Source organism: Capricornis sumatraensis, chromosome 12 (genome assembly GCF_032405125.1).
Source record: "Capricornis sumatraensis isolate serow.1 chromosome 12, serow.2, whole genome shotgun sequence".
NCBI classification, from domain to species: domain Eukaryota; kingdom Metazoa; phylum Chordata; class Mammalia; order Artiodactyla; family Bovidae; genus Capricornis; species Capricornis sumatraensis.
Window position 1 is genome coordinate 70,442,373 of NC_091080.1, and position 144,179 is coordinate 70,586,551.

The 144,179-nt window shown below is 36.4% G+C and overlaps 1 pseudogene; it reads left to right on the forward strand.

The window, feature by feature from the left end:
• The first annotated feature begins 26,298 nt into the window (after positions 1–26,298).
• Positions 26,299–102,645, forward strand: LOC138089041 (E3 ubiquitin-protein ligase Hakai-like; annotated as a pseudogene).
• The last annotated feature ends 41,534 nt before the right edge of the window (positions 102,646–144,179 follow it).

Here is a 144,179-nt window from a genome sequence, read left to right on the forward strand (position 1 = left end):
CCTTGCAGTCCAAGGGACTCTCAAGAGTCTTCTCCAACACCACAGTTCAAAAGCATCAATTCTTCGGTGCTCAGCCTTCTTCACAGTCCAACTCTCACATCCATACATGACCACAGGAAAAAATAGCGTTGACTAGATGGACCTTAGTCTGCAAAGTAATGTCTCTGTTTTTGACTATACTACCTAAGTTGGTCATAACTTTTTTTTCTAAGGAGTAAGTGTCTTTTAATTTCATGGCTGCAATCACCATCTTCAGTGATTTTGGAGCCCCCCAAAATAAAGTCTGACACGGTTTCCACTGTTTCCCCATCTATTTCCCATGGAATGATGGGACCTGATGCCATGATCTTCGTTTTCTGAATCTTGAACTTTAAGCCAAATTTTTCACTCTCCTCTTTCACTTTCATCAAGCGGCTTTTTAGTTCCTCTTCACTTTCTGCCATAAGGGTGGTGTCATCTGCATATCCGAGGTTATTGAAATTTCTCCAGGCAATCTTGATTCCAGCTTGTGTTTCTTCCAGTCCAGCATTTCTCATGATGTGCTCTGCATATAAGTTAAATAAGCAGGGTGACAATATACAGCCTTGACGTACTCCTTTTCCTATTTGGAACCAGTCTGTTGTTCCATGTCCAGTTCTAACTGTTGTTTCCTGACCTGCATATAGGTTTCTCAAGAGGCAGGTCAGGTGGTCTGGTATTCCCATCTCTCTCAGAATTTTCCACAATTTATTGTGTTTTAACTGTATTCTATGACTACTGAAACTTATTAGTAAAGGCCTTGCCCTCAGTTTAATTTACTAAATTACTTGGAGCATGAGAATTCACTAGTTTGTTTATTCATCTCTGTGTAGGTTAACTGTGAAAAAGAAATAGCATGCATTAGAGAACTGCAAACTCGTAATAATGAATTGAAAACCACGTTATTGATAATTTTTTTTACTCTCCAATAACTGAAGAGATAGTACTCTTCTTCAAATCTTTTAATTTGTTATTACTGATCTATTTGTTTCTTAGTACATATGATATTTATTTCACATCAATCTTATGAAAAAAGTATTATTTAGGTCCCAAATGCATCCTTGTAAATGAGCTAGATATGTCTTCTGAAGGGAGATTAAACTACTTATTAAACTCATATGTGTTGATATAGAGGTGATTGGTGAAATCATGACATGAGATTATTTTTAGATTCAAAAGATTTCTTTACAACATATCATTTGGGGTTTTAAGTAAGAAAATGTTTCCAATAACAAATGTTCAAGTTATAGGTTTGTGTCTCAAAATCCCCACTAATTTGTTCACATTATTCACATTGCAATTGTCAGTTACAAAGTCAAATTTCAAAATCAAATTTAGTAACAGGAATATAAGTAATAAGACACAATTGGGGATAATTAGAGCAAAAAAGAACCAGTATATAATTGCTAATAGTCCCTTCAGATATTATTGGATCTGCTCGCAAATGTTCCAGGGTTCATGTGAAAATCTCATTTCCCTGGCCTCCCATAACATTTATCTTTGTCTTTTGCTTTACATTTAATAATTTGGATTTTTTATGTAAGCTAAGAAGTCAGGGGGAAATTTGTAAGGGGGCTTCCAAGGTAGCTCAAACAGTAAATAATCTGCCTGTAATGCTGGAGACCTAGGTTCGATCCCTGGGTCAGGAAGATCCCCTGGATAAGGGACTGGCAACTCATTCCTATAATTTTGCCTGGAGAATTCCATGGACAGAGGAGCCTGGTGGACACAGTCCATTGGGGCCAAAAAGTATGACAGAACTGAATGACTAACACTTTCACTTTCCACTTTCCAAACTCCATAACTTGAATTCTGAAACTAGAAGGCTAATTCTACTTTTCAGTGGCTTACTGATGACTTAACTGCTGGCTGAAAAATAAAGTCACTTAAAGTTCCATCATCATGAAATTTGATTATTTTAAAGTAGTAAATAATCTCAGAATATTTAAAAATTAAATGTCTAAATTCATGTATAACTGCAATGCTCATATTCTCTTCCTATAAAATATTCTTTAAAGGTAGTTGTAAAATTTTTCAACCTGAATTGTGCTTGGCATTAGAGAATGCTGTTTGAGTGAGTCAATGAATTTCTGACTTGGGGCAAGATTTTTTTCATAAATAGAAATGGAAGTTTCATGTAAGATTAGCAAAAATAGTTTTAAAATGAGCCTAATTTATTCTGTCTTCATAATTAAAACACATAGTGTGTCCTTGACATATAACACTGTAAAATATTGTCTTGAGCTTTTTACATATTAGAGAAATTGATAAATCTATCCCACCTGAAAGTGTTGTGTAATATGTATGAAAGAATATTAACTAAGTTTTGCTTACTTCAATTTTGTCTTTGAAAAATTTACCACTTAGCATTGCCAAGTTCAGACAACTGGTAAAAATTTTTTAAAAAGTTTATTTGTTCCACTTGATTCCTATAATCAGAGTAACTAATCCTTGTTTACTCAAATTGGCAATAATTTTTCATTCAAGATAAAAGCCAAACAAGATAGCCTCAATTTGTTTTTAATGACTGGATAGTATTTTACCATATGGTTTGTACAATTATATATAATTTTACTAAGAGGCATAGAGGCATTTACATTTGCTTCAGGTAATTTGTTATCTTTGTTTTCCATTCTTCTAATCTTTTTTTCTATTGAATGTTGAGATCTTTGTTATATATAAATATTAAAGCAATAAGAATTTAAGAAAAAATTATAATAATGCATGCATAGGAATTTCTGCATGGAAAAATAAAATATACAATATTGAGTCTATTTAGTAGCTTTTTAAAGAAATCCTAGGCTATTATTTGCTCATGTGCTATTTATATTTTTGAATATTCATAGAAAATCTATGATTTTTGGCATAAATTTCTTGGATTAATTAAAATAGCACTTTATAATATGCAAATAACTTTTGTTTTAGAAATTATGACTGTATCTCCATATACTCTCTTTTTTTCTCAGCCTACATATTGCCTAATACTTGTCTTTCATTATAGATTGTAACTCCTTAGAGCTCTAGTTCTCATTATCCATCCATTCTTAAAGGACTGGAGATTCTCAAGGTGCCTTCAGGAGCTTTGACTTCCATCATGGAGTTGTCATGTATTTGGTAGAGAAGTAGTACAAACTTTTGATATCAGAATGAAATTGAAGGAATGGCTTAATAGCTTATACAGACCTAACAATGTAACCTGCCCCATTATGTTTTCCACTTATACCTTATATATCTGAAAATATTGAGTAAATATACATTTTAGGTAGTACACTGTATGGAAACTTTTGAAGGCAAGATGATATTTACTTGCACCTCTAGTATCTGAGGTTCAATTTATTGCCATTATAGTATCATTAGGGTTATTCATATATATTGACTCTCTTGCTCCAGTTATTTAGAAGTATTGTAATTTTCTACTCTGACTTGAATTCAATGTAGTCACATGCCTTGCTTTTTAAATGAATTGTTAATAAAAATTAACATCATTTCCAGGTTTAAGAGTAACACTGTAATTTCACCATGATATCTTTTCAGTGCTACAGTAAGGAACACTGTGACCATCTATGGTTGCCACTAGCCACTAAATTTGATTATGTTAACAAGAGCCTCCTTACCAACCCACAATGAATTTGCTCATGAGGAAGCAGTACATTTTCAGGGTGTCTGTTAAACATTGTAACATCTAGCCTCCCATGACCCACACAACCTGTGACATCCACTCACATAAACCAAGTCTCTCTCTGCTCCCAGCATCTATCTCACATGCTTTATTGTAAGCTGTCCTCATGAGTCATAAGACTCTCTTATTATTTCCAAAGAGTTTAATGAATCATTGTAGCTTACATTTGATTTTTGTTGAAACAGCTTTCTTTTCAATGATACCCTAAAAGATTTTTGTTCCTAACAGATTGCAAAAAGGAAGAATATGAAAGATGGAAACTTAATTTCAGATTTAGCTGTAACACATACAAAGTGTGGCATTTGTAACAGTTATGGGAAATTCTTAGGCAGTGTGTTTGATGTTTCTTTGTTCTCCCTCTTGTTAAATTTAGTAGCTCCTAAATATTCATAGGTAATGTTTTACACTCCTTATATATTTCCTTTCAGGAAATCTCATTCTTTTCTTTCTATTAAAATGCAGTACAGCATGAAACTCTACATGAAGCTATTAATAATACAACAAATAACTATGTACTCAACAACCAGTCAAATAAATAAACTTGTGACAATAAAACTGGGGCTTTCTGTGACTATCACTCTCCATTTACATCCTCATCTTTGGTAGCTACTTACAGCCCAGAGACAATTCTATCCTGCATTTGGTTTTAACAATACACAAGCATCTGCTTTTATCTCTCACAACATTTGTTTACATCCTCAAGAATAAGATTTTGCTTACATTCTTTCCATTTTAAATTTTGATTTGACAAATAATAGTTATATAAACATTTTTGCACATAACTTCTCAGAAGTGAAAGAGTTCCTTTAAACATCTGTTGAGAAACAAAATTATTTTGTGACTTAATGACTTTTATTAATTACCAAATTAACTACCAAATTCCTCTTCACATTAGTTGTACCAGCTTACATTTCCTTCAGCAGTACAAAAGAGTTTTCATTGTTTTACAGCCTCATTACTACAGAGTATTGCCAAGATATAGGAAATTTCCTAGGCTGGTGAGTGTGAATCATTTTCCCTTGGTTTTAATTTGCATTTATGTGATTGCTGATAAGTATAGAAGCCCTTAAAAAAGTAGTTAACAAACTTTTTCTTTTCAGTCTTTTGTTGCTATTGGTGCTTTTGCTTAGTCATGTCTGACTCTTTAAAACCCCATGGACATAACCCGCCAGGCTCCTCTATCCATGGAATTTTCCAGGCAAGAATATTGGAGCAGATTGCCATTTCCTTCTCCAGGGATCTTCCCATCCCAGGGACCGAACCTGGGTCATCTGCATTACCAGCAAATTCTTTACTGCTGAGCCAGCAGGGAAGTCTTGTTGCTATTGTTGATACTTTTTATCAGTTATTTCTATTTTATAGCCTCAATCAATGAATTTAATCACTATTTAATTAGTATGTTATTATTCTTTTATTCTAGATATGTTATACTTTGATTTTCATTGATTATTTAATCTAGTTATATGTGGTGTTTGTGTGTGTTTAATGTGTGTTCAGGTCTCCTAATAAGAGTTAATGTACACTGGGTGTATACTTGGTGCTAAGCACTATTAGAGTGGGCAGTATTAAATTTTATTCACTGTATTGCCTAATAAATAATGTCTAAAAGATTAATATTATATACCTATCTAATACTCAAGGGAATTAATGTAGGGTAAAATTAAGAAATATGCCCTGTCTGATATGTCAGTGAAACTATAATTTAAGAAGGCTGATTTCAGAATTCGCTCTTTAGAAAAGTTTAGCATGTAGTATTCTTCACAAAAAATGTGTGAAATTAGTCATAAAGTTGTTTATGACAATGAAGCTCTGTTATCAAGTGAAATATATATGCATGGGAACATAACCTAGGCAGAACAAACACAGAGACCATAAAAAATTACATGTGCAGAAGACTCACTTCCTCATGTGTCTGTTTTTTGCACTGCTCAGCTCTTCAACCCACAGCTGTAGCAATGGGAGGTTCTCTAGGAGTAAATGACCCAAGCAGGGAAAAATTCATGAGCACTGCACATGATAGGATAGCGAAACCAGGAAGCGGACTGCTGCTATTATACAGGTACAGTTAGTGATCACCTTGAAAGACAATTCAGGATGGAAGTTGCAGTGTAACAGTTTGAGTTGTAGATTTTATTCACTTGCAAGAAATTAAAAAAAAGAAAAAGATGTTTGAGGTCAGAATCAACAAAATCCATGAGCAATCATAAATAAGATTCCCTAGCTGTTTTACAACTTAAAACATGCAAGGTTGGGTGATAGGTGAATTGAAAGTTCAGAAAGTGTTTTGTGATTGACTTTCTCAAAAATTCTTAGAATGAAAATGCACACCATTATGACCTTAAGACTGATACTTTCTCTATGATTAACATACCTCTAACTGTGCATAGGAGAAGGATGAGAATTTTCATTGGTGTTACCTGTATGACCTTCACTTGAGCAAATCAGACCTGTGCAATACCACCTGAGTACCCAGTTAAACTACAACAGAAACTCATCTTGGCACTCTGTCACTGACCATACCAGGAGGGGTCTTAACCCATACACCACATGCTGCTGCTGCTGCTACTGCTGCTAAGTTGCTTCAGTTGTGTCTGACTCTGTGCGACCCCATAGACGGCAGCCCACCAGGTGCCCCTGTCCCTGGGATTCTCCAGGCAAGAACACTGGAGTGGGCTGCCATTTCCTTCTCCAATGTATGAAAGTGAAAAGTGAAAGTGAAGTCACTCAGTCATGTCCGACTCTTACCAACCCCATGGACTGCAGCCTACCAGGCTCCTCCACCCATGGGATAGTCCCAGGCAAGAGTACTGGAGTGGGATGCCATTGCCTTCTCTGATACATCACATACACACATACATATACTTTTGTATATATATACTAGTGTTATTATACACATCGGTATTGTGTACATATATTTACTTATGCTATATAACAGACCATGTGAAGCAGTGAAAAGAGTTGAGAAAAAGTCATAATCTGATCCTTACTCTCATTGGGCATATAGGTCAAGAGATAACAGAGAACTATGACAGCCTCAGCTTTTCTGTTTAGCAACCATGAATTCTAATTATGTCTTCAGTAACTAAATCCTAGCCTTGACAAGTACATCAAAGGACAATGAATCTAACAATTTTTCTTAAGTCAGTTCAGTTCAGTCGCTCAGTCATGTAAGACTCTTTGAGACCACATGAACCGCAGCATGCCAGGCCTCTCTGTCCATCATCAACTCCCGGAGTCCACCCAAACTCATGTCCATTGAGCTGGTGATGCCATCCAACCATCTCATCCTCTGTCGTCCGCTTCTCCTCCTGCCCTCAATCTTTCTCAACATCAGGGTCTTTTCAAATGAGTCAGCTCTTTGCATCAGCTGGCCAAAGTACCAGAGTTTCAGCTTCAACATCAGACCTTCCAATGAACACCCAGGGATGATTTTCTTTAGGATGGACTGGTTGGATCTCCTGGCAGTCCAAGGGACTCTCAAGAGTCTGCTCCGACACCACATTTCAAAAGCATCAATTCTTTGGTGCTCAGCTTTGTTTATACTCCAACTCTCACATCCATGCATGACTACTGGAAAAACCATAGCCTTGACTAGATAGACCTTTGTTGGCAAAGTAATGTCTCTGCTTTTGAATATGCTATCTAAGTTGGTCATAACTTTCCTTCCAAGGAGTAAGAGTCTTTTAATTTCATGGCTGCAATCACCATCTGCAGTGATTTTGGAGCCCCCCAAAATGAAGTGTGATACTGTTTCCACTGTTTTCCCATCTATTTGCCATGAAGTCATGGGACCAGATGCCGTGATCTTTGTTTTCTGAATGTTGAACTTTAAGCCAACTTTTTCACTCTCCTCTTTCACTTTCATCATGAGTCTCTTTAGGTTTTTTTCACTTTCTTCCACTTCACCATCATGCAGGTGGTGTCATCTACATATCCTCCAGCCCAGCGTTTCTCATGATGTACTCTGCATATAAGTTAAATAAGCAAGGTGACAATATACAGCCTTGATGTACTCCTCTTTCTATTTGAATAGGTAAATATAAATTCATCAGTCCAACAAAATGTTTTGGTACCTCTTATGCAGTCACAATATTTTTGTAATAGCTTCTTATAACTGTGTTTCTATCCTACTAGATCATAAGTTTTATATTTAGAAGTGCTGCAAGACTTAACCTACTTTGTTTTGCTTTTTAAAACTTTTTGTTTTATGTTGTATTAATAATATAACTGATTATTCTAGATTGTAATACTTTAAGGTAGATAGCAAAGAAACTCACCCATACACAATGGAAATCTGTCAAGAAGATTGAGCCATATGGAAATTTTCTATGGTGACTTCATAGTCATGACAGCAACTTGTCAGGAAATTACACATCATAGTATCAAGACAACAATTTTCTCTAGGGAAATATTTGTATTAAATTGGAATATATTTATTATAAAGATAAAATTTATTTATAATAGATATAAAATATATCAAACTTTCACATAATGCTGTGTTAAATGCCATTATATAATTTTATGAAACAAGGTAGTTAATATGGAGAAGGAAATGGCAACCCACTCCAGTATTCTTGCCTAGAGAATCCCAGTGATGAGGGAACCTAGTGGGCTGCCATCTATGGGGTCAAACAGAGTCAGACATGATGGAAGCAACTTAGCAGCAGCAGGTAGTTAATAGAGATTTGGTTTGAAATATTTGTATTGTGCCTAACTTTTATGCTGTACTTCTTGCATTTTTCTTTAAAATTCCATCTTTAAGACTCAGAGGGAGAGGGAGAGGGTGGGATAATTTTGGAGAATGGCATTCTATCATGTATACTATCATGTAAGAATTGAATCGCCAGTCTATGTCTGACACAGGATACAGTATGCTTGGGGCTGGTGCATGGGGATGACCCACAGAGATGTTATGGGAAGGGAGGTGGGAGGGGGGGTTCATGTTTGGGAACACATGTAAGAATTAAAGATTTTAAAATTAAAAAAAAAAATCAAAAAAAAAGATCCTTATTTATAGAATACAGTACATGTATGTCTTCTTTTTAAAAAATCTGAATTCTTAATAACAGCAACATAACTATTCATTTCTTTGATCAGATTGATTGATTGAAAGTCACTCAGTCATGTACAACTCTTGGTGACCACATGAACTATACAGTCCATGGGATTCTTCAGGCCAGAATACTGGAGTGGGTAGCCTTTCTCTTCTCCTGGGGATCTTCCCAACCCAAGGATCGAACCCAGGTCTCCCACATTGCAGGCAGATTCTTTACTAGCTGAGCCAAAAATACATGCATTGTCAATTATCATAAAAATAATACCAAAGTTATCACGAAAATAGTTCTACTCTAAGTAGTTTGATACTATTTTTATAGCTTATTTGGTCCCTAAGACATACTAGGTATATAAAAACAAAATAAATATTTTTAGGTAGGTTGGAATAACTCTTCTCTGTGGTTATATTACCAACTAGATATATGAGTAGGGTAACATCTTGCATTTAACTTTTAGTTATTTCAGTTTAAACTTAATTTACTTATATACTTGCATAAAATATTAATTTGTATACAGTTGTTTAAAAAACTATAATTAAAGAGGCCTAGCATCTGTCAATAGTATCCTCCATCCAAATCTCCTTTATTCCATGACTTATTTTTTAGTATACTTGTAATCAAATTTGTATTTATGGCTACTTTTTCAGAATAATTATAGCATAATAAACTTTGCTTTATTTATATTTTTCTTCTCACCATTTAATTAAATATCCTGGCTATCATTTCATAATAGTTTATACAAATATTTCTCTTTGTTTAATGGTTGTGTTTTTTCCTACTACTTGTTTTATGAATGTATCAAGGAATCTGATCCAGCCTCTAGTGAAGTACATTTGGGCTTTTGCTACTCTGTAGTCATTACAAATAGAGTAAATGCTATTAAATATGTGTATAAACAATTAGGCTACTTATTAGCAAACTGCCTTTCATAAGAGTTAAATCATTTTGCATTCCCATCCTGAATGTTATGTGTATTCTTAATTCCTCTGTGTTCAGCAAGAACCCATATTGTCACACCTGGATTTCTGCCATGTTAATAGGTAAGAAATAGGATATTTTATAGTTTAGATTTTCATTTTTTTATTATAAGTGAAAAAAGTATATTATTATAAACTGAAAAATGATTTCATTTCTCTTTCTCTGAACTGTCTAGAGACAACTATTTTGTTGTTAGTAATAAAAAGCTGCACTTTAAGTATACTATTTCTTATCATAAATATTGGTTTAAAATGTGTTCTACCTATAGATATTGAAATAGGGTTCAAGAGTGGTTTTAAAATTAGTAAATGCATTATTATTAAAACAGTTATTTGGTATTTTCCATGTGACAGTCACTCTTTTAGTTATTTAGAAGAGTGATAAAGTCCTTTCTCTCATGAATTATGAATAGGCTGGTGAAATAAACAAGTTATAAACAAGAAAAAATATGATTAAACAGAAAAATGTCAACTATTGTTAAATACTGGAGGAAAAAAAAAAGGAGAGACTGGTGGAGATGGAAGGCCATTTTGTAAAGAGTTATCATTGAAGCTCTCTTTGAGGAGGTAAAATTGAAATTCTGACACAAATGACATAAAAACATGAGCCATTTGAAACTGTAAAAGGAAGAAGGAAGGTGTAACCAGCGTATAGGACCTAAATCAGTAAGGTACTGGGAGGTTTCGCACAAGGAGACAGTCTGTGTGGCTGGACGTGCCACAAGCACTAGTGTCGCATAAATCAGCTCAAGGTGGGGATAGATGTCAGATCATTTAGCACTTTGAGAGATATAATGAAAGCATTGGATTCAATTCTAGAATTATCAGAAGATATTGCAAGCTTTTAATGAAAAGAAATATATGATTTATGCTTTTAGAAATGCAAGTCTGGCTATATACTGTAGGGAAAATACTGGGGCTGAAAGGCAAAAACAAGCAGACCTGTCAGTGGAGGGGAGGAAAAATAATTTTCCCTCAACCTAAGTTTTTAGCTAAGACAACTGTAATAAAAGACAGATTAGAGGAGGGAAACAGACATTTCATGTCCTCCTTGTTTAATTACTTCCTTTGAATTAAGTCCTTCCAATGAAGGCAATGGCAACCCACTCCAGTACTCTTGCCTGGAAAATCCCATGGGCAGAGGAGCCTGGTAGGCTACAGTCCATGGGGTCACGAAGAGTCAGACACGACTGAGTGACTTCACTTTCACTTTTCACTTTCATTCATTGGAGAAGGAAATGGCAACCCACTCCAGTGTTCTTTCCTGGAGATCCCAGGGACGGCAGAGCCTGGTGGACTAATGTCTCTGGGGTCACACAGACTCGGACACGACTGAAGCAACTTAGCAGTAGCGGTAGCAATGAATACGCAGGACTGATTTCCTTTAGGATGGACTGGTTGGATCTCCTTGCAGTCCAAGGGACTCTCAAGAGTCTTCTCTAACACCACAGTTAAAAAACATCAGTTTTTCGGTGCTCAGCTTTCTTCATAGTCCAACTCTCACATCCATACATGACTACTGGAAAAACCATAGTTTGATGAGACAGACCTTTATTGGCAAAGTAATGTCTCTACTTTTTAATATGCTGTCTAGATTGGTCATAGCTTTTCTTCCAAGGAGCAAGTGTATTTTAATTTCATGGCTGCAGTCATCATCTGCAGTGATTTTGGAGCCAAAAAAAAAAAAAAAATCTGTCACTGTTTCCACTGTTTCCCCATCTATTTGCCATGAAGTAAGGGGACCAGATGCCATGATCTTCGTTTTCTGAATGTTGAGTTTTAAGCCAAATTTTTCATTCTCCTCTTTCACTTTCATCAAAAGGCTGTTTATTTCTTCTTCACTTTCTGCCATAAGGGTGGTGTCATCTGCATGTCTGAGGTTATTAATATTTTTCCCGGCAATCTTGATTCCAGCTTGTGCTTCCTCCAGCCCAGCATTTCTGATGATGTACTCTGCATATAAGTTAAATAAGGAGGGTGACAATTTACAGCCTTCATGTACTTCTTTCCCGATTTGAAACTAGTCTGCTGTTCCATGTCCAGTTCTAACTGTTGCTTCGTGACCTGCATACAGATTTCTCAGGAGGCAGTAAGGTGGTCTGGTATTATCTCCTTAAGAATTTTCCAGTTGTGATCCACACAGTCAAGGCTTCAGCATAATCAATAAAACAGAAGTAGATGTTTTTCTCAAACTCTCTTGCTTTTTTGATAATCCAACGAATGTTGGCAATTTGATCATTAGCCATTCCCTTCTCCAGGATATCTTCCCAACCCAGGGACTGAACCCAGGTCTCCTGCACTGCACGCAGTTTCTTTCCCATCTGAGCCACCTGTAAAGCCCACTCACAATTCAATCATACACAAACAGAATATGATGGCCATGGAAAATTTGGCCTCAGTCACATCTCTGCCACCGAGAACTTGAACTTTATTTGAATTATATCAGATAGAAAGACACCACCAGCTGTATTCAGAATACCTGCTAGCCTCAACCTTAGAGTCTCAAGGTTTCCCCTTGTAACTATGCAACAATATGGGCCCCTGCTGATCCTTACTTAACAGATACACTTACCTCTTCTTGTCACTTCCAGTTATAATTCTTGATAAACAATTCATGTAACTAACTGCAACCTTGTGTGTGTTTTTTTGCCTCTATAAGCCTCTCCCCATTTTTTAGTCTGGCAGAAGACAATTCAAGCCCTTTTCAAATCTGCACTGCAGTCCTAATCCCCAAAAAATGCCTTTTATATTTCAATCAGGTATCCATTTATAAAAGTTTGGTTAGCAATACAATGGAACATTACTTATCAAATAATATAATGAAGTACTGATATGTGCTGCAGTGAGGATGAAACTTGAAACTATTATATTAAATGATAAAACACAGACACAAAAAAGCCATATATTGTATGATTCCAATTATATGAGTATCCAGAAGAGGTTAGAGACAGAAATCAAGTAGATGTTTTCTGGGGCTGGGAGGAGGAAGGTGTAGGGATTGACTGCAATTGATGATGTGATTTTCTACTGGCGTAATGAAAACATTTTGAAACTAGACAAAGGTGATGATTACATAACAGTACAACCAAATGACTACATTTTAAGCTATTCATCATAAGAAGAAGCTGCAAGTTCAGGAAGGTACAGAGCAGTCATGGCAGTTAATGTAGCTGCTACTCATGGTCAGATAGAAAGGGCTACCCTTACCATGACTTATCAAACAATTGCCACTGAGAAATGTTCAGCCTTAGATTTGGGGTTCTTGATATGGCATTCTCCCTCAGGACAAGCCGCTGACCACTATGGACACATTGTATCCTGCAGAGGCAGTGATAATATTTGTAGGACAGAAAATTAACATTAATAAGTAAACATTAATGGTACATCATGTAGGAGAATCACTAAATTTCATATTCCTTTGTAGCCAGACATGTTGCTGAGCTGATTCTGACAATCAAAATCTGCTGTGATCAATCAGTATTTATCAGGCTTTTGGGTGTATTTTTCTCAAAGTGAGGATACAGAGTCAGATAACCTAAGAATCTATCTTTATTTATTTATATAATGCTAATAATAACCAGAACATTCAAAGGAGATCAGTCCTGGGTGTTCATTGAAAGGAATGATGCTAAAGCTGAAACTCCAGTACTTTGGCCACCTCACGCGAAGAGTTGACTCATTGGAAAAGACTTTGATTCTGGGAGGGATTGGGGGCAGGAGAAGTGGGGGATGACAGAGGATGAGATGGCTGGATGGCATCACTGACTCGATGGACGAGTTTGAGTGAACTCCGAGAGTTGGTGATGGACAGGGAGGCCTAGCGTGCTCTGATTCATTGGGTCGCAGAGTCGGGCATGACTGAGTGACTGAACTGAACTGAATAATTTGTTATCTTATTTGAAGGAGTGTTCAAAAAAGTAAAATAAACATATTTGTATAGTTATGAATAATAACATTTGGTTGACCTGGCTCTCATTGTTCAGTCAGTAAGTTATGTCAGACTGTGACCCTGTGGACTATGGCACACAAGTCTCCTCTGTTCTCCACTATTTCCCAGAGTTTGCTCAAATTCATGTCCATTGAGTCGGTGATGCCATCCATCCATCTAGTCCACTGTCATCCCCTTTTCCTCCTGCCTTTTATCTTCCCCAGTATCAGGGTCTTTTCTAATGAGTTGGCTCTTTGCATCAGGTGGACAAAGTATTGGAGCATCAGCATGAGTCCTTCCAATGAATAGTCAGGGTTGACTTCCTTCAGGATCAACTGGTTTGATTTCCTTGCAGTCCAAGAGACTCTCAAAAGCCTTCTGTAGCACCACAATTCAAAAACATCAGTTCTTCATTCCTCAGCCTTCTTTATGGTTCAACTGTCACATCTGTACATGAGTACTGGAAAAATCATAGATAGCTTTGACTATATGGACCTTTGTGGGCAGAGTGATACCTCTCCTTTTTAATACACTAAGTTAGTCATATCTTTCCTTGTAGGAGCAAGTATTTTTTACACATTATATTACCCACTTATATATATAAAATAAAATTATATTCCAAACATGTTCTGAATACATACTGTCTTTGGTTGTCTGCTGTGGCTCTTCATGAAATTAATTTAGTAATAATAATGTTTTACAAAGATTATCTCATTCCAAAGAATAATTATGACAATGAATCACTGAACTGACATTAAAATAATATTTGTATTATACTTGGAAATTATGGTGTTAGCATGTAAGATATTTAATTTTTTGCTTTCTGAAAAAAGTCAATATTAAAATTTGTCATTGTGAATATTCTATATAAATATTCAATAACATAATATTTAAATATATGCTATCATGGACCAAATATGCCATGAATATTGTGTAAAATACTGGAGCATGTTTTAGGATTTTTCAGCAAATGATTTCAAGATGTTTTATTTATCCATAAATTTAATTAGATATCTGCATATGTATATGAATATATTTAAAACTTATGAAACATAAGGCCTTTATTTTATCATTATATTTTTATGATAAAAAATGTTGACTGCAAAGAAAGTAGTGTAAGGATTATTGAAAATTTATACTTGAAATTAGCTGTTTATAAATGGATTTTCTAATACAAACTCTACTTATTTATAAAATTTTGGAACTTCAAAGATTAATTAAGTTATCTGTTTGACAAATATTTACCAAGTGCCTGTCTTGTACTAGGTTACATTATAAAAACTGAACCTGTAGCATTGGGAAAAACAAGCTTTTCTCAGTTTTCCTTAAACTAGTATATTTGCTATAAAAGATTAATATTAAGCAATAATTTTGGAGCAGAATTTAAGGAACAAATATGATTACCTGCTTCATTTGTGATCTCAGCTTTTCTAGTCAAGTGTTCAAGGAATTCAAGTTTTCCCCATCCAAGTTATTTTTTCAGTTACAAAGTAAGAGGGAAATTCTTAAAATCCCTCCTGTTGAGGGCTTCTTAAAATCGAGCAAATGAATTCAGTATTCTGCTATGCCTTCTGGGAGATTCAGTCAATTGAAATAAATATACCTCTCCTCGAGGAACCATGACAGTTATTATACATTTTATTCTCTAGTCTTCATGATTGAATTTGAAAAAAGCTATTCTTATGCATATAGTTGGATTAAATGCATTCAGTTTCTAAGAACTAGAAGCTCCACAAAGTTTCTCAGGAAGTAAAATATTTACTTTATAGTGAAATTTTTTTTAGAAACAAAATTTGTACCTACAGTACATCTTTAAAATAGTACTGTTATCATTCCAATTTAGGGATGAAGAAACTCAAGCACAAAGTGATAATATATATGTATATATTGTCCAAACAAATATATTGGCAAAGAAGAAAAAATACCTGAACCCAGATAGTATGGTCCTAAAATCAGCATTCAATTCAGTTGACTCATACAAGGATTATAACAACATATTTGATAGTACTTTTTAAACATTTTTTCCAAAATTTTAAAAATCCGCTCATTTCAGGTCTATATGAGCAGACAGACACAGATTATACTTGGAGATCTGAAAAATCAGGATACAATTAATCATCCGAGATACAAAAAAATTCCATTGAAGTCAGTTGGCCCATTTTTTTTTTAAATCTTCTGTTTTGAAATATAAATGTAGACATTGCAGTTGGTTCAGTGGCAGCATGAGGGCATCCTAAGATCAGGGATACTCAGTCCTCTAATCACCTGTACTGGTTTTTGAATACAGCCTGTAGACGTATTTCTTTTACTACAAGATTACTTTTAAAACAATCTTGTCATCTTGTGTCCTGCAGTAGTTGCTGCTGCTGCTAAGTCACTTCAGCTGTGTCTGACTCTGGTAGACCCCATAGACGGCAACCCACCAGGCTCTGCCATCCCTGGGATTCTCTAGGCAAGAAAAATGGAGTGGGTTGCCATTTCCTTTTCCAATAGCGATAACAATTGAAACACTTATTTCAGAATAACTATTTGTTACATTTTTATAGAATACTTCTGATCATATCCATATTTACTCTTTCACTTATTCTCAGTTTGTCCTATATTACATGAATATTTATGCAACAGACATTATTGGAATATATACTCAGCCTTTCTCTAAATGAGGATGTTGATCAAAGTAAAGAAGTGCTTGCCTGGCATCTATGTTTCCTTTCTGTTTCCTAGTTTCCCAGCTATTAAAAGCAGAGGAATACTTGATCCATGTTTGGAAATCAGATTCTCTGTATTGATACTTAACCTGAGAAGCAGTTTCTGGCAGTTAAGGTTTAGGTGCATTAAAGATTCCTTCTGAGCCCTGCATCACTGAAATGACAATTGTTCTTATAATTGTTACTCTTGAAATTGCCTTTCTTTTTTATTTTTATTTAGGTTGCATGATTTTTCTGTTTATTAAAATGAAAATAAATGTTGATTAATGCAGCATGAAAATCATGTTTGAAGAATTGATTATAAGCTATTCAATGAAATAAAAAGTATTTACCAATATTTTAAAAATGATATTTATATTTACTGAAATCATATAGTTTTTAATGTAAAAATATGTATGTATATATATGTATGTATGTATATGTATATGAAAGCAGTACTAGCATACATTTTGGAGTCAGGAGCTTCCCTGGTGGCTCAGCTGGTAATGAATCTGCCTGCAATGGGGACCTGGGTTCAATCCCTGGGTTGGGAAGATCCCCTGGAGAAGGAACAGCTACCCACTCCAGTATTCTAGCCTGGAGAATTCCATGGACCCTATAGTCCATGGGGTCACAAAGATTCGGACAGAAGTGAACGATTTTTACTTTTACTTTGGAGTCACACAAAACTACATTTGAAAAGTCTTTTAATCTCTTCATTTACTTTATTTTCCTCCTTTGCATTTATATTGATTCTCAAGTTTGGCTGTATTTGAATCATGAGATAATTTTTAAAAATAATGACATCAGGTGTCATCCCCAAAGACTGTGACACAATTGATGTGGGTGATGGTGCCTGAGCAGGAGGATTTTTATAAGTTCCCCAATTGATTCTAATGCTGAGCTAAGATTGGGAGCCAATATTTAAGAGCATGGAGTGAGTCAAACAAGACATGCTAGTTGTCGTACTCAGCTAAAGACCCACCAATTGGCAACTTTATTTAAAGATACAACATCTTTGAGAAGAATCAATTTATCCATCTACTCTCGCCCACCTGCCATCTATGTGCCCACATAGCCCCCCACCATTCACCCTCCCAGACATCCATTCTCCCATTCTCCCATTCTTCCTTCTTTCCACCCACCTACACATCCACCGGTCCACTCCCCTAGCCATCCATCCATCCATTCACCCACCTATCCACCCACCCACCAACCTATGCATTCATCCATCCATCCTTGTAGCCATCCATTCATTTATCTGCCTGTCTACAAACCCACACATACATTCATTTACCCCCAACTCACCTATACATTTGACCATATACCCTCCCACTAAACATCCTTTCATTCATCTAACTATATACCCAGTTTATTCATTTTTAAAATACAAAAGTGATAGCTAATTCATAGTGTTGTGGTAAATAATTAAGATGGGAAATACATAGTAATGTACATAAAACATTAAATGTTGCCAATAAATATTAGCTATTGTTAATGTTATCAAAATATTTTTCAATTTTTACAAGAAATGTATCACTCTCACCCTTTATTCCTATCTACAAAAGCCATATTAAATCATTTTAACACAATATTTTAGCTTTTTCATTTCTAAATAATTCTCAGAGCTATATTTCAAAATTTTATATTTGCTTAAAGTATAAAAATGTTATGATATATGAAGCAAAATAAAATTACAAGGCTAGTGTGAAAACTCACATACTTGAAATTAGATACTGGACAACTGTATATATGCATAAAATGGCCAAGAGTATAAAATAATAGCAGGAAAACTTGACTGTAACAAGTTACACAGAAATACTGCAATAGGATACCCTTGCTCAGTGATCTGCTGTGTGCATGTGACGATTAATTTTGAAGTAGTAGCCTTCAAGGTAATATCATGTTCCAAGCTGATGTATACATTTCCTTAATTGCTTTTCTATTTTCTCAGTGTCACTATTTAGGCTGTAGTAAGAACCTACTACAACCTGCTTGCATTTTAATCCTTACAACTAGAGACCCAGAGTAAGATTCTGGTATATGCAACCATGCTGAAAATAATAAATACACTCAGAGTAACAAGATACTGACAACACATTTATGAAGCAATAAACTGTTTAAAAGTCATTTAATCTGGTTTCTATGGCATTCCTGTTACCATGAGAATGATATTTTGAGAGATAATTCTCTACAACTCTGTCATGTTTCTTCATATCATGCTAACGTTTGTTTCTGTCATAACATGCAAGCCTTTGGACCAAACTATCTCTTCAAGAAAAATCTTATAGCAAATGGCCTTGGATGATTGATACAGTGTGTTCCTGTGGCACAAAGGACAGACATATTTCTTGTACAATAAAAGAAAAATGTCTCCCTCATGACCAAGGAGTTGGCATGTTAACTGGCATTACAAAATGTTCAGGTTTCCCAAGCTCAGGCACTTCACCTTTAAATAATCCATTCTAATTCAAGCATACATCTGGGCCCACCAATGCTAGCCTCTTCTGACTAGAGATACATGAGGAACTTATCATCAAAAACTGGACATAAAAGACTGTTTTTGATGGAAGATCTAACAGTACATTCAAGAATTGCAACTCCTGCCAAAAGTTGACTTGTCTGAGAACTCCATCTTAATCTGGAGCATTTTGCTGTCACAGTGTTTTGTTTTGTTTTTATGGGGAAACAGCCACTCATATATTTTGTGGGAATGAAAACTTGGTCACCCCTTATAGAGGGGCTTTTGGTAACATCTCTAAAAATTTTTTTAAGTAATTAATTTATTTTAATTGAAGGCTAATTACAATATTGTTGTAGTTTTTGCCATACATTCACATGAATCAGCCATGGGTCGACATTTGTTCCCCATCCTGAACCCTCCCACCTCCCTCCCCATCCCATCCCTCAGGGTCATCCCAGTGCACCAGCTATGAGCACCCTGTCTCAGGAATTGAACCTAGACTGGTGATCTATTTCACATATGATAATATACATGTTTCAGTCCCATTCTCTCAAATCATCCCACCCTCGCCTTCTCCCACTGAGTCCAAAAGTCTGTTCTTTACATCTGTGTCTCTTTTGCTGTCTTGAATATAGGGTCGTTGCCATCTTTCTAAATTCCATATATATGCGTTAATATACTATATTAGCGTTTTCCTTTCTGACTTACTTCCCTCTGTATAATAGGCTCGTTTCATCCACCTCATTAGAAGTGATTCAAATGCATTCATTTTAATAGCTGAGTAATATTCCACTGTGTATATGTACCACAGCTTTCTATCCATTAATTTCCTGATGGACATCCAGGTTGCTTCCATGTCCTGGCTATTGTAAACAGTGCTGTGATGAACATTGGGGTACACGTTGTTTCTTTCAATTCTGGTTTCCTCAGTATGTATGCCCAGCAGTAGGATTGCTGGGTCATAAGGCAGTTCTATTTCCAGTTTTTAAAGGAATCTCCACACTGTTCTCCATAGTGGCTGTACTAGTTTGCATTCCCACCAACAGTGTAAGAGGGTTCCTTTTCTCTGAATCCTCTCCAGCATTTATTGTTTGTAGGCTTTTCGATAGGCATTCTGACTGGTGTGAGATGGTACCTCATTGTGGTTTTGATTTACATTTCTCTGATAATGAGTGATGTTGAGCATCCTGTCATGTGTTTTTTTTTTAGCCATCTGTTAATTAGGTCCCATTTGTTTATTTTTGCTTTTATTTCCTTTACTCTGGGAGGTGGGTCATAGAGGATCCTGCTATGATTTAAATCACGGTGTGCTTTGCCTATGTTTTCCTCTAGAAGTTTTATAGTTTCTGGTCTTACTTTAGATCTTTAATCCAGTTTGGGTTTATTTTTTGTATGGTGTTAGAAAGTGTTCTAGTTTCATTCTTTTACAAGTGGTTGACCAGCTTTCCCAGCACCACTTGTTAAAGAGATTGTCTTTTCTCCATTGGATATTCTTGCCTCTGTTGTCGAAGATAAGGTGTCCATAGGTGCATGGATTTATCTCCGGGCTTTCTATTTTGTTCCATTGATCTATGTTTCTGTCTTTGTGCCAGTACCACACTCTCTTGATCACTGTAGTTCTGTAGTATAGTCTGAAGTCAGGCAGATTGATTCCTCCAGTTCCATTCTTTTCCAAGATTGCTTTAGCTATTCAAGGTTTTTTGTATTCCCATACAAATTGTGAAATTATTTGCTCTAGTTCTCTGAAAAACACCATTGGTAACTTGATAGGGATTGCATTGAATCTATAAATTGCTTTGGGTAGTATACTCATTTTCACTATATCAATTCTTCTGATCCATGAACATGGTCTATTTCTCCATCTATTTCTGTCATCTTTGGTTTTTTTTTTCATCAATGTTTTATAGTGTTCTATATATAGGTCTTTTGTTTCTTTAGGTAGATTTATTCCTAAGTATTTTATTCTTTTCATTGCAATGGTGACTGGAATTGTTTCCTTAATTTCTCTTTCTATTTTTTCATTGTTAGCGTATAGGAATGCAAGGGATTCCTGTGTGTTAATTTTATATCCTGCAACTTTACTATATTCATTGATTAGCTCTAGTAATTTTCTGGTGAAGTCTTTAGGGTTTTCTGTGTAGAGGATGGATCATGTCATCTGCAAACAGTGAGAGTTTTACTTCTTTTCCAATCTGGATTCCTTTTATTTATTTTTCTTATCTGATTGCTGTGGCTAAAATTTCCAAAACTATGTTGAATAGTAGCAGTGAGAGTGGGCACCCTTGTCTTGTTCCTGACATTAGGGGAAATGTTTTCAATTTTTCACCATTGAGGATAATGTTTGCTGTGGATTTATCATATATAGCTTTTATTATGTTGAAGTATGTCCCTTCTATGCCTGCTTTCTGGAGGTTTTTATCATAAATGGGTGTTGAAATTTGTCAAAGGCTTTCTCTGCATCTATTGAGATAATCATACGGTTTTTATCTTTTAGTTTGTTAAGGTGTTGTATCACATTGATTCATTTGAGAATATTGAAGAATCCTTGCATCCCTGGGATAAAGCCCACTTGGTCATGATGTATGATCTTTTTAATATGCTGTTGGATCCTGTTTGCTAGAATTTGGTTAAGGGTTTTTATATCTATGTCCATCTGTGATTTTGGCCTGTAGTTTTCTTTTTTTGCCGCATCTTTGTCTGGTTTTGCTATTAGGTTGATGGTGTCCTTATAGAATTAATTTGGAAGTTTTCCTTCCTCTGCAATTTTCTGAAAGAGTTTAAGTAGGATAAGTGTTTACTCTTTAAATTTTTGGTAGAATTCAGCTGTGAAGCCATCTGGTCCTGGGCTTTTGTTTGTTGGAAGATTTCTGATTACAGTTTCGATTTCTATACTTGTGATGGGTCTGTTAAGATTTTCTATTTCTTCCTGGTTCAGTTTTGGCAACTTATACTTTTCTAAGAATTCATCAATTTCTCCCAAGTTGTCCACTTTATTGGCACGTAGTTGCTGATAGTAGTCCCTTATGATCCTTTGTATTTCTGTGTTGTCTGTTGTGATTTCTCCATTTTCATATCTAATTTTGTTGATCTTATTCTTCTCTCTTTTTTTCTTGATGAATCTGGCTAATGGGTTGTCTATCTTATTTATATTCTCAAAGAACCAGCTTTTAGCTTTGTTGATTTTTGCTATGGTCTCTTTTGTTTCTTTCTCATTTATTTCTGCCCTAATTTTTATGATTTCTTTCCTTCTACTAACTCTGGGGTTCTTCATTTCTTCTTTTTCTAGTTGCTTTAGATGTAGAGTTAGGTTATTTATTTGATTTTTTCCTGCTGCTTGAAGTAAGCTTGTATTGCTATGAACCTTCCCCTCTACTGAATCCCATAGGTTTTGGGTTGTTGTGTTTTCATTTTCATTCATTTCTATGCAAAGTTTGATTTGTTTCTTGATTTATTCTATGATTTTTTGGTTATTCAGAGGCATGTTGTTTAGCCTCCATATGTTTGTATTTTTAATAGTTTTTTTTTTTTTTTTTTCCCTGTAGTGGTGGTGGTGGTTGAGTCACTAAGTCGTGTCCAACTCTTGTGGCCCCCTGGACTGTAGCCCACCATGCTCCCCTGTCCATGGGATTTTCTGGGCAAGAATACTGGAGTGGGTTGCCATTTCCTTCTCCAGGGAATTTTCCCGACCCAGGGTTCAAACCCGGGTCTCCTGCATGGCAGGCAGATTCTATATGGAGTGAGCTACAAGGAAAGTCCCACATCTTAAATAAATATCTAACTTATTCCCATTTCTCAATCATGCCTTTGCCAAGTTATCACACCTTAACTGACTCTCAAGTCCATCTATCTGTGTCTTTAACCATTCCAACACCTGCTTAACCACTAAGAGAATTCATTGAAAAGCATGAGTTATCATGAGGATCTCTTATAAAAAGCAAACCTGCTTGCTAATGAATCCAATGGATTTTTCTCATCCACACTGCAACAGTGTACCGTAAGTGGCACTAAATCCTGAATCTTACTTGGCTTCCAGTAGAATCAAATTATCGTGTGTTTCCCTCTGACCCACCCCTGAACATGGGTGTTTTCCAAGGACCTGTATACTGACCCTTCTTTCCCTTGGGGATTTCATTCTTTCTCATGCCTCCATCATACAAGTTTATGAATTACGAATTCTTCTAATGTTACCGCATTGTGATTAGAAAAAATGCTTGAAATGGTTTCAGTCTTTCTGAATTTACCAAGGCTAGATTTATGGCCCAGGATGTGATCTATCCTGGAGAAGGTTCCATGTGCACTCGAGAAAAAGGTGAAATTCATTGTTTTGAGTTGTAATGTTCTATAGATATCAATTAGGTCTAACTAGTCCATTGTATTATTTAAAGTTCGTGTTTCCTTGCTAATTTTCTGTTTAGTTGATCTATCCATAGGTATGAGTGGGGTATTAAAGTCTCCCACTATTATTGTGTTACAGTGAATTTCCCCTTTCATACCTGTTAGCATTTGCCTTGCATGTTGCAGTGCTCCTATGTTGCATGCATATATATTTATAATTGTTTTATCTTCTTGGATTGATCCTTTGTTCATCATGTAGTGTCCTTCTTTGTCTCTTTTCATGACCTTTATTTCAAAGTCTATTTTATCTGATATGAATATTGCTACTCCTGCTTTCTTTTGGTCTCCATTTGCGTGAAATATCTTTTTTCAGCCCTTCACTTTCAGTCTGTATGTGTCCCTTGTTTTGAGGTGGGTCTCTTGTAGACAGCATACAATAACAAAACAAACAAACAAACAAACAAAAAAAAAACAACATTGTTTTTGTATCCATTCAGCCAGTCTTTGTCTTTTGGTTGGGACATTCAACCAATTTACATTTGTGGTAATTATTGATAAGTATGATCCCATTGTCATTTACTATGTTGTTTTGGGTTTGAGTTTATAAACCTTTTCTGTGTTTCCTGTCTAGAGAAGATCCTTTAGCATTTGTTGAAGAGCTGGTTTGGTGGTGCTGAATTCTCTGAGTTATTGCTTGTCTGTAAAGCTTTTGATGTTGCCTTCATATTTGAATGAGATTCTTGCTGGGTACAGTAATCTGGGTTGTAGGTTTTTCTCTTTCATCACTTTAAGTATGTCCTGCCATTCCCTTCTGGCCTGAAGAGTTTCTATTGAAAGATCAGCTGTTTTCCGTATGGGAATCCCCTTGTGTGTTATTTGTTTTTTCCCCCTTGCTGCTTTTAATATTTGTTCTTTGTGTTTGACCTTCATTAATTTGATTAATATGTGTCTTTGGGTGTTTTGCCTTGGATTTATCCTGTTTGGGACTCTCTGGTTTTCTTGGACTTGGGTGCCTATTTCCATCCCCATTCTGGGGAAGTTTTCAAATATTATCTCCTCAAGTATTTTCTCATGACCTTTCTTTTTGTCTTCTTTTTCTGGGACACCTATGATTCAAATGTTGGGGCACTTAACATTGTCCCAGAGGTCTCTGAGGTTGTCCTCATTTCTTTTAATTATTTTTTTTTCTTTTTTCCTCTCTGCTTCATTTATTTCCTCCATTCTATCTTCCACCTCACTTATCCTATCTTCTGCCTCAGTTATTCTACTGTTGGTTCCCTCCAGAGTGCTTTTGATCTCAGTTATTGCATTATTCATTATTGATTGACTCTTTTTTATTTCTTTTAAGTCCTTGTTAGACATATCTTGCATCTTCTCAATCCTTGTCTCCAGACTATTTATCTGTAACTCCTTTTTGTTTTCAAGATTTTGGATCATTTTTACTATCATTATTCTTAGTTCTTTTTCAGGTAGACTCCCTATCACCTCCTCTTTGGTTTGGTTTGGTGGGCATTTATCATCTTCCTTAAACTGCTGAATATGTCTCTGCCTTTTCATCTTGTTTAGATTGCTCTGTTTGGAGTGGCGTTTCTGCATGCTGGAAGTTTGTGGATACTCTTTATTGTGGAGGTTCCTGCCTGTGGGTGATGTTGGACAAGTGGCTTGTCAAGGTTTCCTGGTTAGGGAAGCTTGGGTCGGTGTTCTGGTGGGTGCAGCTGGATCTCTTCTCTCTGGATGCTCTTGGATGAGCTCTTATTGATTGATGTTCCCTGGAGTCAGGAGTTTTCTTGGGTTCTCAAGATTTTGTTTGAAGCCTCCTGTCTCTGGCTTTCAGTCTTATTCTTACAGTGGCCTCAAGTCTTCTCCATCCATACAGCACCGATAATAAAATATCTAGGTTAATGGTGAAATGAGTCTCCACAATAAGGGAAACCCAGAGAGGTTCACAGAGTTACATGGGAAAGAGAAGAGGGATGAGGGAGATAGAGGTGACCAAGAGAAGAGGAGGAGTCAAAAGGAGAGAGACAAATCTAGCCAATAATCAGTTCTGTAAGTGTTCTCCACAGCCCGGAACACCCAAAAAGATTCACAGAGTTAAGTAGAGAAGAGAGGCGGAAGGGAGGAGATAGAGATGACCTGAGGGAGAAAAAGGAGAGTCAAAGGGGAGAGAGCAATCAAGACAGTAATCACACTCCTAAGTAAAAATGGGTACTGAAGATTGGATTCTTAAAGGTACAAAATTGATAACAACTACCAAAACCAAAGATTAAAAATCTAGAGTAGAAGTTAGACTCTCAACAATACAATATTTTTAAAAATCACAAAAATTATAAAAAATATATATATGAAATTTGCTTTAAAAATAGGGTCTTGTTTTTGCGAGGTAATGGTATATTTTAAAAATGAAAATTAAAGGCATAATAAAGAACTTAAAAATAAAACTTTTTAAAAAAATTTAAAATAAAATATATCTAGGAATTTCTCTGGAGTTGTTGAAGGCAGTGTGGGGTCAGTTCATTTTCAGATAGTTCATTGTTCCTGCATATACTTCTTCTCAAGGTCTATAGGCCTCTTCCAATGCAGTCGATGCTAACCTCAGGATTTCAATCTGTTGCACCTATCTCTTCCAAAGCCGTTCCCTCTTCATTGTTTATTTTGGCTTCCTCTGTTTGCAAGTCTCTTCAGTGTCTAATTTCCGCCCCAACACAAAGGGGCAAAGGTGCTCATTTATTTAGGTTCACTTGTTCAACTGTGCTATGGGGAGGGAGGAACACTGCAAACAATTATCACTGGTGTGTGCTCACAGTATCTGGCCACACTGGGTTTGACCCTACTCATGGCGTGTGTGCTTTCCCAATCTACACTGCTCAGGCTTCAGGTTGCTCTTCAGGGGAACTGTCTACAGCGGTCCCTGGGTGTGTGCACTTCCCAGGTCTAAACCACTCAGGTTCAGGTACACCACAAAGTTGGGCTCCACAGACTCAGTTGGGCCTGCATTTTGTGCCCTCCCCAGGTCCGAGTAGCTCAGGTGACCAGGTGCTTGGTGAGCGCACACTCCCCAGGTGGGGTGGTATGTCTTATCACCTCTTCTGTCCCAGCTGCTTGGTTTCCTAGGTGCACAGCTGTAGTGCCATCTCAGGTGTGCTGTGTGGGGAGATGATCTCTGTGACCTTCATGGAGGATGTCGACCATCCAGGATCCCAGGAAGACTTGGTTAGGAACTGGGAGCCTGCTCACAGTTTGATGGAGGATGCCATCTCTGGAGCCAAGATTGACCCTCGCCTTCCAGCTCTGTCTGTCACCCACCTGCCTCTCTGCCTCTGGCCAGGGGGAGGGACTGGTCCTCAGCCGGCTAGCTCTCCTCTGGTATTCGCTTAGTCCTTTGTTCTGTGAGGGGGGCCAGGTTGTGCCTTAGAGCTTTTTGTGAGAAGTTCTCTCTCTCTCTTTTTTTCTTTCTCTCTTTGGCTATCCCACAGTTTGGGTTGCTATCTCACATTAGCTCCTTCAGCTTGTCCTCAGGGCATTCTGGCCTGGTCCTTACCCTAAGCATGCAGCCCGCGCCTCCCTGTTCAGCCCCTGCTTGCTGCTGGTGGACGTGAGCCATCTAGGCTACTTCTGAGCTGAGAGTTGGGGTTAGGTGCGTAATCTGTGGTGTTTTTTTTTCCCCCTCCTGGTTATGTTGCCCTCTGAGATCCTGAAACTCCCCGCAGACCCACTGGTGAGAGGGTTTCCTGGTGCTTGTAAACTTCTCTTTCATGACTCCCTCCCCAGGATGGGTCTCCATCCCTAACTCTTTTGTCTCTCTTTTTATCTTTTATATTTTGTCCTATCTCCTTTCAAAGAGAATGGGTTGCCTTTCTGGGTGCCTGGTGTCCTCTGCCAGCATTCAGAAGTAGTTTTGTGGAATTTGTTCAGCGTTCAATGATCTTTTGATGAATTTGTGAGGGAGACAGTGGTCTCCCTGTCTTATTCCTTCACCGTCTTAGGACCGCCCCCCTGCTGTCACATTTTTATAACATCTCTTCAGTTTTTGTTTCATTTAAACATTAGGGCTGGGGAAGTTTTTTGAGGTGGAGAGCTGAAGTTAAGAATTATTTATATAGCACTGAATTCTCATCTGTGAGTCACCTGCTGTGGCTCTGGAGGCCATACTGTATGGCACATGGTTCCTGTTGAGTTATGACAAAACGTCATCAGAACTTTCGTACACTTTCTTAGAACTCATTGCTACAGACTTGTTTTCTAGGTTATAGTGTCACTGGTTCAGTCTGACCAGTTAACTCTGGCATATTATTATAGCCCTGAAAGGAAAAGGTATGCTTTCACCAACCAGTGCCACTTTCAATCTGACCAGAGCATGCCTTTCACTGCAAAAGCAACACAACCACAGTCAAAGTTTTCAAGGAAGCTGCCATGCTCCATGATTCAAAAGCAACTAAAATGAACCCTGACTTGAACTCCATTAACATATCTAGGTCAGGCAGTTTATTCATTTAGTTTGGATGTCCACAGAAATAATTCATTTTCAGATTCCTTCCTAATTATTTATTAGAACAAAATTGGTGATGAGTCATCTAAATCAGTTTTGAAAGTCTGGGATTCTAAATTTTCAGCTTAGGATGCTGCTGCTGCTGCTAAGTCACTTCAGTCATGTCTGACTCTGTGTGACCCCATAGAGGGCAGCCCACCAGGGTCTGACGTCCCTGAGATTCTCCAGACAAGAACACTGGAGTGGGTTGCCATTTCCTTCTCCAATGCATGAACGTGAACAGTGAAAGTGAAGTCGCTCAGTCATGTCCGACTCTTTGTTACTCCATGGACTGTAGCCTACCAGGCTCCTCCGTCCATGGGATTCTCCAGGCAAGAGTACTGGAGTGGGGTGCCATTGCCTTCTCTGTCAGCTTAGGATAGGATATATTTAATAGAAACCTTTTATTTAACAGCATCCCCAAATTGGGCTAGTTGCTACATCTTACTAGTGGCAGCCCCGCCTAAAGAGGCCTTACAAGATTTATAATTATTCAAAACATAATTCTGGTTCTTCGCCTGATTCTCTTGGTGGGTTGAATGGTCTTAGATCATGAAGATAACATCTTGAATGAACCACTCACTGAGTTCTCCTCCTACACTAGTCAAAATGAATCTCTGAATGGTTTATAGAAACGCCCTTCCAAATAATCATAACTGATCTATTCAGAACAAATGTAGGTGTAAGCAGGTGATAATTGTGAAAAATCAGCTATTTGAATGAGAAATAAATTTAGTGATTTAGAGAGGGAACAACAGACTTGTCAATGGAGAAGAAATATCTTGGATGCTGACAGAAACAGGGGAGGGAGGGCATGAGTGATCTTTTTGTATTGCCCCTTATTAAGGAAACCATCTGGAGAAATTTTTCCAGTGTTTCATGAATCTCAAATTATAGTGACCACTAAGTATTTCGTCCCCTACCAGACAGTTCTGATCATATGACCTAGCCTTCTCAAGGAGTCTCTCACAAACAGGAAGTGATGGCCCGAGTTTCTGCACATCTACAAGACACCTGTCTGATTACTCCTGTGCATGTCATTCCATGGCAAACAAATATTGCCTTGCTGAATATGTGAGCAAACAGTATAAAGTACACATGCATTCTAAATCAAAGATCTAGACTCCATTATTAACTGAACAGGGACCTCTGAGGCCAACCAACCACCTGTATAGAAGACCCCACGTAAGGTATTTCCAATCTATGTTTCCTGAATCATTGGATACCACTTTAGGGGTTCTCTGGAGCTTCCCTTGTGGCTTAGTGGTAAAGAATCCACCTACAATGCAGGAGACATGAGAGACACAGTTTCTATCCCTGGATCTGGCAGATCACCTAGAGAAGGAAGTGGCAACCCACTCCAGTATTCTTGCCTGGAGAATCCCACAGACAGAAGAGACTGGCGGGCTGCAGTCTACAGGATTGCAAAGAATCAGACACGACTGAGTGATTAACACTAACACTTAGGCATTCTCCAATCTTACTGATTCTCTCATTCCAGGGATATCATGAATACTTCTGGGTCTGCATTCCTTGTTTGGAAATCAGACATTCACTTCCTTCCTTCCTTGAAAAACATGGTAGCTTGCACCTCAAGAATGGTCATAAGGGACTTAAAGAAGCATCACAATAGAATCTTTAATAAATATGGAGATCTTTCCAAAATAGATCTACTTTTTAAACTTTCTTTGGCTGAAGTGATTAATGCTCTTTACCTTGGCCATGGAATTCATTCAGGTTAATCTTAATTTTCTGTTCATGGTTTTAACAGAGGATACAATTTCCCAGATTTCCTTATAGTCCAAGGAAAAGTCTATACATTGCTAACATATACTGGATTAATGCATTAGACCACGGTAAAGATTGATAAGAAAAACTTAAAAACAAATTCACTTGGATTCCTAAGGTAGGACAAAATGATATGTGATTTGTGAAGCTACTTTAGTTTGGAGACCCTGGGGATGAGTTTACCAGACAAAATACAGGATGTTTATTTAAATGTGAATATCAGAGAAGGCAATGGCACCCCACTCCAGTACTCTTGCCTGGAAAATTCCATGGGCAGAGGAGCCTGGTAGGCTGCAGTCCATGGAGTCACAAAGAGTCAGACATGACTGAGTGACTTCACTTTCCCTTTTCACTTTCATGCATTGGAGAAGAAAATGGCAACCCACTCCAGTGTTCTTGCCTGGAGAATTCCAGGGACGAGGGAGCCAGGTGGGCTGCCATCTCTGGTGTCGCACAGAGTCAGACACGACTGAAATGATTTAGCAGCAGTAGCAGCAGCAGCATCAGGTAAACAACAAATAATCTTTTTCACGTAGGTATGCCCCATGTAACATATGGTGCATACTCACATTAACTAACTGTTATGTGCAATCCATATTTTTATTTACTATATTCAGCAACTCAATGTGAGAGGAAGAGTTGAAGTCAACATTGTAGTATGGCAACATTCTTTTTCTCAAAATCCTGTTGATATTTGCCTTAATTTAATACTGCATGAATAAATTCAATGAATTTGATCTCAGTCTCTTTGGACTGATTACTCAGTAAAGCATACCGAAGCCAAAACATTGTAAGAATGAAGGATGGATATTTTTCCATCATCACTTATATTTAAGTAAGTTTTTAATAAATCTCTTTCAAAGTATGAATTGATACACATTTATTTGTGTCATATTTTATGCATTTTACCCTTTACACCTAAATTCCATAGACGTCAGGGACAGTTTCTCTTTTTCACTCAGCTTGTAGAAAGTGCTTTTAATGTTATAGCTGCTTAAGAAATATTTTGGAATGAATGTATAAATATATTAATAAAAAATGAATTATTACACAAGAATACTATTACTGTCACACACATAGGATCGATATATTTTTTTCTATCAGGATAATTTATTCACAATTAAAACATCTGCATGCAAATACATTTACTGATGACCAACTAAATATTTTGAAATATGAAACTGATGGTTCATTTAAGCATGATGAATTAGAGATAAAATTTAATATGATCTGGGTTAATATACTGCAACATCTAAATGAGGTTAGTTAGAAATTTCAGGAAATAACTTCTACCATATTTTTGCAATTTGACTTATATTGGCTTAATATAAAGGGAATCAACTCTAGAGTATCTGCGCAAATGTGTTTTTGAGAATGACCAATAAAAATGGGGTTAGTTACTCAACAGCTGTGCTTTATAGTTTCTATATGTATATTTTCTACATAGTGATTGTTAAACTATATTGTACATTTCTACATCTGTAATGTTTTTCCTCATATGGCTGTAGAGTTGCTGAAATAGAGTGAGTGGTTCATTCTTATGTGATCTTTGTTGATAAACTCTAGACTTGGATGATTTGTACTTTATCCCAATCAATATTATTATTCAGTATTATAAACTCCATTAAAAACATGTGACTTTCATGAATTAATTGTAAATGAATGTTCTATTTCCATCTTTACTGACTTGAGAAGTTCTTCTTAAGGAGTGAAGTCAGCAGTGTGTAGAGTGGAAAGCCACCTTTTTCTATTCCTTCAATATATGAACAGTAAAACAACAACAAAAAAAACACAGCTTAACAAAGTTTCCTCTAAACAATACACCAGGGTGCTGGAGAATTCCACACGTCAGTGCCTGTAAAGATGGGTGAATTGGAACACACAGAGGCGACGCACCAAGGGAACAATGGAGTAAGTGCCTACAGTCTAGTCCCTCTGACAATGACAACTGAACCCACAGCTTTAGAGAACCCAGTAGCATCAAGGTAGGCAGCACACATGACTCTGGCCCCCGACCCTCTGTGGCACCCACAGCCACAGATAACTAGGGCAGCAGTGGCAATGGAGTCTGGGATCCCATCCTCTCAGATGTTGAGATGCCCGCCCCCAGGCTCCTGAATTCCATCCACAGTAGCGGAGCCTTCAAACCTTAAAACAACAGGTACAGTAGAGGTTTCTGAATAGCACCAGCTCTCCTCCGAATATCCCCCTTACTCCACAATCAGTGGCAGACTGTGCCTGCAGGTAAGGGGATTTCAGAGGCAAGGGAATATAGCCCACCATCCTGGTGATTGACAGTGGCTCTGGCAGAAGCAACACAGCCAGAACCCCAGAGGGCAAGAAGTGATGGCAAAGACACGGAGTCATACCTCTTATAAAGACAGTAGTGGATGCAAAGTGCCACTCTCCAACCAAAGACAGCACAGCTAAGAGAAACTAAAACCTTATGCTATCGCACCATCTGCTGGAAAACAAGAGAAAAACTCCAACTGCCAATATAAACTTAAAATCACCAGCAGAGAAGTAATTCAGCAAGACCCATGAAGAACCACAGAAACACTGTATCACAGCAAGAAAAGAACAATTCTCCAGACACCAAACTTAACAGAATATTGCAGTGCTTGAAATATGTGTCATGAAGAAACTCAGTAAGTGACAAATAAACTCAGAAGGGCAATTCAATGAGCACTGGAATAAAATTAATGAACAAATGGGGACATATATTGAAGAGATTAAAAATCTAAAGCCAAACAGAAATTCTGGACCTGAGTAACTAATTGATGAAGAATGCATTAGAAAGCATTGGAAATAGAGCATATTGTGTAAAAGAGAATTAGAGAGCTTGAAGAGAAAGCTAGAAAGGATACATGTAGAAGAAAGAGAAATACGAAGTAAAACAGTAAAGAAAATCTACAAGGTCTTTCTGACACTTTTAGGGAAGGGAATATCTGGATATCTTACAAGGAGAAGGGAGAGGAAAAGAACAGAGAGTTTATTTTAACAAATAATAACTGAGAATGTCCAAATCTGGGAAAGAAAGCAGATATAAAAATTCAGCAAGCTAACATCTAGTTACCTTGATGCAAAAGACATTCTCTGTGACACACATATTAAAATTGTCAAAAGTCAATGAAAAATTTAAAAACAGCTAGGGGAAACAACAGAGAAAGAAATGGCAACCCACTCCAGTGTTCTTGCCTGGAGAGTCCCAGGGACGGGAGAGTCTGGTGGGCTGCCATCTATGGGGTCGCACAGAGTTGGACACCCAATGAACATTCAGCATTGATTTCCTTTAGGATTGACTGGTTTGATCTCCTCACAATCCTAGGGACTCTCAAGAGTCTTCTCCAACACCAAAGTTTGCAAGAGACTCTCAAGAGTCTTCTCCAACACCAAAGTTTGCAAGTGACTTAGCAGCAGCAGCAGGGGGAACAAAAAGATGGCAACCTACAAAATCCTACCTGGAAAAACAAGAAAATCTCAGTCTAACCTTAAACTAAAGTAACAAGAAAAATAAGAACAGGTAAAATCTAAAGTTAGTAGAAGAAAAAAATGAAATCAGAGCACAAATAAATTACTAAAAAGACAATATAAAATATCAATAAAACTAAGGTAATTATTTGAATACATAAATACAATTGACAATCCAAACAAAAACAAGCACATAGAAAAGAGAGAACTGGTTATCAAAGAGGAGGGGAGAAGTGAGTAAAAGGGATAAAATGTACAGTGATAGATGGAAATAAAACTTTTGGAGGTAAGCACCTTGAAGTAATAATATAATGCTGTACACATGAAATATATATGTTATAAATCAAGTTACCTACATAAAAATATTTTTTTTTAGTTTTTCTCAAAAATTTCTCAAAATTTCAAGTTTAATTTCTGATCTGTTCATATGGCACATTTATGGATTGCTAGCGTACACTGTATATGTCAATGCATTCTCAGAATGAAAGAGAGTTTATCTTTCATCATGGAAAATAGATGGGGAAAAGACAATTTTCTTGAGCTCTGAAATCACTGTGGACTGTGGCTGCAGCTATGAAATTAATAGATTCTTGCTCCTTGGAAGATAAGCTATGACAAACCTAGACAGCACACTAAAAAGCAGAGACATCACCTTGCCAACAAAAGTCCCTATAGGTCAAGCTATGGTTTATCCAGTAGTCATGTATGGATGTGAGATTTGGACCATAAAGAAAACTGAATGCCGAAGAATTGATGCTTTCAAACTTTGGTGTTGGAGAAGACTCCTGAGAGTCCCTGGGACTGTGAGGAGATCAAACCAGTCAATCCTAAAGGAAATCAATGCTGAATGTTCATTGGGAGTACTGACGCTGAAGCTGAAGGTCCAATACTTGCCACCTGGTGTGAAGAGCCAACTCATTAGAAAAGCCCCTGATGCTGGGAAAGATTGAGGGCAGCAGGAGAAGGTGACAACAGAGGATGAGATGGTTGGATGCCATCACCAACTCAATGGACATGAGTCTGAGCAAACTCTAGGAAATAGTGAAGGGCAGGGAAGCCTGGCATGCTGCAGTCCATGGGGTCGCAAAGAGTCGGACATGACTGAGCAACTGAACAACAACAACAAAATTAAAAGTTACAGTTAATTCTCATATAGTGAGTGTAAGTCACACTAGTAACACTTGGCCCCAGTACTTCTACTCAAGTCTTAAAACTCATACAGATCCCTTTTTTCTCTGCCTGTGTCTACAGTCCTTCTGTGTTTCATCCTAAACTGGCCCTACGGCTTCATACACTTACCTGGTCATTCTGACTTCATGATTTGATTTGTGCATATTACTTTGCCCCCAAGTGAAATCCATCTCAGTTCATTATCATACTACATATGAGACAGAACCCTTAGTTATACTCCTCTTAATCTGGCAAGTAAGTTAATAAAAGCAAGTAAAATAGTACTGTTCTAGGTGAACATGAGTAGGAACACAGTATCTGAGGGATGGGATTTTTATTTTTACCATTTTTTTCAATTTAATCTATTTGAAAGCAACAGTATATAGTAGCTTTCACTAACCCAACACAAGCTTTATATCCCATCCCTTTTTCCTAGTAGTAAAATTTTCTCCAAGTAATTGTCCTTATTTTCACAGTGAGAATAAACTTACATTAAAATAAAAAAAATTTCAAATTTGTTTGAAAAAGTACAATGTGATGATCAAAAACTGAAAATGAAGCTACAAACATTTATCCTTAAGATAAATAATTTTTAATTATGAAATTGGAGCAATGAATGTCTTTTGAATTTATAACACATTCTGTCCCTCTTAATATATGCGGCTTTATCAATTTTGGCATGAATATTATCTAAACTATATAACACATTTATTAGGAAATTCCTTTTAAGGACATACTTCAGTGACATTATCTCTGCAGCTTTATTTTCAAACATGCAGTTCGTAATGGGGAGTCCCTTCAACCATTGGAAAGAAATGACTGACAGATGGCATTGTTTGATACTCTCTTTGATGCATGTGGTGTGAAACTTGGAGTTTAAAGAGCCCTTTGTAAGTAAAAGGTTGAATAGTGTGAAAGGCCATCTATATAGACTCTAAGGGGGATTGTTCCTGCTCTTTAAACCTGCCCTTTTGACAAACTAAAATGATTTCAAAAGAAAATGATTACCAACATGGTACATTTCACTATGGATGAATAGGGAGTGCTACATTGAGATAAAGGTCAACTGTAGTTATTGGTGAAATCTGCAGAAGCTAGCAAATCATAAAGCTTTCATTGCTGAGGGAAATAAATGCTTGTCTCATCAAATCCTTAGCCATCCTCTAGTAAGAGGGAATCCAGCAGTAATATGTTGAATAAAAATTACTAATAATGCTATACTAGTTGTACTGATAGTGACAAAGTGGAAAAGTTAGAGTGGTAACATTCTTTGCCTCTAGGGAATTCTTTTGTAACTAACCCCAAAGAGATGTCCATTCTAGAGTGAATTTTAGAAGTAATTCATAATCAAAGCTTAGGACCGTCATTTTATGGAGGACTATCATTTAACATTTTCATTTAAGAATGGATAAATATCCTATAACCAACTTATTTCAGAACCTTGAAACAGGTAGAATTTCCAACTTTTTAAAAATATTTCTTTAATTTAATAGAGTCTTCAATTTTCTATGGGCATAGGGTATTTTCTATACCTGGAGCAGGATTTGGCTCTCAATTGTAAATATTCCAATTCATTGGGAAGACTGATGCTGAAGCTGAAACTCCAATACTTTGGCCACCTGATACAAAGAACTGACTCATTTGAAAAGACCCTGATGCTGGGAAAGATTGAAGGCAGGAGGAAAAGGGAATAAATGAGGATGAGATGGTTGGATGGCATCACCAACTCAATGGACATGAGTTTAAGTAAACTCCAGGAGTTGACGATGGACAAGGAGGCCTGGCGTACTGCAGTCCATAGGGTCACAAAGAGTCAAACATGACTGAATGACTGAACTGAATTGCACGTATATAAATCAGTGATAAAAATATCCAATGTCACTGAAGGTTTAGAAATCTGACACATTCCTAGATTGTTGGGAGTGTAAATTGCTATTTTTTTGGAAATGCTTTTATATTATATATGTAAAGATTCTTAGTAAGTTGACTCAGCAATTCTATGTGAGGAAGGAATTGAGGAAAGAAAAAAAAAATTAGCTTCATCTACAGCACAGTTTCTGAGACCAGAATTTTGAACCAATCCAACAATGTAAGAACAGTTAAGTAAAAATTGGAAAACCTTACAGGAATCACCTTAATATCTTTTGCTCTGAAAACCTTGCCTTTACTACCTTATCTAAAATTTGTTTTTGCCTTTCTAACATTGTGTGTTTTTATACCTCTGCTAGAGCTGTGTTTCTTTTTCCTCAATAACAGTCCTGTCCTTCTGCTCTGTGCTGTATCTCAGGATGAACAGACGTTTCAGCTGGCATCTGGCAGTGTTAAGTCAATGGAAAGCGTGTGTGGGACCTTGGGGAATATGAGGAAGGGGGCATCCATGGATTTCTCTGTTCTTCTTTGCCTTTGATTGCATCTCTAACAGTATTAACAGGGAAAGTTCTGTGGTTGTAGGTTGTCTCTGTTGGGTACTCTATAATAAAGAAAACCACCGTCTGGTGGCTTAAACAATGATCTCTCTTAGTTCTGAAGCCTGGGAATTCCAAGATCAAAGCATAAGCAAATTCAGTATCTGATGAGAGCTCACTTTCTGATTCATGCATGACTCTCTTCTTGTGTTCACACATGGCTAAAAGGGTAAGGGTGGTCTCTGGGATTCTTTTGTGAAGACACTAACCCCATTTGTGAGGGCTCTATGCTCACAACCTAGTGATCTTTCAAAGGCCCCCATCTCCAAATGGGCATCCCAGGTGTACTAGCAGGAAAGAACCCACCTGCCAATGCAGGAGATGGAAGAGACATGGGTTTAAAGGGCATAGCAACCATGCCAGTATTTTTGCCTGGAGAACCCCCATGGATAAAGGAGCCTGGCACGCTATAGTCCGTGGGGTTGCAAAGAGTGGGACATGAATGAAGCGACTTAGCATGCACGCACAAATACTACTGCATTGGAGACTAAGATTCAACATACGAATCTGGGTTTTCATATGAACTTCAATATAAGAACTTAGTCTACAGCATAATTCCTTCCAGATAGGTCTATCATGACTTCCGCTTCTGCAAATGACTCTGGCTTCTGGGCTTTTGTAACACTCCATCTTCTATCAGTCCCTCCGTCTTAAGAACTGAAGAAGTATCTTGACTTCTGTGTCCGAATTTCTTCACAAACACTGACTCACCTTCTTAAGCTACCACATCTGTAATTCTTTGCATTAAATTCCCTTTGTTATTAATAAATACTCAGAAAGGTTTATTTCTGACTGGACTCTGAAAAATTAGTATTTATCTAAATTTATCTTACTAATATCCTTTTATAATTTATTTTTATGGAAACATTTACAATTATTTCATAGGAACACTACCATTAGACCCCAAGGTGGTTGTAAGTTCTCTTTACAATAATAATAAAAAATTCCTTTTTATAGTTTATGTTTCTTGAATTCCTTGGTGGCTCAGACAGTAAAGTGTCTGTCTACAATGTGGGGTTTGAGCCCTGGGTTGGGAACATCCCCTGGAGAAAGAAATGGCAACCCCCTTCAGTGCTATTGCCTGGAAAATCCCATGGACAGAGGAGCCTGGTAGGCTACAGTCTATGGCGTCGCAAAGAGTCGGACACGACTTCACTTTCACTTTAGCCTTCCTTATTGACTCAGTGGTTAAAGAATCCACCTGCAATGCAGGAGATTCAGGTTTAATCCCTGCAAGATCTTTCACTAATGTTGACTAAATCATGTTATAGCTGAGATAGTACTTTTAAGCACTTCTAAGAAACTGCATTAACTACCCTATGAAAAAATATTGTCTCCAAAAGTTGGGGTTTCTTTCTTATTAAAAAAACTCAGTTCACTTTGGTTTTATTACATCTATTTTGACTTTATACAGCTCAGATTGATCTCAAATAATCAAATGGTTTTAACAGAAAGTTATTTGAATGGCAAGAATTGTATTTTCATTTTCCAGCATGTAAGTGGGTCACATAAATGAGTCATTATGTATCAGTTTTGCCAAATAACATGGGAATCACTTCAGTAAAATCACTCCTGGGATTTTTAACCTTTTATTCCCACTATTTTGAATTTTTGCTTAGCCCTATGAATTTGTTCTAACATTCTCATTTTTTCTTTTATTTAAATTACATTTGAAGTAGTTTCCTTTCACAAATGTTCTTAGTTTATCTCTTGAAAGTAGTCCAAAATTATCTTAGAACTCAAAATTTAGCTAATTTTGCATTAATTTGTCATGATTGGATATAATGGCAGAGGTAAATGGGAATCAACATCTTATCTAGCTTTTTGTTTTCTTTTTTTTTTTTTTTTAGTCTGTAGGTACTCCAGTTTTTCAGTTTTAATATTATAGTGTATGTATTCATTATTTTTTGTGACTCAAAGTTATATTTCAAGTAAAGTTATCAACAATCATAGGGATACTGTATTTGGCATTTTAAATTTATTTACTTTAAATTAGTAGACTGACCTGATATTTATCTAAAATATTTTCTCTGAAAATAATTTATAATCATAAGATTAAGAGAAATCCATTTAGAAATATTTGAAATAACCATAACTTTATTGTTATAAAGAAAAGCCAATTAATAATCCCCAGGTATTTATATATAGTGAGCCATCAGACCACAATAAGGCAATTTACTGGTGATAAGTCATAAATTTTCTTCAACTAGGGAGATAAATAGTAACAATAATAGAGTCAAATAGTGCTGTTTATAAATGTACTGGATACCTAAAATGTAATAGGAGGACATACCAGTAACCAATCAATGCAATTTGTTAATGATTATTTTAAATCTATGCAAAATAAAACAGAGACTTGCAATATCCATTGTTAACCTTAATTTAAAACAGTTCATATTCACTCAGAAATCTGCCTTAAAGTATGTTTCTTTACAACTTGAAGATATTTCACTTTTACATATTAAAAACATGATGGTCAATCTGTTTTGTTTTATACATGCACCATTTTGTTTTGTTTGAAAAAAAAAAAAAAAGGCCTTGCTGTAAGTAGCCAGTTTATGTCTGAAGCATCCAGAGACAATGATTCCACAAATCAAGCTTAAGCAGTTTTGGCTCAGACTACTACTCTCCTCTAACCCCTTCCAATTGATTCACACCACCTGTGGCACTCCTAATTCACAGCAGCAGGCAATAATTTCCCTAGGATTCCCATTACCAGTAATTATTCCCAAGATAGACTATTAGATATGGCTTGTGAACATCTCAGCAGTAAACTTGAAAAAAATTAATTCTAATATTTCCTTTGAGATTCATTTGTACCTTGGTGACAACATGAATTAATGGAATTCTCTTTTAAAAAATATACGTGCTTACTTTTAAAAAGTAATAAAATTATTTAAAATGATGTTTTTGATAGTTTTTTAGGGTTCTTACATAATTATTTTAAAATACAGAAACACTTGTAAATCCTGCAGATAAGGTAGATGAAGTTATTGGTAGTTAACTGTTTTTCTCATACCAAGGCTATTTGCAGATATTTGGCTTTGAATAGATAACAATCATATGTTGTTTAGCAAAAATATTACTGCTTAAAAAGAAGAGTAAAATATAAAACACTAAATATATTTTATACTCAGATTGCCTTGGAAAATCTTCCATTAACTGAATTTAAAAATATAATGTCAAATTCATAAGAATTTAGAGTACCTGCTTTTAATAGTCTTTCATAAAGTTATAAATTTATTTGTAAAACTGCAATATATAATTGCATATAAAAGCACCATCTGTTTACAAACATTGTAATGTTAAAAAATCATGTACTTTTTATCTATTATTCTTAGACAGTACATTTATTTGGATTGGTGCGTGTCCTTATTCATGTTACTTGCAGTAATTGTAATATAAGTGACATATGTTTCTATAAAAACATGTGAATTGTATATTCATAAGCTTTCCAGTCTTCTATAAAATGCTGATGTATGACAGTCCACAATTATCCAACTTGTGAAAGAAGCTACTGTGGTTATAAGTTATATATAATATATATGAATAGAAGTGTTAGTAGCAGAAAGGAACAATTTTATATACAAAGTACATGGTGGGTTTTCTTGTTTTTTTGTCAAGGGTTAAAAAAAAAGGAGTAGTTTTGCCCCAAAGAGAAATGACTAGTTGTTCCAGAGTCAGAGAAAAGTGTAGAACAAACCTAAGTAGACATGTAAAGTTGTACAAGATTCATGGAAATGGATTTTTATTTTTCTAGGTCAAAGATGGCTAAGATTTGATGAGTTTACAAAATTCTCAAAAAAAGCTTTAGTATTAAATATTATTAAATATTCTTGCCATTAATTTTTCTCTTAAAAAGTCTCAGATTATTGATCTTATTTTAATAAAAGCTTATAAATGTTTTTGCTTTACCTTTGGAATAATCTGCATAAAATGAAATAATTTTTTGACTTAGTTTAATTTCCTGTGTTTTATGTTGACTTTATTATATTATTTGAGAAAGCAAAGACTTCTCACTTTTGAATGAGCTTCATTTCCTTACAATCATGTTGCCTCCTATATTTACTGTTAATATCTTTTGTTGTCATTTTCATTGAATAGGTAGCTAAGAATTGATTTTTAATAAACTAAGCTCTTATTGAATCTAATATATGAACTTCCTGACAAATTTTAATATTTTGCCTTTTCAAATTCATGTCCTAAATAGTATCTTTTGGAACAAAACTGTTTTTCAGAATTCCAGCTCCTGGGGCATTAGAAAATATTTTTTTACTTTTAAAAAAGAGAGATGATAGAAATAGGCTTATTTGACACATTACTATTGTTATTGATAAGTTTCCTTGCTGGGATAATCCCATGGACAGAGGAGCCTGGAGGGCTACAGTTCATGAGGTCACAAAGAGTCAGACATGATTGAGCATGCATGTAGCATATGGGATTTTTATTGATGTTTCATTAATTTTTAATTATTTATTATTTATTAATAATTAATTCAGATGTGCTGCTCAAACTTTCTGAAGTTAAATGTGATTGGTAAAATAAGTATTTCAGAATATTATGCTGTATGGGAAGTTACTGGGCTTCCCTGATAGCTCAGTTGGTAAGAATCTGGGAAGTTACTAGAGTTATGTCAGTTTCTACATTTTCAATATGTTTCCATTTATCAAAGTGTTGCTGCTGCTTCTTGCATTACATAACAATATTTTAGTGTCATCAATTATAAATTTACTTATTTTTTAAAATATTAACTTGATCATCACTTTATTTTTTTGAATCCAGTATACTCTAGGCCATTAGTTTTTAACTGTGAATTTACATCACTTAATTATGAAAATATGAAACTTCATTAATATACAAACAAATATATTTATGTGTGTGTGTGTATGACCTACTCCATTTTACTGAATTTCCTTATTTGATGATATATTCTTGGTATATTCTAGCAATGTTGCTGTTGTTTAGTGGCTCAGATGTGTCCGACTTTTTGCAACTCCAGGGGCTGCAGCTTGCCGGTTTCTTCTGTTCGTGGGATTTCCCAGGGAAGAATGCTGGTGTGGGTTATGATTTCCCACTCCAGGGCTTCTTCCTGAATTAGGAATCGGACCCACATCTTCTGCAAGTCTTATGCATTGCAGGTGGATATTTTTTTACTGCTGAGCAACTGAGGAAGCCTATATATTATATTTATGCTATGTATTTAATATATTAATGATATACTGTGTCTCACAATTACTATATTTTACATTTAAGAATTTTTCTTTGTAAGTATTATGCTTATCCATTTTATAAATTTTATATATTCACTTTTTGAACTCATAAATATTTTGTCTAAAATTTTTAGACTGACATGCCATAGAAAATAATTTCCCTTGTCAACTGCATTATTATTATTATTTTTTAATATTAAACTTGTAGTTGAGTTCTCAACAGATCTTTCGCTTTTGATAACCATCAGCCATAATTTAAGTATAGCACTTTGAGTCTTGTTCTCTACTTTCAGGTAGATGTTTGTTTGTTTTGTTGTTACAGGGTGCTTCCATGACAGTGCTTGTTAATCAGCTGCTTGCCAGAAGGCATCTTCAACAAAGAAGACTGTCTCACAGTCCTGTTGGAAACAGTGTGCCAGGTACTTTGATATAGCTTCTTAGGACATCACTTAGGTAGTTTTAAGACCATACCATTAGTCTGAATCAGAATATTAAGAACATCAACTGAGAAAGGACCATGAGATTAATATTCCAAGATCCAATGAAACAAAAATTAATTACAAAGAAATAAATGAACCAATAAGGGATGACTGCAGCGTTTTTCTTCAAACATTGTTGATGTCTTAACATTTTATTTTCTGGATACAAGGGATACCTTTCTCTGAAACTTCCATAACTCACAGCAGTAGTAGACCATGCTATTGTAAATAGAAATGAACCATTTATCTTTTTTTTTTCCCTACTTGACTCCTCCAGAATTTGGAATCACTTGTTGAGAGTTTGTATTTCCATGGCAACAAGGTTATTTGGACAGGTTTAATAAGAATCTGTCCTCTTTTTAAATAGTTTATAGTTGCAATAACTTATTTTACAACCAAAGCTTTGCCTCAGGTGTCATATTTGAAATGAAGCTTATTTAATCAGCTGTGATAAGGCATTTTTAAGGCAGTTAAGGCACAACAACTGCTAGCACTTGAGGCTGAAAGGTTGACTGCTTATATCACTTAGGCTTCTACGCTATTGGGGGCCTCCAATATGTATCAGGGAGGCATATCTACTGATCTTGTCTTTATTAATGTAGCTACATTATCACTAAGTGTCTGCCTTTTATAATTCATACTATTTTTAATGAATGAATTACTGAAATTAGTTTAGAATTATTTTCATTATTTTCAAATATATATTTTTATTCTCCATACGTAATTCATGACTTCTTGCTTGGAAATGTATATTTTCACACTGCTGATTTCTATGAATGTTTTTCAATCAAAATCTTTCATTTAATTAAATGTTTTCAGTTGATATTTATTTATTTCTTATCTAATTTTATGAGTTGTGTTGAAAGACAGGAGATTTGTTGAATTGTAACATACTTTATTGTTACCTTTTAGGTTAAGACTGTAAAAAAATATTTAAAACTATAAAAAATATCTAAATAAATCATGTATTATGGTGTGATGAAATTTACTGTCCCAAATAATACCTATTGGCTCAAATATTGTTTTTTCCAACTTATCTATTTTTTCTTTATTAAGCCACTATGAGTGTATTTCCATCCTTCATATATATCTGTTCCTCACTCTTATCATTTGAAAACAGCATATTATACTTTAGAAAAATGTATGTAGTATTTTTCATTCTCTGATGTTATTACTCCACTCTTAAAAAGATATGACTTTTTATATACCTATTGTTATCTCCCCTCTGCCTTCCTTTGTTTTAATTGGGCATCTTATGTAATTCCCTATTGTCTACTGTCTTAGCAAGTCAATTTTACTTCATTTATTGGGTTTTATTTTTTAAGTTTCTTTATAATTTTCAGTATACATTTTAAACTAATCAAATAACATGATTCATGTGTAGTGCAGAAGCATTAATTTAGCTTATTTCTGCTTCATCCCTCCTGCTTCTTATTACATTATCACCATTCATTTCACTTAGTCATATCCTAAAAACATGCAGTACACTGGTATTATTGTCATTAGGCAGGCTTTTTTTTTTTTTTTAATCTCAAGAATAAGAACAATGAAATATTTTATTTTACCTTCCTTTTTCCTCCCCCAAAATTCTTGCTTTCTTTATGGAAAAAGCTCAGTGTTTTTTGTTTTTCTTTTAACCTGTAAATAAATAAATTATTTATTTCTTCCTGAAGAACTTCTTTTAACATTTTTTAAAAGGCAGGTTTCTTATTGATTAATTTCCTGTTTCTCTTTGTCTGAGGGAGTTTTAATTTTTGTTTTACACTGAACTATGTTTTCTTTTTTCTGAATATATAGTTCAATATTTGTGTTTGATTCCTTGCCTGCCTCTAACCACTGTTTCTAAATTCTACATCCTTCAATGAAACTACATCATCTTCATGTGCTTTCTGCTGACTTTTCTTAGATACAGATTCATCTATTTTAACAGTTAATAATTAATCAAGAGCCATTCCTTTTATGGTAAGAGGATTCCCAGTACATTTGCTCTGACATATTGCCTAAAGTAAATCTTCAATTAGTGCTCTTTCAATATTATATAACACATATTTAAGATTTTATTGCAGTTTTTCCTGAATATTTTGTTTAATGACCACATAGAGTTCTTACAGTAAATTTAGAAATATATTCCATTGTCCATTTTCTTTATAGGAATGGACTCTGAGATAACTTGTGAAGTAGTAATGAGTCTCTTCATTTTATTCTCCTATTAAGTGGCTGTTACTGAAAGTAAAATACATATAATACATTTTTAAATTGTTTGAGCTATTATTTGCATATCTCTTAAAATTATGTATGCAATCATTTAACCTTAAGACATATTTTTTATCAAGAGAGTTTCAATATGCATATGAGCTTTTCTCAACTTAAATATTTAGTATTTAGATTTGTATTATTTTTTAATTTTACTATACTTCTGTGATAACTTTACTTGAGTTGCTGTGCAGAACTATTTTTCACCCTTTTCTTACTTTTGTCTACTTTAGATTAACCTTTAGATCCTTTGACCAATAGTTATACTTTTGACCAAAGGGTAGGTGGAAAGAGACAGTTGAAAGTGAAAGCAAAAGTCACTCAGTTATGTCCAACTCCTTGTGACTCCATGGACTATACAGTCCATGGAATTCTCCAGGCCAGAATACTGGAGTGGGTAGCCTTTCCCTTCTCCAGGGGATCTTCCCAACCGAGTGATCAAACCCAGGACTCCCTCATTGCAGGCAGATTCTTTACCAGCTGAGCCACAAGGAAGCCCTAGAATACTGGAGTGGGTAGCCTATCCCTTCTCCAGTGGATCTTCCCTGACCTAGGAATCCAACTGGGGTCTCCTGCATTGCAGATGGATTCTTTGCCGAGCTATCAGGGAAGCCCTGCTCTGATAACCCTGGGCCATGTTTGGTCAATGGCTGTATTCTCTATGGTCACAGTGATATTCAGGTGACTGCACATCAATGGCTGTAATGCTAAGCTCTAATGAAAGTACTCTCTCCCTCATAAGCTAGGTATGGTCATAGATTATAGCTACTGCAGGTCCCTAGGAGTCTTGCCATTCATTTCAGTTCTACTCAACCATGCATCCTGAAGAAGCTGAAGTTGAATGGTTCTATGAAGACCTACAAGAACTTCTAGAACTACCACCAAAAATAGATGTCCTTTTCATCATGGGGGATTGGAATGCAATAGTAGGAAGTCAAGAGATACCTGAAGTAACAGGCAAGTTTGGCCATGGAGTACAAAATGAAGCAGGGCAAAGATTACCAGAGTTTTGCCAAGAGAACACACTGGTCATAGCAAACACCCTCTTCCAACAACACAAGTAGGGAAAACCACTAGGCCATTCAGGTATGACCTAAATTAAATCCCTTATGATTATATACTGGAAGTTACAAATAGACTCAAAGGAGTAGATCTGATAGAGTGCCTGAAGAACTATGGACAGAGGTTTTGTAATATTGTGGTGGTGATCAAAACCATCCCTACGAAAAAGAAATGCAAAAAGCAAAATGGTTGTCTGAGGAGCCCTTACAAATAGCTTAGAAAAGGATAAAAGGAAAGATATATCTATCTAAATCCAGAGTTCTTACAAGGTGGGGTAAGAAAGCCTACCTAAGGGTTCAATGCAAATAAATAGAGGAAAACAATAGAATGGGAAAGACTAGAGATCTCTTCAAGAAAATTAGAGGTACTAAGGGAATATTTCATGCAAAGATGAGCACAGTAAAGGACAAAAATGTTATGTACCTAACAGAAGAAGAAGATATCAAGAAGAGGTGGTGAGAATACACAGAAGAATTATACAAAAGAGATCTTAATGACCCAGATAACCATGATGGTGTGATCACTCACTTAGAGCCAGACATCCTAAAGTGCGAACTCAAGTGGGCTTAGTATGTATGACTATGACAAAGCTAGTGGAGGTGATGGAATTCCAGCTGAGCTATTTCAAATCCGTAAAGATGATGCTGCGAAAGAGCTGCACTCAATATGCCAGCAAATTTGGAAAACTCAGCAGTGGCCACAGAACTGGAAAATGTCAGTTTTCATTCCAATCCCAAAGAAAGGCAATGCCAAAGAATGTTCAAACTACCATACAATTGCACTCATCTCACATGCTAGCAAAGTAATACTCAAAATTCTCCAAACTAGGCTTCAACAGTTCACGAGCCAAAAACAGCCAGATGCTCAAGCTGGATTTAGAAAAGGCAGAGGAAGCAGAGATCAAATTGAAAACATCCACTGAATAATAAAATAAGCAAGACAATTCCAGAGAAACATCTACTTCTGCTTCATTGACTATGCTAAAACCTTTGACTGTGTGGATCACAACAAACTGTGGAAAATTCTTCACGAGATGGTAATACCAGACCATCTTACCTGCCTCCAGAGAATGCAAATCAAGAAGCAACAGTTAGAATTGGACATGAAACAATGAACTGGTTCCAAATTGGGAAAGGAGTACATCAAGGCTGTGTACTGTCACCCTGCTTATTTAACTTATATGCATTGTACATCATGTGAATTGCTGGGCTGCATGAAGTAGAAGCTGGAATCAAGATTGCCAGGAGAAATATCAATAATCTCAGATATGCAGATGACACCACCCTTGTGGGAGAAAGAAAAGAGGAACTAAAGAGACTCTTGATGAAAGTGAAACAGGAGAGTGAAAAAAGTGGCTTAAAACTCAACATTCAAAAAACTAAGGTCATGGCATCCAATTCCATCACTTCATGGGAGATAGATGGGGAAACAATGGAAACAGTGACAAACTCTACTTTCTTGGGCTCCAAAATCACTGCAGATGGTGACTGCAACCATGAAATGAAAAGACACTTGCTCCTTGAAAGAAAAGCTATGGCCAACCTGGACAGCATATTAAAAGGCAGGCATGTTATTTTGCCAACAAAGGTCTATCTAGTCAAAGCTATGGTTTTTCCAGTAGTCATATATGGATGTGAGAGCTGGACTATAAAGAAAGCTCAGCACCGAAGAATTGATGCTTTTGAACTTTGATACCGGAGAAGACTCTTGGGACTCTCTTGGACTGCAAGGAGATCAAACCAATCAATCCTAAAGGAAATCAGTCCTGAATATTCATTGGAAGGACTGACTTTGAAGCTGAAACTCCAATACTTTGGCCACCTGATCTGAGGAGTTAATTCATTAGAAAATACCCTCCTGTTGGGAAAGATTGAAGGCAGGAGGAGAAGAGGATGATAGAGGACGACATTTGGATGGCATCACTGACTAGATGCACATGAGTTTGAGCAAGCTCTGGGAAATGGTGAAGGGAAGGGAAGTCTGCGTTCTGCAGTCCGTGGGGTGACAGAGAGTCATATACAACTGAGCAACTGAACAACAACAACTCAGCATCTACTGCTGTAAACAGCATTTCATTAAATTATCTTTAAATAACTTTTTGATTGTGCCTTTTCTTTCCTGTCAGACTTGGTAAGATTAATAAAAAGCTTAACTGAATTTTCAGCAGGATTAAATCAGACTTATGTAATATTTTATTAATTATATGTTGCTAAGTAATAGAAAGAAGTTCAGCAAATTGCCGATAGAATTGTCTGCCTAAAATTTTAGCAGGAAATATGCATGAGATCTGTCTCATTCACATCCCTGCTTTTTCCTTCTGAGCTATTTCAATGTTAAAAAGATAAAATTTTTTAGCTTTTTAAGGAGGATATACAAATGTTCTGAATCTAGAAACTGGTATGGTTTGCTATAGTTGGCTTTACATTGATCATATTAAATGGAATTATAAACAAATACACTTCTTAGACCCTATGTGCCGGGAGCCAGCGTGAGGAATCCCACCTGTGACAAGGTCATGTGGCAGAGGCCTTGATGGGCAAGATGAATCAGGCCTCAGGGTTTCCCCCTGGTATTTCCTGAGCATGTACCCCCCAAAATAAGAATCTGCCTGCCTTATTGTACTTTTCTACTTTTCTGACACTCTCTGTAATAAGTTAATTCAGGTCTTCAGTCTCCTGCAAAAGAATGTCTCGGCTTAAAATCCCCTCTGATAACTCTCTAACTTGCCTAACAGGTTCCCCCGGACCTTTTACAATTTGTGGATTGTTTACAGCCCCCCAATCACAAGGGGCACAAAGCTTAAAGCATCTTAAGATACAGAGCCTTTTCTAAAGAGCTAAAAATCATATTGGTGACGGGCTTTCACTGTTGACTCAATGATTGCTGCCAGGCCTCCATATTCTTTATCTTTTAGGTACCTGGGAGGATGTTAATCAATGTAAACAGGATATGGAAAAAGACATATAATAGTTTTGATGTTAGCAACACTAGACTTTTGAGTTAATTACTTTTCTTTGTTATAAATCACTGTACTCCTTTTACTTGTTATAAATTGTTGTATCTTTGCTGTGTAAGAATGTAACTTTATTTAGTGCTTTCTGAGAGTGGCACCAGATTTTGGGAAGAACAACACAAATAAGTCTTCTGGTTGACAAACCCTTATCAGAAAAGGGCCGTAAAATGTTAATTGGCCCTTTGGCCAGAAGATGATGTAAATCACCTAAGACTTGTGTATACAATTAGGTATGCAAAGAGAAAGCCTGATTTTGATAAGAGTCAGGGCTGCTGGTGCTGCATAATTTTGTATTATCCATTGATCTCTATGTACAATCAAAAAGGTATAAAAGGCCTTTCTAGACAATAGAGGCCAGGCCAGTCGCTGGACTGGTTTCCCCCATGTCTTCTCTTTACTCTAATTTCTGGCTGAATTACCATCGGGGGCATGGAGGCTCGCCATGTGTACTTACTTGCTCCAGCTTCTAAGATCCATGTGAGAGGGAGCCCAAGGTGGGGCACCCCCAGCTATTCAAGAGGACGCCGGTGGCCTAACATAGATGGTGCAAGCTCCTCGTCTGGAACTTTATTGGCTTTCCACGTAAACCAAGTTTTCCTGCTACACTATTTCTTCCTAATCTAATCTTATATTAATAAATAAATAAGTTTTTCCTCGCTTACGCCATCCACGCTTCGAATTTCCCTGGATCCACTGCAGCCGGACCCCGGCACCTATGGCTAAATAAGATACATGGAATTCCACACAACTGAGAAACTGCTCAAAAGGGGCTCTTAAACAACTATTTTTATCATAAGTCACATCTCTCCTATGAAGGAGAATTCCTGATATGCAATAGTGTTCCATTCCAAAGATATCAAGAAGTAGAAAACCAATACAATTTTCCTTTTAAAATCCCAGTTTATTACAAAGTACTAAATTGCACTGTTCAATGAGTCAAGGCTAAAGAAAGTTTAACTTGGCTGTATAAATGAAGTTATCTGGCAAGTGCTTCTAAAGCTCCATTGATGAGACAGTGGTAATGACTCAATTACCTTCTACATTAATAGGAATGAGATATTTGAATTACATGCATATTTTCTTCACATTGAACAATTATTTAAGACTGCAGTAACAAAATTAGCCTTTGTTGATTCCTAGTGCTTCATTTCACCTCAGACATCAAAACAATATCCTCTCTGACATAAATCAATATAAATAGATTACTGATTGTCCCCACCCAGTAATGTATGATTCTAATGGAATGCAAAATAATTAGAAAATCAGAGAAGCTAAAGTGTCATGAAAGTTTAAAAAATTAATTACCAAAATTATAAACCCATAAACTATCTACAGTGTGTCACTCCTCACTTAAGGTGAATAAATTACCGTATAAATAAAATATAATTTCCTGTAGGGCCTATTTTCAGGCTTATAATACATTTGTGTTTTTAAATATTCTCAATATAACCTGAGCCAATTTTCTCTTTATTCCTGTGATGGTGATGGCATTTGTTAATATGCTCTTTTACTTTTATATTTAGTAGGTTAAATGTCATAGTTACAGATGTGTGTTGTCACTTTCTCTAAATGAAATTCAGCAGCAGCAGTAATTTCCAAATGATATTGACCCAATGCCAGAATTTCATGAAAGAGGAGAGGGAAAGGTAATAACAGGAACAATGGGACAAGGGGAATTGATAAGGGAGGGTGTCATACATATCTCATGATGTTTGATAAATGTAATAGTCACACTGGTCCTCTGTCCACAAGAAAATTGAATTTTCTTTACTTAGCAGAACTTTCAATCTTCCCATTTCTCTCTTTCACTCTCCTTTGCAGTGTTTTTTACACCTTTACACCTTTAAAAAAATTCTTCCTCTTTAACTAACAAATTGTTTTCAAAGATTGCAGCTCACGCCTCCAAAAAACCTCCTGCCTCCTTAAGAGATGCTGCTTGGATACCTACGTTCAGTGTCCTTCTCGATGTTTCTGTCCCTCTTCCATTTTTGAAACCTTGTTCAACTCCCATGGTCCTCAAGCACTTTATCCACTTTATAACTCCCTTTCCTAGAAATTTATTCTTCTCCAGCATTCTTGAACATCCTCATTATACCCTTTCTTTTAGATTTCTTCTCTATGACATCACTAAAGAATTGTATCTGTTTTGAAGTAAAGTAGACAGCATACCAAAAACTTTAAACATAGACATTTGGAAGATACTATATGATTTAGTTCACTGTTCAATATCCCAGCTAGACTTTAGCATTCCACTTTGAGACCCCAGAATATTTACATCATGTCAGAAAACTGGATCTAGAAACAGAGATTTTAGGCTATTCAAAGTATTTGATAATTAATTGGATTATCTAAAAACTGCTCAAAACTCATTCAATGTTGTTTTGCTTAAATAAGCAAATTCCAAAAGTGGAATATTAGAATGTATTTTACTGGAAAAAAAGGAATGGCAAACCACTTCAGCATTCTTGCCTTGAGAACCTGATGAACAGTATGAAAAGGCAAAAAAATATAACACCGAAAGATGAGCCCCCCAGGTCAGTAGGTGTCCAAAATGCTAGTGGAAACGAGTGAATAAATAGGTCCAGAAGGAATGAAGGGACTGAACCAAAGTGGAAACAATGCCCAGATTACACCAGTCAATCCTAAAGGAAATCAACCCTGAATGTTCATTGGAAGGACTGATGCTGCAGCTCCAATACTTAGGCCACCTGATGTGATGAGCAGACTCACTGGAAAAGACCATTATATTGGGAAGATTGAGAGCAGGAGGAGAAGGGAATGACAGAGGATGAAATGGTTGGATGACATAATCAACTCAATGAACATGAGTTTAAGCAAACTCAGAGAGATAGTAAAGGACAGGGAAGCCTGGCATACTGTGGCCCATGAGCTTGCAAAGAATCAGACATGACTGAGTGACTGAACAACAAAGAATGTATCTTAAAAGACCCAGTTCAGTTCAGTTCAGTCACTCAGTCGTGTCCGACTCTTTGCATCCCCATGAATTGCAGCACACCAGGCCTCCCTGTCCATCACCAACTCCCGGAGTTCACTCAGATTCATGTCCATTGAGTCAGTGATGCCATCCAGCCATCTCATCCATGGTCGTCCCCTTCTCCTCCTGCCCCCAATCCCTCCCAGCATCAGAGTCTTTTCCAGAGAGTGAACTCTCCGCATGAGGTGGCCAAAGTACTGGAGCTTCAGCTTTAGCATCATTCCTTCCAAAGAAATCCCAGGGGTGATCTCCTTCATAATGGACTGGTTGGATCTCCCTGCAGTCCAAGGGACTCTCAAGAGTCTTCTCCAACACCACAGTTCAAAAGCATCAATTCTTCCGCACTCAGCCTTCTTCACAGTCCAACTCTCACATCCATGCATGACTACTGGAAAAACCATAGCCTTGACTAGATGGACCTTAGTCGGCAAAGTAATGTCTCTGCTTTTGAATATGCTATCTAGGTTGGTCATAACTTTTCTTCCAAGGAGTAAGCATCTTTTAATTTCAAGGCTACAGTCACCATCTGCAGTGATTTTGGAGCCCAAAAAAATAAAGTCTGACACTGTTTCCACTGTTTCTCTATTTCCCATGAAGTGATGGGACCGGATGCCATGATCTTCGTTTTTGGAATGTTGAGCTTTAAGCCAACTTTTTCACTCTCCACTTTCACTTTCATCAAAAGGCTTTTTAGTTCCTCTTCACTTTCTGCCATAAAGGTGGTATCATCTGCATGTCTGAGGTTATTGATATTTCTCCTGGCAATCTTGATTCCAGGTTGTGTTTCTTCCAGACCAGCGTTTTTCATGATGTACTCTGCATAGAAGTTAAATAAGCAGGGTGACAATATACAGCCTTGACATACTCCTTTTCCTATTTGGAACCAGTGTGTTGTTCCATGTCCAGTTCTAACTGTTGCTTCCTGACCTGCATACAGATTTCTCAAGAGGCAGGTCAGGTGGTCTGGTATTCCCATCTCTTTCAGAATTTCTCCGCAGTTTATTGTGATCCTCACAGTCAAAGTCTTTGGCATAGTCAATAAAGCAGAAATAGATGTTTTTCTGGAACTCTCTTGCTTTTTCCATGACCCAGCGGATGTTGGCAATTGATCTCTGGTTCCTCTGCCTTTTCTAAAACCAGCTTGAACATCAGGAAGTTCATGGTTCACAAATTGCTGAAGCCTGGCTTGGAGAATTTTGAGCATTAATTTACTCATTGCAAAAGTTAATTTCTACTTATGTTCTTATGAATATGCATAAAATTTTATGTAACCATCAAGTAAATTCTATAAATCCCCATGTCTCATGGATTAGTAATAAATGTCCATAATTAGCAGTGTTAAATAGCACCCTTCCCACATTTAGAAAGGTAAAAATTAAAGAAGACATAATGTAAGGTTTTAGCTATTCTATTTGACAGTTATTTTTTTTTTTTAATAAGAAAACTTTTTTACACAAAAAATGCAAGTCTCTGGACATGCATTTATAATTCTTCTTTGGTTCTGAAAAATGCCTCTTTGAAGAACCACACTGATTTGGGGTCTGGGTATTGTGTGTCAGTCACAGTGAGGTATGGTGGCTTAGATTACCAGCATCAGATTTTACGTTTACACAAAATGCCTATCATATGTTTCAAAATGTCTGCCACATGTTTCCAGGTAGGAGAGTTTAGAACTGAAGAGAGTAAGGAAGGGGTGAAGTCAAGAGAAATAATGGTAAACTCATTCTGCATTCCCTAATGGTGCCGCTCCTGTAGACCTCATTTTTTTAGTATCCTGTCTGCCACACAAGGGCCAACCCTAAGTGTTGCACCAAATCCTTGGGCATTAATTGTGTGTGCACAACCAACTTCTTAGACTTACTTTAACACCAGACTCAAAAGAAGTTCAGCAGTTACCATGGAGTTAAGGTTATATGTGTACCTCTATCAACACTATCTGTTCTGATGATATTTATCTTCTAAAAATTCCTTCATTTAATTCTTAGCGTAATGTCTTGTAGGGCTTCCCAGGTTGGGCCAGTGGTTAAAAAGAAAAGAAAAAGGGGTGATTTTGGAATCAGAGAGTTCATTCTCAGGTAGGTTGATAAGAAGCCTGGGGTTCCCCAAGGGAAAAAAGGGGTCTAGAGCTCTTGAAGAGAAGAAAAGGACACTTTTTTTTTTTTTTGTTCCTACATTCCTTTGCTTAGTCACAGAAAACTTTTTTCTTTTTTTTTTTTCTTTAAGCCCAGAGCTAATGATTATACAACAAAACAACTCATCTTGCTCAGGCATATATTTTTCCTTAAATTGTATACATTAAACTTTATATATTGACTCTACTTGTATTTAGAAAGAGTTGGAGTCCAAAATGCATGTAAATGTTGCTTGATTAGCTTCATTATACAGTGTATCAGCTCCTTAAAATTTCCACTAAGCTTATAAAAAATAACTGGAATTAAAGAATCGCCTGCCAATGAAGGAGACATAAAGAGACATGGATTCAGTTCCTGATTCAGGAAGATCCCCTGGAGGAGGGAAGAGCAACCCACTCCAGTGTTCTTTCCTGGAGAATCCCATGGCCAGAGGAGCCTAGACGGGTAAGGTCTATGGAGTTGCAAAGAGTCGGACACAAGTGAAGCAACTCAACACGCAGGCATGTAATGCATTTTAATTATTATATTCTTTCTAATATCACTTGCCCCCAAATTCAATGACCACATTGAGAGAGAGAGAGAGAGAGAGAGAGAGAGAGAGAGGGAACTAGTGGAAGAAAGAGAGGTTTCTACAGAATAAAATCATGATATATACATATCAAAGTTTATATATTGACTATACTTTTATTTAGAAACAGATAAAGAGTCCACATTTCATGCAGAGATTGCTTCATTAGCTTCATTACATAGTGTTATCAGCTTCTTACAATAATTTCCACTATGGTTGTAAAAAAAATTATTGGAATAAATTGGAGAACTTGTGATAACTTAAGATATGGACGAATAACTTAAGAGTTTTCACAGCTTTATTTTAATGCATCTTTCTATGTTAGATATTGGCAAATATTTCCTAATTTAGCTTTAGTGATCAATATTTGATTCTAAGATTAAATGTCTTCATATTATTTTTTCTTTTATATGGATTAAAACAAGTATATACAGATTTTGTTATAACAAAGTCCCCACATTTTGAAAACTTTTTTTTTTTTAATGGTTTTCATGCTCACTAGCAATGACAACACTGTCTTTTGACAGTGTGGCAATTGCATCATCAGGATATTTAATTCAGAGAGGTACCTGAATGATGATGTGGAAGAACTGTTATTGAAAGATTTTTCTTACTTAAATTTCCTAAGAGGAGGCTGTACACCATGGCATGGAGAGGGCTCACTATGGTATGCAGAGACACATGGGTATGATCAGGAAGCAAAGAGGAGAAACAAAGGATAGCCCAGGCCAGAGTCTTTGCAAGAATGGCAGGATAGGGAAGAAGAAATGGCTTACAATTTGATAATTTGAATAATGAAGGTGGGCTGTGAGCTATATGGGTGGTCTTCAGTTTGTCTCAGAGCTGGACATGGGTGATTTAGGACAGGGGAAATAATGGCTTGGTATGCAAGAATGAGATAAAAGAATGGTTACGATTATGGACCCTGGATGGCACAGGGAATGTAAATAATTTTGACAATCAGTTTGGCGTTGTAATTAATGAATGCCAAGCGGTGGCTGTGAAGGCACAGGAACAGAGCAGCTGAGAAGAGCTACTCCACGTCCAAGGTCAGAGGCAGAGGCCAAGAGGAGCTACACCACGTCCAAGGTCAGGGGCTGTGGCCAAGAGGAGTTATCCCACGTCCAAGGTAAGAAGCAGCAGCTGCACTTTGCTAGAGCAGCCTTGAAGAGATACCCCACATCCAAGATAAGAGAAAAACCCAAGTAAGACTGTAGGTGCTGAGAGAGGGCATCAGAGAGCAGACAGACTGAAACACAATCACAGACAACTAGCCAATCTGATCACACGGACCACAGCCTTTAACTCAATGAAACTAAGCCATGCTGTGTGGGGCCTTCAAGATTGATGGGTCATGTTGGAGAGGTCAGCCAGAATGTAGTCCACTGGAGAAGGGAATGGCAAACCACTTCAGTATTCTTGCCTTGAGAACCCCATGAACCATATGAGAAGGCAAAAAGATAGGACACTGAAAGTTGAACTCCCCAGGTCAGTAGGTGCCCAATATACTACTAGAGATCAGTGGAGAAATAACTCCAGAAAGAATGAAGGGATGGAGCCAAAGCAAAAACAACACACACTTGAAGATGTGACTGGTGATAGAAGCAAGGTCTAATGCTGTAAAGAGCAATATTGCATAGGAACCTGGCTGTTAGCTCAAGGTTAGGTCCATGAATCAAGGCAAATTGGAAGTGGTCAAACAGGAGATGGCAAGAGTGAACATTGACATTCTAGGAATCAGTGAACATAAATGGACTGGAATGGGTGAATTTAACTTAGATGACCATTATATCTACTACTGCGGGCAGTAATCCCTTAGAAGAAATGGAGTAGACATCATAGTCAACAAAAGAATCCGAAATGCAGTGCATGGATGCAATCTCAAAAATGACAGAATGATCTCTATTCGTTTCCAAGGCAAACCATTCAATATCACAGTAATCCAAGTCTATGCCACGACCAGTAATGCTGAAGAAGCTGAAGTTGAACAGTTCTATGAAGACCTACAAGAACTGCTAGAACTAACACCACAAAAAGATGTCGTTTTCATTACAGGGGACTAGAATGCAAAAGTAGGAAGTCAAGAAACATCTGGAATAACTGGCAAATTTGGCCTTGGAGTACAGAATGAAGCAGGGCATAGGCTAATAGAGTTCTGCCAAGAGAACGCACTGGTCATAGCAAACACCCTCTTCCAAAAACACAAGAGAAGACTATACATGGACATTACCAGATGGTCAACACTGAAATCAGATTAATTATATTCTTTGCAGCCAAAGAGAGAGAAGCTCTATACAGTCAGCAAAAACAAGCCTGGGAGCTGACTGTGGCTCAGATCATGAACTCCTTATTGCCAAAGGATAATGATACTAGGAGCCAAAAGCTCAGAGCTTTTCATAGTCACAGAGAGTCATAAAGCAGAAAAGTTTGGGCTACCTGAGAACATCTAGTACAAAATACCTTAGAGATGCTGACACATGGGTCTTCCCAGGTGGCACAATGGTGAAGAATCCTCCTGCCACTGTAGGAGACACAGGAGTCACAGGTTTGATCCCTGGGTCAGAAAGATCACCTGGAGTAGGAAATCGCAGTCTACTCCAGCATTCTTGTCTATATAATCCCATGGCTTGAGGAACCTGGTGGGCTACAGTCTATAGGGTCTCAAAAGAGTCAGATAGTAATAAGCACACAGCACAGTGACGTTGAGAATCGAGTCCAAAAAGCTAGAGATATATATTAAAATTTTTAGATTTAAGTACTTTAAGGATAGTAAGGAGATATATATATATATATATATATATATATATATATATATATATATATATATATAAAACAAAAACATAAAGAGAAAATCTTCAATTTAAACAACATGTACTAGATTGTTAAAATGCTAAATATCTTAACACTAAGACATGTTATCCACCCCAAAATCAATATTTTGATAAAATTATATAATAGCTTTTTCCTCTAAATTATTCTCAGTGGGAGAAATGTCATGATAACAAAGTAGAATGTATGTGAGATGGATGATATTACTGTGGCCACCTTTTGAAAATGCAATATGGCATATGTGTGTGCTAAGTCACTTCAGTCGTGTCCGACTCTATGTGACCCTATGGAGTGCAGCCTGACAGGCTCCTCCAAGTAAGAATACTGGAGCAGGTTGCCATGCCCTTCTCCAGGGGATCTTCCTGACCCAGGGATCAAACCCATGTCTCTTGTGTCTCCTGCACTGGCAGGGGGTCTTTACCACTTGCACCACCATATAGAGTAAAGTTAATCAATCAGTCATATCTGACTCTTCGCAACCCTATGGACTGTAGCTCGCCAGGCCCCTCCAACTATGGAATTCTTCAAGCAAGAATACTGGTGTGGGTTGCAATTCCCTTCTCCAGAGTATCTTCCAGGCCCAGGAATTAAAACCAGGTTTCCTGCACTGCAGGGACAACAGAGGACAAGATGGTTGGATGGCATGACTGACTCAGTAGACATGAGTTTGAGCAAGCTTCAGGGAATGGTGAAGAATAGAAAAGCCTGGCATGCTGCAGTCCATGGGGTTGCAAAGAGTTGGACACAACTGAGCTACTGAACAACAGCTCTTTCATTGCAGGCAAATTCTTTGCCATATGAGTCACCAGGGAAACCAGATCGAGCAAAGTCACACTATAATAGGCAATATATGCAATATTTTTTGAGATATCTCTCAAAAAATATTTTAAACACCAGTAGACTATGAGTTTCCAGATGGACTCTGCATGGATTGAAACTAGGTATATTAAACAGAGTAGTTTCTAACCAGTCATAACATAAAATCAGGCTTGTCAACAGAAATCCATCAAGTGAGATTCCTGTGTTTAGGAAAAGGTTTGAATACTTTTCCAGTGAAAGAATCATTTGTATCAGCAGAGGACCCACATTTTGTGATGGTTTATGTGTAGACTTTGCTTAGCTATGGCACTCAGTTGTTTAATTGAGCACTAATCTCAGTTTTGTGGTGGAGGGGTTTTGTATGTGTGTATATCCCCCACAATCAGTTGACTTTAAATAGGATTACCTTAGATAATGTGGGTGGGCCTCATTCAATTGGCTGAAAAGCCTTAGGAGCAAAAACTGACCTTGGAGAAAAGAATTAAGAAATGGGCTCACGTGATTGTTGGGACTGGTAAGTTTGAAATCTTCTATAGCAGGCTGGCAGGTACAGAGCTTGGGTAGCCTCAAGGTTGCAGAATTTCTTTTCCAGAAAATTCAACTTTTGCTTTCAAAGCTTTTCTTTTAACTGATTAGATTGGTTATATTTCTCTGGAGAATCCAAACTTATGCACATTTCCACTGTCCCAACTTTTGCAGTTCCTGCATTAAACAATGAGGAAGAAATGGTTAGACAGCTATTGATCCTCTCCTTTTACTATGGAATCACTTCTGGAATAAAAAGAAGATAGCTTAATTAATCTCCTTGTATACATACAAACAACAGAATTCCTGGCAAACAAGCCAATATCATTTCCTCAAGGAAGGATCCTAATCTATGGAATAAAAGTTCTCAGCAGATTGAATCTCATTTGCCTACATTTACCTATATTAAACAAATTTAGAAAGAAATAATTTATGGGATATATCTCCCTGAAAAATCTTTTTTAAGCTATTGTTGCTTTGTTGCTGAATAATGCCAGATGCCTTAATGACTTCATGGCTGTAGCCTGCCAGACTCCTCCTTCCATGGGATTTCCCAGGCAAGAATACTGGACTGGATTGACATTTCATAGTCCAGGGAATCTTCCTGACCCAGGTATTGAATCCCTATTTCCTGCATCACCTGCATTGTCAGGGGGATTCTTTACCAATGAGCCACTGGGGAAGCCACTTTAAGTTGTCAGTCAGTTCAGTTGCTCAGTCATGTCCAACACTTTGTGACCCCATGGACTGCAACACACCAGGCCTCCTTGTCCATCAGCAACTCCAGGAGTTTATTCAAACTCATGTCCATTGAGTCATTGATGATATCCAACCATCTCATTCTCTGTCATCCCCTTCTCCACCTGACTTCAAACTTTCCCAACAACAGGGTCTTTTCAGCTGAGTCAGTTCTTCACATCAGATGGCTAAAGTCCTGGAGTTTCAGCTTCAGCATCAGTCCTTCCAATGAATATTCAGGACTGATTTCCTTTAGGATGAACGGGTTGGATCTCCATGCAGTGCAATGGACTCTTGAGTCTTCTCCAATACCACAGCTCAAAAGCATCAATTCTTCAGCGCTCAGCTTTCTTTGTAATTCAACTCTCATATTATGATTACTGGAAAAACCATAGATTTGACTAGATGGACCTTTGTTGGCAAAGTAATGTTTCTGTTCTTTAATATGTTGTCTAGGTTGGTCACAAATTTTCTTCCAAGGAGTAAGCGTCTTTTAATTTCATGGCGGCAGTCACCATCTGCAGTGATTTTCGAGCCCCAAAAAATAAAGACAGTCCCTGTTTCCCCATCTATTTGCCATGAAGTGACGGGACCAGATGCAATGATCTTAGTTTTCTGAATGTTGAGATTTAACCCAAACTTTTCACTCTCCTCCTTCACTATCGTCAAGAGGTTTTTTAGTTCTTCATTTACTGCCACAAGGGTGGTGTCATCTCCATATCTGAGGTTATTGATATTCCTCCTGCCAATCTTGATTCCAGAGTGTGCTTCATCCAGCCAAGCATTTCTCATGATGAAGCCTGTATGTAAGTTAAATAAGCAGGGTGACAATATACAGCCTTGATGTACTCCTTTTCCTATTTGGAACCAGTCTGTTGTTCCATGTCCAGTTCTAACTGTTGCTTCCTGACCTGCATACATATTTCTCAAGACGCAGGTCAAGTGGTCTGGTATTCCCAACTCTTTCAGAATTTTCCAGTTTATTGTGATCCACACAGTCAAAGGCTTTGGCATAGTCAATAAAGCAGAAACAGATGTTTTTCTGGAACTCTCTTGCTTTTTCGATGATCCAAGGACGTTGGCAATTTGATCTCTGATTCTTCTGCCATTTCCAAATGTAGCTTGAACATCTGGAAGTTCACAATTCACATAGTGTTGAAGCCTGGCTTGGAGAATTTTAAAAATTACTTTACTAGCTAGTGTGATGAGTGCAATTGTGCGGTAGTTTGAGCATTCTTTGGCATTGTCTTTCTTTGGGACTGGAATGAAAACTTACCTTTTCCAGTCCTGTGGCCACTGCTGAGTTTTCCAAATTTGCTGGCATATTGAGTGAAGCACTTTCACAGCATCATCTTTCAGGATTTGAAATAGCTCAACTGGAATTCCATCACCCCACTAGCTTTGTTTGTGGTGATGTTTCCTAAAATCCACTTAACTTCACATTCCATGATGTTTGGCTCTTGGTGAGTGATCTCACCATCATGATTATCTGGGTCATGAATATTTTTTTTGGATAGTTCTTCTGGTATCTTGACACCTCTTGTTAAAATCTTCTTCTTTTGTTAGATCCATACCATTTCTGACCTTTATTGTGCCCATATTTGCATGAAATTTCCCTTGGTATCTCTAATTTTCTTGAAGAGATCTCTAGACTTTCCCATTCTGTTGTTTTCCTCTATTTCTTTGCTTTGATCATTGAGGAAAGCTTTCTTATCTCTCCTTGCTATTCTTTGGAACTCTGCATTCAGATGCTTATATCTTTCCTTTTCTCCTTTGCTTTTCACTTCTCTTCTTTGCACAGCTATTTTATAAGGCCACCTCAGACAACCATTTTGCCTTTTAGCATTTCTTTTTCTTGAGGATGGTCTTGCTCCTTATCTCCTATGTCATGAATCTCTGTCCATAGTTCTTCAAGCACTCTATATATCATATCTAATCCCTTGAATCTATTTGGCACTTCTACTGTATAATCCGGAGAAGGCAATGGCGACCCACTCCAGTACTCTTGCCTGAGAAATCCCATGGATGGAGGAGCTTGGTAGGCTGCAGTCCATGGGGTCATGAAGAGTTGGACAGGACTGAGCAACTTCACTTTCAGTTTTCACTTTCATGCACTGGAAAAGGAAATGGCAACCCACTCCAGTATGCTTGCCTGGAGAATTCCAGGGACGGGAGCCTGGTGGGCTGCCATCTATGGGGTCACACAGAGTCGGACACGACTGACGTGACTTAGCAACTGTATAATCAGAAGGAATTTGATTTAGGTCATACCTGAATGGTCTAGTGGTTTTCCCTACTTTATTCAATTTAAGTCTGAATTTGGCAATCGGGAGTTCATGATCTGAGCCACAGTCAGCTCCTGGTCTTGTTTTTGCTGAGTGTATAGTGCTTCTCCATATTTGGCTGCAAAGAATCTAATCAATCTGATTTCGGTGTCGACCATCTGGTGATGTCCATGTGTAGAGTCTTCTCTTGTGTTGTTGGAAGAGACTGTCTGCTATGACCAGTGTGTTCTCTTGGCTAAAGTCTATTATCCTTTACTCTGCTTCATTCTCTACTCAAAGGCCAAATTTGCCTGTTACTCCAGGTATTTCTTCACTCCCTACTTTGTATATGACCAATCTAAATAGCATGTTAAATTACAGAGACATTACTTTACCAACAAAGGCCAGTCTAGTCAAAACTATGGGTTTCCAGTAGTTATGTATGGATATGAGAGTTGGACTATTAAGAAATCCGAGTGCCGATGTATTGATGCTTTTGAACTGTGGTGTTGGAGAAGACACTTGAGAGTCCCTTGGACTGCAAGAAGATCCAACTAGTCCATCCTAGAGGAAATCAGTCCTGGGTGTTCATTGGAAGGACTGATGCTGAAGCTGAAATTCCAATACTTTGGCTGCCTGATGTGAAGAGCTGACTCATTTGAAAAGAACCTGTTTCTGGGAAAGATTGAAGACAGGAGAATAAGGGGATGACAGAGAATGAGATTATTGGATGACATCACCAACTCAATGGACATGAGTTTGAGTAAACTCTGGGAGTTGGTTATGGGCAGGGAGGCCTGGCGTGCTGCAGTCCATGGGGTCACAAAGAGTTGGACACAACTGAGTGACTGAACTGAACTTATTTGAATGACAGAAAGCATATAGGAACTAAAGAACCTCTTGATGAGGGTGAGAATGTAAAATTAAAAAGCTCAAAATCTAAGATCATGGCATCAGGTCCCATCACTTCATGGCAAATAGTTGGGGAAACAATCCAAACAATGGAAGATTTTATTTTCTTGGGCTCCAAAATCATTGTGGACAGTGACTGTAGCCATGAAATTAAACACTTACTCCTTAGAAGAAAAGCTAAGACAAGCTTAGGCAGGGTATTAAAAAGCAAAACATTACTTTACCACAAAAGTCCATATAGTCAAAGCTATGGTTTTTCCAGTAGTCAGGTAACAATGCAAGATTTGGACCATAAAGAAGTCTGGGTGCTTAACATTGATGCTTTCAAAGTGTAGTGCTGGAGAAGACTCTTGAGAGTTCTTTGGACAGCAACAGGATCAAACCAGTTAATCCTCAAGGAAACCATCCCTGATAATTCATTGGAAGGACTGATACTGATCTGAAGCTTCAATACTTTGGCCAGCTGATGCAAAAAGTCAATACTGATGTTGAGAAAGATTGAGGGCAAGAGGAAAAGGAGGCAATAGAGGATGAGACATTGGAAGGCATCAATGACTCAATGAACATTAGTCTGAGCAAATTCTGGGAGAAAGTGAAAGACAGGGAAGCCAGGCATGCCACAGTCCATGAGGGTCACAAAGAGTGGGATACAATTTAATGACTAAACAACAACAATAAATACAAAGTGATATACTTAAGATATCAGTGAATCATAGTTATATTTTCATTTACTTATATTTATCTACCAAGTCTTTTTAAGAAAACTATTAACTACCTGTTATATTGTCATAGTATACTGATTGATAGTATATTCTCTCATTATTGTAAAGACTTGGATTGTAAGCATATATTCAGCCATGCTTTAGCTTTGGGAACACTGTGTCAGGCTAACTGATGAATTTAGTGAACACTTACTTTTCTTCCAAATGCTTATTTGTAGGTATACTAATATATCAAAAAGTTTTAATTATATCAAGGTCAGAACTTCCTAAATCACAGAAGTATTTTAAATCTGAAGTATTTTAAAACTTATCAGTCATAAAACAGATTGTTAGAAAGGAAGAATAATCCTGTCTTTACATATGATAGCACTCCAGTCTACAGAGAAAGTTCCAAAGAATCTACAAAAATAAGCAAAACCGACTAAAACTAATTGTTGAGATTAATAAGGAAAAAAAAAAAAAAAAAGGCAAAAAACACAAAAAAGTAAGCATGTTTCTATTTACTAGCAATCCAAAATATGTTCATTGAAATGAAATTCAGGAATTAATTCAGACAGTTGGCCACTTTGGATAGACAAATGGGTAAATGGAACAAATTGAGTGCCTAGATCCAGAAATAAAACCATACAGAATGCAAAAGTAGGAAGTCAAGAAACACCTGGAGTAACAGGCAAATTTGGCCTTGGAATACGGAATGGAGCAGGGCAAAGACTAATAGAGTTTTGCCAAGAAAATGCACTGGTCATAGCAAACACTCTCTTCCAACAACACAAGAGAAGACTCTACACATGGACATCACCAGATGGTCAACACCAAAATCAGATTGATTATATTTTTGCAGCCAAAAATGGAGAAGCACTATACAGTCAACAAAAACAAGACCAGAAGCTGACTGTGGCTCAGATCATGAACTCCTTATTGCCAAATTCAGACTTAAATTGAAGAAAGTAGGGAAAACCGCTAGACCATTCAGGTATGACCTAAATCAAATCCCTTATGATTGCACAGTGGAAGTGAGAAATAGATTTAAGAGCCTAGATCTGATAGATAGAGTGCCTGATGAACTATGGAATGAGGTTCATGACATTGTACAGGAGACAGAGATCAAGACCATCCCCATGGAAAACAAATGCAAAAAAGCAAAATGGCTGTCTGGGGAGGCCTTACAAATAGCTGTGAAAAGAAGAGAGGTGAAAAGCAAAGGAGAAAAAGAAAGATATAAGCATCTGAATACAGAGTTCCAAAGAATAGCAAGAAGAGATAAGAAAGCCTTCTTCAGCGGTCAATGCAAAGAAATAGAGGAAAAGAACAGAATGGGAAAGACTAAAGATCTCTTCAAGAAAATTAGAGATACCAAGGGAATGTTTCATGCAAAGATGGGCTCGATAAAGGACAGAAATGGTATGGACCTAAGGGAAGCAGAAGATGTTAAGAAGAGGTGGCAAGAATACATGGAAGAACTGTACAAAAAAGATCTTGATGACTCAGATAATCATGATGATGTGATCACTAATCTAGAGCCAGACATCTTGGAATGTGAAGTCAAGTGGGCCTTAGAAAGCACCTCTACGAACAAAGCTAGTGGAGGTGATGGAATTCCCGTTGAGCTGTTTCAAATCCTGAAAGACAATGCTGTGAAAGTGCTGCACACAATATGCCAACAAGTTTGGAAAACTCAGTAGTGGCCACAGGACTGGAAAAGGTCAGTGTTCATTCCAATCCCAAAGAAAGGCAATGCCAAAGAATGCTCAAACTACTGCACAATTGCACTCATCTCACATGCTAGTAAAGTAATGCTCAAAATTCTCCAACCCAGGCTTCAGCAATACCTGAACCATGAAATCCCTGATGTTCAAGCTGGTTTTAGAAAAGGCAGAGGAACCAGAGATCAAATTGCCAACATCTGCTGAATCATGGAAAAAGCAAGAGAGTTCCAGAAACACATCTATTTCTGCTTTATTGACTATGCCAAATCCTTTAACTGTGAAGATCACAATAAACAGTGGAAAATTCTGAAAGAGATGGGAATACCAGACCACCTAACCTGCCTCTTGAGAAATTTGTATGCAGGTCAGGAAGCAACAGTTAGAACTAGACATGGAACAACAGACTGGTTCCGAGTAGGAAAAGAAGTAGGTCAAGGCTGGATATTGTCAGCCTGCTTATTTAACTTCTATGCAGAGTACATCATGAGAAACGCTGGACTGGAAGAAACACAAGCTGGAATCACGATTGCCGGGAGAAATATCAAGAACCTCAGATATGCAGATGACACCACCCTTATGGCAGGAAGTGAAGAGGAGCTAAAAAGCCTCTTGATGAAAGTGGAAGAGGAGAGTGAAAAGTTGGCTTAAAGCTCAACATTCAGAAAACAAAGATCATGGCATCTGGTCCCATCACTTCATGGGAAATAGATGGGGAAACAGTGGAAACAGTGTCAGACTTTATTTTTCGGGGCTCCAAAATCACTGCAGATGGTAATTGCAGCCATGAAATTAAAAGACGCCTACTCCTTGGAAGAAAAGATATGACCAACCTAGATAGTATAGTCAAAAGCAAAGACATTACTTTGCCGACTAAGATCGGTCTAGTCAAGGCTATAGTTTTTCCAGTGGTCATGTATGGATGTGAGAGTTGGACTGTGAAGAAGGCTGAGCGCCGAAGAATTGATGCTTTTGAACTGTGGTGTTGGAGAAGACTCTTGAGATTCCCTTGGACTGCAAGGAGATCCAACCAGTCCATTCTGAAGATTAACCCTGGGATTTCTTTGGAAGGAATGATGCTAAAGCTGAAGCTCCTGTACTTTGGCCACCTCATGCGAAGAGTTGACTCATTGGGAAAGACTCTGATGCTTGGAGAGATTGGGGGCAGGTGGAGAAGGGGATGACAGAGGATAGATGGCTGGATGGCTTCACGGACTCGATGGACGTGAGTCTGAGTGAACTCTGGGAGATGGTGATGGACAGGGAGGCCTGGCGTGCTGCGATTCATGGGGTCACAAAGAGTCGGACACGACTGAGTGACTGAACTGAACTGAAGCCAATACAATATATGCTGTCTAGGTTGGTGATAACTTTCCTTCCAAGGAGTAGATGCCTTTTAAAATCATGGCTGCAATCACCATGTGCAGTGATTTTGGAGCCCCCCAAAATAAAGTCAGCCACTGTTTCCACCTTGGATGAGGGGTATCTCCTTACCGCAGACGTTCCTGACCTTCAACGTGGGATAGCTCCTCTAGGCCCTCTTGTGCCTGGGCAGCCACAGCTCCTTGGGATGCTCCTCCCAGCGGCTGGCCCTGGCCTCGGGCGTGGGTGGCTCCTCCCAGCTCCTGCCCCTGGCCTCAGGCTCGGGGTGGCTCCTCAGGGACCTAGATACCCCTTGTCCAAAGTAAGGAGCAGTGGCTGTGCTTTGCTGGAGCAGCTGTGAAGAGATACCCCAAGCCTAAAGTAAGAGAAACCCAAGGAAGATGGTAGGTGTTGCAAGAGGGCATCAGAGGGCAGACACACTGAAACCATACTCACAGAAAACTAGTCAATCTAATCACACTAGGACCACAGCCTTGTCTAACTCAGCGAAACCAAGCCATCCCTGCAGGGCAACCCAAGACAGGTGGGTCATGGTGGAGAGGTCTGACAGAGTGTGGTCCACTGGAGAAGGGAATGGCAAGCCACTTCAGTATTCTTGCCTTGAGAACCCCATGAACAGTATGAAAAGGTAAAATGATAGGATACCAAAAGAGGAACTCCCCAGGTCATTAGGTGCCCACTATGCTACTGGAGATCAGTGGAGAAATAACTCCTGAAAGAATGAAAGCAAGGAGACAAAGGAAAAACAATACTCAGTTGTGGATGTGACTGGTAATAGAAGCAATATCTGATGCTGTAAAGAGAAATATTGCATAGGAACCTGGAATGTCAGGTCCATGAATCAAGGCAAATTGGAAGTGGTCAAACAAGAGATGGCAAGGGTGAATGTCGACATTCTAGGAATCAGCGAACTAAAATGGACTGGAATGGATGAATTTAACTCAGATGACCATTACATCTACTACTGTGGGCAGGAATCCCTCAGAAGAAACGGAGTAGCCATCATGGTCAACAAAAGAGTCTGAAATCCAGTAATTGGATGCAGTCTCAAAAATGACAGAATGATCTCTGTTCATCTCCAAGGCAAACCATTCAATATCACAGTTATCCAAGTCTATGCCCCAATCAGTAACGCTAAAGAAACTGAAGTTGAACGGTTTCATGAAGACCTACAAGACCTTTTAGAACTAACACCCAAAAAAAGATGTCCTTTTCATTATAGGGGACTGGTATGCAAAATTAGGAAGTCAAGAAACACCTGGAGCAACAGGCAAATTTGGCCTTGGAATACGGAATGGAGCAGGGCAAAGACTAATAGAGTTTTGCCAAGAAAAACTGGTCATAGCAAACACCCTCTTCCAACAACACAAGAGAAGACTCTACACATGGACATCACCAGATGGTCAACACCGAAATCAGATTGATTATATTATTGCAGCCAAAGATGGAAAAGCTCTTTACAGTCAACAAAAACAAGACCAGGAGCTGACTGTGGCTCAGATCATGAACTCCTTATTGCCAAATTCAGACTTAAATTGAAGAAAGTAGGGAAAACCGCTAGACCATTCAGGTATGACCTAAATCAAATCCCTTATGATTATACAGTGGAAGTGAGAAATAGATTTAAGAGCCTAGATCTGATAGATAGAGTGCCTGATGAACTATGGAATGAGGTTCGTGACATTGTACAGGAGACAGAGATCAAGACCATCCCCATGGAAAACAAATGCAAAAAAGCAAAATGGCTGTCTGGGGAGGCCTTACAAATAGCTGTGAAAAGAAGAGAGGTGAAAAGCAAAGGAGAAAAAGAAAGATATAAGCATCTGAATACAGAGTTCCAAAGAATAGCAAGAAGAGATAAGAAAGGTTCTTCAGTGATCAATGCAAAGAAATAGAGGAAAAGAACAGAATGGGAAAGACTAGAGATCTCTTCAAGAAAATTAGAGATACCAAGGGAATATTTCATGCAAAGATGGGCTCGATAAAGGACAGAAATGGTATGGACCTAAGGGAAGCAGAAGATGTTAAGAAGAGGTGGCAAGAATACATGGAAGAACTGTACAAAAAAGATCTTGATGACTCAGATAATCATGATGATGTGATCACTAATCTAGAGCCAGACATCTTGGAATGTGAAGTCAAGTGGGCCTTAGAAAGCACCTCTACGAACAAAGCTAGTGGAGGTGATGGAATTCCCGTTGAGCTGTTTCAAATCCTGAAAGACAATGCTGTGAAAGTGCTGCACACAATATGCCAGCAAGTTTGGAAAACTCAGTAGTGGCCACAGGACTGGAAAAGGTCAGTGTTCATTCCAATCCCAAAGAAAGGCAATGCCAAGGAATGCTCAAACTACTGCACAATTGCACTCATCTCACATGCTAGTAAAGTAATACTCAAAATTCTCCAACCCAGGCTTCAGCAATATGTGAATGGTGAACTCCCTGATGTTCAAACTGGTTTTAGAAAAGGCAGCTTTTCTAAAATTGCCAACATCTGCTGGATCATGGAAAAAGCAAAAGAGTTCCAGAAACACATCTATTTCTGCTTTATTGACTATGCCAAAGCCTTTGACTGTGTGGATCACAATAAACAGTGGAAAATTCTGAAAGAGATGGGAATACCAAACCACCTAACCTGCCTCTTGAGAAATCTGTATGCAGGTCAGGAAGCAACAGTTAGAACTGGACATGGAACAACAGACTGGTTCCGAGTAGGAAAAGAAGTAGGTCAAGGCTGGATATTGTCAGCCTGGTTATTTAACTTCTATGCAGAGTACATCATGAGAAATGCTGGACTGGAAGAAACACAAGCTGGAATCAAGATTGCTGGGAGAAATATCAATAACCTCAGATATGGAGATGACACCACCCTTATGGCAGAAAGTGAAGAGGAGCTAAAAAGCCCCTTAATGAAAGTGAAAGAGGAGCACAAAAAAGTTGCCTTAAATCAAAACATTCAGAAAACGAAAATCATGGCATCCGGCCCATCACTCATGGGAAATAGATAGGGAAACAGTAGAAACAGTCTCAGACTTTATTTTTGGGGGTCCAAAATCACTGCAGATGGTAATTGCAGCCATGAAATTAAAAGACGCCTACTCCTTGGAAGACAAGATATGACCAACCTAGATAGTATATTCAAAAGCAGAGACATTACTTTGCTGACTCAGATCCATCTAGTCAAGGCTATGGCTTTTCCTGTGGTCATGTATCCACGTGAGAGTTGGACTATGAAGAAGGCTGAGAGCCGAAGAATTGATGTTTATGAACTGTGGTGTTGGAGAAGACTCTAGAGAGTCCCTTGGACTGCAAGGAGATCCAACTAGTCCATTCTGAATGAGATCAACCCTGGGATTTCTTTGGAAGGAATGATGCTAAAGCTGAAGCTCCAGTACTTTGGACACCTCATGCAAAGAGTTGACTCATTGGAAAAGACTCTGATGCTGGGAGGGATTGGGGGCAGGAGGAGAAGGGGTCGACCGAGGATGAGATGGCTAGATGGCATAACCGACTCGATGGACATGAGTCTGAGTGAACTCCGGGAGATGGTGATGAACAGGGAGGCCTGGCATGCTGCGATTAATGGGGTTGCAAAGAGTCGGACACGACTGAGCGACTGAACTGAACTGAACTGAACTGTTTCCACTCTTTTCCCATCTATTTCCCATGAAGTGATGGGACCAGATGCCATGATCTTCGTTTTCTGAATATTGAGCTTTAAGCCAACTTTTTCACTCTCCTCTTTCACTTTCATCAAGAGGATCTTTAGTTCTTCTTCACTTTCTGCCATAAGGGTGGTGCCATCAGCATATCTGAAGTTATTGATATTTTTCCTGGCAATCTTGATTCCAGCTTGTGCTGCCTCCACCCCAGCGTTTCTCATGATGTATTCTGCATAGAAGTTAAATAAGCAGGGTGACAATATCCAGCCTTGATGTACTCCTTTTCCTATTTGGAACCAGTCTGTTGTTCCATGTCCAGTTCTAACTGTTGCTTCCTGACCTGCATATAGGTTTCTCAAGAGGCAGTTCAGGTGATCTGCTAGTCACATCTCCTTCAGAATTTTCCGCAGTTTATTGTGATCCACACAGTCAAAGGCTTTGGCATAGTCAATAAAGCAGAAATAGATGTTTTTCTTGAACTCTCTTGCTTTTTCCATGATCCAGGAGATGTTGGCAATTTGATCTCTGGTTCCTCTGCCTTTTCTAAAACCAGATTGAACATCTGGAATTTTATGGTTCACGTATTGCTGAAGCCTGTCTCGGTGAATTTTGAGCATTACTTTACTAGCAGGTGAGATGAGTGCAATTGTGCAGTAGTTTGAGCATTCTTTGGCATTCCCTTTCTTTGGGATTGGGATGAAAACTGAACTTTTCCAGTTCTGTGGCCACTGCTGAGTTTTCCAAATTTGCTGGCACTTAGTCACCAATAGTAGCAAATATGCTGCTGTTTAGTATAATTCTAATTTTTAGTTTTGGAAAGTGAAGCACAGAGGGGTTTCTTGCTCAATGTCATAAAGCTGCTAAATTGCATACTAGAATGTAAGCCTAAGATTATGGTTCTGCAGTATATGCTTTAAAAATATTAGGAGAATTAGAATAAAAATTAGTATGCAATATTTGTGTCTATAGGAGAGAAAAATATTAACAAGACATAAAAAGGAATAGTTATAAAGTAAACTTTGATAAACTTGGTTATATCAAGATTAAAATTCTGATTCACCATAAATATTGCTAATAGACAAGCAGCAACTGAAAAGATACATTTGCCACATGTTTATCATATAGAGCATTGAGAGCCAGGATATATTAACATTTCCTACAAAGCAAAGAAGGAAAATAAAACCCACTCAATTAAATAATTTGGAAGCAATTATGAAGTGGAGCCAAAAAAGAAGGAATAAAAATGGTCCATAAAAGGGTACATTATCTCATTAATAATAAAATGTAATGCAGATTAGAACATTATTAGCATATTTTAGCCATCAGGTTTTAATAATGCCAACTGTTGTTGAGAGTAGAAATTTAATTGCTCTATAAAAGGCAGTTTGAAAAGAACTTATTGCATTAGAAATGTGCATATCTTATATTATAGGAATTACTTTACTTCTCTTTATTCTCTAAAGATTTGCCTTATGTAAGAGTAACAATGTCTGTACACTAATGCCTAGGGAAACATATTTTTCTAATAGTGAAAATGTAAGAAAACATAAATGCACATTGTTAGAAACTGATTGAGTAAACCTAGGGTATGCCCATATCATGAAATATAATACAGCAATCTGTCATTATTGAAATAATATAAGTATACACATATTTGAAATATTTAATTTATTACATTGAAAATATATACATATAATGAAATCAATACATAGATATCTAAAATGAGCTTGGCTCCACTCCTTATCTTGGAGCCAAAGCCAGCTGAGTCCAACCTGAATAAGCTTTACACCAGCCAACTTACAGAAATGTACATGAATGTGTATAGCGGACTTTTGGACTCAGAGGGAGACGGAGAGGGTGGGATGATTTGGGAGAATGGCATTGAAACATGTATAATATCATGTAAGATTTGAATCACCAGTCTATGTCCGATGCAGGATACAGCATGCTTGGGGCTGGTGCACTGGGATGACCCAGAAGGATGTTGTGGGGAGGGAGGGGGGAGGGGTGTTCATGTTTGGGATCGCATGTACACCCGTGGTGGATTCATGTCAATGTATGGCAAAACCAATACAGTATTATAAAGCAAAATAAAGTAAAAATAAAAAATTTTAAAAAAGAAAAAGAAAGAAATGTACATGAAAATTAAATGATATTATTTTATGTCACTAAAATGTTTATCATACAACAAAGAAGGCTGAAATACAGTTGATAATTAATTAGACATAGTAATTTTCTTAATATTATCTACATTAATAGGGAGTGATCAACTTTCTTTTGTCTAGTATAAACTTAAAGGTTTTTTTGGTATTAGAAGTCATATTTATGTAGGGTCTACCAAGTCACTATTGAATATAATGTATGAGAATTATTATAAAGATACATTGAATTGTCTTCATTAGGGTAGATGCATATGTATCTACAAAAGTAAATGTGCACGTGTTCTAATTTTGAAAGCCTAGGAGAGATGAGTGTGCGTTGGGTTTTATAAAAATTAACAATTAACTATTAATAATTGCTTAACATTTCAATTTGATGTATACTCAATAATTGATGTCTCAACTGTCATTGTAAAGACTATTGTTTTCTGTTTTCAATTCATATTAAGTCACTATCACCATGATCAATTTATACTAAAATAATTTTGTCAACATTTCCCAATGACTTATCTTCATGAGAAAACTAAAAGACAGTCCCTGTTTTGGATTTCATAAAATGGGACTGCCTAGCGGTATTTTTCATATACTATACAAAATGAAAATTTGGAAGTAAAGTCTATCTTAGTAGAAATTTATACTGTATTTTCCATTCAGTAAACCATTTATAAGCTTCATTACCTTATCATACCACCAAGAACAAACAGCTTAAATTTATAACCATGAAAGTAAATAAAATGATAGAAAACAAGTAGTAAGAAAGATAGATATCATTCATAGATGATTTTAATTCTCTGTTCATTAAAATATTTAGGAACTATCATATTACTCAGATGACCAAATGCACAAATGCTTAGGCTTACAACACCACCCAGAAGGCAATTAGACTCATAATAACCAAGATTGGGCTTCCCTGGTAGCTCAGATGGTAGTCTGCCTACAATGTGGGAGACCCGGATTCAATCCCTGGGTCAGGAAAATCCCCTGGAGAAGGAAATGGCAACCCACTCCAGTATTCATGCCTGGAAAATCCCATGGAGCGAGAAGCCTGGTGGGCTACAGTCTATGGCGTGGAATCGGAAAGAGTCCGACATGACTGAGCATCTTCACTTCCTTTACTTTTTTAGGCAAGAGTGGGCTAAATTACTTTCACAGATTATATATATAATACTTAAAATGTAAGGTGAAAGTGAAGTCGCTCAGTCTTGTCAGATTCTTTGTGACCCCATAGACGTAGCCTACCAGGATTCTCCGTCCTTGGGATTTTCCAGGCAAGAATACTGGAGTGGGTTGCCATTTCCTTCACCAGGGGATCTTCCTGACCCGGGTATCAACTCGGGCCTCCCTCATTGTAGACAGAGGCTTTACTGTCTGAGCCACCAGGGTGACATAGTCTAATTATCATTTTTGAAGTGAGGTGTTCAGTTGCTGCTGCTGCTGATGCTAAGTCGCTTCAGTTGTGTCTGACTCTGTGCGACTCCATAGACGGCAGCCCACCAGGCTCCCCCATCCCTGGGATTCTCCAGGCAAGAACACTGGAGTGGGTTGCCATTTTCTTCTCCAATGCATGAAAATGAAAAATGAAAGTGAAGTCGCTCAGTTGTGTCTGACTCTTAGCAACCCCTTGGACTGCAGCCTACCAGGCTCCTCCGTCCATGGGATTTTCCAGGCAAGAGTACTGGAGTGGGGTGCCACTGCCTTCTCTGGTGTTCAGTTGCAGTAATCTAAATTACTCAACTTCCCAAATTTAACACCAAAAGCATTTAAATGTGAACCTTCAGTTCAGTGTCTCAGTCGTGTCCAACTCTTTGCGACCTCATGAATTGCAGCGCGCCAGGCCTCCCTGTCCATCACCACCTCCCAGAGTTCACTCAAACTAACATCCATTGAGTTGGTGATGCCATCCAGCCATCTCATCCTCTGTCGTCCCCTTCTCCTCCTGCCCCAATCCCTCCCAGCATCAGAGTCATTTCCAATGAGTTAACTCTTCACGTGAGGTGACCAAAATACTGGAGTTTCAGCTTTAGCCTCAGTCCTTCCAAAGAATATCCAGGACCGATCTCCTGTAGAATGGACTGGTTGGATCTCCTTGCAGTCCAAGGGACTCTCAAGAGTCTTCTCCAACACCACAGTTCAAAAGCATCAATTCTTTGGCACTCAGCTTTCTTCACAGTCCAACTCTCACATCCATACATGACCACTGGAAAAACCATAGCCTTGACTAGATGGACCTTTGTTGGCAAAGTAATGCCTCTGCTTTTGAATATGCTATCTAGGTTGGTCATAACTTTCCTTCCAAGGAGTAGATGTCTTTTAATTTCATGGCTGCAATCACCATCTGTAGTGATTTTGGAGCCCAAAAAATGAAGTGACACTGTTTCCACATCTATTTCCCATGAAGTGATGAGACTACATGCCATGATCTTCTTTTTTTTTGAATGTTGAGTTTTAAGCCAACTTTTTCACTCTCCTCTTTCACTTTTATCAAGAGGCTTTTAGTTCTTCTTCACTTTCTGCCATAAGGGTGGTGCCATCTGCATATCTAAGGTTATTGATATTTCTCCCGGCAATCTTGATTCCAGTTTGTGCTTCCAGCCCAGCGTTTCTCATGATGTACTCTGCGTACAAGTTAAATTACCAGGGTCCAATATATAGCCTTGATGTACTCCTTTTCCTATTTGGAACCAGTCTGTTGTCATGTCCAGTTCTAACTGTTGCTTCCTGACCTTGCACATAGGTTTCTCAAGACGCAGGTCAGGTGGTCTGGTATTCCCATCTCCTTCAGAATTTTCCACAGTTTATTGTGATCCACACAATCAAAGGCTTTGGCATAGTCAATAAAGCAGAAATAGATGCTTTTCTGGAACTCTCTTGCTTTTTCCATGATCCAGCGGATGCTGGCAATTTGATCTCTGGTTCCTCTGCCTTTTCTAAAACCAGCTGGAACATCTGGAATTTTATGGTTCACGTATTGCTGAAGCCTGGCTTGGAGAATTTTGAGCATTACTTTACTAGCATGTGAGATGAGTGCAATTGTGCAGTAGCTTGAGCATTCTTTGGCATTGCCTTTCTTTGGAATTGGAATGAAAACTGACCTTTTCCAGGCCTGTGGCCACTGCTGAGTTTTCCAAATTTGCTGACATATTGAATGCAGCACTTTCACAGCATCATCTTTCAGGATTTGAAATAGCTCAACTGGAATTCCATCACCTCCACTAGCTTTGTTCGTAGTGATGCTTTCTAAGGCCCATTGACTTCACATTCCAGGATGTCTGGGTCTAGGTGAGTGATCACACCATCGTGATTATCTTGGTCAAGAAGATCTTTTTTGTACAGTTCTTCTGTGTATTCTTGCCACCTCTGTTTAATATCTTCTGCTTCTGTTAAGTCCATACAATTTCTGTCCTTTATAGAGCCCATCTTTGCATGAAATATTCCCTTGGTATCTCTAATTTTCTTGAAGAGATCTCTAGTCTTTCCTATTCTGTTGTTTTCCTCTATTTCTTTGTATTGATCGCTGAGGAAGGGTTTCTTATATCTTCTTGCTATTCTTTGAAACTCTGCATTCAGATACTTATGTTTCCTTTTCTCCTTTGCTTTTCAGTTCTCTTCCTTTCACAGCTATTTGTAAGGCAACCTAGATGTATCTAATTCCCTAGCCCATCCATTTAACTACTATGCAATACCAGTAATCATGTTCTGTAGGAAAAAAATATTACAGGAGAACTCATAACTTTGTCAGACTTTATTAGTTCAAAGTTAAGGGAAAAGAAAATGGGTTTTAAATGGTGTAAGTTAATGTAGCAATGAAGGGTAGTGTACAGTGCAGGAGTATAAAAAGCACATTATAACTGTGATCAATAAACTACCAGGGCATTACATTTGCAGGAGCAATTACATTAAGACAGAAATAATTTGAAAGTTATTTTGGGAAATTTTAGCCTCTCTTCCAGATCATATGTGAGTGTTAAAGGAAATCATAGAATCTCATTATAGGAGATGAATATTATCAAGAAATGAAGAGAGAAGAGTGTCAATCATCACTTTTAATTTATCCAGTTTATCTATAGGATGTAGGTGATTAAAAATTCTTATGATAAATATAAAATTAATATTTGTGGAATCTCTGAAGTATATGAAAGTAGGTAAAGACAATTCCAAGTTGACTGAATATTCAGTGTCACACTAAACAATATAAATATTTAGTCCAGGAGGATTCTGCTTACCCAAGAAAGAGAATTTGACTTAATCTACTGAATTGGAGAATATTATTGAACTGAATGTTCTCTGTATTTCCTTCAGGTTTCAGCATGATGGTTCTCATTTGATACATAAAATAATTATAATTTACTTTTTCCTTTCTATTAGATGTTAAATCATGCAGAAATTCAAAAATTGCATCTTTTTGACACGCTTTGTTTCTTCACAAAGATAATATACTGCTTTATTTGCCAAAACTTGCCTAACACGTGAAAAGATTTGTTAAAGTAGATTAAAAAAAGTTCAGGGTTTTTTTGTGGTTGCTTTTAATTTTTGTTTTTTAGTAATCTGATAGAAGATTCAGATATGATTGAAAACAACAACAAAAAAATAATGGTTAGTATATTTTGAGCACCAGTAATGTCTCTAATGGGCTTCCCTGGTGGCTCAGACATAAAAAATCCACCTTCCAATGCAGAAGATTCAGATTCGATTCCTGATCTGGGAAGATCCCCTGGAAAAGGAAATTCTTGCCTGGGAAATCCCATGGTGAGAGGAGCCTAGTGGGATACAGGCTAAAGAGTCAGAAAAGACATAGGGACTGAACAACGGCAACAACGGTATCTAATAGCATAATTCTAATAGACCTATATGACTAACTGAGCAGATGGAAGCAAAAAGGACCAGAAACCTGACCTAGATACATAAAACAGCATGAATAAAATAACATCACAGAACAATATCAAATATCCAGAAAGTTATTTGATGCTTTTGTTGAAATTTATTATAACCTAAGGGAGTATGAAAAGTGAAAGTGTTAGTCATTCGGTTGTGTCTAACTCTTTATAATCCTTTGGACTGTAGCCCACCAGACTCCTCTGTCCATGGAATTCTCCAGGAAAGAATACTGGAATGGGTAGCTGTTCCCTTCTCCAGGAGATCTTACTGACCCAGGGTTCAAACCCAGATCTCCTGCATTGCAGGTGGATTCTTTACTGTCTGAGCCACCAGGGAATACAAGAGGGAATTTGGGTATTTTGGGCATACCAACCATGATTTGCAGTGCCTCTGCCAATGTCAATTTGCTCTCAATCAGAACTAGATGTCACACATCTAGATTACTTGTGGCATATTAGCATTAATTGCCCTCTCTATTGTAATACTTTTTAACTGCACTATTAAGGAGCAATATAGAGTTCTAATTGATGAGATTAATCAGTTTATGCACTCAAAAATGTATACTTACTCATGTGCTTTTCAGGTGAGTAAATATATATATTAATACAATTAGCTATTACTTGATTCAATGAAAAAGGATGGCTATGTTTATTTTTTTGTTTTTAATTTTTTAATTTGTATACTCTGTAAACACAAGTAATCATTCTCCAAATGAACAAAAAGAATTTTCCTCAAAGACAGATGGGTTTTCAATCCTTAGCCTTTCTCTCCTAGCACTAAAGCAGGTCATTTTAAATAAGGGAACACTCCCTATTTATAAAGAATATAGAGAAGTGCCTTAGGTGCCCCAGGATACCACAATGTATTTTAGTCTCCAAAATCAGGATATTGATTCCTCCCTTGAATCAAATTATAGCTCATGGCATGATCTCCACATTTACCATGTGAGTCAAATTCTTTGCTATAGAATTCTTGGGAAATGACATTATTTTGTGGCATAAATATTGGTTTCTTACATCAAAACAAGGGTAGATACAGGTCAGTAATGATACAAATATATGACAAAAAAAATAAGGATTTCCCTGAACTATCTCCTCTAACCTCTCCTCCATCAAAGACAGTGGTCTTTTGATCACTTATCTCCCATCCTCCCATCTTTCTTTTTACTACTTTACAGCCATTTCTAATTTTTGTTTGTCTTATCCTCTCCTTTTCAATTTTTCCCCATACAATGAAGGGTAATGAGAAGGTTGAAATTATTTAATCTTTATAAGCATATGGTAAGATTCAGTAGCTATTTATGTACTCTGGTTAAATGGGATACTTTTCAAGATCATTTATTTTTCATTGAAAAACTTTTGCTATTTGTATGTATTTCATTAGAGACAGGTGATCTGACTACCGTGTGAAAAAAGTGAAAGTGTAAGTTGTTCAGCCAACTCTTTGTGATCTCATGGATTGTAGCCTGCCAGGCTCCTCTGTCCATGGGATTCTCCAGGCAAGAATACTCAATGGGTTTTCATTTCCTTCTCCAGGGGGTCTTTCCAGCCCAGGAATTGAACCCAGGTCTCCCACATTGCAGGCTTTTACCCTCTGAGCCACAGTGGCTTCCATATATAGTAACTGATTTTCACTACTCTATTAAAATGGTCCCTGTCAATATTCATCCTTTAGCTTTTGAAAATGATTAAAAAGACTGAGGAGTTCAGAACAGGTCTAAAATACAGAACTTACATCTTGGATAACTAGAGATTATTTTATTTCCCATTTCTGAGAATTAGCCACGAACAGAAGAAATATCAAGATTCTGTTTCAAGTGTAAGCATACATATTTTCTTATTTTAATTGATATATATTTGATGTGTAACATCATACTAATTTCAGTTCTATAAAATAATGATGTAGCATTTGTACATATTATGAAATGATCACCAGAGTAAGTCTAGTTAACATACATTTCCACATGTTTATACATATATGCTTTGTTTCTTATGACAGGAGATTTTAGGATCTACTGTCTCATAAATATACGTTTTAATTTGGATCTCACAACTCTATTCTCTGCTCCTGTATCTCATTCATTTTTCTTCTCTTTTATTCATTTACTCAAAAAAATCAAAATTTCCTGGTCTTGGCTTCTCAATATGGGCTGCCCATTATGCTTATTCATTTGTTTGACAAAATGAACACTGTTAGAATATGGATCACAGAAGAAAGAGAATTTTTCTTTCATTTTCAAAACATACATCTTAGAATTAAAATTTAAGGGCTTTTATCCCAGATTTAATTTCTCAGGAAAGAAGGGAGAGAAGACAATAATAAGTTACTCTGTTAATTTATATTTGATTCATTTAGTCACTGTACAACACTTTGAGGCTTTTAGTACCTTATAGAATATGTGCATCTATTAGTGGAGTAAAATGAGAAACAAGTATTCCAAATATGTGACATAATCTCTCAACAGAAATACTTACAGGGATTTCTGAAGGATTACAGAGATTTTGACCATTTATTGTCCAGATTTTAGGACTCAAATAAGGTGACCTGAAGATGTGAAATCAAAGCTATTAAGCAAAAGGGGAAGTTTCAGCTTTAAGGTAAAATAAAGAGTTATAAATATCATAGGAAGAAGTGCAAGCGTGCCAGTTAGGAGACAATTGAAGAAATGAAACATGGATGACAAACCAGAGAACAAAGAATGGAGTATAAAGTGGAAAAAACAAAAGAGGCGTTCTGTCATAAAATTGTATGATGCTACATTATAAGTAGACTAATATTTATTTTGAGACAAGAAACAACTACTGGAATATTGTAAGCATAGGATTTATGTAAAAATATATCTTTAGATGTTTAATCTCTGGTTGCAATACCATAGGATTTGAGGATGCAAACAGTTTGAGAATTTAGAAAAGTATTGTAATAATTGACCAAAAAAGTAAAACAGATAGAGGGGGTGATATCAAGGAAGAAAAATTGGAGGATGGTTTAAATCTTTTTGAGTATCATATAGAGACAACCCGCTGTGTTTCAAGGACAAAATTAATTAAGAAAAATGGCATTATTATTGATGTTATTGTGGTTTTATTTCTTCATACCTGCATGATTCATATCCAAGATAGTGCACATACTATCTTAGGAGATATCAGGGGTGCAAAACAAGATATCAAATATGCATATTTATAAGAAAAAATTCAATAACAAAGGCTTTATGATACAATTAACTGGAAAGCATTTCATCAGTTTTTACTATTTGACATTTGATATATATACAATGAAAAATAAGACGGTCTTCCTTTTAATAAAACATTTATTATATTAAAATAATGTGGGATTGTGTTAATCTAATTTGGAGTTATATATTTAATTTTTATTTCATATTTTAAATTGAGATTAGGAAGAAATAGCTAGCTCAAAATATCAAAGGCTCCATGTCATAGCTGGAATTAAAATGCAAATGATTGCTACCATATACCATTGTTTAAACTTCAACCATCTTATTAAATTCATCATTATGTTTTCCATTGAGGATTTTAAAGAAATTTTAGAATGAGTAGCAATAATTAAAGAAGACAGGCAAAAAATATAGAAAGGAAAGAGTGCATTCGCTTTAGTTAAAAGAATGACTAGTGATCATTTTAAACTTTAAAAATTTACTATATACACATTATATGTATATATACATTGCAAGTAACAATATTAATAAAGATACTTTTATATATGAGTGCTGAGAAGATCAAGGTGAGCATTAGAGTCTATAACAATAGAAGCATAATAACTTTGCACAAAACAGCCTTGAAAATGCAGGGCCTGGTTTATCAGAAAAATAATCTCTTTTAAATATGTATGAAGCTGTAAGCAGATGATTTTCTATAATTTATCTCCCTACTGCATGCTATCATTACATCTTCCTGGATAAAGAGATCATAATGAATTATGTAAATTCTTGATTGTGTTATCAAGCACTCTTGTACCTTGATAATCATTGCCTGATTCTTTGCAGTTTTGAAATAATGACCTTCAGGATGATCACTATCTATTTGTAATCCATTCAAAGAATCAATACAAAGATTGGTTTATATGATTAATGAGTATCCTCTAATTAAAAGCATGACAACAATATGTTGAGAAGCAGAAATAACTCTCTGTGTTTTTGTACAAATTAATTCCTGAAAGAATGGACATTTTTTTAAATGAACTTGAACATAATAAACTGCCTAACATTGTCTGAATTAGCAATAGAATTATTTTTATTGACCTTGATAAGGCTCAAATATTCTTTTGATACTTTTCATATACTATAAAATCATAGAACTTATGCTCCAGTTCTACAGATTAAAAATCAATCTATATAGAATATATAACATTGAAGCAATATAGGTGAAACAACTTCATAAATTATACAAACTAACATAAATTGTAAACTTTTATGTTTTTGTATTTCTATTATAGTAGAATTTGACATATTTTTTACTCTCTATTTTGGTTTTGATTAAACAATCAATATATCACCAAATTTATTACTATTCTGCCCATATTTCTTTAGCTATTATATTTCTGAAAACCTATAATGATTTTATTAAGTGCTACCCCCACATTGCACTTATATTCATTTTTTTTTGATAAACCCTCACTTTAATATAACAAAATAAGCTCCGAATGTTTCAACTGTATTTAAGACTGTAAAGTAGCACCTGTCGTTTTACACTAATATAATGAAAGTATTGCTGTCTAACAATTCTTGACAGTATATGGTAGTTTTTTCATATAATCCAGTAAAACACTATAAAATGTATGGAGAATACATTAATATTAAACTCCTGTAATTAAATTTCTCATGAAAACTGATCTAAAAGTAAGTTGAAACCTGTTTTTTAAAATGAAGATTGTGACCCTATGTAATTTGCAAATCATTTAAGCTATATAAGAATAAGTTCTAAAAAGCCCTTGCAGTCGAAATGTTTTAGATAATTTGTAATAAAAGATCAAAAATTTAACTCATTCATTCCCTTGAACTCTCTTTGCTCAACTTCATCTCCATTTTAAAAGTCTTAATAAGGTATATTAATAGTATCAATATGATGACTATGTAAAAATAGAAAAATGAGAGAGATAAAGACAAGGAGGGAGGCAGTAGGATTGTGGAAGAGAGAGAGAAAATGAGAGGTTAACTGAAAGACAGAAGACACAGGCATTGGGAAAAATGATTCAGAGAGGATATGCAGTAGCACAGCATCTACTTTGTAAATAGGAGCATGCATAAACAAAAGTGTAAACTGGATTTGATACATCACAATCAATACAGAAATGTTCTTGTCTACCACATTTGTTAACCTTAAGTTCTAGTAGCTTTTCTGTAGACTTAATACAATTTTCTACATAGAACATAAGAACACTTTTACTTTTTTCCCAGATGACTTTAATTATTTTTCTTGCCTCATCCCACTAGCTACAACCACACTATTTGTTGCAAGAGTCAACATCCTAGGTTGGTTCCTTATCTTAGGAGAAAAAATAATTATCTTGATGTTAGTTGTAGGTTTTATAAGAATGTCTTTTATGAGATAAAAGGATTACCTTTTACTCATAAGTTGCTAACAGTTTGTCACAAGAAAGCAGTTTTGAATTTTGTCAAATGTTTTTTCTGCATCTAGTGAGATAGTCATGTTTTGTTCATTTAGTAATGTGAGTTGTATTTATTAATATTCAAATGTTAAACCAACTGCACATTTCTGGGATAAACACACTTGGTTGGGGTGAAAAAAAAAAGTGTGTCAGAGTGGAAAAAAAAAGTGTTAGTCAGTCAGTCATGTCTGACTCTTTGAGACCCCAAGGAATGTTGCCTGCCAGGCTCCTCTGTCCATGAAATTCTCCAAGCAAGAAAACTGCAGTGGGTAGTCAGTCCCTTCTCCAGGGGATCTTCCTGACGAGGATCGAACATGGGTCTCCCACACTGCAGGCAGATTCTTTACCATCTGAGCCACCCTTTTTATATACTGTTTAATTTGATTTGCTACATTTAAAAAATAGTAACATTTCAGAATAGTTTTATTTTAAAAAGTTAGAAACAGTACAGACTTCCTGTATACACTTAACCCTATTTTACCTTCTTGCCTCAAATAAATACCTCAGTCAAAAGGGATTTATACATATATCTTATGCTACTAGCTCTAACACCAGTAATAGTCACATAGTTCCATCCTCCCAGATGAAGGCAAGTAAGAGAATCTTATCATACACCGGAATGCAGAGAGCCAGAAACTACATCACATCTTTGAATCACAGGGCTGCAAAACGGCAGCCAGGAGAATCTGAATTTTCTTCAAGAAATGTTTTATTTAAATAATACCATATTATAAACTTTTTAACAGACAGTGCAGTGTATGTGTTTTTGCATTTGCTAAATTATCATTAGCTGCTGTACACTTAGTACATTCACATAATAATGTGATACTACCTGTGGTGTGTTACACCAGTGCAACAATGGATGTGTTTTTGTACAGTACAATGCTAAAAATGCCATCCACTAGACTTTCTTCAATTCTAACTTTCTTTCTTAGTATTGAATAAAAAATAACTGAATAGTCCACTACTCAAGGAATATTCTAATAAAGCTTCTACAGACTATCCTTACAACACTGACCTCAGACTCTCCAAAAACTCTTCCACCATTCATTGGAAGATTTTCACATGGATTTCATATGTACAATATTCTACACATTACAAATCTCTTTCATTAGACAACAGTTCCTTTTCACAGGAAAAACTTCAAGTTTTAAGCTGTTGCACCAATCTCATTAAAGATAGGACTGAATATTTAAAAGAGAATAGTGAAAATTTCCCATATTTGTATATGATTTCCATTTTCAAAATATTTTATGCATATTGGCCTTTCTCAAACAATTAGAATATTAAGCACCTGATAGAGCAAGCAGTGTAATTGATTTCCTGCATTTGTTATTTTTATGTATATTATTTTGTAAGTTCTGAAAGTCTTTCCAGTTGATACTCAATACTTTCACTATTTATCTATGAAATGATTTATTTGTGTCCATCTCAGTTGCAAATTATAAGTGGAAATTCTTTCATACTTCAGTGCTTTATAATAAGGAATAAATTTAATTTTAAGAGGCATTATTAGCCTATACTAGATTAAGTTGAAGCCATGTTTTCAGGAGAAAATGCTTATTTTTATTATCTGGACTGAAATTTTAATTTTCTTCACATTAGCTTCATCAGTCTATTTAGGATACATATTTTCAAGAATTAGTACTATGACATAACTGCCCATTTATATCAGAAAAAAGTAATTGTATATATGTGTTTATGTACACATAGGTTTATGTATACACACATACTCATATTTGTGTGTATGTTAGAATTCAATGATTGCAAAATTTTGAAATATCTAATTATGGTTAAAGCAGACATATTTGAAAATATTATAAAGGCATTACTATCTTTCAAACTGTGTTCTTCAGTTTCTAGGTGTCTTTAGCTGAAATAATTCCTGGGTGTAAGGACTAACTTCATTTCTATCACTTTAATAAAACTTGATATATTTTAATAATTTAATAATAATTGAGTAAAATGTATGAACTACTTGTGTCTGGCTCTTTTTACTCACCATTTACCTCTAAAGTCATTTACCAGGCTAAGTACAACATTACTTTGTTCTTTTGAGTGATGTATCGGTACTCTATTTTAGGCTTCACCCCTTGTTGTTTATGTAATCGCTCATTAGTTGTTTGGGTTGTTTCCAGTTTATGGCTATTAAAATCAAGCTACTGGAAAAGTATGTGTCTATGTCTTTGTATGGAAATATATTTTTATTACTTCTGGTCATACACCTAGAACTAGAATATATATGGTAGATATATTCTTAAAACTTTAAGAAACTGTCGATATCTGAACCAAAACATTTACATCCATTTAGATTCCTATCAGCAGTACTAAGAGTCCAAGCTATTTCACACGATACTCTTGTTAACAGTTGGTAGGTTCAGTCTTTAATTTTTTTTCTTTAATTTTTGTTACTCTATTAGAGATATGGTGATGTTTTACTGTTCTTTTAATTTGCATTTCTTTAAATAATATTATTTTTATGTATCTTTTATGAGTATGTATTTCATGTATCTATCTCTAGATCTATTTGTTCAAATTAAATTTTAATTGTGATTATCACATTTGTCAGCTGTGTGCTTTTTTCTTTTACAAATTTTCATTGCAAGTATTTTGCTACATATTTTTAAAAAATGTGGTCTCCTAATTCGTGTTTATGTGTGTTTGTGTGTGTGTATGCACACGCATGCACTCAGTTGCTCAGTTGTGTCTGAGTTTTTGTGACCCTATGGACTACAGTTCATGAATTTTCCAGGCAAGAATACTGGAGTGGGTTACCATTTCCTCCTCCAGCAGATCTTCCCTACCCAGGGATCCAAACTGCATCTCCTGTGTCACCTTGCATTGACAGGGTGATTCTTTACCACTGAGCCACTGGGGAAACCCAGTCTGTAATTGGGTCTTCTTTTCCATTTCAGGCTTCCCCTGTGGTTCAGCTGGTAAAGAGTCTGCCTGATTGCGGGAGATCTGGGTTCGACCCCTGGGTTGGGAAGATCCCCTGGAGAAGGGAAAGGCTACCCACTCCAGTCTTCTGGCCTGGAGAATTCCATAGACTGTACAGTCCATTGAATCGCAAAGAGTTGGACAGGACTGAGCGACTTTCACTTTCCCTTTCATTTTCTTAATGGTGACTATTGAAGATCAAACTTTTTTTTATGTTCTATAAAAGCAAAGTGGCTGTTTTCTTCTTTCATTGTACTGCCTGTCATCCTATTACAATAGTGTCACCTGACATAAGGTAAATATCTGTCCTTATACGTTTTTTACTAAAAGTTTAATAACTGACTTTCTTTCATCTAGACTAGCGATTGTCAACCTTAGCACTATTAATATTCGACTGAACAATGCTTTGTCCTGTACTCCGTCTTATTCATTGCATGCTTAGTAACTCTCCTTCTACTGCTACAAGCTATTAGCATTGCCTAGCTTTAAAAATCAAATATAAGATTTTAATTCATTGAGTGCTTCAGTATTTCATTTTAAAGCTTTGTAATATTCTGTTATATGACAGTACCACAGGATGTTATTTTAAGCATTCCAAAATTCACATCTGCAGAGTTGAGTATAGAAAATGAAACTGTATTTTTCATATTTTGATAGTCATCTCAAAATGACATCTACACTTTTGCTAGTCATTTGAAATGTCACAGAATAAGAAATTTTCCTCATTATTAGCAGAAAAATTATTCCACACTAATACACACTAATATTGAATGATAACATGATATTTGTTCGGTCATTCATTCATTTGACAAAGGTTTATTTATATACTCAATATATTTGAATATATAAAATATGTATTTTCCCCAAAATATTAGATGAGCTATGTTAAATGTATGATGAATATGCATACAGTTTGCATAGAGGTGGGAAATATGTATTTAAAATTTCACATGTTTTACCCTTTGGCTATTGCCAACAGAGCAAAATTTTTTATTAACTAAAAGTATTGAATTATTTGATACCAAAATATTTGTATCTTAGATTATTTTATTCTTACCAAATTAAAAAGGAAAGCAAAACAACCCAGCAGTCACAAAACAATAATAATTACAGAAGCAACACTGGAAGAACCATGTAGCAGAGCTGACAAAAACAAATAGTTTTCAGATGAATTCAGTTATGAAATCTTTCTCTAGCTTGTCAGTATGTACAAAATATCTTCACATATCAAATTTTATTCCAGGGAAAAAGGAACCCTCATAACCTATTGGTGGGAATGTAAACTGTACAACCACTATGGAGAACAGTATGGAGATTTCTTTAAAAACTAGGAATAAAACTACGTATGATCAAGCAATCCCACTTGTGGGCAAATAGCTTGAGAAAAACATAATTCAAAAAGACACATGGACCCCAATGTTCATGCAGGACTGTTTACAATAGCCAAATATGGAAACAACTTAAATGTCCATCAAGCAATGGATATAGAAGATGTGGTATATTACTCACCCATAAAAAAAAGAATGAAATAATGCCAGTTACAGCAACCTGACTGGACTAGAAAGTAAGTCAGAGAAAGACAAATTATTACATGATATCACAAATATGGAGTCAAAAAATGGTACAAATTAACTAATTTACAAAACAGAAATAGAGTTACAGATGTAGAAAACAAATTCATTAAAGTCAAAAGGGAGGGGAGGAATAAATTAGGAGATTGGGATTGACATATACACACATCTCTATATAAAATAGATAACTAATAACGACCTACTGTATAACACAGGGGGCCCTACCCAGTGCTCTGTGGTGATCTATATGGGATAGTGAAAGTGAAAGTCGCTCAGTCATGTCCAACTATTCGTGGCCCCATGGACTGTGGCCTGCCAGGGCACTGCAGGTGGATTCTTTACCAGCTGAGCCACCAGGGAAGCCCAAGAATACTGGAGTGGGTAGCCTATCCCTTCTACAGGGGATCTTCCAGACCAAGGAACTGAACCAGGGTCTCCTGCATTACAGGTGGATTCTTTGCCAGCTGAGCTACCAGAGAAGACATATATGGGAAAAGAATCTAAAAAACAATGAATATATGTATATGTATAACAGAGTCATTTCATTGTATACCTGAAACTAACATAACATTGCAAATTGACTATGTTCCAATACATCACATGAAGTAAAAAATAAATTTTCACAGAGAACAAGATGGAGGAATAGGTGGACATGGAGTACATCTCTCACCATGGATACATCAGGAATACATCTTCAGACACAGAAGTGCATGCAGAACACCAGCTGAGAGTGGACAGGCATACCTGATCAGAAGAAAAGAATATATAGAACCATGCAAAACTTGATATTAAGCCCTGAGACTTTGGAGTGGGAGCACTGACTCCAAGACCCTAGACTTCCAGAGAACTAACCCTAGGTATTATCAAATAATGAGAACTCACACAAAGGAACCCATTTCAATACAAGACCTGGCACCACCCAACCACCAGTAGCAAGCTGTGAAGGACACTTCATCGAAACAACAAACAAAACAAAAATACAAACCCAATCATCAGCTGACTGGATTACCACCTCACTCAGCCTTGCTCATAAGAAGAAAAGCAAACAAATAAACAGAAGCTCAGCACAAATCTCACCCTATGTGAAGCTTACACAAACCACTGGACCAAACCTAGGAGGGCAGAAACCAAAAGGAAGAATTCAAGCATGAAGCCTGGGAAAGGGAGACCTCAAACACAATAAGTCACAGAAAATAATAAAAAGGCAGAGAAATACTAAACAAATGAAGAAACAAACTAGAAATACAGAAGTCCAAATAAATGAAGAGCAAATAGGCAAACTACCTGAAAAAGAATTCAGACTGATGATAGCAAAGATGATAAAAAAAAAACCTTGAAAACAAAATGGAGAAAATGCAAGAATCAATTAACAAAGACCTAGAAGAATTAAAGAATAAACATGCAGAGACAAACAACACAATTACTGAAATTAAAAATACTCTAGAAAGAATCAATAGCAGAATATCTGAAGCAGAACAAATCAGTGAGCTGGAAGATAAAATGGTGGAAATAACTTCTGAAGAGCAGAATAAAGTAAAAAGAATGAAAAGAACTAAGGATAGTCTCAGAGACCTCTGGGATAATATCAAAGGCACCAACATTTGAATTATAGGTGTCCCAGAAGAAGAAGAGAAAAAGAAAGGGTATGAGAAAATTTTTGAAGAGATTATAGTTGAAAATTTCCCCAGCATGGAAAAGGAAATAGTCAATCAAGTCCAAGAGGCACAAAGAGTCCCATACAGGATAAACCCAAAGAGAAACATGCCAAGACACATACTAATCAAACTAATGGAGACTAAACACAAAGAAAGAGCATGAAAAGCAGCAAGGAAAAAGAAACAAGTAACATACAAGGGAAACCCCATATGCTTAACAGCTGATCTCTGCATGCCAGAAGGGAATGACAGAATATATTTAAAGTACTGAAAAGGAAAAATGTACAACCAAGATTACAGTACACAGCAAGGATCTCATTCAAAATTGATGGAGAACTAAAAATCTTTTCAGACAATCAAGAGTTAAAAGAATTCAGTATCACCAAACCAGCTTTACAACAAATGTTAAAGGGACTTATATAGTCAAGAAATACAAGAGAAGAAAAAAGAACTACAAAATCAACCTGAAACAATACAGAAAATGGCAATAGGAACATATATATTAACAATTACTTTAAATGTAAATGGATTAAATACTCCAACCAAAAGACACAGACTAGCTGAATGGATTAAAATATATATATGCTCTCTACAAGAAACCCACTTCAGACCTCAAGACACATAGACTGAAAGTGAGAGGGTGGAAAAATATATTCCATGCAAATGGGAAGCAAAAGAAAGCTGGAGTAGCAATCCTCATAGCAGGAAAAAAAGACCTTAAAATAAAGAAGATTATGAGAGATAAGGAAGGACACTACATAGCAATTAAAGAGGAAGACATAACAATCATAAATATCTATGCACCCAACATAGGAGCACCTCAATATGTAAGACAAACATTAACAGACATAAAAAGAGAAATTGACAGTAACCCAATAGTAGTGGAAGACTTTAACACCCACTCACACCATTGGACAGATCATCAAAACAAAATTAATAAGAAAACAGAAGTCTTAAATTATACATTAGATGAGATGGATCTCATTGATATTTTCAGGACATTCCATCCAAATGCAGAGGAATACACCTTCTTCTCAAGTATACATGGAACATTTTCCAGGATAGACCACATCTTGGGTCACAAATCAAACTTCAGTGAATTTAAGAAAATTGAAATTGTATCAAGCATCTTCTCTAATCACAATGCTATGAGACTAGATATCAATTACAAGAAAGAAACTGTAAGAAACACAAACACGTGGAGATTAAACAACACGTTTCTAAAAAACCAACAGGTTCCTGAAGAAGTCAGAAATCAAAAAATTTCTTGAAACAAATGACCATGAAAACACGACAACTCAAAACCTATGGAATGCAGCAAAAGCAATTCTAAGAGGGAGGTTTATAGTGGTACAATCCTACCTCAAGAAACAAGAAAAAACATCGAATAGAAAACCTAAGTTTACACATAAAATAACTGGAAAAAGAGCAAAAAACCCCCAATGTTAATAGAAGGAAACAAATCATAAAGATATGAGCAGAAATGAAAGAAACAATAGTAAAGATTAATAAAACTAAAAGCTTGTTCTTTGAGAAGATAAACAAAACTGACAAGCCTTTAGCCAGGCTCATCAAGAAAAAAAAGAAAGAAGAATCAAATCAACAAAATTAGAAATGAAAAAGGAGAGGTTACAACAGATAATGCAGAAATACAAATGATTATAAGAGACTATTATGAACATCTATATGGCAATAAAATGGATAACCTGGAAGATATGGACAGATTCTTAGAAAAGTTCAATAGAAGAAATAGAAATTATGAACAACCCATTTACAAGCACTGAAATTGAAGTTGTGGTCAAAAATCTCCTCCAAAAATGAAAGCCCGGGACCAAATTGCTTCACAGGAGAATTCTATCAAATATGCCTATCCTTCTAAAACTCTTTCAAAAGACTGCAGAGGAAGGAACCCTTCCAAACTCATTCTACGAGGCCACAATCACCCTGATACCAAAACCAGACAAAGACAACACAAAAAAGAAAACTACAGGTCAATATTACTGATGAACCTAGATGAACAAATCCTCAACAAAATTTTAGTCAACAGAATTGAGCAACACACCAAGATCAAGTAGGATTTATTCCAGGAATGCAAGGGTTCTTCAATATACACAAGTCAATCAATGTGATACACCATATTAATAACTTGAAAGATAAAAACCATATGATAACCTCAATAGATGCAGAAAAAGCCTTTGAAAAAATTCAGGACCCACTTATGATTAAAACTCTTCAAAAAATGGACATAGAAGAAACCTACCTCAACATAGTAAAGGCCATATGTGATAAGCCTACAGCAAATATTATTCTCAATGGTGAGAAACTGAAAGCATTCCCCTTAAGATCAGGAACAAGACAAGGATGTCCAATTTCACCACTATGGTTCAACATAGTTCTGGAAGCCTTAGCTACTGCAATCAGAGAAGAAAAAGTAACAAAGGGAATCCAGATCAGGAAAGAAGAAGTAAAGCTCTCATTGTTTGCAGATGATATGATACTGTACATAGAAAACTATAAAGATAATATCAGAAAATTACTAGAGCTAATCAGTGAATTTAGCAAACTTGCAGGATACAAAATCAATACAGAGAAATCATTTGCATTTCCATATACTAACAATTAAAAATCAGAAAGAGAAATTAATGAATCAAACCTATACACAATTGCAACAAAAAGAATTAAATGTCTAGGAATAAACTAACTTAAGGAGATGAAAGAACTGTACACAGAAAATTATAAGACACTAATGAAAGAAATCAAAGATGACATAAACAGACTGAGAGATATTCCATGTTCCTGGGTAGGAAGAATCAATATTGTGAACACAACTATACTACCAAATGCAATCTACAGATTGAATAAAATCCCTGTCATATTACCAATGGCACTTTTCACACAACTAGAACAAAAAATTTCACAATTCACATGGAAACACAAAAGATTGTGAATAGCCAAAGCAGCCTTGAGAAAGAATGGAGCTGGAGGAATCAACTTTCCTGACTTCAGATTATACTACAAAGCTACAGTCATCAAGACAGTATGGTACTGGCACAAAAACAGAAATATAGACCAATGGAACAAGATAGAAAGTTCAGAAATAAACCCGGGCATGTATGGGTACCTTATTTTTGACAAAGAAGGCAAGAATATGTAATGAGCCAAAGGGAGCCTCTTCAATAAATGATGCTGTGAAAACTGGACAGCTACATGTAAAAGAATGAAATTAGAACACTTTCTAACACCATACACAAAGATAAACTCAAAATGGATCGAAGACCTAAATGTAAGACCAGAAACTATAAAACTCTTAGAGGAAAACATAGGCAGAACACTTGATGACATAAATCAAAGCAAGATCCTCTATGACCCACCTCCTACAGTAACGGAAATAAAAACAAAAGTAAACAAGAGAGACCTGTTTAAACTTAAAAGCTTTTGCACAGCAAAGAAAACTATAAGTAGAGTGAAAAGACAACCCTCAGAATGGGAGAAAATAATAGCAAATGAAACAACTGACAAAGGATTAATTTCTAAAATATACAAGCAGCTCATACGAATCAATGCCAGAAAAACAAACAACCCAATCAAAAAGTGGGGAAAAAATCTAAACAGACATATCTCCAAAGAAAACATACAGATGGCTAACAAAGAGATGAAAAGATGCTCAACATCGCTCATTATTAGAGAAATGAAAATCAAAACCACAGTGAGATATCACCTCACACCAGTCAGAATGGCCATCATCAAAATGTCTACAAACAGTAAATGCTGTAGAGGGTGTGCACACTTGTGGGAATGTAAACTGATTCAGCCACTATGGAAGATGGTATGGAGATTCCTTAAAAACCTAGAAATAAAACCACCATATGACCCAGCAATCCCACTCCTAGGAATATTCCCTGAGGAAACCAGGGTTGAAAATGATAAATGTATCCCATTGTTCATTGCAGCACTATTTACAATGGCTAAAACATGGAAGCAACCTAGATGTCCATTAACAAATGAATGGATAAAGAAGTTGTGATACATATACACAGTGAAATATTACTCAGCCATAAAAAGGAATGCATTTGAGTCAGTTCTGATGAGGTGGATGAACCTAGAACCTACAATACAGAGTGAAATGAGTCAGAAAGAGAAAGGTAAATATCATATTCTAATGCACATATAGAGAATCTAGAAAAAATGGTACTGAAGAATTTATTTACAGGGCAGCAATGGAGAAACAGACATAGAGACTAGACTTATGGGGATAGGGGAGGAGATGCCGAGATGTATAGAAAAAGTAACATGGAAACCTATATTACCGTATGTAAAATAGATAGCAATGAGAATTTGCTGTATGGCTCAGGAAACTCAAACAGGGGGCCTGTATCAATCGAGAGGGGTTGATGGGGTGGGAGATGGGGGGAGGTTCAAAAGGGAGGCCATATATGTATACCTATGGCTGATTCATGTTGAGATTTCACAGAAAACAAAATTCTGTAAAGCAATTATCCTTCAACAAAAAATTAATTAAAAAAATAAATTTTTATTCCAAGATGGTTAGAGAAAGCCAACACCAAAGTTCCACATTTCAATATTGTAAAAACACTAATCAAATGATCATTTCAGTTCAGTTCAGTTCAGTCGCTCAGTTGTGTCTGACGCTTTGTGACCCCATGAAGTACAGCATGCCAGGCCTCCCTGTCCATCACCAACTCCTGGAGTTCACTCATTTAGTATATTCCAAGTGAATAAAGATGTTTTAATTTTTAATTATTAAGGATAATTTAAGAAGACCTGGAGGAAAAATGATAATTTTGTAGTTTGTGGCTTTATTAGATAGAACAAAAAAAATGCTACCATACTGTGTAAATTGTTATATTTAACTGGCAAAAATTTTATAATTTTAAAAATTAGGCTTTAAAATTTTATAGATTTTTGAAACAAATATTAGTAAACTATATGGTTCCAAACATTGCATATACATTTCCAATAAGTATGTGCTTAACAAAGATATTTTCATTAGATAAATTTAGAAAAAGGTGTTTTTGATATATCATCATAATCTACAAATTATCCTCTGCCCTCAAAAGAGTTTTTACTGTTTGAAATACAGATAACCAATGTTTTTGAGTTAATAATGTGGAATGTGTCATGAGAAAATAAAAACCTAAGATCCACAAAATGTATTATTTTTTTATTAATAAATTATTTTTCTGGTGAGACCCCAATACTGTAACCACTAGCATATTTGATACTTAAATGAAGTAGAATTACATTTAAATTTATCAATCAGTGTATCCACATTTCAAGTGCTCAGTCACTGAATATGGCCAGTGACTATCATATTGGACAGCATGGTGGAATATTTCCATCGTTGCTGAAGAAATATTAAGCAATGCTGTGGGAGAGATTATTTTTGAATGCACCTGCTGAAATGCCAAAGATGCTACATTAACATATTTCTTTTCAGTTACTACCATGTAACATAGGACAATCAGAATTCTCTGCTCCAGTTATCTCCTCCAGAAAATAACCCTTCTAAGATTTCCTGTCTCCCAGCTTTCACATGAGGGTTAGATGTGTAATGCAGGTAAAGTGCCAAGTGTACTTATGTGGTATATGTAAGTGCTACTGTGGAAATAAATAATTATCCTTATTCTATGAAGAACCATGGAACTCTGTTTCTTAATTGTCACAATTTAAAAATCCCTCCTACTTTCCAGGTACATTGTCATGTTGATGATAATTTCCTTCTTTCAGCCTGCCTCCAAGCCAAACTACTATGCCAACCAGTTTGCTTTCCTTAGACACAACACACACACACACACACAGTGGGAGCAAGGCCAGTGTTCAACTTCTGTCAGTTCATCCTTTTGCCATTTTTCTACAAGTCGTTGTGTCCACACGAGCCATGATAAGCCCCAAAACAAGGTTGAGCCTATAATTTGTCTTCCAAATGAGGTTAAAGTGTGCATAAATATTGTTTTAGAGTACAACCTTGAAATGGAAATTATCTGAAGCAATGTGATAAATTAGGGTTATTCTGAGTAATCCTTTCAGCCCTAGAAGAAGCAGAGTAGAACCTGAAGTCCTTGACCTATAGCTTTCTCTATTGTGCCCTAAATGAAAATTCCCATCTTATCATTTGATCCTACATCCCTGGACACTGACACTCCTATTTCATAGATGGCACACATGACATTTACTCAAAAGCAGGGTGAAGGTAGAGTAGCTTTAATAGGGTGAAGTCGCTATTCATTTTCTCTCTAGCTTTTTCTCATCACTTCAGGGTTTTTTTTTTTTTTTTCTTCTCTATTCTTGCTTCAAATTTCCTCTGTACTATAATGAAGTGAAAAATGTACAGCCATTGACACTTTAATCATTATCAAAATATACAGAAGGATTAAGTGACTTACTGTATATTATCCTCTAATCACTGTTTATTCTATGATTCTTAAGGGCCCAGAAAGTGCCCCACAGTTTGTGTGTAGAAGTATCTACTTGATTTGCCTTGATATAAAGGAAAGTGACCTTAGTGTTTTCTCCATAAATGGGGATGAAACAGCATCTCTCGACACTAGTCCCACATCTCTAGACACTGGACACTATTTCCTGCTTGCCAAGATTTCCACGTATTATATAAAGCACATATTCACCTCCTCTCGCAGCATCTTCTACTACGCTCTAGCCTCTGGGTGTTTACATTTCAGCAATTCTTTGTGCTGTGATAGTCACATACCAGTACTATTGTCTGTGGTTTTATATTGACTTAGCTGCATGCAGTTTTCTTAATTGTCAACATCACTGCCCATTGTTTATTTCTTGTTATATTTCTCCATAAATAAATATTGTTAATGTACACATTATATACCTTTATATCCAGAAATGAGAAGTGAAATGTTTAACCTTGTCATGATTTACTTTCCAGCTGGAGAGCTGTTAATAATGTAAGATTACATAAACCCCTGTAAACATAATGTGATTGGGCATTACTCTATATCAAAGCAATCTTTTTATAATAATTTCCCAAATAACTGATTGTTGTGTGCACAGATCTTCCCAGGTATATAAAATAGACTTTGAAATATATCTTGACCACTCATTACCTCCTCCCGTGATGAAAACTCATCATATTAAAGACAAATTTCACATTATGCAGTTTTATTAAAAGGTAGTATGTTTTTCACTACTCTATTCTTATGTGTCTTTATACAAATTATCATGTATCAGTAATATGACAGAATTTAAGGGGGCAAAATTTCATTTTAATTAATGTCACCATTACTACAATGACACCTGCATAAAAATATACAAATGATCTAGAATCAGTTCTTTTTTTAAACAATGTAATTATTGAATACTTACTATACATTCCACACTATGCTATGTTTAAGCCTTGCATATTTGTTTAGCATATGTAATAGAAATTAGTGAGTCTTCATTCTTCATATTTGGGTTACACAGATAACTACCTTCACTTTTAGAATATTTTATTTTCATAATGATGAATGTACCTTTCCAGGTCATACCTGTGTTACTTCTGACTGCTAATGTTTAAGCTGCATTAAATCTACTTTCATTGAACATCTTGAGTATAAATCCTATATGCTCATAAAAATGAACTATAATCTATGTCAGATAATGATCATTTTAGAGGTGCAATTTTAAATGATCTGAAAATTTTGATGTTTTATTGCTTCCAGAATTGGCTTCATTATTTGACTTTTTGTCCTTTTCCAGGGAATAAGCTGGAATTTTAGGCATAAATTCCATGATATTATAAAAAACTTATTGGGGAAGCTCAGGAGCTTGTGTCCAAGGCAGCAATATTTGGCTTGGATGAAGTGAATGAAATATTTTTATTTTATTGATGTAGGTTTGATAATTTACACACTAATTTCCAAAGTTCCTCAAAGTTTGTCACTCAAAGGCTTTGGATCAGTTCATTTCAGTTGCTCAGTCGTGTCTGACTCTTTGCGACCCCATGCACTGTAGCATGCTAGGCTTCCCTGTCCTTCACCAACTCCCAGAGTATATTTAAACTCATGTCCATTGAGTTGGTGATGCCATCCAACCATCTCATCTTCTGTTGTCCTCTTCTGCTCCTGCCTTCAACTTTACCCAGCATCAGGGTCTTTTCAAATGAGTCAGTTCTTTGCATTAAGTGGCCAAAATATTGGAGCTTTGGCTTCAGCATCAGTCCTTCAAATGAATATTCAGGACTGATTTCCTTTAGGATGAACTGATTGGATCTCCGTGCAATGCAAGGGACTCTCAAAAGTCTTCTCCAACACCACAGTTCAAAACCATCAATTCTTCAGGGCTCAGCTTTCTTTATAGTCCAACTCTCACATCCATCCATGACTACTGGAAAAACAATAGCTTTGACTAGACACACCTTTGTTGGTAAAATAATGTCTCTACTTTTTAACATGTTGTCTAGGTTGGTCATAACTTTTCTTCCAAGGAGCTGCTGCTGCTAACTCGCTTCAGTCATGTTGGATTCTGTGTGACCCCAAAGACAGCAGCCCACCAGGCTCCCCCATCCTGGGGATTCTCCAGGCAAGAACACTGGAGTGGGTTGCCATTTCCTTCTCCAATGCATGAAAGTTAAAATTGAAAGTGAAGGAGGTCAGTTGTGTCCGCCTCTTCACGACCCCATGGACTGCAGCCTACCAAGCTCCTCCGTCCATGGGATTTTCCAGGCAAGAGTACTGCAGTGGGTTGCCATTGCCTTCTCCACCTCCGAAGAGCAACTGTCTTTTAATTTCTTGGCTGCAGTCACTACCTGCAGTTATTTTGGAGCCCAAAGAATGAAGTCTGCCATTGTTTCCACAGTTTCCCCATCTATTTGCCATGAAGTGATGGGACCAGATGCCATGATCTTAGTTTTTTGAATGGCTTAGCAGGCATCTTTACCACTGAGCAACCTGGGAAGCCCTGTATATGTAAGTGTGTGTATATTTGGATTTTTTTTTTTGAATGCTGAATTTTTTCCTGGATACATCATTATGTATGCCAAAATTCATTAGAATTATTTGGCAGTTTGCTAGTGTTTCTCCATTTAAAAATATGTAATTTTCTTAGACTGACTTTAACTTTTAATGTAACATTTTATTTATCTTTGTTTATTTTTCCTATTCTGGTTCCTTTCTTATACTTTGTTGTTTTTTCTGAAAATAAAACTAATTAAATGTAAGCCATATAGGTTCGCATATTTTTATACTTAAATTTTTCATTATTTGTATAATACAACTGATTCTTTAGATATATCTGTTCAAGAGGAATGAACACAGAATACACCTTTTTAAAATATTCACAAACCCACTGTTTCTTAGGTTACCGTTCTTTCACAGAAGTTACTTTGTCATCAGTTATGCAAAATATTCACTGAAAACTTTCAGAAGCTCATATTTTTCAAATTTCTGTGCCTTAAACTATCTTTGTTTCTTTGTTTTGTTTTTCTCTTTTATTGGTTCTCAGTTTTATTGTATCTACAACAGATGATAAAATGATATACTATAGACAGAAAAGGAGAAGGCAATGGCACCCCACTCCTGTACTCTTGCCTGGAAAATCCCATGGACAGAGGAGCCTGGTAGGCTGCAGTCCATGGAGTTGCTAAGAGTCGGGCACGACTGAGCAACTTCCCTTTTACTTTTCACTTTCATGCATTGGAGAAGGAAATGGCAACCCACTCCAGTATTCTTGCCTGGAGAATCCCAGGGACAGAGGAGCCTAGTGGGCTGCTGTCTATGGGGTGGCACAGAGTCAGACACGACTGAAGCAACTTAGCAGCAGCAGCAGCATAGACAGAAAATTAATTTTTAAGTTTTTTAATAAAGACTGATCAACGATTTAAACTTCTGGCAAATATGACCATGTTCTTCAACATCTGCAGAAAGTGTCAGGAAATTCAAAGTTTGTAAACACTTTTCTACATGGCATATTCAAAAATTCACAAGCACATATGATCATTACTTTTCTACATATTAAATAACATTAACAGTGAAAAAAAAAAAAAAGGTAGCTGTTGAAATCTATATAGAGGTTCCCAGGTGGTACCATGATAAAAATCTACCCACCAATATGAGAGACACAAGACATGGGTTCAATCCCTAGGTTTGGGAAAATCCCCTGGAGTAGGAAATGACAAACCACTCTGATATTCTTGCCTGGAAAATTCCATGGACAGAAGAACCTTGCAGGCTACAGTTCAGGGGGTCACAGTTGCAAAGGGTCACAATAGCAGAGAGACATGATTAAGTGAGCACAAGCATAAACAAGCACAATGAAGTCTATAACAAGTACCATGCTAGGTAGATAAGTAATAAATTTTGCCCTGAATTTGTTTTGCTCAACAGTATGATTTGATTTCTGAACAACTGACTGAAATATTATATATATATATATATCTCAAAGTTTATGCATACACTGTTTTAAAATGTATCCTGTTCCAGAAGAGCCTTTCTTCAGGAGAGTCTTACTTTGTGCCACCAAACCCTGTTTTGCCCAATGTTTTTGTTGCATCATTTATCTGTTTTAAACTTGGTTTTCCTTAAAAGCCAGTTTTTTGTTTTTTTTTTTTTTTTTTTTTTTCTGTTTAAGATGCTTCCCAAACTTAACCTATTGGCTAAATGATTTTAGATGAAGGAAATTATTTGAAAATTATGTAATATTTTAATATTCTGCTATTGCTTCAAAAAACCACTCTGCTTTCACATGCTATTATACTTTATTTCTTTATATAGATAAATAAAAGCCTAAAGGCAGGCCCTAGCACTAGCAAGAAAGTTGGGTATAAATGGCGGCCCACATACCATATGTCCAGATACTTAAAAGTTAAAATCCAGTTAACAGATTGTGAAATAAAGTATATTCTGTCCTTCTGCCTTGACATATATCTTCATAAAGTCCTGGAAATCCAGGATTGAATTTGAAAATATTGGACTTCTTATAGCTCTAGAATAAAGTATGATATTATGTAGAGAGTCAGCCTGATTGCAGTCCACATTCTGTTCCCATCCATGGCTCCTTTCTGCACTGTGAGAAGCTCAGAAAATATTGCAGGTGGGCCAGTTGCCCATAAGACCAAGTTTTGTTCATATACCCTGAAAACAAATTGAGTTGGCCACTATGTCTGTGAACAGACCTGGGGTAAATGTCCATGCAAACTCCGGTATTGGTCTTAGAACCATTTGAATTTAGAATTTCACTCTCAAGTATCCTGTGTATGACCTCCAAAAGTAGAGGCACAGGCTCTAAGTGGAAACGTTCCCTTGGCCAACGGGGAGTGGTATGTGTAGAAATGGAATCTAGTAGACTGCAAAACATGGAACTTATACAGACGACCTTTCTCCATGCTAAAAAGACAGTGGTGCATTGGCGAAATTCTTGTCTCCAAGTGCACTAGCAAAATATCCCAGATGCAATGGAACAGAAACACTCACAGACTGATTTAAGGTGATCAGAACATATTACTTCTCAAACTAAATTGAAGTTCACAAAGAGAAGCAAGAAGAAAGATACTAGGGGGATAAACACACAGGGAAAAGTACTTATTGGTGGAAGAATCATACTACCTGAATCCTGAGATATGCAATGGTCATACTCCTTCTCAGTCTCTCTCTCTTCCCCTCTTTCTTTTCGCCTCTCCTTTACTCTCTCCTCCTCAACAGCTTCTCCAAATATAGCTTGGGTATAAAAATGAGAATCAAAATTTGAACAAATGGATTCCAACAGATGGAACCATGGCTGGGCCAGCGATAACACACATCTTTTACTACAAAGATGCACAAAAATAAGTAAAATATGCTTTACCAACATCTGTAACTTGCCAATTTTTTGAGCTGAGCTGGTGGCCAAAATAGAACTGTACTAAGTGTAGCCAAACTCATGTCCATTGAGTCAGTGATGCCATCCAGCCATCTCATCCTCTGTCTTCCCCTTCTCCTAATGCCTTCAATCAGTCCCAGCATCAGGGTCTTTTCCAGGGAGTCAACTCTTCACATCAGATGGCCAAAGTACTGGAGTTTCAGCTTCAGCATCAGTCCTTCCAATGAATATTCAGGACTGATTTCTTTTAGGATGGACTGGTTGGATCTCCTTGCAGTCCAAGGGACTCTAAAGAGTCTTCTCCAACACCACAGTTCAAACGCATCAATTCTTCAGCACTCAGCTTTCTTTATGGTACAACTCTCACATCCATACATGACTACTGGAAAAACCATAGCTTTGACTGGATGGACGTTTGCTGGCAAAGTGATGTCTCTGCTTTTTAATAGGTTGTCTAGGTTGATCATAACTTTTCAAGGAGAAAGTGTCTTTTAATTTCATGGTTGCAGTCACTACCTGAAGTGATTTTGGAGGCCCCCAAAATAAAGTCCGTCACTGTTTCCATTGTTTCCCCATCTATTTGCCATGAAGTGATGGGACCAGATGCCATGAAGTGATGGGACCAGACGCCATGAGCTTGGTTTTCTGATTGTTGAGTTTTAATTGAAATTTTTCACTCTCCTCTTTCACTTTCATCAAGAGGCTCTTTAGTTCTTTTCTTTCTGCCATAAGAGTGGTGTCATCTGCATATCTGAGGTTATTGATATTTCTCCTGGCAATTCTGAATCTTGGAGGATGAAAATGTCCATACTCCTCCGATTGCCCCACCACCAGTTGAAATCCCTGATCATTTTATAATGCCACGAGACAAACACCACATGAGCCATATTCTATCAAAGCGACATATCATGATGCCAGCACCTCCTTTGCAACATGTGCCCCGTGAGCACTATAATCAGCCACACGAGGATATTCATGCTCCTCCAGCAGAACTGTTCCACTTCTACCTTGCTCAGTCAAGAAATCTTCCTAAGTGAACAAGGATTTAATATTCAACAAAATTCAACAGCAACTTAATAATTCTCCTGATTCAGGATGACTCCAATTCAGGTGCTAAAGAACTACCACCTACTGCTCTAGCATCTGCTCACCATGATCCTGAATATCAAGGTAAACTGCTGGCCTCACACTCTTGAAAGGTTGTTGCTGAACAACACAAAGATGTCAGGATTCTTGGCCTCTGGAGGAGAAGAATTCAATCAGGGGCCAGAGACCAGGCTTGATCACTCAGAGCTTTTGTGTAATAAAGTTTTATTAAAGTATAAAGGAGATAGAGAAAGCTTCTGACATAGGCATCAGAAGGGGGCAGAAAGAGTACCCCCTTGCTAGTGTTAGCCATGGAGTTATATACTCTCTAAGTAGTTATTACAGTGAATCAAAAGAATGTCTGGAGGTTATAAAAACCTCACTAAACCTACTCCCATAATTTACACCTTAAGATGACAGGATTAGCCAGAAGGTTTTTTCCAGAGACTGTCTTCAAGCAGGATACATTATAGTTATATAATCTTAAGGAATGTACAGGGACAAAAATGTTTGTCCTTTCTTCCTCCTTGAGAATTCCAGACCCCTCTCTCCTTGAGGACCCCTAGACTTCTTATCAACCTGCCTAGGAAATGACTCTCTCACTCTTATCATATTATGCCTCCACAGCCACAATATGTACTACCCCAACGTCCTCCACCACCAATAAACCATTCAGTGCCATAGCCTCCCCAGGCCACAGGTACTCCTCACTTGATGTATAGCTGAGTTCCACCTCCACCAATGACCTCTGCTCCACCACCAATTACCCCTCCCCTGGGCATATCATTGCCCAGATGCCAGCGTATGTGAATCATCCTCCAGGACCTCTCCCACCTCAACGTGGAGGTCCTCCTATAACTGTACCTCCTCCTCACCATTATAACCCTCATGCTTCACCCCAGTTCACTGAAGATCAAGGAACCCTGAGCTTTCTATTTATACAACCAAGGGGAACCAATCCTGGTATGTAGCCTTCACCAAGAGGGCCACCTCCTCCACAAATGCAGGGTCCTCCTTCTCAAACCCCACTTTCTGAACTACATCATCCCTATCAGACAAGATATAGACCATATTACCAATAATAATAGTATTCTGAACTGAACGTATGATGAGGAAGCAAAACTTCCCCAAGCCTTGACTGGGGAAGGAGAACACCTCATACTGAGGTGGCTAAAAACATTTAGGGTCTTGTCTCTTGAAGTGGTTTTAAATCTTGACTTAGGGTTGATATCAAGTACTATACTACAGTGCGGATAAGTAGCTAAGTTGAACACCGCTATATTTTAACATCTTTGTTCCCCTGTTGCGGTACATTGACCCACAGGTGAACATTTGTAAAAATTTTGAAAAAAAAAATTTCATTGTTCTACTTTCAAAGGTAAACTCAACCTTTGATTTTTCTTTTGAAACATTTTGTTAATTTGTGTAAAAAGATTAAATTTTATTATGGCTGTAAAAGGTTATTTTATGTGAATTCAAGTGCAGTCACATATTGTTTTTTAAACCATGTGTTTTACCACTAATTTCTCAGAGATACAATAAAATCCTAAAAGTAAAAATATAAAAAGAAAATAGACAAAATAAAGCATCCTATAAGTGCATCTATATATTGTGGGTAAAGAGATTACTTATTATCTCTGTTTAATTTTTCTTATTAATCTTGTCATTTTTTATGTTGTTTCTATCAAAATTGAGCATTTCCAAATAGTATGCAATCTCACATCATGCCTTAGGGTTTCCACCTCCTTCTTAGAGTAAAAACTGTTTTTCAAACGTTTTTAATGATAAATCTTTCATTTTTTTATATGACATTTTAAAATGTTTTATATCAGGCATCACAAATTATGATGGAAAAGAATTAAAAATGCTACAAAATTATAAGATTGTTTTCCCTTACTTTTAATCTGCCAATCCCCTGCTTTACTATCCCTCTCTCTCTTTTTGATCTGAAAGTCTATTGTGTTAACCAAACACAAATAGACAAATTACACTAAGGCAGACAACGAAACACAGGTATTCATCAACATACTTGACTTTTTTTTTTTTTTCCAGTTATTTGAAATGCTCCACTGTGGAAGTCTAAATTAAAAAAACAAAGTAGAGGAATATATCAAGCTTAGCTCTGTCACTATGCATTAGCAAAGGTCAAATTTCCACATATGAGATGTTTTAAAGCAAAGAATCAAGGTACATTTTTAATGAAATATGCTCAATATTCCTTTTATCAATCAAAAGGAATGAAGATAATTTTATCTTTAGTTCATCAGTGATAAGCACTTCCATGCACTTCCACAGTTGTAATATAATTCATGACACACTTTTATTCTAAATACTTGTCAGAGTCTATTAAACATCATTTCTTTCAACTTTACCTTTCAACTAGAAGTGAACAAATAACTTTTGAATATTTAGCAGTTTCTGTTTTCCAAAAGATCCTCATTAATTCACGTTTAGCTAAAGCTCTTCATGCAATGAATGTCTGTTATTCAGAACTATATGCCCAGCAACAGAATGCTCCATTAACTTCTTGTATTTTTTTCTTCAATAAGCAAATTTTATCAAAGTTCGTAGGGTTCTAAAATTCTTTACAATTAAATCTTAAACAATTAATTGTTCACAATAATTTACATGAGTTCTTTTTCACTTACCTTTTTATTTGTATTAATTTATGCCTAGATATGGGCTTCCCTGGTGGCTCAGTTGCTTAGAAAGTGCCTGCAATGCAGGAGACACAGGTTTGATCTCTGGGTTGGGAAGATCCCCTGGAGAAGGAAACAGCAACCCCCTCCAGTATTCTGGCCTGGAGAATTCCATGGACAGAGGAGTCTGGAGGGCTACAGTCCTTGGGATTACAAGTGTCAGACACAACTGAGTGATTTAACATACCTATAGATACACTCACATGCAAATAAGATATTGTTTATTTTTCAGTATGGTAGAAAATGGCAATATCAAAGTCATTAGTATAATTAGAATCAGTTCAATACCAGATGTTATTATACTCTATTTTGTTTCTTTTCTTTTGATATTTTTGAAGTAGACAATTAAACCAAATCTACCCCACACTTCATAGTACATCATTGTCTTTGGTCTGTGAAAGCCTAATCTTTGCTTTGTTGGAAGAGTATATGTCAGTGGTACTGGGGATAGTGTTAGGAACAGAACCCTCATATTCCCTGGCCACACTCTGATGGTGGAGGCAGAATAATGAAGATAGGTTTTTAATTTATGTCAGTAATAAGTGCCACCGAGAAAAATAAACAAGAGAGGTGATAAAAAAAAAAAAATGCTGGGACAGGGCAAAAGTGGACTCTTGTCTGAAAATGATTCCCTGATAAGTTAATACATGTAAGAAGAGTGGACAACTCATGAGGATATGAGCATTAAAAATAAGTAATAATAATAATATCAATAGCTTTAAAACGGAGAAACTGATGTTTAGGAATAATTCTGGTGCAGCTGATGCATCAATGATAGAGTATTAGAAGATGAAACCATAGAAGTGTGAGTGGGAAAATCATATTGAAATATTAGACCAGTTAAGTACTTTGGCTTTCACTCTCTTTGAAATGGGAAAGTTTGCATGGATTCAAGCAGCGAAGAGACATGATCTGACAGTCTTTCAGTAGATCATTGTGGTTGCATTGGAAATATCACACTAAAGGGAGGGAAGGACAGAAACAAGGACACCATTTGGATGCATTTACTAAATTCCAGGTGTTGTATTGTGAAATCTGAACCAGGATTATAGGAATAGAGGAGGAGTTTGGGAGGTATTAAATACATGGATCCTGGCCTCAGAGGACCTGGGTTCTAAATTCAATTTATAAACACAGTGTTAAGATATTGTAAAAGTTACATAGTCTCTCCTAATTTCAGGATTCTCATCTATAAATGAAATTTATATATATATAAATAAGTAGTTGATGTAAAGTGTAATACTCAATAGAATTAAATTAAATAATATATTACATTTTTTAATATTTGATATGGATAGGAGACATGATGGAATGAATGAGAAAATGAACTAAGGTGGGTATACTCAAAACCACTGATTTGTACACTTTTAAATGAATGAATTTTATAGCATGTGAATTATGACTTGATAATAAAATAATAGAAAATAAATGAAGATAATGGTTTTCTGAATATATATATATATATATGCATACAGATCTTTTAGAACCATATTCACGTTTTACATACTGAAAAAAAAAATCAAAGAGGGAAAGAAAGCTCAAAATTGAACTCAAATAGAGGTAAACAAATCATTCAATTATAAGTAAATAACATAACCATAACACATATAAACAGAAAGAAGGGACAAACTTAGATAAGTATGGAATAGAACATTCTGAGCATCTATGTGAAGCTGAAGCCAAAAAAGAACAGTATGTAAGTATTGTACTTCTGTTAGTACATTTGTTACTCAGAACTTGATTTAAGAATTGAAGTTATTTTATGTATATTCTAGGGTTTAGTAAATAAGTAAATATATTGTGTATAAATATGTATCAAATATATTAGAGATGTCAGTATTAACTCTTGTTTATACAGCTTTATATATAAAGACAGACAGCCCATGGGGTTACAAAGTCAGACATAACTTAGCCATTGAACAACAGAGTGAAAGAGAGGTAGATTTATGGATGTATGAGAAGATTTTTAAATTAAGTAATAAATATTATTTTAACTCATTTCCATATTGACAATTATAGTTTATTTTCATGTTATATATTCCCCCATTTCTTTAATATTTAGCTATATTTTTATCACATAGAATCACTTAACAATGACATAAATTTGTTGAACTACTTTATGATAAGTCTGTTACATTGCAGAAATTTACATTTCTAGTTATTGCAAGGCAAAAGGGATTTTCCTCTATATATACCATTATAATAAAAAATAAGGTATAATGAGAATATACTCACTAGAGGGGTAGCTCAAATGGTACAGAATCTGCCTGCAATGCAGGAGACCTGGGTTCAATCCCTGGGTTAGGAAGATCCCCTGGAGAAGGATATGGCAACCACTCCAATATTCTTGCCTGGAGAATTCCATGGACAGAGAAGCCTGCTGGACTCCAGTCTGTGGGGATGCAACGAGTTGGACATGACTAAGCAACTAACATTCTCACACTTTCATAGCAAATATGAAGTAGATACTATCTTTATATACAATTTGAAACATAAAGAAGTGATTTTGATGGCCAACAAACATGAACAAATGTTGAACATCACTCATTATTAGAGAAATACTTATCGAAACTACTGTGAGGCATCACCTCACACCAGTCAGAATGGCCATCAAAAAATCTACAAACAATAAATACTGGAGATGATGTGGAGAAAAGGGAACAGTTTTACACAGTTACTGGAAATGTTAATTGATACAACCACTATGGAATACAATATGAGGATTTCTTTAAAAACTAGGAATAAAACTACCATGCTGATGCCGGGGGCCAGCGTGAGGAACTCCGCCCATGGCAAAGGTCATGAGGAAGGAGGCTTGGCATACGCAAAGGCATGATCAAGCCTCAGGAAACTCCCCGTTCCTGAGCATCTAACCCCAGAACCAAAGTCTGTTTTATGCTCTCTCCTACACCTCTGACTTTACAGGGGGCTCTCCCCCATAACCGTTTCTCTCAGAGAAGGAGTAAACGTGCAGCTCCAAGGCAATAAAAATTCCTAGGCGTGACAAGAGTGTTTCAGCTTACGGACTCCTCTGAAGGTTATCTAGCCCACCTGTATAGGTTCGTCCGGCCACATGTGATTGTTTACAGCCTCCCAACCTGAGAGGCACGAGATGTTTTAGACTTACTAAAGGCAAATTCTTTTGGGGAGTTAGAAATTATTAGTATAGTGGGTTGGTTAGGAATTATATTGGTGAAGGGTTTTTCATTTGTTGTGTCAATAATTGCTGCTAATTCCCTGCTCTGGGTGGGACAAGGATGTCTTAGATCAAACCTCTCTGCTGACAGACTAGCTTGTGTGACAGGATTATCCATACTCCTGCCACTACGCACATGACTGTTTACTACCTCTCAACTATAAACAACACAGAGAGTTTTGGAGTATTTTGAGAGTCTTAATTAGCATAGGGCTTTTTCTTCTTGTTGAGTCAATGATTGCCGCCAGGCCTCCATATCCTTAGGCACCTGTGAATATATTAATCAATGTATTTGGAATATAGAAAAGGAAATACAGTAGTTTTAGGGTTAGCAATACTAGACTTTTTGAGTTAATGGATTTTCTCTTTTGTAATAGATCACTGTACTTTGTTATAAATCACTGTGTCCTTGCTATGTAAAAATGTAACTTTATCACTATCTTAAGACTAAATAGATCTTAAGGGGAGCATTGGTGAAAGGATTTTTATTTGTTGGGCTGATGTTTGCTGCTAAATCTCCATGTTCCCTGCCCTTATAATGAATATAACACATAGGAGAAATAAGTATTAACCTTTAAGCATATAGGAGAAATAAGTATTAACCTTTAAGATTAATCATATTAACCTTGGGTTAAATAAATTCCTTTCTTGATTGTAACTCACTACACCCTCACCCTATAGGAATGTAACTTTATTTGGAGGCTGGTGCCTGGTTTAAGAAAAAACACCCTTGGAAAAAATAAGTTTTTTGGTTATCAGAAAGAAAGGATCATAAAATGTCAGCAGGTCTCACTCATGGCCAGAAGATGATGTAATATCCCTAAGACCATTCTTTTCATACATTTATGTGAAGCACCTGATTTTGATAAAGGTCAGGACTGCTGACTCCTGCGTGACTCTGTATTCATTCCTATGTGTAACAAAAGGTATATAAGCAAACCCAAAAGTAAAGAAATCGGATCAGTTTCCAGAAAGACTGATTCCCCCATGTCGCTTCTTTCTTGCTCCCGTTTCTCTGGCTGAATTCCCATCTAGATTCAGCCTCCTTTTCTCCACTACACTATCTCCTACTACTATCTCCTACTACACTATCCATTTCTAACCTCTCTATATATCTGTAATTAAATATGTGTTTTTCCAAAGACACCAACACCATCCCTCCACCTTCGAATCACCCTGGATCCACCGGGGCTGGACCCTGACATGCTGCTACTGCTCCTAAGTTGCTTCAGTCGTGTCCGACTCTGTGTGTCCCCATAGACGGCAGCCCACCAGGCTCCTTGGTCCCTGGGATTCTACAGGCAAGAACACTGGAGTGGGTTGCCATGTCCTTCTTCAATGCATGAAGTGAACTGTCAGGCTCCTCCACCCATGGGATTTTCCAGGCAAGAGTACTGGAGTGGGTCTCCATTGCATATGACCCAGCAGTTCCACTACTGGGCATATACCCTGCATGTGTGAGTGCTAAATCACTTCAGCCATGTCCAACTGTATGTGACTCTATGGACTAGCTGACCAGGCTTCTCTGTGCTTGGGATTCTCCAGGCAAGAATCAGTTCAGTTCATTCAGTTGATCAGTCATGTCCAACTCTGTGTGACCCCATGAACCACAGCACACCAGGCCTTCCTGTCCATCACCAATTGCCAGAGTCTACCCAAATCCATGTCCATTGAGTCGGTGATGCCATCAAACCATCTCATCCTCTGTCATCCCCTTCTCCTCCTTTCCTCAATCTTTCCCAGCATCAGGGTCTTTTTAAATGAGTCAACTCTTCACATGAGGTGGCCAAAGTACCCTCCAAAGTACTGGAGTTTCAGCTTCAACATCAGTCATTCCAATGAACACCCAGGACCGATCTCCTTTAGGATGGACTGGTTGGATCTCCTTGCAGTCCAAGGGACTCTCAAGAGCCTTCTCCATCACGACATTTCAAAAGCATTAATTCTTCGGTGCTCAGCTTTCTTTATAGTCCAACTTTCACATCCATATATGACCACTGGAAAAACCATAGCCTTGACTAGATGCACCTTTGTTGACAAAGTAATGTCTCTATTTTTAACATGGTATCTAGGTTGGTCATAACTTTCCTTCCAAGGAGAAAGTGTCTTTTAATTTCATGGCTGCAATCACCATCTGCAGTGATTTTGGAGCCCAAAAAAATAAAGTCAGCCACTGTTTCCACTGTTTCCCCATCTATTTCACATGAAGTGATGGGACCAGATGCAATGATCTTCGTTTTCTGAATGTTGAGCTTTACGCCAACTTTTTCACTCTCCTCTTTCATTTTCATCAAGACAGTCTTTAGTTCTTCTTCACTTTCTGTCATAAGGATGGTGTCATCTGCATATTCGAGGTTAATGATATTTCCCCCGTCAGTCTTGACTCCAGCCTGTGCTTCCTCCAGTCCAGCATTTCTCATGATGTACTCTGCATAGAAGTTAAATAAGCAGGGTGACAATATACAACCTTATTGTACTCCTTTTCCTATTTGGAACCAGTGTGTTGTTCCATGTCCAGTTCTAACTGTTGCTTCCTGACCTGCATATAGGTTTCTCAAGAGGCAGATCAGGTGATCTGGTATTCCTGTCTCCTTCAGAATTTTCCAGAGTTCATTGTGATCCACAAAGTCAAAGCCTTTGGCATAGTCAATAAAACAGAAATAGATGTTTTTCTGGAACTCTGTATGCTTTTTTGATAATCCAGTGGATGTTGGCAATTTGATCTCTGGTTCCTCTGCCTTTTCTAAAACCAGCTTGAACATCTGGAAATTCACAGTTCACATATTGCTGAAGCCTGGCTTGGAGAATTTTTAGCATTACTTTACTAGCCTGTGAGATGAGTGTAATTGTGTGGTAGTTTGAGCATTCTTTGGCATTGCCTTTTTTGGGATTGGAATGAAAACTGAACTTTTCCGGTCCTGCGGCCACTGCTTAATTTTCCAAAATTGCTGACATATTGCAGCATGTCATGGCATACTATTTACATGATCGTGGCATCATGTATAGTTAGGACATAGAAGCAGCCTAGATGTCCATTGATGAATGGATAAAGAAGGGTGGTACATTTATATAATGGCATATTACTCAGCCATAAAAAGGAATGAATTGGTGTCAGTTCTACTGAGGTAGATGAGCCTAGAGCCTGTTATACAGAGTGAAGTAAGTCACAAAGAGAAAAAAGTTGTATAATAACATGCACACATATATATGGAATCTAGAAAAATAATACTAATAAGTCTATCTGCAGGGCAGAAATAGAGAAACAGACATAGAAAACAGACTTGTGGACACAGTGGGAGAGAGGGTGGGGGTGAATTGAGAGAGTAGCACTGAAAAATATCTATTTCCATATGTAAGTTAGATAGCTCTTGAGGAAGTTGCTCTGCTTAACCCAATACTCTGTAACAACCTAGAGGTGTGGGATGGGGTGAGAGGGGTGGAAGGGAGATTCAGGAGGGAGGGAGCATATGTATACTTACAGCTGGTTCACACTGTTGTATGGCAGAAACCAACACAACCTTGTAAAGCAATTTTCCTCCAATTAAAAAAAAAATTATGATCTAATGAAAAGCCACAAAATATTTTCAAAGTAATGTCTATAGAATAGCATTTATTTTTATGGATTTACGGAGATCCAATGAGGCCATCCTAAAGGATATCAGTCCTGAATATTCATTGGAAGGACTGAAGCTGTAAATCCAATACTTTGGCCACCTGATGTGGAGAACTGACTCACTGGAAAAGACCCTTTTGCTGGGAAAGACTGAAGGCAGAAGGAGAAGGAGATGAGGGGATGAGACGGTTGGATGGTATCACTGACTCAATGGACATGAGTGTGAGAAAACTCTGGGAGTTGGCGGTGGACAGAGAAGCCTGGGTTGCTGCAGTCCATGGAGTTGCAAAGACTCGGACATGACTGAGTGACTGAACTGAACTGAACTGATTAGAAGAAAAATGAAAGTGAAAATCACTCATGTCTGACTCTTTGTGACCCCATGGACTATAGAGTCCATGGAATTCTCCAGGCCAGAATACTGGAGTGGGTAGCCTTTTCCTTCTCCAGGGGATCTTCCCAATCCAGGGATCAAACCCAGGTCTCTTGCATTGCAGGTGGATTCTTTACCAGCTGAGCCATAAGGGATGCCCATGAAAACTGGAGTGGGTAGCCTATCCCTTCTCCAACAGATCTTCCCAACCCAGGAGTCAAATTGGGGTCTCCTGTATTGCACATGGATTCTTTAACAACTGAGCTATCAGGGAAGCCCCTATGTTGACATAGGTTGAAAATATGTTCTTGCCAGTTATTATTTAATATTTATTACTTTTAAAAATTATGTAGTCAAATTTGTAATTTTTATTTTTTCCCACTGACTTTAGTTTTAAAGAATCTTCATACATAAAACTTAAAGAAAAATTTGCTTGTTTCCCTCTACTGCTGCTGCTACTGCTAAGTCACATCAGTCGTATCCAACTCTGTGTTACCCCATAGACGGCAGCCCACCAGGCTCCCCCGTCCCTGGGATTCTCCAGGCAAGAACACCGGAGTGGGTTGCCATTTTCTTCTCCAATGCATGAAAGTGAAAGGGAAGTTGCTCAGTCGTGTCCGACTCTTTGCAAGCCCATGGACTGCAGCCTACCAGGCTCCTCTGTCCATGGGATTCTCCAGGCAAGAGTACTGGAGTGGGGTGCCATTGCCTTCTCCCTCTAGGACTTATATAATTTCATTTTTATATTGAATACTGTATCTTATTACATCATTATTAATAATTCAGACCTCACTCCATTGGTGATGAGATATTAAATAAACAGAAGAAAGCAGCACAAAGAGAGAAACTGTTAATATCTAAGGTCTATAATTGAGAGCTAAAGCGTTGTAGACATTGTGAAAATGGATGAAGAAAAGTCAAGTGGATAATGGGAGAAGAATTGATACTATTTATTAATCTGAAGCAGGATAGTATCTGCCTAGAAAACTTTTTCCTTTACTATGATCCACTGAAAGTTATTTTAATCACTCGTTTTCTCCAAATTTTTCTTCATTCACTCTATTCACTCCACTTGATAGCTGATTTTTCTCTAGAACTTTGGACTCTCTGCAGTTTCATCAAACTATGGGCATTGTGCCAATGTTTGTGGTTCTCTTTGAATATATGGATTTACTGGTTTGTTTGATTTTTTTTTTTTTTTCCCCCAGAGGAGGCTAGTCCTGTTCCCTTAGTCACTGGTTTCCTGGAATCTTTAAAATCCCTTACATTAAATCCAATTACTCCACAATATGTCTTGTGTTACCAGTGTTAATAATAGAATACAACAAAATAATTATGCAATGTTTTCTAAGAAGAATAAACTATATTTTATGTATTATGTATTTTATGCTGACCACTGTGCTTCTAATAATTTAGACTAGGAACACATGAGCTATTTGATGCTTGCATCAAAATATTAAGTCATTTGAGATTTGTGTCAACTAAAATCCCTAAGAATTTTTGATACAATCTGCTTCTTTGGCCATATGATACTTTGAAATTAATTTCGTGGTTTTCATTTGTAGTTATTAAATGTCACTTGTCAATGTGATCTATTATTATAGTCTGTCAAAATAATTTTTGTATCACAGCTTTGGAGTGTTTCATGTTAACAACAGCAAAAGGTTACAGTATCTAATATGCTATTAGCATGCTAAATCTAAGCCAATGATTGAAATAGTCAGTATATTAAGATCAAGTTTAAAAGTCTGATCAATTTTGACTACTTTTACAATTTGAAAATGATCCTCATACTTCTTTTTGATTGCATTACTGCAGACAGAACACCAGGATTACCAGCATGAATTAGGCAACATATTACTGATTTCTCTTAAAGTTAAATACTCACTGAGGAAAAAAAAAATATATATATATATATATATATATATATATATATATATATATATTTATACCTTTATGTATAGAAAGTGAAGTCACTCAGTCGTATCCGACTCTTTGCGACCCCGTGGACTGTAGCCCACCCAGCTCCTCTGCCCATGGGATCCAGGCAAGAATACTGGAGTGGGTTGCAATTTCCTTCTCCAGAGGATCCCGACCCGCGGATCGAACCCAGGTCTCCCGCAATGCAGGCAGATGCTTTAACCTCTGAGCCACCAGGGAAGCCCTACCTTTATGTATAACTGCTGTTCTATTATCATTTATTGAAATAGTTTTCTGTATTGCCCAAATATGTTCACAAAACATTACTGGTTTTATTCCATTATTTTCAAAGTGATTGTGATGTTTTAGTTTGCTAAATCGTGTCTGACTCTTGCCACCCCCATAGACTGTAGCGCGCCAGACTTCTCTGTACGTGGGATTTCCCAGGTAAGATTACTAGAGTGGGTTGCCCTTTCCTTCTCCAGGGGATCTTGCTGACCCAAGGATTGAACACAAGACCCTTGCATGGCAGGTGGATTTTTTATCTTTACCAGCTGAGCCCCCAGGGAAAACACACTATTATAGTAACTCAAAACCGCATGAACGTGACTAAAAAGAGAGAAAAATGCTACCTAACTAAAATTAAAACCAATACACAAACCAACTAGGAAAGGGAAAGAAATAACCTATGAAAGATAAATTGATATTGAAGATCTTAATATTCAAATATGTCCATCAGAAATCATAACAGGTAGCAATGTAAAACTGGACACCCTTTCTACATTATATATAATGTATTATTTCATGGATGTTGAAAGCATAACTTTAAAAATATAATTAGCATAATCAACTCAAAAGTATAAATTTTGTTGATTCTTTTAATTCATAAATAATACTTTGTGCTCAGTCACATCCAACTCTTTGTCACCCTATGGACAGTAGCCCACCAGGCTCCTCTGTCCATGAGATTTTCCCGGCAAGAACACTGGAGTGGATTACCATGCCCTCCTCCAGGGGATCTTTCCTACCCAGGGATTGAACTCGAGTCTCATGCATTGCAGGCAGAATCTTTACCAGTGAACCACTGGGAAAGCCCAAAATACTGTAGCTAAGTTCTTTAAAATAACAGTAAAATCAGAAGATGATACATACAACATAAGTGCATATTACAGTTGTGGTAAATCACACTGTGACCAATTTGTATGTAATTTGATATGCTGAATCATATAACAGTAAGTTAGAACCAACACAGAGAACTAAGATCAATCATAATAGTTAATGACAAGATAAAATAATAAACCACCAAAAACTGACAAAAATTTGTATGGTGAGACTATAAAATCCAAATACATAGTGTACTTGCTTTATTTTTATTTATGGAAAAAATCAATAAAGTAGTAATTTCAGTATTAATGTGAACAAAAAGATAATTCAAAGAAGAAAATTTAAAAGGAATTATGAGAGCCATACTGAAGGGCAAAATTTACAATGAATATATGAATTCTAAGCTTTTATAAATTTGAACAGATAGATCAAAATATATTCAAAAAAATATAAATTCAAGGAATAAAGTAAATAAAGTGAAGTTGCTCAGTTGTGTCCAACTCTTTGTGACCCCATGGACTGTAGCTCACCAGACTCCTCCATCCATGGAATTTTCTAGGCAAGAGTAATGGAGTGGGTTGCCATTTCCTTCTCCAGGGGATCTTTCCAACCCAGTGATCAAAGCCGGGTATCCTGTATTGCAGGCAGATGCTTTACCATCTGAGCCACCAGGGAATCAAAAGATTAAATCTTTCCTAGATCATTTTAAAAACACAGAACATGATAAGTTTGAAGAATATACTTTAAAGCATTGATTTCATGTATATTATGGAAAATTACATATTTATACATTAACTATATAAAATGTATATGTGTAGGGTGGTTGGCATTTTAAAGTAGTTTTGTATTTGACTCAACACATAGAAATATTGCATTATCTAATTACAATGCAATACTATTAACTAATAAAAAAAATCAGAAGGATTTCCCTTTGACTGTGTGGATCACAATAAACTGTGGTAAATTCTTCAAGAGATGGGAATACCATACCACCTGACCTGCCTCTTGAGAAACCTATGTGCAGGTCAGGAGGCAAGAGTTAGAACTGGACATGGAACAACAGACTGGTTCCAAATAGGAAAAGGAGTACATCAAGGCTGTATACTGTCACTCTGCTTATTTAACTTCTATGCAGAGTACATCATGAGAAATGCTGGGCTGGAAGAAACACAAGCTGGAATCAAGATTGCTAGGAGAAATCTCAATAACCGCAGATATCAGACGAAACTAACCTTATGGCAGAAAGTGAAGAGGAACAAATCATCCTCTTGATGAAAGTGAAAGTGGAGAGTGAAAAAGTGGGCTTAAAGTTCAACATTCAGAAAATGAAGATCATGGCATCTGGTCCCATCACTTCATGGGAAATAGATGGGGAAACAGTGGAAACAGTGTCAGACTTTATTTTTTGGGGCTCCAAAATCACTGCAGATGGTGACTGCAGCCATGAATTTAAAAGACGCTTACTCCTTGGAAGAAAAGTTATGACCAACCTAGATAGCATATTGAAAAGCAGAGACCTTACTTTGCTGACTAAGGTCCGTCTAGTCAAGGCTATGGTTTTTCCAGTGGTCATGTATGGGTGTGAGAGTTGGACTGTGAAGAAAGCTGAGCACTGAAGAATTGATGCTTTTGAACTATGGTGTTGAAGAAGACTCTTGAGAGTCCCTTGGACTGCAAGGAGATCCAACCAGTCCATTCTGAAGGAGATCAGCCCTGGGAATTCTTTGGACGGAATGATGCTGAAGCTGAAATTCCAGTACTTTGGCCACCTCATGAGAAGAGTTGACTCATTGGAAAAGACTCTGATGCTGGGAGGGATTGGGGGCAGGAGGAAAAGGGGACGACAGAGGATGAGATGGCTGGATGGCATCACTGACTCGATGGACGTGAGTCTGAGTGAACTCCAGGAGCTGGTGATGGACAGGGAGGCCAGGCTTGCTGCAATTCATGGGGTCACAAAGAGTCAGACACGACTGAGCGACTGAAATGAACTGAATTGAATTGAAAATAATACAACTGTACAAGCATTATCTTTTTTTTTTTTTTTAGATGTTGAGTTTTATTTTTTATTTTTTTAGATTTATTTATTTATTTAATTTTTTTTTTAAAATTTTAAAATCTTTAATTCTTACATGTGTTCCCAAACATGAAACCCCCTGCCACCTCCCTCCCCATAACATCTCTGTGGGTCATCCCCATGCACCAGCCCCAAGCATGCTGTATCCTGCGTCAGACATAGACTGGCAATTCAATTCTTACCCCAATGTTCATCGCAGCACTGTTTATAATAGCCAGGACATGGAAACAACCTAGATGTCCATCAGCAGATGAATGGATAAGAAAGCTGTGGTACATGTACACAATGGAGTATTACTCAGCCGTTAAAAAGAATTCATTTGAATCAGTTCTGATGAGATGGATGAAACTGGAGCCGATTATACAGAGTGAAGTAAGCCAGAAAGAAAAACACCAATACAGTATACTAACACATATATATGGAATTTAGAAAGATGGCAAAGACGACCCTGTATGCAAGACAGGAAAAAAGACACAGCGGTGTATAACGGACTTTTGGACTCAGAGAGAGAGGGAGAGGGTGGGATGATTTGGGAGAATGGCATTCTATCATGTATACTATCATGTAAGAATTGAATTACAAGCATTATCTTAAATAACTCTTGCATCAGTCAAGAGCTATAGATCCAAAAAAGCAAACAAAATGTTCACAAAGCAGTGCTCAGAGGATAGTGTTTGTCATAAATTATTATTATTAAATAGAAAGTAAATTTAAATGTCATTGAACTATTGAAATTGAAACACAGTATAACTAATATTAGTTCTTTAGAAAGCAGATACTATATATATAAGAACCAATTAAGTAAAAATCAGTATGAGCAAAGTAAAATTTAAACTCTAAGAAGTAATTCTTTTAAAATACTTTTATTCTTTTCTTTTGAATTGAAATATAGGTGTTTTTCAACAGTATATTTGCTTCAGGCATACAACGTAGTGAGGGGAAAAAATACTTCTGATAAGACTGAGCAATGGAAACTACAGAAATGACAAAACTATCAATATTAGGAATGAAAGATTAGTATAGTCACAAATATAAAGTATATTCAAAGAGCAAAAAATACTGTGTACGATATGCCATTATGTGTGGAACCTATATAGTGAGATGTACTTTGTAAATAAATAAATATGTAAGATAAATAACTAAATCTGCACCAGAGAGACTTAAAACAACTCAAGTTATCATCTCTTGAAATACCACCCTCTTTTTGTTACTTGTTATTAACCACTACTACATTATATACCTGAAAGCTAAAATTGCCCTAGGAATTTTACGTGCTTCTGCTTTTCTTAGTTTTTCTCTTTTTCTCATTTTATGTCACAACCTATACAAATGTCGGAGAAGGCAATGGCAACCTACTCTAGTACTCTTGCCTGGAAAATCCCATGGACAGAGGAGCCTGGTAGGCTGCAGTGCATGGGGTCGCCAAGAGTTGGACAGGACCGAGCGACTTCACTTTCACTTTTCACTTTCCTGCTTTGGAGAAGGAAATGGCAACCCATCCCAGGGACAGCAGAGCCTGGTGGGCACGACTGAAGAGACTTAGCAGCAGCAGCTATACAAATGTTAAGCTTCCTGTTTATTATTATCAATCCTCTTAGATTTAGGGATATTCTTTCTGAATCTTTTGCCATTTTATTAATACCTATTTCTATAATGCCTGACAGGTTGCATCCATACTTAACACATTTCGTAGGTTCTATTTATATTTGAAATCTGATGGAATAGTCATTGTATATACCAGCACCTCTTATGAATTTCATCTGTCTGAAAGACTCTTTTATTTTCTTCTATGGTATAATTAAACATACTCAAATAACTGAAGTCCACATTACAATGATGGTGAATTAAAATGAATCATGTTGTATAAGAATGGAAACAAGATGACAGGTACAAATATATTTATATTGTAGATTTGATAAATAATATAGTTCTTATAAAATCACTATTCAAAATTGGTGGCTGACTATAGACTTTTATGTTGGGGGGTGGGGAAGTCATTTCTAACTAGTGATTCACAGGAAAATTTTTCATGTATTAAAGAGATCAGATTATATATAAAAGAATAAAAATCACCAAGCACATATGACTTTGTCATATTGTGGTTGGAAAAATTAAATCATTCTTTCTTTCCATTTAAAAAATGCTTTGCTAAGACAGTTTGATGACTGTTAAGTAAAATTTGGAATTTTTGTTTATAAGCTTGTTAGTTAATTTCAGTTATCATACTGTTTACAATTCTACTCAAGATATTGAAAAATGTTTGACTAATATGCATTGTAAAACATGACCTCAGCTAAAGTCAGTCATCCAATTGAGATGTTTTTTCTTGAAATATATATGTACTATTTTATGATCATTACATAAGCAAGCTGGCTATTTTATCTTCTATTACAGCTTCATTTTGCCCTAGGGAATCCAGCTGCCAGAAAATGTGTTATCATTACATGCATGTCAAAAAAGATAGTACACACTTCACTAAAATACACTCATTCAACACATTCATTTGGCAACCTCCAGCTGCTACATATTTAACACAAACTTGAAATTATCTGCTATACTGGGAATGGATAGCAAGATTTACTTCAACGGAAATACAAAACTAATTGGATAACATAGTTTGTAGCTTATTCCTTTCAACTCCTATAAAAGCAACTCAATTTTCACTGGCTAAATTTTTTTTAATGAATTTATGGTACCCAGTCAGAATGCTGTACTATAACTATAGTGATTTAAAGGCATGTGTATTTGGATTAGGAATAATACAAAAAATATTGATCCTTTCAGTTATACTTTAGGCATGGATTTAGGGGAATTTTTTACATGTAGAATCAATTTCCTTTTTATTGGTTCTGCCGGCATTCATAATTCACTCATTTTGACAAAATACTTCTTTGTGAACCTGCTTTAGAAAGCTTTTCCTTTTGTCAAGAGATATTCAATTAGTTCTGGAAATTATCCTCTAGCCATGAAAATTTCAAGTCCAGTATATCAACAATAAAATTATTTCAACATATTTCTAAGTTCTCTCTGGTCTTACTTCAAAATAACACTACACATACTAAAAATCTACCTGAATGACTGCTTTGTCATGAAACAGACCCTTTACAAACCTGAGTGCTTTTTTAATGAAGACTTTACATATATAATATGAACATATACATGTATAAAAATTATCTTTTATTTTAAAGCTGTTCAAACTATATATATATATAATGCTATTATATTTTCTAAAAAGATAGTTTTAATTTTAAAAGATTTTAATTTCCAAAGATAATTTTCAATATTGTTTGATCTAGAAATCATTTGAACTCTATTCAATCAAACTCTATAAATACCTCTAATATCCAAAAACAATATACGGTTTTTGACCTTGTAGCATCCATGCTCAATTGCTCAATGTTTCCATCTCTCTGTAACCCTATGGATTGTGGCCTGCCAGGTGTCTCTGTCCATGAGATTTTCCAGGCAAGATACTGGAGTGGGTTGCCATACCCTCCTCCAGGAGATCTTCCTGACCCAGGAACTTAACTCAAATCTATGTCTTCTTGCACTGGCAGATGGATTCCTTACCACTGAGCCACCTTAGAATGTACAAAAAACTTTCATCTTTTTAGGATTTTAACTTTCACAAATATTAGTTACTGGGAACCAAACAAAAACTGGGCTTGCCAGTGGTGCAGTGGTAAAGAATCCTCTTGCCAATACAGGAAATACAAGAGACACGGGTTCCATCCCTGAGTTGAGAAGATCCCCTGGAAGTCTATGCATCTGAGCACACAAACAAAAACTTACAAACACTCAAAAAGGAGAAATTATTTTTCTCCAAAAGTGTAACTCCCTGAAAATTAAACAAAGTAGAGAAATATACATATAATCTGGATTTTTCTCTTTACAATCAATATGTACTTGATACTACAAATTGCAAATGACCTTGATGTTTTGGTTCAGGCACTCTGACAGTCACCTTGTGAAATCAGTCTTTATATTCAGAGCACATCACAATATTTGTTACATAATCTATGTGAACAGATAAGATTATGTATACTCAAAGGCTTTACATCATTTGTATACTGATTTCATGTATTTAAAGGCATTAATTCCCATCCTTTGTCAAGTAAATATATTCATTAATGGTACATCTAAAAATGGGAGTTGGACTAAGGAGATAAACTTAATTTGCAATATTTCTAGGTAAACTCAGAACACTATGTATGTTCCTTGGCAATTCTGTTTCCTGGCGCAGCTGATAAAATCCCTCCAGACTACTCTGCAGTGAATGGCTAAGGCTGAAATACCTTTATAGCGCCAAACACTGGAAAGGAAGAGGTAAATCTTCATTATGGTAGAACTGAAAACGGAAACCATTTTGAAAAGTCCTTTTTCTGTAGGACAGAATGATGATGTAGAGGATCATCACATATGAAGGGTCTCCCCAACATTTTGATGTTCTGAGAAATATCCTAATTGACATTAGTCTCCCTGAGGCAGGAGGTAGATGCCCCACCCAACCCGCGGGGTAATATGATTGGAGATTCATTTCCTATGGACTAAAACTTCAATAGGAGACTAGCGGGACAATTGAGGAAGGAGGCTGGGGCCTGGCCAAACCATATATTTCTTTCTCTCAAAGTCACGAGACCGCTCTAAGCACATATACACAGAAAAACTTGGAGATCAAAGGGGAGCGATGCTAACTAATGCCAGGCTATCCACAGACCTCTTCAGTAAAATCCATCTTGTCTAAGAGAGGTGTTTGCACACATGGGAGGATCCTGAGGTATATCAAACACAGACCATGAACCAGGCAAATGATTGGCTTAAGGAAACACAGAAGACGTGCCCCGTAAAAGTAATTCAAATTGCCATGAGGGAGAGACTCAGCTACTCTGAATCTGCCTGTGTTTCTATCCACAGGTGCATAGTCAGTCACTTCAGTCATTTCCAACTCTTTGTGACCCTATGGACTCTAGCCCACCAGGCTTCTCTGTCCATGGAATTTTCCCAGGAGGAATACTGAAGTGGGTTGCCATTCCTACTGCAGGGGATCTTTCCCACCCAGGAATCCAAGCCACATCTCCTGTGTGTTCTGCATTGCCGGCAGATTCTCTTTGTACTCTTAATAAATACTTTATTTGCTTCACTACTTTCCATGTTCATGGAAGTTTTCTTCTGCAAAGCTGAAGGGCCAGGGCCCTTGTCACTGACCACTGGTCTAGTGGCTAGGATCTGGTGCTTTAACCACCACAACCTGGCCTTAATCTCTGGCTGAAAACCCAAGACACACTTCAAGCAATTGCAGGCCGAGTCCACCTGAGATGATTCCAGGCATCATTATTCAGCTGTGTGTAAAAACAACATCAAGATTCACTTTAAAATATATATATACCTGGAACATATATTTAAAGTGGAAAGAAGAAATATGGAAAATGTAATTTATAGTAATTAAATATGTTGATAGTACAAAACTTGTGTCTCCTCAGTCAACAGGAAATATTTTCAAGCAAAATAGAAATGAAGTCATATGTTCTTTACTTAATCTATGATTGCAATGACTAGATATCTTGCTACTACTAAAATAATATGGTAATTTATAATACAATGGTACAATTTGAACTGATGACATTCTTAATGTCCTGGAATCACAAATATATTCTACTCACTAAACACTGATACATGATGTTGGACATTATTGGGTGTAAATTAAAAACATCCTCACTTCACATTGCCCAAACTTCATTACTGCTACCTAAAAGTGGTAATATGGTATATTCATTTTTTTTCTGATTTTTAAGCTTTCTACTATTCATGTAATTTAGATAATACAATAGAATCCAAAACACTATAATGTACATTAATATTTTATATTACTTACAGTTCACTTATAATGTCAGTATTGTATAAGCAATTTTCTAGGAAATGACAGGATAAAGTCTCTGCTGTGCTGGTGCTCAGTTGTGTATGACTTTTGTGACTCCATAGACTATACCCCACCAGGCTCCTCTGTATATGGGATTTTCCAGGCCAGAATACTAGAGTGGGTTGTTGCTATTTCCTCCTTCAGGGGATTTTCCCAAACAAGGGATCAAACTCATGTTTCCTGCATTGGCAGGCAGATTCTTTACCACTAGTGCCTAAAGTCTCACTACAAGTTTCTTAAGTGCTTTCAGTACTGATGAATTAAAAAATATCACTGGGAAATACACTGTATTTATATATTTTTAAAAGATATATAGTGTAAAAGTGAACTTTATGATTTTAAACAGTTTAACTTAAATTTAGAAAAGGTAACAATTGCAAACGTTTTATTAAATCCAATTTTAAATGATGATTTGTCACGTTGAAAAAAATGCGCAGTCTAAAATTTGAGATTTATGTTTCATTTGACAGATAAAACTGAGGACTTAAGCTGGGACACAGCCTCCCAGTTAGCTCTGAGAGACTGATTTGAAGGGAGGAGCCAGGATAGATAGGAGCCTTTGCAACAAAGACCAGGTAGTTGAAACTTCAAAAGATTACTGTTAAAGAAAACCAGATTTGTCAAATTAATGAATTTAGCATTTTTGTATGTATGTGAGGATCCAAAAGTCTGGGCTCATTGACATCATTCCTTTGATGCGCACCTTCACTATCTAGGGCCAGTATCCTTTCTCATTCCGAGTTCCCTCTGGGTACACAGTCTGGGGTGGCTGCTGTGTCTGAGGGCTTGGCTGAGGGCAGCTCTTTTGTCTCCACCCCGAATTCCCTCAGGGCTCACCATGGGGAGTGGGGGAGGGCTGTGGTGACTTGATGGCTGCAACATCCTTTTTGTTTACTGACAAGGCATGCAACATTTTTCATTCACAGTAGCCTATGACACTAACTAGAATATAATCATTTTTGCATTAAAATTTCTTCATGTTATAAAATGCTCTTCACTAAACAATAAAACATATAATTAAGATTTCTTTACATAGAAAAAATAATTTTAAATTGAGCTAGTAATAATTAAGATACTCAAGGACATTTTTCTTTTCTTTTTTCAAAAAGGTAAATTTTGCTCTTCTCTCCCTATCCAGATATAACTGCATCCTCAGACAGGTATGTTCCTGTATACTAATTAGTTGCCCCAAGGTCTCTGTGAGACTTTTGACTCTATCTGCAGAGCTGTCAGACAAATTAACAACTGGAATTGCATGTTAGATATAAAGGACTGTAACCTACTTTTAAAAATTTAAGCATTCTGGTATTAATGCTGATGAACTACTTTTAAAATAACTTGTAGAAGTATCATCTACTGAAGAAACTTTTAGTTAGCTACTATTTAAAGATTTAAACACACTGGTCTGCACTTTGTTGTTATAAGGACAGTGCAAGCATTTGGTGAATATGTACATTTATTCTGTACAATCATCTTTAAATATGCCTGAGATTATTATATTTTATATTGATGAAATAGCAGATAGAAATATTTTAAGGAATAAGTTTCCTGGAACAGCATTATGAAGTGGCATAACTGGATGGAATTATCTTATATGGATCTTTTCCTTGTCCCAGAATGTTATTAATCCATCCTTTACAGATAAAAGACTCAAATATATTATGTGCAACATTACATAATCCAGGCATTGTGACATACCTTCAGTGTGTGTCTGTAATATCTATAACAAAATATTACTGTGAAACTTTGAAAATTTAATGATTTAGGATTTCCTATACTTTAAAATGTACATTAAATAATTTGAAAAGCATAATTTGGCTCAGAGGGAAGAATTGGTAGTTCTTTATAAAAGGAAATATGTATGGTATAAACAAAAGTAGTATTATGAAAAAGCAGAGGTGCACTGCATATTAGACACTATATATAAACCTATTTAATGAAAAATTATTTTAGCAGAAATAGTGTTGGAGGTAAAAGAAAAATAGGGCAATAAAAATCAAATAGGAAAAACCACATGGTATTAAATTAGAGTTGGATTCATTACTATATATAATTATATTTACTAAAAATGAACTATACATAGTTAAATATTTGTTTTCCCCCACTGTCCTAAAAATCCTCCTTCTCTTCTAACTCCTGAAAACTAATAATCTTTTTTACTGTCTCCATAATTGTGCCTATTTTAGAATACTATAGAGCAGGAATCATATACTGTCTGACATCAGTTTGGGAAGGTTCTCTATCTTTACTGCTTCCATTTTTTTTTTTTTTTTCTGTTTCTCTTTTCCTTCCTGTTGTCTAGTTTCCCATTTTGTGTATGTTACACCTTATTTGGGCTTCCTTGATAGTTCAGTTGGTAAAGAATCCGCCTGCAATGCAGGAGACACCGTTTCAATTCCTGGGTTGGGAAGATCCATTGGAGAAGGGGTAGGCTACCCACTCCAGTAGTCTTGGGCTTCCCTTGTGGCCCAGATGGTAAAGGATCCACCTGCAATGCGGGAGACCTGGGTTCGATTGCTGGGTTGGGAAGATCCCCTGGAGAAGGAAAAGGCTACCCACTCCAGTATTCTGGCCTGGATAAGTCCATGGACTGTGGGTTGCAAAGAATTTGGATAGGACTGAGCAAATTTCACTTTCACTTTACACCTTATTTAGGTTTCTCATAGTTCTTTGTTATTCTGCTTTGTTTTTTTTTCCAGTCTTTTTTTCTCTTTGCCTTTCATTTTGAAAGTTTCTTTTGCCATATCTTTAAGTCAGTTATTCTTTCTTCAGTCTTGTGGAGTTCACTGATGAGCCCATCAAAGGTATTATTCTGGAGATTCCCTGGTGTTTCAGTGGTTGAGAAACAAGACACCGGTTTGATCGCTGGTCTGGGAAGATCTCATATGCCTTGGAGCAACTAAACCCATGCTCTGCACCTAAAAAGCCAATGCTCTAGAGCCCACAAGCTCCAACTATTTAGCCCACCTACTGCACTACTGAAGTCCTTGCACCCTAGAGCCCATGCTCTGCAACAATAGAAGCAACCAAAATGAGAAGCCCAGGTACCACAACTAGAGAGTAGCCCCGCAGACAGCAACTAGAGAAAGCACATATGCAGCAACAAAGACCCAGTGCAGAAAAAAAATAAATGAATAAATAAATAAGTCTTTTTTAAAAAGTATTATTTATATCCTTGCAGAGCTTCTGATTTCAGACATTCATTTTTTATTCTTCTGAAAAAATTTAATCCCTCTTTTCATACTGATCATTTGTTTCTACATGCTGTCTGTTTTATCTATTAGACCCATTACCATATTAATCATATATTTTTTAAATTCTGAATCTCCTCAAACTGTGTGTTATTGCCTTTTAGTAATTAGTGTTGTTCAGTCATTAAGTCATGTCTGACTCTTTTGCAACCCCATGGACTATAGCAGGATGGGCTTTCCTGTCCTTCACTATGTCCCAGGGTTTGCTCAAATGCATGTCCATTGAATCAGTGATGCCATCCAACTGTCTTATCCTCTGCCACCCACTTTACCTTCTGCCTTCAATGTTTCCCAGCATCAGGGTCTTTTCCAATGAGCTGGTTGTTTGCATCAGGTGGCCAAAGTATTGGAGCTTCAGCTTCAGCATCAGTCCTTCCAGTGAATATTCAGGGTTGATTTTCTTGAAGATTGACTGGTTTCATCTCCTTGCTGTCCAAGGGACTCTCAAGAGTCTTCTCCAGCATGATATTTCAAAACCATTAATTCTTGGGCGCTCAGCTTTTTTTATGCTCCAATGATCACATTCGTAGTTGACTACTGAAAAAACCATAGTTTTGACTATACAGATCTTTGTTGGCAAAGTGGTATATCTGCTTTTTAATATGCTGTCTAGGTTTGTCATAGATTTTCTTTCTAAGTGCAAGTGTCTTTTTAAATTTCATGGCTTCAGTCACTGTCTTCATGATTTTGGAATTCAAGTAAATAAAATATATCATTGTTTCCACTTTCCCCCCACCTATTTGCCATGAAATGATGTGTCAGGATGCCATGATCTTAGTTTTTTGATGCTGAATTTTAAGTCAGCTTTTTCACTCTTCTCTTTCACCCTCATCAAGAGGCTCTTTAGTTCCTCTTCACTTGTGCCATTGGAGTGGTATCAACTGCATATCTGAGGTTGTTGATTCTTTTCCCAGCAATCTTGATTCCAGCTTGTGATTCACTTAGCCTAGCATTTCACATGGTGTACTCGACATATAAGTTAAATAAACAGCATGACAATATATAGCCTTGACATACTTCTTTCCCAATTTTGAACCAGTCTGTTGTTCCATGTCCAGTTCTAACTGTTGCTTCTTGACCTGCATACAAGTTTCTCAGGAGGTAGGTAAGGTGTTCTGGTAATCCCATGTTGAAGAATTTTCCCCAGTATGTTATGATCCACACAGTCAAAGGCTTTAACATAGTCAATGAAGTAGATGTTTTTCTGGAATTTCCTTGCTTTTTCTATGATCCAGTGGATGTTGGTAGTTTGATCTCTGTTTCTTCTGCCTCTTCTAAATCCAGCTTATACATCTGTTAGTTGTCTGTTCACATATTGTTAAAGGAGTAACTTGAAGGACTGAGCACTACCTAGCTAGCATGTGATATGAACACAATTGTATGTTTGAACATTCATTGACATTGTTTTCCTTTGGGATTGGAATGATAATTACGTTTTCCAATCCTGTGGCCATTGCTAAGTTTTCCAAATTTACTGTCATATTGAGTATAGCACTTTAACAGCATCACCTTTTAGGTTTTGAAATAGGGCAGCTGGAATTCCTCACCTCCACTAGCTTTGTTCATAGTAGTGCTTTCCAAGGCCCACTTGACTTCACACTCCAGCATGTCTGCCCTAGGTGAGAGACAGGCCATCATGATTATCCAGGTCATTAAGACCTTTTCTGAATAGCTCTTTTGTGTATTCTTGCACTTCTTAATCTCTTCTGTTTCTGTTAGGACTTTGTGGTTTTTGTACTTTATTGTGCCTATCTTTGCATGAAATGTTCCCTTGATATCTCTACTTTTTTTGAAGAGAACTCTAGTCTTTCCCAATCTGTTGTTTTACTCTATTTTTTTGGATTTTTCACTTAAGAATGCTTTCTTATCTCTCCTTGCTATTCTCTGGAACTCTGTATTCAGTTGGGTATAACTTTCCCTTTCTCCTTTGTCTTTTCTTCTCCTCTTTTCTCAGCTATTTGTAGGGACTCCTCAGAAAACCACTTTGCTCTCTTGCATTTATTTTTCTTTGGGATGGTTTTTGTTCCAGTCTCTGTACAATGTTATGAATCTCTGCCCACTGTTCTTCAGGTATCTGCCTATCAGATCTAATCCTTTGAATCTATTTGTCACTTCCACTGTATAATCATAAGTGACTTGATTTTGGTCATACCTGAATGGCCTAGTGGTTTTCTTACTATCTTCAATACCAGAATTGAATTTTGCAATTAGGAGTTCATGATTCAGCTCCAGATCTTGTTTTTATTGACTGTATAGATCTTCTCCATCTTTGGCTGAAAAAATATAATCAATCTGATTTTGGTATTGACCATTTGATGTCCATGTGTAAAGTCATCTCTTGTGTTGTTGGAAGAGGGTGTTTGCCATGACCAGTGTGTTCTCTTGGCAAAACTCTGTTAGCCTTTGTCCCACTTCATTTTGTACTCCAAGGCCAAACTTGCCTCTTACTCCAGATATCTTCTGACTTCCTATTTTTAATTTCCAGTCTCCTATGATGAAAATGACACCTTTTTTTGGTGTTCTAGAAGGTCTTCATAAAACTGTTTGACTTCAGCTTCTTCAGCATTAGTGGTGAGGCACAGACCTGGATTACTGTAATGTCAAATGGTTTGCCTTGGAAATGAACCAAGATCATTCTGTAATTTTTGATGTTGTACCCAAATACGTACAGTATTTTGGACTCTTGTTTACTATAAGGACTACTCCATTTCTTTTAAAGGATTCTTGCCCACACTAGTAGATATGATGATCATCTGAACTGAATTCACCCATTCATGTCCACTTTAGTTTATTGATTTCGAAGATGTTGATGTTCACTCTTGCCATCTCCTGCTTGACCACATCCAGTTAACTTTGATTCATGGACCTAACGTTCCAGGTTCCTTTGCAGTATTGTTCTTTGGACTTTACTTTCACCACTAGACACATCAACACCTGAGCATCATTTCTGCTTTGGCCCATCCTCTTCATTCTTTCTGGACTTATTTCTCCACTCTTCCCCAGTAGCATATTGAACACCTACCAACCTGTTGGTGTCATCTTCCGGTACTGTATCTTTTTATCTTTTCATACTGTTCATAGGGTTTTGAGGTAAAAATAATGAAGTGGTTTGCCATTCCCTTCTTCTGTGGACATCGTTTTTTCAGAACTTTCCACCATGACCATCTATGTTGGGTGGCCCTGCATGGCATGGCTCATAGTCTCATTGAATTACACAAAGCTGTTATCCATGTGATCACTTTGGTTAGCTTTCTATGATTGTGGTTTTCATTCTGGAGGTTGTGGGATTGTAGTCCTTGCTTCTTCTGTCTGTTCTCTGAGGAATAAGAATAAGAGGCTTGTGCAAGCTTTCTGATCAGAAAGACTAGCTGTGGGGACAGCTGGGTCTTGCTCTGGTGGGCAGGGCCATGATCAGTAAATCTTTAACCCAATTGTCTGCTGACAGGTGGGGCTGTTCTCCCTTTCTATTAGTTGTTTGGCCTGAGGCAGCCCACTCATGAAGTCTACAGGCTTTATGGTAGGGCTAAAGACAACCTCCAAGAAGATGTATGCCAATATGCCCCTCCCAGGACTTTTGTCACCAGTGCCCTTCTTCCTGCAGCAGGTCATTGGTGACCATGCCTCCTCAGGAAACCCTAAAATACTCACAGGCAAGTCTGGCTCAGTCCCTTGTGAGGCCACTGCTCCTTTACCCTAGGACGCAGTGCACACAAGGTTGTATCTGTGCCCTCCATTAGTCTCTGTTTCCCCTAGTCCTGTGGAAGCTCTACAATCAAATCCCACTGAATTTAAAGTCAGATTCCTTGGGGATTCCCAGTTCTTTTGCAGGATCCCCAGGTTGGGAAGTCTGATGTGGGGCCTAGAACCTTTGCAAAAGCATGGGACCTTCTTTGGTATTATTGTTCTCCAGTTTTTCAGTTACATACCTGACCAGTATGGCATTTTATCTTAACATGATTGCACCACTCCAGTATTCTTGTCTGGAGAATCCTCATGATTCTCCAGAGACACCTGGCAGGCTATAGTTCATGGGGTCACAAAGAGTCGGACATGACTGAGTGGTTAAGCGCACACACACACATCCCTCCTACTGTCTCCTTGTGGCTTCTCGTTTGTCCTTGGATGTGGGATATCTTTTTTATTTTTATTTTTTTTTCTGATGTTTTCCAACATCCTCCTGTCGATACTTGTTCAGCAGCTAGATGCGATTTTGGTGTTTTAGCAGGAGAAGATGAGCACACGTCCTTCTACTCCACCATCCTGATTTCATCTATAACTGTTCCTTTTTCAATTTGGACACCCTGGAATTTGACTCAACTACTTTTAAAACACTGCCAAAATCTTTTCATAGTATTCAACTTTAGTCTAACATTATTTTAAAAGCTCTAAGAAAAAACAGTTTGGAATAATTGTAATATATTATAAAATAGCAATTTCCAATTTTAAGATATGCTATTATTTTAATATTATAGTATTATACTTTTAATTACAAACTTTAATGTGTAGAAATCATGTACCTCTCCCAAAAGCTATTTATCCAGATAAATCACATAATTGTGATGTCTTTATTGCCGCCATCTCTGTAAAATTTTGAGGTGACTTTGAGCGAATATTTGTAGTTGTACTATCTAAACACATAGCAGTGGAAAAATGATTATACAACTAATCTTGGCTTTTGTTTCTAAATGTTTAGCACCATCCTAAGCTCAAACAAGTCATGGACAAAATAAAAATGTGCTAGAATGTATGCATATCATTAATATGATAGCATTATTTTATCAAGAAATTAACCCCATTTATCTGAGAATTATATATGTATGTATGTTTCACACATTCTACAACAAAAAAGTTAAATACAATTGACTGAGTTTTTATAACTGGATAGTATAAAATATACTGAAGCATTCAACTTAAGAGTATTTCACAGATCTTTGAGAAAAAGGCAAAGACATTTTATGAAAAAAAAGCTAGTCATCACTCCTTAGGTACCTATACTGACAATTGGGAATATTATCTTCACAATGGTAGGAAAAAAGATAGTATTGGTAAAAGAAATTAGTGATTAATATTTTGCAGCATGGTTATGTCTACAGTTATTTATAAGATTTTGTTTTAAACACTACACATTTATTTTATGATGACAGCATTAAATGTGGCAGCAGAATGTTGGAGCCTACTTTTCATTCCACTTGAACATTGATCTGTGAAAAAGCTGTAGCAGCAATGTTAATCAATGCATAAAGCTAGGACTACCATTCCATAATTCACCAGGATAGAGACAAGAAATGGTGGACCCAGCGTTAATATGTGGCTGCACTCATCCAGATTGCAGTCAGTTTAATTTAAGCAGAAGCTGGGTAGATCATTTATCAGGATTGAATGTATTACTGTAATTCATTGCTGTGATTGTAGGGAAACAGCAGTAGTATAGATGTGTGGCTGTAACTCATGGTGACACAACCTAGCTGGTTGCTTTCCATAGTTCTATTTTCAGCTAGAGCAGTCTTTCTCTTAAAATTTTCAGTGTACCATTGATTTATTCAAAAAATAAGGTCAGATAAACAAATCAGCATCTTTCAGAACATATTGAGAAAAAATAAAAGTCTGTCAATTCCAATGGAAACAAAAAAAATCACTTATGAAGTAAATATATTATGCGAATCACCGATCACCCTCTTTCTTCATAAATCACTGCATTTTCATTTTAGGATAAAAAATACAAAACAAACTCTGCCCTCATGTATGCTTTGGTATTTCATAGCTTCATGAAAAATTTAAACACTAATCCAGGTGTGCCCATGATACGTAATACTGAAATCCTGAACTCTTAAGAGTTACTTTTCTTACATCACACTGAGTTCCTTCCATCAGTTAAGTGGAAGTGGTTCAAAATTATCAAATGTATATTTTCCTCCTATGCTTACTTTCTTAAATAGAATTAAAACAATGATATGATTTTGGATTATGGGAGCTAATTTCAGAAACTCATTAGTAATGAATTAGTACATAAATACCCCTTTAAGGGCATTATTTTTTAAATCACCTTGGTAATCATATAATTAATACAGGTACTTTGCTAGTTAACTTGCTTTGTATGTTTTTCATATTCTGACTCATATATTCATAAAAGGGCTTATTAAATTTCTCTTTGCAACCATAATTTTTAACTTGTATTTTAACACAAAACATTAAATTTATAATCTTAATCATTTTAAGTGTTCAGTTCAGTATCATTAGTACATTCACAGTCTTGTGTAATGGGGTGCACATCTGAAAAGATTAAAATCATTTTCAAATCCTTTCCATCTTTCTCAGACATTTTAACCATTATCTTCTAAATATGGGCTCATAACTTTCTGTCTCACTGGTCCAGATCCCTAGTCACTGTTAATTTAGATATTTATAATATATTTCTTACAGTTTCCTCTGACTATAGCTTCACTACTCTTCAGGTCTTCCTGTCAGCATAATATTTTTTAAAAAGAAAATCCAAGCACATACCAATTCTATTTTAAGCTCTCCATCGATAGTTTCACTCTTCACAACCTAGAACATCTGAATTTCACCATTTTGTCTACCTTTAGAATTCTGAATGATTTTGCAGGTTCATTTCCAACCCTCTCCCATTCACATTTCACTTTCACCCTCACTAGTCTACCTGAGTTAGTGTGCCTTACTGTTTACAATATTTGTCCTTAAATTTGCACAAGACTTTCACTGTGCTGGAATAGTTATTTACCCTCATTAAATCTATAGTGGTTTTCCTTTTTTTTTGAACAATTGACAAATCCTCCTCTCACTTAAGTACAATTTTAGGTTATACAAACACATACTAGTGCATCTGCCGTGTAAAATATTTGCAATTATGTCTTAGTATGACTTTGGATAGACAATTTTTTTTTCTCACTCATTGGAAAATACTTTTTAGAAACCAGGTACTGAGAATTCAGTTGTGCATACATTCTACTCATGCAGACAGTTATTAAATAAACAATGACAAGACAACGACAAATATTCTAATAGAACGTTAGGACAAACCCTGTAAAGATATTTGGGGAGAAAGTAGGTCTGTATGAGACATGTTAGATAATTTCACAGGAAAAGCAATTATATGAGTTAGAAAGATAAGTAAAACTACGTTGTTGGAGAGAAAGGGTGAAAGGAAAAATGTGAGTACATTTATAGAAGGGTAAACATATGGGCTTATTTGGGCATATTCATAAATCTATAGAATGCCTGTTAATTTTGTATTCTACCCTACAAGATGGATTTTGCTATGCATATTCTTCAGAGAAAACCAGAAGTACAAGGACCATGTGAAGTTCCAGGCTCTTTTTAAGTTCAAGCTTATTGTTTCTTTGGACTATTACTACTATCTGAAAACTTTAGTAAGCTTCTTGTATTTGATTTGGGTGCTGTTAATTCCATGTAACAATAACTGCATATTTATCTTGAAGGACTTCTCAGATAGAAACGGGAGGGAAAGGGGCAGGGCACAACCTTTAAAACAATGACATAGCCCTTGAGTACATGACATAAACTGGTTAGAACCAACTAAGCCCAGGATGGCAAAAGATTCCACTTCCAGTAGACCTTGAGCCTCATTATACTATACTCACTGTAACACATTAGCATGCTAAATAGCATGTCTACCAGCACCATGACAGTTCTCAGGCTGACTACAAAGGGTCAAAGAGTGGGCAGTGACCCAATTCCTGGGATTCTCCTCCCTATCTCTAAAACAGTTGAATAATCCTCCCACTCATTAACCTATGAAATTACTCAGCCCATAAAAGCTAACCACTTCATATTGTGGGGCCATTCACCTTCTGAGATGGCCAACACTCTCTCTGTGAAGTGTTTTCTCCCTTCACGGCTCTTGCCTTTTGAGACAGACTGCATTCTCTCTATGGAATGCATACTTAAATAAACTTACTTCTTACCTGTCATTTTTGTCTCTCACTGAATTCTCTCCATGATGAGACAAAAAGAATCTGAATGAGCTTCATTAAATCTTGAGACCAGGTGTGTGATCTCAATTAACAGATAGTGGGTTCAAGTCCCAGTCTGGGTTCTGGCTGGGTTTAAGTCCTGGCCCATGGGAACTCCCATCTGAGTGTGCAGTTTCAAGATCTGTTATATATTGTTCCTTTGCATCTTTTGAAAATACCTTTCAAATGAATATACTTATATTCATATATATATACTTATATTCATATATTCATACATATATATAGAGATAGGATATATAGCATGATTCTAATTCTAGATAACCCTAACTCATATGGACTAGCTTTACAAAAGGAATTAAATAAATTAGAATTTTTACAGTAGCTGCTTCATCTAAGGAAAAAAAGTAATTTTCAAATTATGTAACCTTAATTTTTAATAGCTGAAATGTAACTGCTGATTCACATATAGATTCAAAAACTGTAATAAATTATATCAAGTGAAATAATCTAACAGAGACCCAATATATAGATCCTATTCTGTTTGCCAGCATCTCATGTACTAAATAATACTGAAATTTCAGATAGTGCAGGGAAATTCTATAAATGTAGATATACAGTCAATTTAAATGGAAGGATAAAATGAACTATTTGGTGAGACTGAGGGCTTATAGGAGAAGTGTGTGGTAGTCACTCAGTCATGTCTCACTCTGTGACCCCATGGAGCCCACCAGGCTCCTCAGTCTACAGAATTCTCCAGGCAAGAATACTGGAGTTGGTTGCCATTTCCTTCTCCAGGGGCACTTCCCAACCCAGGGATCAAACCTGGGTATCCCACATTGCAGGCAGATTCTTTACCACCTGAGCCACCAGACACTATAAAGTAATACTGAATGAAAAGAGGAAAAAAAAAAAAAAATAGCAGTAAGTGAATGATAAGAACCAATGATAAATTGAAATGCATAAATTCTTCTGTCAGACATTAATGCTGTAGGAGCAGCATTAATGCTGAGTCCTTGTTTACTGAAGAAAACAAAGCATTGAAAAAGTCTATTTTGTATATTATGAAATGTATAAACAAAAAAAAGGAAATTAGCATCAATTTAATGCCTACTATGTGCTGTGCCTAAAATGTATGATTTCAAAGAAAGTACTATAATATATTTACATGAAACTAAAAAATAATAGCATGTTGAAAGAAGATTCTAAAAGATTCTGTAAAACGTGTTTATGATATTTGCCTCTAAATTAAATCATGAATGGAGCAAAAATGAAAGAAAGTCTATATCTGCCACTTTAAATTTATCACTCCAAAATCTGATCATATACAAATTAATGTTTCTAATTACTTCCAAGCTCAGTTGAATTTGAAATATACTTTTAACAAATTTATTAATCTGCTGAGACCAACTAAAATTCTTTATTGCTTTTACTTCTTAAACAAATTTATATCTCTGCTGTGAAATTAATAAATATCCTGCAGCAAGAAGAGTTTTACACTGATATCCTTGTTATATAAATTAATAATAATGAATCATCACACTAGAGTTGCTTTTTTTTTTTTTTTTTTAACACCTGAAGCTGAAGTGTTAACAAATGGAGCAGAAGTGACAAACTTGGTGGGGAAAAGGCCGAACAAGTAGGTGTAGGCTTCAGATATTTTCAAATCACCAAGAATACAGCTGGCATCAAAAGGAAATCCAATGGTTACTAAATCTTCTTACTAAGTTTTTAAAAAATACAGAAAAAGATAAAGTGTTCCAAGTAAAAATTTGCAGAAAATTATCCTGAGCTAACACTCCAAGAAGAAATGGAAAAGGAAGAATCTAGCTATATGTAAACTAAAACTCTTGGAAATGTTTAAGTATTCACATTAATAACTATTTCAGTATTTCACACAGAAGATCCAGTAATCTAGAAACAAAATTTTAAATAGAATATATATATTTAAGCCTTTTAGAGTAAAAACAAATGTGTAAAATGGTATATCAAGAAGAAATCTCCTTTCATCAGGGATCTCACTTTGGCTTCTCCAGTAGAACAATTCTAGATCCAATACTAATATCCCTGGGCTATGGTAAATGAATTATCCTTAACAACATCAGATAGTATAACTCATTTAATCTGTCTTATTCCATATGATAGTCATTTAGCCTAAGTTAACCTTCATGCTAAAGAGACCCTCTGGGGTGGCAAGTTTTGCTCCCCTACAGAACCACCCATCTTCTGTCTTCCATCTAGATTCATGTAACATTTCGTTAGAGAAATGTTCAAAGTCACTGATGCTTAAGAAAACATAATACTGCTGGAACATGGAGAAAAAGTCAATCAGAAGATTGCAGCTTGCCTTCTCACTTTTCCCCATGTTAAGTATAAATAAAATGGATATTCTAGAATGTCAGAGAATGAAGAAATTTTTCTAATAATTCCCCTCCCCAGGAAGTCTTCTTGCTTGGCAAAGGACAGAGAAGAGATGATACATGGCAGGAGGTGATTACACCTAGAAAAGGTAGAGCAGAAACATGTAACAGAAACAAACAATATGATAATCACAGGGTAATAAAAATTGTGTTCTATGCACCCCATGAGCTGTCCATGACTCAAATCATGGCAGTCATAAGTCAGAGAAATAGTCATAGCTAACAGGCAGCAAATTAATTAACAACATCTTCTAGTCATGTAATGAGACCTTATGTTTTTTCTCATCTCTTCTCTTAGTATCACTATTTTAAGAAAGATTTAATTTCTAAGAGCCAGATGATAACCCATCTTTTTCTGGTCTCCTGGTCACAACTCTAGTTTTGACTAGGTCAAAGAAAAATAAGTTTTGAGTTAGATGTGAAATAGACATATTAAAAAAGCAAATAAGTATATACAAGTGTCATAAAGAAACTGGAAAATTATGGAATCTGGATAAGAAGTGGTTAACACAACCACTGTCAAGAGGTGAAGTAAACACATGCATTATAACAACAATCTTTGAAAAAGTTAGTTTTTTTCTTGTGTACATTATACATCTCAACAATGTCTCAATTTAAATAGTATGTCTACGTTTAGTCATGTCCGATTGTTTGCAGTCCTATGGACTGTGGCTCACCAGGCTCCTCTGGCAAGAATACTGGCAAGAATACTGGCATGGGTTGCCATTCCCTACTCTTGGGGATCTTCCTGACCCTGGGATGGAACCTGCATCTCATGCATCTCCTGCATTGGCCTGCGAATCCTTTACCACTATCACCACCAAATACCTGTGTGTGTGCGTGCACGTGAGCGGACGTGCACTTAGTCGCTAAGTCATTTCTGACTCTTTCCCAACTCCATGGACTGTAGCATGGCCAGACTCCTCTGTCCATGGGATTTGTCAGTCAAGAATATATGTATATACTATCAATACTGGGAAAGATCTTCCAGAATTTTGTTATGCTATACATACTGCTTTAAGGAGCTACGGGGCTTGGTTTTTCACTGTCCTAAAGAGAATGTAAATTGTAAATAAAACATAGCCACTAACTTGTGCAACATTATTTTTGTGGCAAACATAAAAGTTTTATTTTTAAAACCTCTAATTATTTAGGTGAATCATACAAATCAGTCAACCTTTTACTCACTTGCAGCACTATTCTTAAAGCACAGAGATAATGTGGTTGGGGTGGGAGATTTACTTTGTATGCACTCTTTTAGCCTTTGCAAATTCACCAAAACTGTATGCATCTCACAAACTTTCATTTTGAATCATCTGGCAAATGTTTCTGAACCTCCCATGTAATTGAATGATTCAGAAAATTCTCAGAGATTCTTAGCATGATTCATTATTCCACTTTTAACCTTCTTGGATTTAATATGGAGCTTAAGATATCCATTTCTATTTTCTTTCCACATTTATTACCATAATAACCAGTGAAGAGGCAAGTATATGCTTTGCCATCTATTCTATCTATAGCAATAACTTATAAAAACATGAAAATGGTTTCTCTCATGATACTCATTCTTGCTTAAATAATATCTTGGATAAAAGATAAGAGTCGAATTAATGGTAAGCTGTGTCTTTGTTCACCTTATTTTTCAGTATTTTGGATAGTATAGAGTTTAGAGTGATTCCAAACAGGGATTTTAGACTGATTGTAAGATGAGAAATTATGGAGTCTTAAAAATAAGTAATCTATGAAGTAACAATCAACATTTTAATGAAGTGTTTTGTTTTTCATTTATCTCTTTTGAGATACTAAGATTGAACATACCATGAATGTATACCAAACAGTGTAGTGCCAAAGAATGTTAGTTAGCTCTTCCTAGATAATTTGTCATTTTCACTTATACAAAGAATATAAGCAATCATGAAGCACAAGCTGGAATCAAGGTTGCCAGGAGAAATATCCATAACCTCAGATACACAGATGATACCACCCTTACGGTAGAAAACGAAGAAGAACTAAAGAACCTCTTGATGAAAGTGAAAGAGGAGAGTGAAAAGTTGGCTTAAAATTCAACATTCAAAACACTAAGATCATCACATCCAGTCCCATCACTTCATGGTAAATAGATGGGGAAAGAATGGAAACAATTACAGACTATTTTCTTGTAGCCATGAAATTAAAAGATGCTTGCTCTTTGGAAGAAAAGTTATGACCAACCTAGACAGCATATTAAGAACCAGAGAAATTATTTTGAGTAACTGGTGGGCATAATTTATTACCTTGCTTGAGAAGTTTATTCAGTTTGAAGGATTGCTAAGTACATTATTATTAACTTTTTCAGCCAATGGAAATAGAAGATATAGTTGGGTATCATTCATTATTGTAAACATAGTGCCTACAGATGAGACGTAAAAACCATGTAGTCTTACCCTTTTTATTCTCTTTTCTGGCATAATCAGTATTCTGTACATGCAAATAAGAACCAGAAGCATACACTTTAACTCCAAGATCTGAGCTGCAGTGACAGCTGCGAGATTGTTCTTCTTATAGAAATATGTCTTAAATAGATTTAGAAGCAGATTGAACCTTAAGATAGGCATATGACTAATTAAGTGAAAATGCATAATTCTCTCTCCTTTGAAAACTTACATTAATTAGGAAAGAACTGCAAGATATTAGAAGAAAAACTCCAAATAACTCAAAATACAAACAAGGAATCCTTATAGTATTAAGACTTAAAATTATTAACACAATTGTATTGATTTGAAATCAATAATGATCATTTGAGTTTCACTCTAACAACTGAGAAATTTTCTTGGTTGCATCACTTGTTAAATAAGATAGAAAGAAATTCAAAATGAAAATAAGTCTTTTCAGTGGTGCAGGATATACGAGCAAAGTTATGAGGTTTTATTTTAGGAAATACTTGCTCAAAGTAAATCGAGATATGTCAATATTCACTTTTCAACCAAGTAGTTCAAATTATTCATATTTATAAATATCTGTATTTATTGATTTTTTCCTTTTTGACTGATGCTTGCTTTTGTGGCTCAACCTTTTAAAAACTGTTTCAATACTATTCATGATAAATAGCTCAAAATTTTTTATTTTTAAATTTTTGTAATCATTATAGTAAATAAATAATACATTTGTGTTTTGAAGTGAGTCTAATACTGACATAGTTTTGTTTATTATAAATAAAATTGAGAATCTAAATATCTAACAAATCATTAAGGAAATGTGAAGTAAATAATCTTAGTACTGTTGTTGTTGTTCAATCACTGAACCCTGTCAGACTCTTTGTGACTCTATGGACTATACCAGGCTCCTGTGTCCTCCACAATCACTGGGAGTTTGCTCAAATTCATGTCCATTGATTCAGTGACACTATATAACCACCTCATCCTCTATTGCCCCCTTCTTCTTTTGCTTTCAGTCTTTCCCAGCATCAAGGTCTTTTCTAATGAGTCAGCTCTTTGCATCAGGTGGCCAGAGTATTAGAGCCTCAGCATCATTCAGGGTTGATTTCCTTTAGGATAGACTGATTTGATCTCCTTGCAGTCTAAGGGACTTAAAGTATATATAGTATTAATTTTTACTTAATATTTTGAAATACTTCAGTTACATGTAGTGAATAACTTCTAAAATACTGATTTTTATGTACACTTAAGGATAATTTTTTTGTAAATGAAAGAAAAAGTTGTTGAAACAAACTGAAATATGACAAGAGTATAAAGTTAAATGTTCTGTAAAATCAATGGTTTTTATTCTTTGGAATTTCTTTTTCTTGTAATTCAAAAATTGTTTCTGTCTTCAGACATGCTAAAATGCATCTAAAGAATTAATACATCACCTAACAATTTATTGGACGCCTACTGTATTGATTTTGTTTTGTCGCTATAACAAATTGTTAGAATTTCAGTGGCTCAAAGCAGACACTAAAACTGATTTATTATCTAAAAATTTTGGAAAGAAGGTGCCTGAAAATGGATTTCACTAGGCTTAAATCATGAGTGGGCATGCTGTGCCTCTCTCTGGAGCATTTTGGAGAGAAACACTCCTTCCTTCCCTTTGCTTCTAGAGGATGGTCCCCTTCCAGCAATAGCAAATGATCCGTGCTTCCATTGTCAAATCTTCTCTGACTAATGATATGCTTCCCTCTTAAAAGACACTTGTGATTACATTGGGCCCATCCACATATTCTCAAATAATTTTTCCAGCTAAAGATCCCAAATTTAGTCAATTTTTCCCATATTACAAATTCCTGAAGATTAGGATATAGATATCTTTGGAGAGTCATTATTCTATGCACCTACTTTAAAGAATACTTGATGCATAAGTGAAAACAAAAGTGAAGTAGTCCATAGAACTTGAACACCAGAGAACACTGCAAATATTAAAAACAGAATATTAGTAATGAGAGTAAGATATTTGGGTTAAATTTCCAAATATATTCAGAATTCAGATCTTGATGTTACTTTAAATATTTTTTAAATATTTTATCTTGCGAGCTGTTTGTGATCTTAAGAGAGAACCCCAAGATTTGTGAATATTGCCATCATTGCAAAGTGGAGAATGGGGTGAAGACATGGCAGAGCTAATACTGTTACAGCTCTAAATGGTTTATTTAGCACATGCAAGTGTTCACTATAAAATGAACAAGGCTGCTAATTTTTTAGAGAAAAAAAATTCAGGAAATGTTAAAAATGAAAGCATTATATAATATACATTTTAGGGAGTGTGAAACTAAATAGCACAAATATCTGATGAGAGCAGCCAGATATTATTAAGGGTCAGATAGTAGTCAGTAAGCATTACCTTGTATAATCACTTGTTATAAAGCTTTCTTTAATAGTATCTATCAGCTTGGGTTTAAGACAGGGTCAGGCATTGTCATACAGCTATGTTAAAAATAATCTTGCAATGAAATTTATAATGTATACATAAAAATGGTTGAAATAAATAGATTCTGCAAGCTTAGCTGAGTGCAAGGAAGCAAAGACAGATAGGTTCCTATGGATACAAAAAAAAAGGGGGGAAAGAAGGAAGAGCATCAGTTCCAGTAAGATTCGAGATATTTGCATTAGGAGTAATCACCAAGGAATTTGAATTAGTAGGAGGCTGTCCTTACAGAACATAGTTTTCAACTCATATTCTGAATGGCATAAGATTGTCAATTTAAACATTCTATTATGAGGTCAAAGAATGGGATAGAAGGGAGAGTGTAAAGATTAAATAAAGACATTAAACTAAGAAACTGGATGCTTAAAGTTTCAATATCTAGTGGAGAAATATGTTGCCATTTATATCTCTCTCACTAGTTCTAGGTATAATAAAATAAATAAAGCTGGGTTTTTTTTATTACATCATCTTTTCTGGATTATCCTTCCTTCATTCTCATTCTGAATGCTCACTCAATCCCTTTTCCTGCCCACGCTGAAAAATCTATTTCATAATTTGAAATATTTGCATTTATATTTATTTTTATATCTAAGATTTAAAAAATGCTTGTACTCATAGTTAGATGCCTCCTTTTTCCCCGAGTAGCTAATTTAAGATATCTCTATTAAAGCATATTCAAGGAAGTAGTTGACCTTTTAGTAAAATGTCTAAAACACAATTTGGCCTGTAGGTTCCCCTGCTTTTCTTTGATCTTTCACCCACAGATTTTTCTGACTTATCCCCTTTTATTAGGAAAAATGGAATACAAAAATAATAGGTGGATAAGTAGAAACTGTTCAAAAAATGTCAGCAAATCTCCTAGTTTTTTTACCGACCAGGAACACAGAGGAGGAGTAAGTTTCCTGTAGAAGATCAGGTTATTGGATAAGGGAGAAGATTCATGGATGTCAGTTAAGAATAGGCAGTAAATCCAAACAGATAAGAGTTAAGGAGGTTTCATCAATCAGTATGTATAAAGTAAATGGCAAATGATTTGTTATCACAATAAAGACTATAGGATGTCAGAGGAAGATTTGTTATTTTAGTTACAAAAATGTCACAGAGAAAATGGGACCTGAATGTTATATGGAAGGAAAGCTCCACTGAGTGGGTTTTGTGTGTAGGGAATGACATATATACCATGATCACATCTTGGTATATGCTGCCTTATTTTTGATTTTCACTGATTAATACATTATGGAATGTGAACAATTGAAAACTTCCCCATCATAGTATATGAATCTACATTTTGATATTGTTCATATATTTGAGAATTTTGTGGCTAGTAACTTCTCAATTTATTATATTATTTTTACATGAATTTTGCTTACTTTGTGCCAGAATATGATCTTCCTTAAAAAAATCTACGTTACCTTTATATTTTGTAAAAAAACATTTATTTAAAAATATATTTGGAAAATTTACAGATATTATTTTGGTTTTATTCCTTTAATTTCATGTAGGTCAGGTAATTGATGATTAATCATAATAAAATAAGAGGAAAGTATTATGGTGATAATGAACTTATCTGATGTTTCCTAAGTAAAAGTGAGAATAAGTACTAAAGTCCTAGATTATTTTAAATTAATGTGGACATCTTCAGGATTAGAGTCATTTTTTTCCTATATGGAATTCATTTCTTTTTTTAAGAGTTACTCCTCACTATTGGAAGTATATCTGAGCCCCAAGCCCCAAAGACTTTAGCTCAAGTTCTAAAACTGTCATTTAATAGTTTTCTAAGGTTATTTTCTGAGTCCCATTTTCTTTCTTTATAAAAAATCAACAGTGATGATTTTTATAACAGTGATGATATTTATAAAAAATCAACAGCAGCCATCATGGAAGTGAAAAGCACAACCATCATACTTCACAATATATTAATATAAGATATAAAACATCTAAGAAAATTAATATTCATATCTACACAAAATGCATGCTTTCTCTGAAGGCAAATAACTGGTAACCTATATTGTGATCATGGGACTTTTTAGTGAGCAAAATATAACAAAATTGAAAGCTGGTAATAGAATTTTCTCAGTATAACATATTTGTCTACAACAAATAGAATCATTTACCACTTTGACCAGATACACTATTTTATTCAGTTTATTTCTTCAGGTATGGCAGATAAGTGATTAAAAAAAAAATCCACTGTTTGGATGTACATAAATAATCTCTCTTTCAATATATATTTATATATAATACACACATATATATACATAAATACATATACATATGTATTCTTTCATTTCCACAGTTACCTGAGGACTTGACAGTAATACTTGACACTTTACTATAAAAAAATGGATAATTTAAAAATAGGAAATGCCTAGTTAAATTAATGGTGAGCCATAAAAAATTAACAAAGCACATTTGAAAGAAAGGTCCAACCATGAAGTGCTAAATTTAGTACCTGGAAAGGGTTATAAAATATTAGAAGTTTCAATATAAATATTTAGACATAAGACCACACTTACGAACCAGATTCAGAGATCACCTAGTTCATACATTTCAATTATAGAACATAGATAATAGCTTCTAGAGCATTATAGTACATTTCAGAACATCTTGATTTCTGAAGGCAGACTATTCATGTGTTTTGAGGAAAGAGGAAATAAAGGGAAAAAATGTACAAAGTAGTCTTTAGTTGCAAATAAGACAATAATATGCATGCATAGCTTGACATTAATAACAAGAACTAGACATCATTCAAGTTTGAAATTTGGGTGGACTGAAAAATGCCCAAGGCATGGTTTTTCCCTCATCCAGCCAGTATTTCTTTAAACACTCAGCATATGTTCATAAGTTGCTTATAAATGGTGACCATAAGATATAGTTCAGTTCAGTTCAGTCGCTCAGTTGTGTCCGACTCTTTGCAACCTCGTGAATCGCAGCATGCCAGGCTTCCCTGTCCATCACCAATTCCCGGAGTTCACTCAGATTCACGTCCATCGAGTCGATGAGGCCATCCAGCCATCTTATCCTCTGTCGTCCCCTTCTCCTCCTGCCCCCACTCCCTCCCAGCAACAGAGTCTTTTCCAGTGAGTCAACTCTTCACATGAGGTGGCCAAAGTACTGGAGTTTCAGCTTTAGCATCATTTCTTCGAAAGAACACCCAGGGCTGATCTCCTTCAGAATGGACTGGTTGGATCTCCTTGCAGT